The sequence below is a fragment of the Eptesicus fuscus genome, chromosome 5, assembly GCF_027574615.1.
Source record: "Eptesicus fuscus isolate TK198812 chromosome 5, DD_ASM_mEF_20220401, whole genome shotgun sequence".
Lineage (NCBI taxonomy): Eukaryota > Metazoa > Chordata > Mammalia > Chiroptera > Vespertilionidae > Eptesicus > Eptesicus fuscus.
The window spans coordinates 76,988,206-77,104,911 of NC_072477.1; the positions used below are offsets into that span (position 1 = coordinate 76,988,206).

The 116,706-nt window shown below is 48.7% G+C and overlaps 6 protein-coding genes, 2 non-coding genes and 3 pseudogenes across 12 annotated transcripts; 6 read left to right on the forward strand and 5 right to left on the reverse strand.

Annotated features, from left to right (window-relative positions):
- Window positions 1-1,689: 1,689 nt before the first annotated feature.
- On the forward strand, window positions 1,690-11,952 carry MRPL52 (mitochondrial ribosomal protein L52). 2 transcript variants are annotated; one of them, XM_054716435.1, is made up of 6 exons: window positions 1,690-1,760; window positions 7,707-7,856; window positions 7,949-8,009; window positions 8,091-8,158; window positions 11,332-11,396; window positions 11,777-11,952. In XM_054716435.1, the coding sequence occupies exons 2-6, from the start codon at window positions 7,829-7,831 to the stop codon at window positions 11,927-11,929; spliced, it is 375 nt and encodes a 124-aa protein (XP_054572410.1). In that variant the 5' UTR covers window positions 1,690-1,760; window positions 7,707-7,828; the 3' UTR covers window positions 11,930-11,952. The 2 variants fall into 2 exon arrangements, with proteins under 2 accessions (XP_054572410.1, XP_054572411.1); XM_054716436.1 differs by having other exon boundaries at window positions 7,952-8,009.
- A 2,732-nt stretch (window positions 11,953-14,684) lies between these two features.
- Window positions 14,685-26,091, forward strand: MMP14 (matrix metallopeptidase 14). 2 transcript variants are annotated; one of them, XM_054716438.1, is made up of 10 exons: window positions 14,685-15,038; window positions 19,797-19,945; window positions 20,422-20,544; window positions 20,907-21,211; window positions 21,925-22,090; window positions 22,328-22,508; window positions 22,686-22,824; window positions 22,944-23,094; window positions 23,551-23,666; window positions 24,031-26,091. In XM_054716438.1, the coding sequence occupies exons 1-10, from the start codon at window positions 14,934-14,936 to the stop codon at window positions 24,360-24,362; spliced, it is 1,767 nt and encodes a 588-aa protein (XP_054572413.1). In that variant the 5' UTR covers window positions 14,685-14,933; the 3' UTR covers window positions 24,363-26,091. The 2 variants fall into 2 exon arrangements, with proteins under 2 accessions (XP_054572413.1, XP_054572412.1); XM_054716437.1 differs by having other exon boundaries at window positions 22,355-22,508.
- A 17,236-nt stretch (window positions 26,092-43,327) lies between these two features.
- Window positions 43,328-45,037, reverse strand: LOC129149061 (elongation factor 1-alpha 1-like; annotated as a pseudogene).
- A 615-nt stretch (window positions 45,038-45,652) lies between these two features.
- On the forward strand, window positions 45,653-45,800 carry LOC129149205 (small nucleolar RNA SNORA8). The gene has a single exon (XR_008556199.1). It is a non-coding gene; the product is annotated as a small nucleolar RNA SNORA8 (small nucleolar RNA).
- A 355-nt stretch (window positions 45,801-46,155) lies between these two features.
- On the reverse strand, window positions 46,156-47,284 carry LOC129149169 (small nuclear ribonucleoprotein-associated protein B-like; annotated as a pseudogene).
- Window positions 47,285-50,331: 3,047 nt separating this feature from the next.
- LOC103305111 (protein SET-like) lies at window positions 50,332-51,360 on the reverse strand (annotated as a pseudogene).
- Window positions 51,361-54,808: 3,448 nt separating this feature from the next.
- On the forward strand, window positions 54,809-61,516 carry LRP10 (LDL receptor related protein 10). The gene is made up of 7 exons (XM_008158536.3): window positions 54,809-55,501; window positions 55,896-55,940; window positions 56,442-56,577; window positions 58,494-58,684; window positions 58,801-59,818; window positions 60,129-60,258; window positions 60,383-61,516. The coding sequence occupies exons 1-7, from the start codon at window positions 55,468-55,470 to the stop codon at window positions 60,986-60,988; spliced, it is 2,160 nt and encodes a 719-aa protein (XP_008156758.3). The 5' UTR covers window positions 54,809-55,467; the 3' UTR covers window positions 60,989-61,516.
- Window positions 61,517-65,120: 3,604 nt separating this feature from the next.
- REM2 (RRAD and GEM like GTPase 2) lies at window positions 65,121-70,077 on the forward strand. Its single transcript, XM_008158535.3, has 5 exons — window positions 65,121-65,927; window positions 67,135-67,476; window positions 67,716-67,789; window positions 68,475-68,682; window positions 69,006-70,077. The coding sequence occupies exons 1-5, from the start codon at window positions 65,825-65,827 to the stop codon at window positions 69,299-69,301; spliced, it is 1,023 nt and encodes a 340-aa protein (XP_008156757.1). The 5' UTR covers window positions 65,121-65,824; the 3' UTR covers window positions 69,302-70,077.
- Window positions 70,078-80,779: 10,702 nt separating this feature from the next.
- On the reverse strand, window positions 80,780-88,878 carry RBM23 (RNA binding motif protein 23). Of its 3 annotated transcripts, XM_054716440.1 has the most exons (14): window positions 88,772-88,873; window positions 88,546-88,621; window positions 87,880-87,983; window positions 86,897-86,944; window positions 86,591-86,764; window positions 85,622-85,675; window positions 85,348-85,465; window positions 85,101-85,253; window positions 84,878-85,015; window positions 84,420-84,485; window positions 82,344-82,539; window positions 82,143-82,256; window positions 81,960-82,044; window positions 80,780-81,876 (listed from the first exon to the last, which is right to left on the reverse strand). In XM_054716440.1, exons 2-14 carry the CDS (start codon window positions 88,609-88,611, stop codon window positions 81,600-81,602), a joined length of 1,593 nt encoding a protein of 530 aa, XP_054572415.1. In that variant the 5' UTR covers window positions 88,612-88,621; window positions 88,772-88,873; the 3' UTR covers window positions 80,780-81,599. The 3 variants fall into 3 exon arrangements, with proteins under 3 accessions (XP_054572415.1, XP_054572417.1, XP_054572416.1); XM_054716441.1 differs by having other exon boundaries at window positions 81,859-82,044; window positions 88,772-88,878; XM_054716442.1 differs by lacking the exons at window positions 86,897-86,944; window positions 87,880-87,983; window positions 88,546-88,621; window positions 88,772-88,873 and having other exon boundaries at window positions 86,661-86,736.
- Window positions 88,879-93,912: 5,034 nt separating this feature from the next.
- Window positions 93,913-101,943, reverse strand: PRMT5 (protein arginine methyltransferase 5). Its single transcript, XM_008158526.3, has 17 exons — window positions 101,711-101,943; window positions 100,919-101,037; window positions 100,525-100,610; window positions 100,222-100,356; window positions 99,730-99,842; window positions 99,545-99,594; window positions 98,693-98,856; window positions 98,081-98,242; window positions 97,835-97,912; window positions 97,679-97,737; window positions 97,473-97,595; window positions 97,211-97,386; window positions 96,076-96,185; window positions 95,750-95,843; window positions 95,467-95,583; window positions 95,196-95,260; window positions 93,913-94,457 (listed from the first exon to the last, which is right to left on the reverse strand). Exons 1-17 carry the CDS (start codon window positions 101,818-101,820, stop codon window positions 94,305-94,307), a joined length of 1,914 nt encoding a protein of 637 aa, XP_008156748.1. The 5' UTR covers window positions 101,821-101,943; the 3' UTR covers window positions 93,913-94,304.
- A 213-nt stretch (window positions 101,944-102,156) lies between these two features.
- TRNAR-ACG (transfer RNA arginine (anticodon ACG)) lies at window positions 102,157-102,229 on the forward strand. Its single transcript has one exon. It is a non-coding gene; the product is annotated as a tRNA-Arg (tRNA).
- Window positions 102,230-116,706: the final 14,477 nt, after the last annotated feature.

Genomic DNA, 116,706 nt, shown 5'->3' on the forward strand with positions numbered 1-116,706 from the left:
TCGCCATATTAAACTATTTAAAATGTAGATACAGCCCTGGCCAGTGTGGCTCAGTTGGTTGAGTATCATCCCATGCACCCAAGTTTGCCAGTTCAATTCCTGGTCAGGGCACATGCCCAGATTTCAGGCTCAATTCCTGGGCGGGGGGGGGGGGGGGGGGGTCATGTAGTAGGCAGCCCATCGATGTTGCATCCTCACATTGATGTCTCTCTCCCTCTCCCTCTCCCTTCCTCTAAAAATCAATTTAAAGTATTTTTTTTAATGTAGATACAGCATAAATCTCTCTCAGGGAGTGGCACTTCACAGGGTATGGTGCATTCTTAGAATTCCAGCTGTGACTGCTGCCTTTAGGCAACTGAAAGCTGGTCACAGGACTACATCGTGCAGCTTATACCTGTACCTGCATGTTGCAAAATTATTCTGGAGACAGGCTGTCCAGGTAAGCAGTTGTTAAGGATCTCTAGGTGGATGGGAGCCAACTTACAGTTCACCAAGAGACAGACAGAAATCAGAGTTCACTGGCACCAGATGTCTGAATTACTCCCAGAATCATTTAGTGCCCTTTTAGACCCAGGCTGCTGCCCGGCTGGCCTACCCCTTTATCCTACTCTGGGGTCAGGTCCAACTTGTAAATGAGGGAAGTCCTGGAAAGTCTGCAGCTGCCCCTCGGCTCTGCGCGCCCCCCCCCCCCCGCCCTCTCTCACTCCACTCCAGCCACGCTGGCCCTGCTGCTACCACACAAGCATGCTCCTGACAAGAGCTTTTATATATATATATATATATATATATATATATATATATATATATATAAAATTGATTTTTTACAGAGAGGAAGAGAGAGGGATAGAGAGTTAGAAACATCAACGAGAGAGAAACATCAATCAGCTGCCTCCTGCACAACTCCCACTGGGGATGTGCCCGCAACCAAGGTACATGCCCTTGACCGGAATCGAACCCGGGACCCTTGAGTCTGCAGGCCGCAGGCCAACGCTCTATCCACTGAGCCAAACCGGTTTCGGCAAGAGCTTTTACAATTGCTGTTTCCTCTGCCTGGAACCTTCTTCCCAGAGATATAGTTCATTCCTTCACTCCATTCAGGTCTGTGTTTAAACACCACCTAGCAGAGTCCTTCCTGGGGAGTCTCTGAAGAAGCTACACGCTTGACTTTTCTTCAAGGGCACTCACTACCACTCCCGAGTTGGGAGTTCAATGGAGTTCATTGGTTGTCGACTCCCTCACTAGAATGCACGCACCACCAGAGCTTTATGCCCAGTACAGGGCGCATGTAGACCAAGACATGTTTGCTGGAAGAATAAATGAAGGAATGAACAATGTTGTCCTCCCTCACACACACACACACACAACACTGATTTCCTAGCGGCCTGGCTCTGGGAATGCCCTTGAACTTGCCCTCTGGCCCACCTGAAGAAGCTGCTGCCGCTCTGGCTCCTAAGCAAGGAGTATTTGGAAGTGTTGGTTCTTCTTTAGAGTAACGGGTTGAAAGAAGGGGAAGGTATAATGTTCAGGTTTACTGGGGGGCCTAGAATGATCTGAAACGGACTTTTTGTTTCATTAGTAGGAAAACCAAAAGGCCCTCTCCTGCGCTCTCGCACATCCGGAAAGCTCGGTGCTCGGTCGCACACCCAGGCTCGGGCGACCCCTCTGGACGCCGGGAGAGCAAAGTGCGGCGGCCGCGCAGCGGTGAGAGGGCGGAGGAGACGGCAGAGCGGGGAGCGCGCGGGTCCACGCAAATGCAGCAGGTGGGTTCGAGCAGAGTGGAGCCCCCCTTAGGCACGAGCTCTTCGCAGACCCCGCTCCCGGCTCCCCGCCCTCAGCTCTCTCTGCCCTCCGGGGCGGCCCTCGCCCCGTCCCCACCCGCCTCCGCCCCCGCCCGGCCGCTGGCCGCTGCTCACCTTTGCCCCTCTCCCCCGCTTTCCCCCCCACCCACCCCCCCAGCCACACTTCCCGGCCCGGCCCCCGGCCCCGCCGCCTCTGTAGTTCCGCGGCCGCGGCCCTGGGATCGCGCCTTCCCAAACCCCGAACCTGCCCCGCCCGCCCTCAGTCCCCGTCGGGAGGCCGGTCTTCCCGGAGGCACAGGTCTAGCTGCGGGGGCCGAACCCGGTTCCGCCTTGGGGCGCCTGGACCCCACTCCACCCGGCGTCCCTTCCGTTCCCTCCCGGGCTCCATGAAGCGCTACAAGAGGGGGTTGTGGTGGGTATCCGCGCAGGGCGCAAAGGGCGAGAACCGGGGGGCCCCGTAACCCGCCCCCTGCCTTCTCCCGGCCCCTCGGAAAGGAAAGTGACCGCGGGCACCCCGCGGCGCGTCCTCCGCCCCAGGGACGCTCAGCTCCCTCTTCCCTCCCTGCCGATCCTGCTCGGGCCGGCGGCCCGACGGGGGTCTGGGCGAGAGCCCCCAACCCTGGCAGCCCCGCCTCCGGCCCCGAGACGAGCGGCTGCAACTGTGAGGGGCTCCGGACCGCAAAGCCCGCGCGGAGGGAAGAGCGAACCGCGCGCGACCGGAGCCCGGGGAGGGGTCTCCCGGAAGGGCGTCTCCGGCCGCGGCTCTCCACTCCCCGCCCCCTGGGGGAGCGGTTGCGTCAGCTTGGAGATCCCAAATTAAGGAACGTGGACTCCGCCGGGCCGGATAGGTGTCGGGCAGGAGAGCCGCCGCCAGGAGGCAGCACTTAACAAAAAATGTTCGGGCTGAGGGTGCCCGGGAGGCCGGAGTCACCAAAGCACCTTTCCATCTGAAGACTCTTAGAAGCAGCGTGGACCCCACAATAGAGGGATTTGCTGGGCGAGTGCTAAAAAGGCATTTGGAAATGCTTCCACGTGTTTTAAGGCTAAAGGATGACTTATAAGTAATAGTTACCTTTTTTTGTATACCTTTTGGACAGTCTCGCTTCGCAGTTTTAAAGCCAACATTGCTCCTCTGCAGAGATTCACAGAGCCACCCTCCTTCAAGACCAGTCTGGGGAAAAGGCACACTGCTGAAGGGACTTCAAAGCTATCAGGCAAGAAAAAGTAGTGTAGCCCTAACCGGTTTGGCTCAGTGAATGGAGCGCCGGCCTGCGGACTGAAGGGTCCCGGGTTCGATTCCAGTCAAGGGCATGTACCTTGGTTGCGGACACATCCCCACAGGAGGTGTGCAGGAGGCAGCTGATCGATGTTTCTCTCTCATCGATGTTTCTAACTCTCTATCCCTCCCCCTCTCCCTTCCTCTCTGTAAAAAATCAATAAGATATATTTTTTTAAAAAAAAGAAAGAAAGAGAAGAAAGGAAAGAAGGAAGGAAGGAAGGAAGGAAGGAAGGAAGGAAGGAAGGAAGGAAGGAAAAAAGAGTGTAGCCCTAGTTGGTTTAGCTCAGTGGATAGAGCATCAGCTTGCGGACTGGAGGGTCCCGGGTTCCATTCCTGTCAAAGGCACATGCTGGGGTTATGGGCTTGGTCCCCAGTAGGGGACCTGTAGGAGGCAGCCAATCAATGATTCTCATCATTGATGTTTCTATCTCTCCCTTCCTTCCTCTCTGAAATCAATGAAAAGATATTTTTTTAAAAAGTGGTGTAGTCCGAGGTCATACTAATTTAGCAGGGACTTGACAGCCATGGGAAAAGAAAAGGAATATGTTACAATAAATTATGTAATAAAATAACCCTTTGCACTCGCTTGCTTTTTCTCGATTCCTTTATTCTAATGCTAACCGTGTGGAGTCACACTCGACATCCGAGTGCAAAAGGATAATATGCACAGCAATGTATTATGTGGGTTGGTGGTTTCTAGCCATCAATTCCCACACTTTTTTGTTTGTTTGTTAATCCTCATCCGAGGATATTTTTTCCATTGCTTTTTAGAGAGAGTGGAAGGGAGGGAAGGAGAGACAGACAGACACACACACACACACACACACACACACACACACATCCGTTGCCCCAGCCAGGGCAGGGATCAAGCCTGCAACCCAGGTACATGCCTTTGACCGGAAGTCAAACCCATGACCCTTCAGTGCTTGGGGCAACTCTTTAACCACTGAGAACACTGGTGAGGGCAATTTCCACACTTCTTGCTGAGTGTGACAGTGATTTGGTCTTGAGCTGTCCTAAGAAGGAAGATACGGAAGAAATGTGAAATAAGACATTTCCCCAACCTTAAAATTTGGTCACAAGCATGCAAAAAGGGGAAGAGTATGCAAAATGAGGTGGAATTGGCAACCCCCCGCCCCCATCAGCTTTACTTATGCTCTTTCTCCAACATCATCATTATTCATCACAATGGTTAAAAAAGCACCTAATTTGCTGGCCAATGTTAACTATCAGTACTAGTTCTCTCTCTCTCTCTCTCTCTCTCTCTCTCTCAAAATCCTCACTCATATTTCCTGCTATTTACAACCCATGGATTGTCACCCTGCCACATCAAAACAACCACGTCAAAGGCTGAACTTGTCTTCCTTCCCAAGACCTTTTCCCTTCTATATTTCCCAGTTTTCCTAGTCAAACTTCCTATCCTGCCCCCAGAGTTCTCCAGCTCTAGCTCCTTTATTCCCACAGCTATTCGGGTATTACATGTGTTCACTTCTGCATGTGGAATTCACAGTGTCCACCCACCCTATTTGTGCACTTTAATGCATATACCCTATTTTTTATTTTACAAATCAGTGGTGTCCCCTACTGTGTGAGCTACTAGAATAAAGGAATGTTGCTGGTTCGGTTCTACAAACATTATAAAGATACTAGAGGCCCAGTGCATGAAATTCGTGCATGGAGGTTGTGTCCCTCAGCCCAGCCTGCACCCTCTCCAATCTGGGACCCCTTGAGGGATGTCCGACTGCCCGTTTAGGCCCGATCTAGGTAGGATCGGGCCTAAATGGGCAGTTGGACATCCCTCTCTCAATACAGGACTGCTGGCTCCTAACTGCTCACCTGCCTGCCTTCCTGCCAGCCTGATCCCCCCTAACCTCTTCTGCCTGCCAGCCTGATCACCCCCTAACCACTCCCCTGCCAGCCTGATTGCCGCTAACTGCCCTCCCCTGCAGGCCTGGTCACCTCTAACTGCCCTCCCCTGCAGGCCTGGGTCCCCCCCAACTGCCCTTCCCTGCAGGCCTAGTTGCCCCCAACTTCCCTCCTCTGCCGGCCTGGTCACCCCTAACTACCCTCCCCTGCAGGCTTGATCGCCCCCAACTGCCCTCCCTTGCAGGCCTGGTCCCTCCCAACTGCTCTCCCCTGCTGGCCTGATCACCCACAACTGCCCTCCCTTGCAGACCTGGTCCCTCCCAACTGCCCTCCCCTGCTGGCCATCTTGTGGCAGCCATCTTGTGTCCATATGGGGGCAGGATCTTTGACCATATAGGGGCAGCCATCTTGTGTGTTAGAGTGATGGTCAATTTGCATATTACTCTTTTATTAGATAGGATAGAGGCCTGGTGCACAGGTGGAGGCCAGATGGTTTGCTCTGAAGGGTGTCCCGGATCAGGGTGGGGGTTCCCTTGGGGCATGGGGCAGCCTGGGTGAGGGGCCTGTGGTGGTTTGCAGGCTGGCCATGCCCCCCAGCAACCCAAGTGGAGGCCCTGGTATCTGGGATTTATTTATCTTCTATAATTGAAACTTTGTAGCCTTAAGCGGAGGCCAAGGCAGGCCAGGGCAGGCAGAAAGCTTGGCTTCCTCCATTGCCAGGGAAACCCAAGCCTCCTGATCTCTCCATGGCAACTTCTCCTGATCTCTCCATCTTGGTTGAGTTAATTTGCATACTCACTCCTGATTGGCTGGTGGGTGTGGCTGGTGGGTGTATCAGAGGTATGGTCAATTTGCATATTACCCTTTTATTAGATAGGATAGCATTGGTGGTAGTGCCAGCCTGTCACCTTTCTTGCCAATCGTGAATATTGACACTGAGGTTATTTTTCCAATGCTTGGCTTCTACTACTTGATTCCCCAACTATAAACTATGTAATGGGATTCCAGTGCTGTCTGCCTCAGTTGTCTATCTCAGAACCTGCCAAAGGCACGGGGAGCCCAGCTTGGGAAAGGTGTCACTCAGTGGTTATTGCAACTGTAAAACAATAAATCCACAGCCATATTTTGGTTCAATTTCCTGATCTCTGAAAACTACAAACAATCTGTATAAATGATCACTTCCTGGGCTGTCTTACCTACTTTACAGGTTTATTATGAAAGTTGTAGAAATCATTTATATACAAGTGTTTTTTGATAAGTGAAAATTGAGTGTATGCATGTAAGATAACAATGGTACTCTAGTGCCTTATTTCCCTTGCTTAATTTTTTGGGTCCATCTGGTGTTTTATAGCCAAGTTTCTTTTGTCCCCGTCCCTTCTGGTTCAGCCCTAGCCTATACTATTCTTATTGTTATCAAAATAGCTTCTTTTACTTCTTAAACTAGGATCCACCCTTCCCCTCTTTCAAAGCACAGTTCAGAGGCAACTCCTGTGGAAAAAGTTTCCAGTCTTGCAGAAGGAAATGATAATTTTTTAACAAAGAATTAACCAATGAATGCAGAAGTGGAACAAGAAATCAATGTTTTTTTCTCTCACCCCCCCCCCCTTCTCTCTAAAAAGATCAATTAAAAATTTTTAAATGTTTGCACAAATGTGATATATTAAACTTTTAAAAAATATATTTTCATTGATTTCAGAGAGGAAGGGAGAGGGAGAGAGAGATAGAAACATCAATGATGAGAGAGAATCATTGATCAGCTGCCTCCTGCATGCCCCCTACTGGGATCGAGCCCGCAACCTGGATGGAGCCCTTGACCAAAACCGAACCCGGGACCGTTCAGTCCACAGGCTGACGCTCTATCCACTGAGCCAAACCAGCTAGGGCTAAAGTTTTTTAAGTGAAGAAATTGAGGATGACTTAGCCAAGGCAAGTAAGTGATTAAAAAAGTGGAAAGAGTTACAGATCTGGATTTGCCACTTACTAGCACCTACCTCACAAGGTTGTTGCAATGTGTGCTGCTTGCTTTTATAAAAATTGAATCAGATCCTAGCTCGTTACTTCTTCCTCAAGAAAGCCTTGACAACCTACTCTACATCAAGTTTCCATTGATTTCACCAACATCACACACTTCCCTTCCCGGCACTTCTCAGAATTAATATTACAGTGATGTGTGATTGATTATTGTCTTCTCTCCATAGACTGGGAGCTCTAGCAGAATAATGATGTCTGTCTTGTCCTCCATAGAATCTCCTGCACTTAATACGGTGCTTGTCACAGACCTCTTCAACTTCGTTGCATAGCCCTGGCCTGTGTGGTTCCTCGGTTGGGCATAAGTGGGGTGCACCAAAAGGTCACCGGTTCAATCCTGTCAGGGCACATATGGTTGGGATGCATACAGGAGGCAGCCAATCATGTCTCTCTCTCCCTTCCTCTCTCTAAAAAATCAATAAAAGCATACTTTAAAAATTGTCTCTGTTGGATAAATGAGTGAAAACGGAAGCCCGCACTTTCTGATTCACTCTAGGTTTGACTCATAGGCTGGGAAAAATACGTTCCAGTGCTGAGGGACAGTATAAGGTAACGTGTATGTTACTCCACGGAGATAAGCTATAAATGTCAAAGAACCGCCGCAGGGAAGACGTAGAAACAGTTCAGAGGACACAACTTCCCCTGAGGAAGTATCCACCACTGAGGATGCACGCGATGATCGACCGGTCTGGCGCAAACTCCCAGCCGCAATCTCGCCCTTCTCTTCCGTACAGTGACCCAAGATGGCGGGGCCCGTGATTGAAAACCAGGTTCAAGATGGCGGCTTCCTACTTCCTCCCAAAGAGTAGCGCGTGGCCACTGAGGCCACGCCCACTTCCGGTCCCGCGCCCGCAGCATGGCCGCTTTAGGTATTCTGCTCTTCAGTAAGTGGGCTCGGGAGCCCGCGGGGGGAGCGGGGGTCTGGGACCCCTGGGCTGGCAGCACGGCCTCTCTCTCGCCTCTGCCGTTTTCCCTGCAGGTGCCCGGAGGCTGCACGGCAGCGCGGCGGCTCGGGCGGGTAGCCAGTGGAGACTCCAGTGAGTGTGGGTTTGGGGGAAGGGAGGAGGGGGGTCCCGAAGCTGTGCTGAGTCCTAACCGAACTGTTCTTCTCCACCCAGGCAGGGCATGGCTGCCAACCCCTCGGGCTACGGGCCCCTGACGGAGCTTCCAGACTGGTCTTACGCGGGTGAGCGCCCATCTGACCTGATGGTTTCACCCGGAGAGAACGCCCTGCAGAGAGCGGGGTGGGGATGGGGGTGGGGTAGAGGGTGTCGAGGTGGCGGTGTGTCTGAGTGAACTATGTATTGAACGTCATCGGGGGAAGAAGCCCTGTTGTTTACTTTGTGAATCAAACTAGGCCAATGGGAAATAAAGCTAGACGGGGTCTTTCGGGCTTGTGCAGGTAAGCAGAAACTGTTCTGACTTGGAGCGCCCCCGCCCCGCCATGCCAGGGGAGAGAGTGAAAGACTTTACTGTTTCTGAAAGGGTGGTGTGGTTCCTAGAAAGTTCTCTGTGCTGAGTGCATTATTGAGAATTTGGTACCAAATGCAGGGAGAGCTCCTGGAACGGCTGCCAACACGAGCGTCGCAGAGAGAGGAGTAGAAAAGTGAATAGTGAGGATGGTGTCCGCCCTTCAGAAAGGTCTCTTCCCTTTATTATTATTTTATATATATATATGATTTCAGAGATAGAAACATCAGTGATGAGAGAGAATAATTGATTGGCTGCCTCCTGCACACCCCCCACTGAGGACCGAGCCCAACCCGGGCATGTTCCCTGAAGACCAGGAATCCAACCTACCTGGAATCCAGCGTGACCTTCTGGTTCATAGGTCAATGCTCAACTACTGAACCACACAGGCCGGGCTCTTCCCTTCACTTAATAAACAAAACGCAAAGTAAAATAAAAATAAAATAATTATTAGCCCTAGGAGGGAGAACCTTCGAAAAGTTGAAACCACTCCTCGTGCCCGTATAGGACTCCAGTTTACAGATAGGAAAATTGAGGCCTAGAAATGTGAATTGCCTGTGATCACCCACTAGGTAAGAGCAAAGCCAGGACTAGAACAGGGCAGAGGCCAGGCCCCCTTCAACAGCACAGAGACCTGAGTATTAATACCCTATTGGATTTTACAGGAGTATGATTTTGCTTAAGGGGAGAGTTGCTGCCTGAGGAGGATGGTGAAGATTTTTTCTACTTGTCATTTACTAGGATCTTTTTTTTTTTTTTAATATATTTTATTGATTTTTTACAGAGAGGAAGGGAGAGGGATAGAGAGTTAGAAACATCGATCAGTTGCCTCCTGCACACTCCCTACTGGGGATGTGCCCGCAACCAAGGTACATGCCCTTGACCTTGAATCGAACCTGGGACCCTTGAGTCCGCAGGCTGACGCTCTATCCACTGAGCCAAACCGGCCAGGGCTACTAGGATCTTCTTGAAGTAGTATGGAATATTGGAAAGACTCTGGAATTGATTCTTTTTTGGTTGTTGTTAATCCTTACCTGAGCATATTTTTCCATTGATTTTTAGAGATAGTGGAAGGGAAAGGGAGAGACAGAGAGAGAGAAACATCTATGTAAGAGAGGTACATCGATTGGTTGCCTCCTGGACGTACCTGACCAGGGCTGGGGATTGAGCCTGCAACCAAGGTACGTTCCCTTGACCGGAATTGGAATCAGAATCAAACCCAGGACCCTTCAGTCTGCAGGGGCCGATGCTGTATCCACTGAGCCAAACTGGCTAGGGCTGGAATTGATTCTTAATCCAGGCTTCTCTACTTGCTAACTTTGTGGGTCTTGGTCAAGTTACTTAATTGTATCTCTCAGTTTCCACATCTGTAAAACATACCTATCTCATATGGTTCTTGTAAGGATAAAATGAAATGACCAATGTAAACACCTCGCATACACAACATTGGTTCCCTTTATTGATAAATAAATAATATCTCTTACCTGTCTTACCTTCAAACATTTGGGAGAGAGTTCACTCTGTTTCTTTGTTGAAAATGCCCTTATCAACTCCATTATAAGCCATTTGAGATAGTTTATAGCAAGTCTGCAGATATTTATGAAATTTTCATTATGTGCATATGTGCCTACACTACACTATATAGTGAAAGCTTAGCAATACAGTCCCTGATCCCAAGGAACTTAAAGTCTAGCTAGGAAAACAAAGCGTGGACATTTTAAAACTTAAATGATAACACTTCAGTGCTCTGCTCCTTTCCAAAACAATTTGAGATGGCTAAATAAAGTTAAAAACAATAGTACAATAAATGTCACAAGGCAAATAGATGAGTATTAAATGAATGATATACACTTCTTTTTTTTTCCTCTTTTTTATTGTGATGAGAAACATATACAATTTTCCTTTATAGAGTGGTCCCCCTGATATTTCAAGTACACCCCCCCCCCCCGGCCTGTACATAGCTATTACAATATTATTTTTTTCTCCCATTGACCTCTCCCCTGCCACTCCTACCCCCCAGCACATGCCCTCACCCGCCCTCCCTCCCCCAGTGTCTGTGTCCATTGGTAATACTTATATACATGCATACGAGTCCTTTGATTGATCTACCCCCACCTTCCCTCTGAGGTTTGACAGTCAGTTCAATGCTTCTCTGTCTCTGGATCTATTTTGGTTCATTAGTTTATGTTGTTCACTATATTCCACATTTGAGTGAGATCATGTGATATTTATCTTTCTCTGACTTGCTTATTTCGCTTAGCATAATGCTCTCCAGGTCCATCCATGCTCTTGCAAATGCTAAGAGTTCTTTCTTTTCTACAGCAGCATAGTATTCCATTGTGTAGATGTGCTACTGTTTTTTAATCTGTTTCTTTGTTGATGGGCACTTAGGCTGTTTCCAAATCTTAGCTATGGTAAATTGTGATATGCACTTCTTTCAGAAGAGAGTTTTAAGAGAAGGGTTTCTGGGACAGGTAGGGCTTGAGGTGGGCCTAAGGATGAGAATTTGGCTGGAAGGAAAGGCAAGAGGTGTTTGTTATGGAGTAGGTGGAATTTAACAAAGATTCAAGGTGTGTAGAACCGTGATCAGTTTGCTTGAGTGGGGGCTTTATGAAGAGAAAACAGGTGATTCAGCATTGCAAAGAACCTTGAATTCCAGGCTATTGAGGGGTGAGTGAGATACAATAGGAAAATGCCCAGGAGCTTATTCTTGGTGGTTCTGGCATACTTCACCCTTGAAGATGAGGAACATGTTTTAGGGAAATTTTACAGTGGGTGTGAAATGGAAGAGAAGCTAGAAACTGGTTTTTCCCTCATTTCTGCCTGCTTTCGCAAGGTGCTACAGGCCACATCTACAGGCCCTGCCTTTTCTCTCACTTCTATCTCCAGATGGCCGCCCTGCTCCTCCGATGAAAGGCCAGCTTCGAAGACAAGCCCAAAGAGAAAAATTTGCAGTGAGTTGCTAGAGCCCCATCCAGGGCAACCTGCATGTAATCTGAGGGACAGAGTTTAAATTGTAATTTGTCTTGAGCTGTGTTGACACCTAAGCTAACAGGTACCCCTCACACTGTTTTAACAGTCAAGGTTTTCACAGTACTGTGAGAAGGAAGGAATAGAGGGGGCACTCCCAGGACAGGAACCAGTAGTAGACATTCTGCCACACATTTCACTGTCTTCCCCCTGCTTCCCATCCCAGGACCTGGCCCCACCCCTTCCCCAGTCAGCAGTGTCATTTTCCAGCTGAAACCTCTGACTTTGATCTGTGAATGAAAGGATATATGGTGCAGAGCTCAAGCCCCAGATGTGATTCACACTGTTTTCCTGTCTGTTTCAGAGACGCGTTGTACTGCTGTCACAGGAAATGGATGCTGGATTACAGGCATGGCAGCTTAGGCAGCAGGAGAAGTTGCAGAAAGAAGAACAGAGGAAGAAAAATGCTCTTAAACGCAAAGGGGCTGCTCTGCAGAGCCCACTGCCACGTCAATAAAAAGCCACTCCTGTCTCTTCCCAGCCTGTTTTGTTGTCGTTGGACCCCAGGGAGAGCAGGTTGTAAGAGCACTGCCTGGAAGGGCTGGCTGCAGGCCCTCACCCCTGGCTCCCTTCCAGGTCAGGGGTGCATTGCTCTGGGATATTTACCCCCTCCTTTGCAGGTCTTAGGACTGGCCCAACTTTGAGCAGTTACTGCTCTGCAAACATGAAAAGGGGGCCGCAGTTTACTTGGTCTTAGCCACCATTCAATCCTTGAGAAACCTATACACAGCTCAGTCTGCATACAGTTACACATTTAATAAATATTCTTATGAAAAAGACTTTCCAGCTGAGGTCCATTTCTTGGCAAGCAACTGGTGTCAGTTTTCCTAAACCAGATACATGGCCCAAGAGGATACCAACACTGGGAAGGCTGACGTGGGAAGAACCAGACTTGGGTGTTGCATGTTTTAAAGATTTGGATCTTGAGGTTTCCCTGGTTCTGATTGAATCCTAGAAATTGATTGGAGAGAGGACTGTCCTGGCCCAAATTTATGTAGGGAGCCCTGGAGATAACCCCAAAAACAGTCATTGTGGATTAGGTATATCCCATATACCTCCTACAAACCTGTTAGCTGCCCCCCAAGGCCCAGGGAAACCTTTTTTTTTTTTTTTTTTTTTTTTTTTAATATATATATATTTTAGCCCTGGCCGGTTTGGCTCAGTGGATAGAGCGTCGGCCTGCGGACCGAAAGGTCCCAGGTTCGATTCCGGTCAAGGGCATGTACCTTGGTTGTGGGCACATCCCCAGTAGGGGGCGTGCAGGAGGCAGCTGATCGATGTTTCTCTCTCATCGATGTTTCTAACTCTCTATCCCTCTCCCTTCCTCTCTGTGAAAAATCAATAAAATATATTTTAAAAAAAAATATATATATATATATATATATATTATTGATTTTTTACAGAGAGGAAGAGAGGGATAGAGATTTAGAAACATCGATGAGAGAGAAACATCCATCAGCTGCCTCTTGCACACCTCCCTACTGGGGATGTGCCCGCAACCAAGGTACATGCCCTTGACCGGAATCGAACCTGAGACCCTTGAGTCCGCAGGCCGACGCTCTATCCACTGAGCCAAACCGGTTTTGGTGCAGGGAAACCTTTCATTTAATTTTTAGAGAGAGAAACGTCAATGGGCTGCCTCCTGTAGGATCAAGCCTGAAAACCAGGCATGTGCTCTGACGGGAATCAAACCCGGGACCACTTCTTGGTGCATGGGACAACTCAACCAACTGAGCCACACTGGCTGGGCAAAACTTTCATCTTATTGATCGTGGATTCTGTGTAGAAAAGACCTTTGCTCTCATTACAATACAGAACATGACTTTTCCCATTTTCATGTCACAAACTTGAGTTAGTTCCCGGATTTTTGGAGTTTCTTACCTGACCTACTTTCTGTCCAGCCTCCCAGTTATTCCTTCCCTTGCTTTCTTTCCCTCCCTTCTTCCCCCCAATACCTCCTTCCCTTCCCCTCTCTCTGACCAATGTAATTCTTGGGTCTTAGATTTCGCTGATGGTTGAGTTTTCTGTCTCCCACACTTTCCTGCTTCTTGTTCTGCCTTTCCAGATCTAGTTCTCAACCTCTTATCTGTCTCCCTTTCTCAGCTGTAGCCTGCCCTCCCCCTTCCCTGCATACCTCCACCTTTTGTTCTCAGAGACTAGTCTGTCCTTGAAGGAGATTTTACCCTTGAAGGAACTGCCTCCTTTCCCAGGGTACGGAATTAAACCCTGAAGTTCCAACTTCCAATCTCTCTTCTAACAATTGCACCAAACTTGACTTGCCTTTTCCCAGATTCCATGGCCTTGCACCCCTTTCCTCCCCAACCAGTTCTAATTTAAGGATCAGCCAGATTGCAAATGGCATGATAAAGAGAGCACATTGGTTTTTCTACAAGTATGGGACCCCCTGCCCCGCCCCCATTCAGTGTGGTTGTGGGGTTTGTTGATGGGTAGTTGGGTTTTGATATTTTTTTTTTGTTTGTTGGTTGGTTGGTTGTTTTTTTATTGATTTCAGAGAGGAAGGTAGAGAGAGAAACATCGATTGGCTGCCTCCTGCACGCCCCACCTCTGAGGATTGAGCTCGCAACCCTGGCACGTGCCCTTGGCCAGAATCAAACCAGGACCCTTCAGTCCACAGGCCGATGCTCTATCCACTGAGGCAAACTGGCTAGGGCTGATATTGTTTTTGTTTGTTTGTTTGCAACAGGGACAGAGGTGGTTGTCAAGAATAAGAGACAAAGATTCAATTTGGTTTAATCACAGGTCCCAACAGACAATCCCCTAACCCAGGTCTCAGGACATGGAAGACCCCCCCACCACATCCCAGACTCGGAACTTGTTTGCCCAGCCACTGAGCCTCCCAGTACTTCCACCCTGAGGTGAGGCAAACGCTGAACACCAGAGGAATCCAGCCATCCAAAACATGCCTAGGGGGAGAAAGTCTCCCACATCCCGTGCCCTGAGGACCCCCGCCCCCACCCACCGCCACACACACACAGTTCCTTGCTCTCGGCTGTGGCCTCAACCCCTGGAGATGGCAGCCTTTACCACAGAAAGTCAACTTAGGTTTGGTTTTTCCTTTTTTTGGTTTTTTTTTTTACCGGGCTCTTGGCTGTAATTGGATTCAGGCTGAAAGAACCACGTCCGCACCGGGAAAGGAGGGCATTGGGGCGTGGGCGGGAGGAGAGGCTGTGGGATAAAGGGAGGGACCAGAGCCGAGAGCAAGAGAGGGCTCGCCATCTAGTCCGCCGACTAAGCAGAAGAAAGATCAGAAAACGGAGGAGAGGCGACGAGCCTGCAGGCGCTCCCGGGAACCACTGCCTCTCCTCCGAGCGGACAGCCCTCGAAGAACCCGAACCCGGGGCCTCCCGAAGACAAAGGCGTCCGAGGGAGTGGCGGCGCGACCCCCAGGCTTGGGCCCCGCCGCGGAGCCGCACGCCGGTCTGCCCGGACGGCCACGGACCATGTCTCCCGCCGCGCGGCCCGCCCGCAGCCCGCTGCTCCCTCTGCTCGCGCTCGCCGCCGCGCTCGCCTCCCTCAGTTCGGCCCAAAGCAGCTTCAGCCCCGAAGTAAGTGAGCTCCTCCGGCCCTGCCCGGGGCCGCGCGGCCGCGGAGGCGAGCCCGGGGCTCCCCAGGGGACAGCCCCCTTCGGAGAGGAGGGCTCTCGAGGTCTCGTTGGCTCCGGCCTGCAGGACCCCCTCCTTTTCCGTCCCCTCCTCATCCCCAAACTTCCCAGGCGATCCAACTTTTGCCTCCTCCCCCCACCCCGCCGCCGCCGTCTTCCCCACTCCTTTCCTCGGAAGAAGTTTGCAGCCAGCCCCTCTCCCCACCTCCCCGGCCCCCGCTCTGCGCCCTGCGCCCTGCGCGCCGCCCTGGAGCCAGTGGGGAGCCTGAGAACTGTTTGGACTCCTCAGACCCCGCGCTGCCTCGGTCTCTGGTCCTGTGCGAGGGCTCGCCGTTTCCTCCACTTCCCTGCTGGCCGGCGCCGGGGAGGCCCGGAGGGCTCGGGCGGACAGCCGCCCCGGCCCCCCACGCTGCGGCCGCTGCCCGCTGCCCGCTCCCCGCTGGCTCCCCTCCACCCGCGCATCAGCGCCCAGGTGGGGCCGCGGGTGGACGGCGGGGCGGCCCCGGCGCCCGAGCGGATCTCTGGGTCCCGGCCCCCGAGCCCTGGCGTCGAGGGTCCCGGCGCTGGCGCCCTGGCCGGCCTTCTGTCCGCACAAAGCTCTCCTTGTGCGCGGGGGCTCGCCGGGGCCGCCGCCTCCTCCCCTGCCCCCCGCCCCTCCGCGCCTTTAGGCCTTTTTTTTGTTGTTGTTCATTGTTTTTCTGTGTTAATTGCCTGGAGACTGGGGACGTTGCACAGGGGGAGTGGAGAGAGGGCCTGGCCCCGGGCGCCCACACAGGTCTTGACTGACTCCGGTGCCCCCACCCCCCACCACCCATTCGCCGACGTTGGCCCACCCGGCCTGGAGGAAGTCGCGTGGGAGTTGTCTGAGGAGGTTTTTCCTCTCTGTCCCTTTTATTTTGGGGTGAAGGTGGGAGACGGATTTGATCAGCTTCTTATTTTGGGACATCCCAACCCACTCAGCCCTGCTTGGGTGCCTGGGTGCGGTCTGCAGGGGCTGGGAAGTGCCCCGAGAAGGGGGAGGGGATCTGGACTTGGCTTCCTCCAACCCCGACGGCGCCCTGGTTCCATCCCCAGAGGAAACATCTCCCCCAGAAAGAACACACTCTGTCCTGAAGGGATCTGAGGCTGAAAGGAAAAGGTGGCCCTAGGAATGGGGGTGACCAGGAAGTGTGAAAATCTGCCCTGTGGCCAATCCTGGCACTAGCCAGGAGGAGGAGGCATCCTCTTTCCAGGCATGAAGTGTGCATCTGAGGCCTGAAAGGAGAGCTCTCAACAATAGGAGCCTGGGCATCTGGGGGCAGCCCACTGCCATCATCGCCTGCCCTGCCTTCTCCCTTCCCCTGCCCCATTGGGCCCCCTACCGGAGGGGCAGCAGCCCTGTCTCTGCTTTAAGTGGGTCATGGGCAGTCCCAGTGTCAGAACCACCATTTGCTTCTGGGCTGTGGAGGAGTGGGAGGCCGAGGGAGGGAGGAGCAGGCCCAGAGGCTCCCATCCAGAGCCTGCTGGAGAGCCAGCGATTGCCGCCCCCCACCTCCCCCCCCCCCATACACCCTAAACCCCTAGGCTGAAGGTGGGATGGGTTCCCTTGACTTTCCCTTAGGGCAGCAGTTTTCAGCTGGCCTGCAGCATGCTGAGGCTCACTGTTGTGCCGCAAGAATTTTAAAACTCGTGCAATACCTGACTGTTTAGTCAGGGCCATTGACCTCTTTTCCCTTTGATTGTCAAATAAAAACAATGACAACAGCCAACACAACAATAGCCGTCCAGTGTGAATGTACCAAATTTTACCTATTGGTCAGATCCGCAAAAAATATAATGTATTTTGTGGTGTGCCACAGAATTTTAATAATCCTTTTATGTGTATCATGAGATGGGAAAGGTTGAAAATCGCTGCCCTAGGGGAATACCTTCCACCAGTCAGTTTTCAAGACAAAGCCAACCAACAGAGTTCTTCGACCCAACATAGTTGCTCCCTCTCCAGGCCAAGCTGGGGTGGCCCGGGCCTCGGGCAGCCGGGTTCCTCCCCCCAGGCCTCCGTAGTCCTGCACCAGCTTCAGAACAGCCCTCTCCTCCCTGTCTGGCACTCAGCCCTTCCCCCACCCAGCCGCAGACACAGGAGTCCTCTCTTCTGTGGTTCCAATCCCAGTCTCTGTGGTTCTTGCTTTGCTCAGAGCTGGCCCCTGTGAGGGAAGAAAGCCTGGGCATGGAGGAGTGGGGCAGGGGCACCTCCTTGCCAGGCCTTTCAGTTCCCTTGACGCCAGGGATGGCCCTTTTTTGACTAAGTCTCTACTTTTAACTATTGGGTGTGGGGTGGAGGTTGTGGGCGTCGATGTTTTCATCTGCCTACCTTCCTGAAAGACTCATCAGGGAGAGGGATTTATCCCAGAGCTCTTGGCTGTGGATTCTCCCCACCTGTCTGGCACCCACCCTTCCGTCAGCCTGTCCTAGAATTCCCCTCAGGTTGGCTTCCTGGGGGTTGAGGAGGCCTGACCTCAGTCCTCCTGACTTCCAGTTCCGCTTAGATCACAAAACTGAACTCCTCCCCAGGTCATAAGCCTGGGGTGTCTAGCCTGCAGGTGAGACTAGGGGCACAGAGAGTTTCCTGCAGACTCAGGCTTATGCCACAGCAGGCTTCCTGCAGGCACTAGCTGAGGCATTAGCCAGCACAGGTCAAGGCAAGCATTCATCTGTTGGAGAGCGGCCCGCGCCTGCAGCACCCTTCTCTGCTCCCCTCTGGTGTACCAGGGGTTAAACTCCACTCCTCCTTCTACCCTTGAGGTGGGGCCCTCAGAGCAGGTGGTGCTAGGGTGACTCTGGCCAGGCCTGTTGGCTGGGGAAAGGCTGGGTTGTTTACATGTCAGGCCCTACCTCCATCATCCTTGGGGGATCACTTCCCAAAACCATGTTGCAATTCTCTTTTTTTTTTTTTTTTTTAATTATTTTTTTTTTATTGGTTTCAGAGAGGCAGGGAGAGGGAGAGAGATAAGAAACATCAATGATGCCTCCTGCACGCCTCCTACTGGGGATCGAGCCTGCAACCTGGGCGTGTGCCCTGACCTGGAATTGAACCATGACCTCCTGGTTCATAGGTCAGTGCTCAACCACTGAGCCACACCAGCCGGGCCCATTATTGCAATTCTTGCCCCTGCAGGCTCGGGTCCCCAATCAGCTGCTCCCGAACCACCTCTAGCCCCTATGCAAGAGTGCTGTTTCATCAGCGGGGCGTGTGCCTAGAGATGAAGGGCCACATGGAGATTTACCCTCATAACCTAGGGTGGAGGGCACAGCACCTAACACCAGTAGCCTCAAGCTCCCAACCCAGGCAACGTGCATCCCCTCTGGACCGCTTAGGAAAGCAACACTGGATCAGGGACCAGCTGTCGGGGTAGCATCTCCCTGTAGGAAAATCCAAGTATTTTCATATCCCATATGTAATTTGGCTCGTTTTACTTTGCAGGCTTTAGGAAAATATTCCATTGCTCTTACAATAAAGGCTGATTTTTTTTTTTTTCCAGTGAGGTTTTACAGGTTTTGTTTTGTTAATCTTCACCCAAGGATATTTTTCCATTATTATTATTATTTTTTTTTTAGAGAGAGTGGAAGGGAGTGGGAGAGACAGAGAGAAACATCCATGTGAGAGAGACACATTGATTGGTTGCCTCCCAAATGTGGGGACCAGGGATTAGGGCCTGGGATCAAGCCTGCAACTGAGGTACCGAGGTATGTCCCCTTGACCAGAATCGGAATCGAACCCAGGACACTTCAGTCCGAGGTGACGCTCTAGCCACTGGGTAGAACCAGCGAGGGCTGTCCTTTCAATCAAACACCAAAATCTAACTTTCCTTTAAGGCACAGGGGTGAGGGTTGTAAAGGCCTGTGAATTCATTTGGTCTGGCCCCGCCAGGGCATTAGGGGTGAGTTAATTAAATGTTTGGCCAGATATAGCAGGCTAATTTTTAAGTTGGTAATTTTGTATGGCCCGAGAATGTTATAAATATTCAAATGGCCCTTGGCAGCAAAAATGTTCCCCACCCCTGCTTTTATATGTCAGCGTTTATATTATGAACCATTTACCACATACCTGAAATAAAATACAGTCACCAAGAATCCACCTCACTCCCATCTCCCACTCCCTCTACGTGATCCTTAAATGGACAGTGCAGGTCCCAAGCCCTAGGTCAGATGCCGTTTGGATGGAAACAGGGGCAGGGTCCTGGCTCTGGCTGCATCGCACTTCTCACCACTTGCAGAGGCCCCAGCTTCCCCTATCAGCAACCAGCCTCAGCCCTAGCTCTTTTTCTGCCCTCCTTTCTTTAAAAAATCTCAGCTATCAGAGGCCTGGAGGCTTGGCATCCCCCTCCCATGAGGGCCTCCTGCCAGGCTCAAGAGTGGAGCCCCTCAGCCTCTCCCCTCTCTACCCTGAGAAGACATCTGAGGACTCAGTTAAACTCAGTTCCCATGAAGACAGCTGTAGCCAAAGTCCAGAGCTGAGGCCTACAGCTCCAAGAGGACAAGGCATACTGGGGCCGGGGCCAGAATTCAGGTCCAGCCCTGGAGTTCCTCCAGACCCACTGCCAGAGCCAGGCTGAAGGCTCATTGCCCTTTCCTCAGCAAGTGAGAGTGCATGCCAGGTAACGTGAGGAGGCGGAGGCTTCCCTCGGGCCAGGTGGGGATGCTCTAAGCCACATCCCTTTCCCTACAGGCCTGGCTGCAGCAATATGGCTACCTGCCCCCTGGGGACCTGCGGACCCACACACAGCGCTTACCTCAGTCACTCTCAGCTGCCATCGCTGCCATGCAGAGGTTCTACGGTCTGCGAGTGACAGGCAAAGTTGATACAGACACCATGAAGTAAGTGCTAGACCCTGGCAGGGATTCTGCCCAGCACACACTGACAAAACACTGAGCACCATAGAAGTTGCTACCTGAATGCCTGACTCGTGCCCCTTTACCTCATCGCCACATGCTGATCCTGAGCCTTTTTATTTTTATTTTTTATTTTTTTAAAATATATATTTTATTGATTTTTTACAGAGAGAAAGGGAGAGAGATAGAGAGAGAGACATCAATCAGCTGCCTCCTGCACACCCCCTACTGGGCATGTGCCTGCAACCAAGGTACATGCCCTTGACCGGAATCGAACCTGGGACCTTTCAGTCTGCAGGCTGACGCTCTATCCACTGAGCCAAACCGGTTTCGGCCTGAGCCTTTTTATTTACCCTAACCTTCCTCACACTGACCCTGGGGCCAGATACTCCCCCTGTCCTCCAAAGACCTTTCTCTTTCATACACTATACTGACCCGTCTTCACACTTCAACTACCCCAGGGCCATGAAGCGCCCCCGCTGTGGTGTTCCAGACAAGTTTGGGGCTGAGATCAAGGCCAACGTTCGAAGGAAGCGCTATGCCATCCAGGGCCCCAAGTGGCCGCATAACGAGATTACTTTCTGGTGAGTCTATCCGGCAAGTGGCCTTACTCACACCAGGTTACCCTTCCCTATCAGTTGTGCTTACAGAGACTCAGAGGCATCTTGCCATACTCACCTCTTCCTGGGATGCATCCTTGGGAGTGGGGAGGGAAATGCTGTAACCCTGAGAGAGGTACAGCCTGTAAGGGAGAAGGGGTACACCCCAGGGCCACAAAGCCAAAGCCTGAGGGTCCCTGAGCTCTCAGTACTTCAGGCAAAGGCATCTTGAGGTGGCAAAGGTGGCTGAGCAGTTCAGTCAGACTTGGGAGAGTACAGGGAAGGAGAATGTTGTCCCTTGTAATCCTAACATACTCTAATCCTCTCCCCACGTGGCTGGACCTCAGCATCCAGAATTACACCCCCAAAGTAGGCGAGTATCGCACATATGAGGCCATCCGCAAGGCATTCCGCGTGTGGGAGAGTCACACACCGCTGCGTTTCCGAGAGATACCCTATTCCTACATTGAGAATGGCCATGAGCATGCCGACATCATGATCATGTTTGCTGAGGGCTTCCATGGCGACAGCACACCCTTTGATGGCGAGGGTGGCTTCCTGGCACACGCCTACTTCCCAGGCCCCAACATCGGAGGCGACACCCACTTTGACTCTGCTGAGCCCTGGACTGTGGAAAATCAGGATCTGAATGGTGAGCCCTGGGACTCAATGATCATTTGTACAGGGTTCTCCTACCTCCTCCCAAAACCTCATATCCCCAAATCTCAGGGCCACAAGGGACCGCAAAGATCTCCAGGTCTGACTTCCAACAAAAGCAGGAATCCAGTTTTTTGTGTTTTTTTAAATGTATTTTATTGATTTTTTACAGAGAGGAAGGGAGAGGGATAGAGAGTTAGAAACATCGATGAGAGAGAAACATCGATCAGCTGTCTCCTGCACACCCCCTACTGGGGATGTGCCCACAACCAAGGTATATGCCCTTGACCGGAATCGAACCTGGGACCCTTCAGTCCGCAGGCCGACGCTCTATCCACTGAGCCAAACTGGTTAAGGCAGAAATCCAGTTTTAACCTATTTATATGTGGTTCCTTCTCTCACCCAATAATTGACTTCTCAGTCAAAGACTTCAAAGTCTCCCCATCACCCACTTATCCAGACAAATGTCACCCTGGGAGAAAAAGGCCCAGAGAGAGCCCTCAGCTTCCCTTAACACAAGTCTCCTGGGCTTGGGCTCTAGTCCCCAGAGCACGCTCACCTCCTCCCGGAAGAGCATGGTGGTTTGGTGGCTTTTTTGAGTGGAAAACAGCAGGCAGGCTGGGGGTGAAACTAAAGCCTCTGATGGGAAAGCTGGGAGCCTGAGGGAAGGGACCCAGGCTGCCGTCATAATCTCTCTCCTCCCTCCAGGGAATGACATCTTTCTGGTGGCCGTGCATGAGCTGGGCCATGCCCTGGGCCTCGAGCATTCCAGTGACCCCTCGGCCATCATGGCACCCTTTTACCAGTGGATGGACACAGAGAACTTTGTGCTGCCTGATGACGACCGCCGGGGCATCCAGCAACTTTATGGCAAGTAATCTATGCCCGCACCTGCTCCCTTCTCTCTGCTCCTTGTCTGTGTGTTCTTGGCCTTCGTATTTCTTCCCACCTCCCCACAGCCCCCTCCTGACTCTGCCTCTGTCTGCTCCCACTTTTCAGTCCACCTCTTCTGTTCTTTCTTAGCGGATTGCCTCAGCCTCTCTACCCTTTCCGAGGGTGTCGTCTGCCCATATGCCTGTCCTTTCCTCTCCCTCTGCCACCAAGTCTGAAGTGCTCCCTTGTTCTCTGCCCCAGGGAGTAAGTCAGCCCCCACCAAGATGCCCCCTCAACCCAGGACCACCTCCAGGCCCTCTTTCCCTGATAAGCCCAAAAACCCCACCTATGGGCCCAACATCTGTGACGGGAACTTTGACACTGTGGCTGTGCTTCGCGGGGAGATGTTTGTCTTCAAGGTGAGAGGAAGAAGTGGGCTGGTTTGGAGGACAAAAGGGCTCCGTGACCGGGAGGCAGGGTGGAAACAGCAGCATGAGGACTAAAAACTAAATCGGAGGCAGTGCGGGAGCTTTGGGAACTGAATCAGAGGACTGAGTGACAAGACATAATGAACTCTTACGTCGACTGCCTCCCAGGAGCGCTGGTTCTGGCGGGTGAGAAATAACCAAGTGATGGATGGGTACCCAATGCCCATCGGCCAGTTCTGGCGGGGCCTGCCGGCATCCATCAACACTGCCTACGAGAGGAAGGATGGCAAATTTGTCTTCTTCAAAGGTAACCAGGCCTTAGTCTTTGGGTGTGGGGAGTCTCCCTGGATGAGCAGATTCCACTTGACTCCTCCATAGACCCTAGAACCCAAGTGGAACCCCCATCCTGCCCTTCTGTCTCCCCAGGAGATAGGCACTGGGTGTTTGACGAAGCTTCCCTGGAGCCTGGCTACCCCAAGCACATTAAGGAGCTGGGCCGAGGACTGCCTACTGACAGGATTGACGCCGCCATCTTTTGGGTACCCAATGGAAAGACCTACTTCTTCCGGGGAAACAAGTAAGACCTTAACCCCTTGACCTCAGGCCTGGCTCCTCAGCTACCAGATTCCCTCAATTCTGGAGAAAGACCCACTTTATGCCTGGGTGGTTTCCCGGGAGAAGGAGTTGGCTGAGCCTCTGTTGTTGCCTAGCAATGAGCAGCCTCCATTGGGTGCTGAGTGAGTGGGATGTGACCGGGTCACCATTTCAGACCTGGTCATTTGACGCCTCCTGCCCCGGCCCCATGCCTCCGCTCCAGCAGCCTAGCACTGTCATTAAGGGCTGCTGGTGGCTCCTCGCAGCCTGGGCCCTCCCTCCCACCCCCACCTTCCGCTGCTTTCAGCTGCAGGCCCTCATTACTCAAAACCCCCGTCCACAGCCACCCTCACCTTACTGGTGAATTCAGTCCCGGGTCCTGCCACCCTCTGAGGAAGTGCCCAGTGTCCAACCACTTCCTTCCTCTCCTCTCCACCAGGTACTACCGTTTCAACGAGGAGCTCAGGGCAGTGGAGAACGACTACCCCCAAAACATCAAGATCTGGGAAGGAATTCCCGAGTCTCCCAGAGGGTCGTTCATGGGCAGTGATGAAGGTGAGAAGGGCATGGGAAGTGTCTGTGAGGGGAGGGTCGCAGCAGCGAGTTAAGAGAGAGGAAGGAGAAAGGTGGAGAGTATGGTGGGGAACTAATGACAATGATAACGACGGTGGAGCCTTTGCCATGGGCCAGTCACCGGGCTCGTGCTTTCCACGTGTCAGACCCCGTAGCCCCCACCACTCCTCCAGCCTGGTACTAGAATCACCCCGTTCACAGCTGAGGAAACTGCTGTTAGGAGAGGTCGGGAGGTTAACTCGGCCAGCCCACACACTGACAGGTTTCCTTTCCGCTCTTCTCTCCGGGTCTCCTGGGTGCCGCCCCACCTGTGTCGTCTTTGCCACCTTCTCGCCGCCCCCTGCAGTCTTCACGTACTTCTACAAGGGCAACAGGTACTGGAAATTCAACAACCAGAAGCTGAAAGTAGAGCCGGGCTACCCCAAGTCAGCCCTGCGGGACTGGATGGGCTGCCCTTCGGAGGGCCGGCCAGATGCGGGGACTGAGGAGGACACGGAGGTGATCATCATCGAGGTGGACGAGGAAGGCAGCGGGGCGGTGAGCGCGGCCGCCGTGGTGCTGCCTGTGCTGCTGCTGCTGCTGGTGCTGGCGGTGGGCCTCGCAGTCTTCTTCTTCAGGCGCCACGGGACCCCCAAGCGGCTGCTCTATTGCCAGCGGTCCCTGCTGGACAAGGTCTGACCCCCATCGCTGCCCGCCCACTCCTACCACGTGGACTTTGCCTCTGAAGGCCAGTGGCAGCAGATGGTGGTGGGTGGGCTGCTCCCACCCGATCCAAGCTCTCTCCCCACCCTGCCTCCCTTCTCTGTTCCGTGACTGGCCCCTCCCACCTCAACCCTGGCATTGCTTCTCCCCTCGATGGGTCCCCTGGGGGCTGAACAGGGGCCACCCCTTCCAGCCCCTGCCCCTCAAGGGCCCCTGTAGCTTGGCGTATGTCCAGCCCCATCTGAATGTCTTGGCTCTGCACTTGAAGGCAGGACCCTCAGACCTCACTGGTAAAGGTCAAACGGGGTCATCTGCTCCTTTCCATTCCCTGACATACCTTTAACCTCTGAACTCTGACCTCAGGAGGCTCTGGGCACTCCAGCCCCGGCAGGCCCCCAGGTGTACCCAATTGGCAGCCTCCCACCGCTCTTTCTGGCTAAGGGGAATCTAACCTTTTGTGGGGGGAGACCCTGCGAGAGGGTGAGGAGGTGGGGGCTGCATAAGACCACCCTAAGACCTAGGGAGGAAAGTTCAGAGAGGATCAGTCTTCTACACAAAGCTCTGCCTCTCCCCCTCATACTGCTCCCCAAGACCTTCATGGAAGGAGCCTGAGCCATTAAGGAGTTAACTGAGGCTGCAGAAACCCCTGACAGCCCTTCTCTCCCAAATGTTAGCCTTGGATGGGGATGTCAAGGTTGGAAGAGCTGAGGCCAGGGAGTGCAGTTACTGGGGTGAGCCTCTGTAGGAAGAGACTCAGTCCGGAGCCATGGGGGTGAGCCTCAAGGCCACAGAGAAAGAACCTTGCTTAAATGCAGGCAGCTGGGGCAGGTGCCAGGGGCCGAGCAGTCAGAGGGGATAGGATGGGACCAAAAGGAGGTTCAGCAGGAGTGGACAGCTGGAGGTTGAGCGCTGGAGGTTGAGCAGGCCAGGCCATTAGGGATGCACAGGGTGGACTGGTACCTGGGGGAAGGCACATTTTCCTGGAGCTAGAGGAAGAGCCCCAGAAAGGCACACCTGCTCCGCTTCGTGCCTTCCCTCTGACCAGAGAGCATAGAGGGAAAGGGGAAGGAGCCCAGGAGAAGGAGCAAAGATGGCACGTCTGGGGACTGGCAGCTGGCCCTTAATGAGAGTAGCTACCTAGTTAGAGAGCAGAGAGCTCCCAGCAGCAGGCAGCACCGAGTCAGCAAGCCTCAGAGAGGGCACGTGCCTGAGCATTTCTTGTTTCTTGGTCAGGTTACCTCCTCACTTCCTGGTGCCCCCACCCCTCAGCCCATCCTTTCTGTGTCCTGCCCTCCCCTCATCCCCCCCCCCCCCCAAGCCCATCCATTTGAAGTCTCCTTCAGCCACCTCAGGTGGTCATGGTACTGGGGACTTGGGAAAGTGAGAGACCCTTCCGGGAGTGAAAAGAGAGGGATGTCAGGGGTCGGGGGGTTGGGGGGAAATGGGATGAACGGTGCTGGCAGTTCGGCTAAATTTGTCTTGTTTGGGGTTTTTGTTTTGTTTAATGTATATTTTTATTATAATTATTATATATGAATTTCCTTCAAATCGTTCCTTTTTGTTAACAAGGGGCAGGGGGAGGGATGAGGGTGGGAGGGCAGAGGCATTGACCCCAGGAACCTGCAGGGCGGGGCTGGGTCAGTGCCCTTTAAGGATATTTTTTACCTTGTTCAACCTTTCCACAAAAAATAAATGGTGTTTCACATTCCTTGTGTGGCTTCAGTTCTCTCATAGGGTGAACAGGATGTCAGGGGTGGGGAGGTTGGGGGAAAATGGGATGAATGGTGCTGGCAGTTCGGCTAAATTTGTCTTGTTTGGGGTTATTGTTTTATTTAATGTATATTTTTATTATAATTATTATATATTAATTCCCTTCAAATCGTTCCTTTGATGTGGCTATGAGAATAAGAGAAAAGGGGAGTCCTAACCAGTTTGGTTCAGTTAGAGCGTTGGCCCATAGACTGAAGGGTCCCAGGTTCGATACCAGTCTAGGGCACATACCTCAGTTGCAGGCTCGATCCCCGGCCCAGTCCGGGTTCATGCTGGAAGCAACCAAATGATGTATCTCTGTCACATCAATGTTTCTGTCTCTTCCCCCCCCCCCCCTCCCCCATCCCTTTCACACTCTCTAAAAATCAATGGACTCTTCCTGAGTGAGTTTTGGAAGATTGCATTTTTCTAGGAATATGTCCATTTCATTAAGGTTGTCCAATTAGTTGGAATAGAGTTCTTTATAGTATTTTTTATGATCCCTTGTATTTATGATCCCTTGTGGGGTCAGTTGTTACTTCACCTCTTTCATTTCTGATTTTGTTTATTTGGGTCCTCTATGTTTCTTGGTGAGTCTGGCTGGAGGTTCATAAATCTTGTTTATGAAATGGACATGTTCCTAAAAAAATACAATCTTCTAAAACTGAATCAGGAAGAATCAGAAAACCTGAATAAGCCAATAACTACTTATGAAATTGAAGCAGTAATAAAAATTTTTTTAAAACTTCTAGCAAACAAAAGCCCTGGTCCGGACAGCTTCACAGGGAGTTTACCAAACATTCAAAGACAAACTAACACCTATACTCAGACTATTCCAAAAAAAATTCAAGAGGAAGGAACACTTCCATGCTCTTTCTAAGAGGCCAGCATTATCCTAATTCCAAAACCAGATAAAGAGACTACAAAGAAAGAATTACAGGCAATATCCCGGATGAACATTTATGCTAAAATCCTCAACAAAATATTAGCAAATCGGATACAGCAATACATTAAAAAGATCATATGCCATGACCAAGTGGGATTTATTCCAGGGATTCAAGGATGGTACAGTATCTGCAAATCAATAAATGTGATACAGCACATTAACAAATTGCGAAACAAAAATCACATGATCATACCAATTGATTCAGAAAAAGCATCTGACAAAATCCAACACCTTTTTTGATAAAAACTCAGCAAAGTGGGAACAGAGGGATCATACCTCAACATGATAAAAATTGTATATGACAAACCTACAGCAACATCATACTCAATGGGCAGAAACAAACCATTTCACCTAAGAACAGGATGCCCTCTTTCACCACTCCTGTTTGACAGTACTGGAAGTGCTAGCCATAGCAATCAGACAAGAAGAAATAAAAGGCAAACAAATTGGAAAAAAGGAAGTGAAACTGTCATTATTCACAGACGACATGTTATCATACATAGAAAACCCTAAAGACTTCAAAAAACTACTAGGATTAATAAGTGAATTTGGCAACGTAGCAGGATACAAAATCAACACCCAGAAATCTATGGCATTTTTATACACCAATAATGAATTCACAGAAAGAGAAACTAAACAATTCCATTTACCATTGCAACAAAAAAAATTAAGATACCTTGGAATAAACTTAACTAAGGAGGTAAAAGACCTAGACTCGGAAAACTACAGGACATTGAAAAAACAGATAGAGTAAGATATAAACAAGTGGAAGAATATACCAAGTTCATGGATTGGTAGAATCAACATCATTAACATGACCATACTACCCAAAATAATATATAGATTCAATGCAATCCCTATTAAAATACCAAGAGCATATTTCACAGACCTAGAACAAACTCTCCAAAAATTTATATGGAACCAAAAAAAAAAAAGAAAAAAGACCCCAAATAGCCACAACAATCTTGAGAAAGAAGAACAAAGTTGGAGGAATCACAATACCAGATATCAAGTTACACTACAAAGCCACTGTACTCAAAACAGCTTGGTTTTGGTATAAGAATAGGCATATAGACCAATGGAATAGAACAGAGAACACAGAATTCGACCCAAGCCATTATGCTCAATTAATATTTGACAAAGGAGGCAAGAGCATACAATGGTGTCAAGACAGTCTCTTCAATAAACAGTGTTGGGAAAATTGGACAGATACATGCAAAAAAAAAAAAAAATGAAACTTCACTGCCAATTTACATTATACACAAGAATAAACTCAAAGTGAATAAAAGACTTAGATGTAAGATGTGAAACCATAAAAATCTTAGAAGAATCCATAGGCAGCAAAATCTCAGACATCTTTCATAGCAATATGGTTTTTTTCCATCTTTGTTTTTTGTTTTTAAATAATTCTTTATTGTTAAATTCTTTATTGTTATATGTCCCCTTTCTTTCCTCATTGACCCCCTCCAGTCTACCCCCGCCCCCCACCCCAGGCCTTCACCACCCTATTGTCTATGTCCATGGGTTATGCCTATATGCATACAACGTCTTTGGTTGATTACTTCCCACCCACCCACCCTCCCCCACCTTCCCGCTGAGATTCTTCACTCTGTTCCATGCTTCCATATCTCTGAATCCACTCCGTTCATCAGTTTATTTCGTTAATTAGATTTCACAAATGAGTGAAATCATGTGATACTTGTCTTTCTCTGACTTATTTCACTTAGCTTGATATTCTCTAGGTCCCTCCATGCTGTCTCAAAGGGTAAGAGATTCTTCTTTTTTTACTGCTGCGTAGTATTCCATGGTATTAATGTATCCCAGCCTTTTTACCCACTCATCTCCTGATGGGTGCTTGGGCTGTTTCCAGATCTTAGCTTTTGTAAATTGTGCTGCTATGAACTAAGTGTACATCCATTCTTTCTGTTTCGGGTTTCATAGGATATATTCCTAGAAATGGGATCACTGGGTCAAATGGCAGTTCCATATTTAGGTTTTCTTTAATATTTTTATTATGTATTTTTTTTATTGATTAAGGTATTACAAATGTGTCTTTGTCCCCCCATCATATTTAATTTTTTGAGGAAACTCCATACTGTTTTCCATAATGGTTGCACCAGTCTGCATTCCCACCAGCAGTGCACCAGGGTTCCCTTTTTTCCACATCCTTGCCAGCACTTGTCACTTGTTGATTTGTTGATAGTAGCCATCCTGACAGGTGTGAGGTGATACCTCATTGTCATTTTAATTTGCATCTCTCTGATGATCAGTGACTTTGAGCATTTTTTCATATGTCTCTTGGCCATCAGTATGTCCACTTTGAAGTAGTGTCTATTTAGGTCCTTTGCCCATTTTTAAATTGGATTGTTTGTCTTCCTTTTGTTAAGTTGCATGAGTTTCTTATATATTTTGGATACTAACTCTTTATCAGATAAATACTAGGTGTACTGGTTAATAATGCGGATTTTTTTCAATAGATGGAGTTACACATATGTTGATATATATGTGATTTGATATGTATGCTATTTTGTTGTATTGACAACAAGCTTAAAAACTTCATATGTCAATTTTCTGAAGGTGTTAACATCATAGATATTTTTATGCTTAAAAATGTCAAATTTCATGCCCCCAAAAAAGAGCATTTGCGGGAAGTTTTAATTCATTACACTATTTTGAAGAAAAGTGCTGCTGAAAGTTATCGTATACTTCAGGAAGCTTATGGTGAACATGCTCCATCTCAAGATACTTGTGAAGGCTGGTTTAAATGCTTTAAGAGTGATGATTTCTATGTGAAAGACAAAGAATGTCCAGGTCAACCGAAAAAGTTTGAAGACCAATTACAAACATTATTGGATGAAGATGCGTGTCAAACTCAAAAACAACTTGCAGAAAGATTAAATGTTGCTCAGCAAACAATTTCTGATCATTTACAAGCAATGGGAAAGATTTTAAAGGAAGGGAGATGGGTGCCACATCAACTGCACGAAAGACAAATGGAAAACCGAAAAGTCATCAGTAAAATGTTGCTTCAACAGCACGAAAGAAAGTCTTTTTTGCATTGAATTGTGACTGGCGATGAAAAATGGATTTATTTTGAGAATCCCAAATGCACAAAATCATGGGTTGATCCAGGTCAGCCATCTACATCGACTACAAGGCAAGGCCAAATCGCTTTGGGAAGAAGACAATGCTCTGCGTTTGGTGGGATCAGGAAGGTGTGGTGTATTATGAGCTTCTAAAACCAGGTAAAACCATTAATACTGATCACTACCGACAACAAATAATCAATTTGAACCACGCTTTGATCATGAAACAACCAGAATGTTCCAGAAGACACAGCAAAGTAATTTTGCTTCATGATAACACACCATCACACACTTCAAAAGCAGTTAAAGACATTTTAAAAGATCTTGCCTGGGAAGTATTAACCCACCCACCATATTCACCAGACCTTGCTCCTTCAGATTATCACTTGTTCCGATCGATGGCACACTCACTTTCTGAGCAGCACTTCAAAACGTACTAAGAAGTGGAAAATTGGGTCTCTGAATGTTTTGCCTCAAAACAAGGAAAGTTCTATTGGGACGATATCCACAAATTAACCTAAAGATGGGGGAAATGTATAGCTAGCGATGGACATTACTTTGAATAAAGCACATTTGATGTTTCTCTTGAAATTATCGTGTTTTCTTTGGTTACAAAATCTACATTATTAACAGATATACCTAGTATGTTCTCCCATACAGTGGGCTCCCTTTTCATTTTGTTGATGGTTTCTTTTACTATGCAGAAGCTTTTTATTTTTATGTAGCCCCATTTGTTTATTTTCTCCTTAGTTTCCTTTGCTCTAGAAGATGTATCCATAAACATATTGCTATGAGAGATGTCTGAGATTTTGCTGCCTATGGTTTTTTCTAGGATTCTTATCATTTCATGACTTACATTTAAATCTTTTGTCCATTTTGAGTTTATTCTTGTGTATGGTGTGAGTTGGTGGTCTAGTTTCATTTTTTTTGCATGTATCTGTTCAATTTCCCCAACATCATTTATTGAAGAGACTGTCTTGACACATGGTATGCTCTTGCCTCCTTTGTCAAATATTAATTGAACATAATGGCATGGGTCGATTTCTGGGGTCTATTCTGTTCCATTAATCTATATGCCTGTTCTTATGCTAGTACCAGCCTGTTTTGATTATGATGGCTTTGTAGTATAACTTGATATATGGTATTGTGATTCCTCCAAATTTGTTCTTCTTTCTCAAGATTGCTGTGGCTATTCAGGGTCTTTTTTGGTTCCATATACATTTTGGAGTATTTGTTCTAGGTCTGTGAAATATGCTCTTGGTATTTAACAGGGATTGCATTGAATCTGTACATTACCTTGGGTAGTATGGACATTTTAATGATGTTGATTCTACCAATCCATGAACACAGTATATTCTTCCATTTGTTTATATCTTCTTCTATCTCTTTTTATAACATCCTGCAGTTTTTTGAGTACAAGTCTTTTACCTCATTGGCTAAGTTTATTCCTAAGTATCTTAATGTTTTTGTTGCAATGGTAAATGAGTTTTTTTAGTTTCTCTTTCTGATACTTCATTATTGGTGTATAAAAAAGCCATCTATTCTAAAAACATACTCTACGTGGAAGTTTTTAATAAAAAGAGTATTTGATCCTAAAAAAAAAAAAAAAAGCCATCTATTTTTAGATGTTGATTTTGTATCCTGCTACATTGCTGAGTTGATTTATTAAACCTACTATCTTTTTGGTGGTCTTTAGGGTTTTCCATGTACAATATCATGTCATCTGCAAATAATGAGAGTTTTACTTCCTCCTTTCCAATTTGGATGCTTTTTATTTCTTCTTCTTGTCTGCTGTGGCTAGGAATTCCAGTACTATGTTGAATAAGAGTGGCAAAAGCAGACATCCCTGTCTTGTTCCTCTTCTTAGGGGAAATGGTTTCAGTTTTTGCCCATTGAGTATGATGTTAGCTGTAAGTTTGTCACATATGGTCTTTATCATGTCAAAGGTTGATCCTTCTAGTCCCACTTTGCTGAGATTTTTTATCAAAAAAGGGTGTTGGATTTTGTTGAATGCTTTTTCTGCATCTAATGATATGATCATGTGTTTTTGTCTTTCAAATTCCTTATGTGATGTATCATGTTTATTGATTTGCAGATATTGTACCAGCCTTGCATCCCTGGAATAAATCCCACTTGGTCATGGTGTATGATCTTTTTAATGTATTGCTGGATCCAATTTGCTACTATTTTGTTGAGGATTTTATTCATCAGGGATATTGGCCTGTAATTCTCTCTCTCTCTCTCTCTCTCTCTTCTCTCTCTCTCTCTCTCTCTCTCTTTTGTAGTCTCTTTATCTGGTTTTGGAATTAGAATAATGCTGATCTCATAAAAAGAGCTTAGACATGTTCCTTTCTCTTGGATTTTTTGGAATAGTTTGAGGAGTATAGGTGTTAGTTTCGTCTTTGAATGTTTGGTAAAACTCCCCTGTGAAGCTGTCCGGACCAGGGCTTTTGTTTTGTTTGCTGGGAGGTTTTGATTACTGCTTCAATTTCATAAGTAGTTATTGGCTTATTCAGGTTTTCTGATTCTTCCTGATTGAGTTTTTGGAGATTGTATTTTTCTAGGAATTTGTCCATTTCATTCACATTATACAGCTTGTTGGCATATACTTTTTCATAGTATTTTCTTTTTTAAAAAATATGTTTTATTGATTTTTTACAGAGAGGAAGGGAGAGGGATAGAGAGTTAGAAACATCGATGAGAGAGAAACATTGGTCAACTGCCTCCTGCACACCTCCTACTGGGGATGTGCCTGCAACCAAGGTACATGCCTTTGACCAGAATCAAACCTGGGACCTTTCAGTCCACCGGCTGACGTTCTATCCAATGAGCCAAACCAGTCAGGGCCATAGTATTTTCTTACAATCCTTTGTATTTCTGTGGCATCAGTAGTTACTTCTATGCTTTCATTTCTGATTTTATTTATTTGGGCCCTCTCTCTTTGTTTCTTGATGACTCTGGCTAATAGTTCATCAATCTTGTTTATTCTTTAAAAGAACAAGCTCTTGGTTTCATTGATTTGTGTGTGTGTGTTTGTTTTTTTTTACTCTCTATGTCATTTATTTCTGCTCTAATCTTTATTATTTCCTTCCTTATACTTACTCTGGGCTTTTCTTGTTGTTCTCTTTCTAATTCTTTAAGTTATAGCATTAAATAGTTCATTATTAATTTTTCTTGTTTTCTGAGGTAGGCCTGTACTGCTATGAACTTTCCTCTCAGGACTGCTTTTGCTGTGTCCCAGAGATTTGGGGTTATTGTATGTTCATTTTCATTTGTATCTATCCAGGAAGTTTTTTATTTCTTTCTTGATTTCATTGGTAACCCATTCATTGTTTGATAACATGTCATAGCAATATGTTTACTGATACATCTCCTAGGACAATGGAAATAAAGGAGAAAATAAACAAATAGGGCTATGAAAATAAAAAACTCCTGCACTGCAAAAGAAACCATCAACAAAACAACAAGAGAGCCCACTGCATGGGAGAACATATTTGCCAATGATACATTTGGGATTAATCTCCAAATGTATAGGGAACTCATACAACTTAACAAAAGGAAGATAAACAATCCAATTAAAAAATGGGCAAAGGACTTAATAGACACTTCTCCAAAGTGGACATACAGAAGGCCAAGAGGCATATGAAAAAATGCTAAAAGTCACTAATCATCCAAGAGATGCAAATCAAAATGATAATGAGGTACCACCTCACACCTGTCCAAATGGCTATCATCAACAAATCAACAAACAACAAGGGCCGACAAGGATGTGTAAACCGCTGGTGGCAATGCAGACTGCTGGTGGGAATGCAGACTGGTGCAGCCATTATGGAAAATAGTATGGAGTTCCCTCAAAAATTAAAAATGGAACTCCTGCCCTAGCTGGTTTGGCTCAGTGGGTAGAGAGTCGGCCTGCAGACCAAAGGGCCCTGAATTCGATTCCAGTCAAGGGCACATACCTTGGTTGCAGTTTTCTCCCTTGCCCGGGCTCTGGTCAGGTTTTCAGGGTTTGTGCAAGAGGCAACCAATGGATGTGTTTCTCTCACATCAATGTTTCTCTCTCTTCCACTGACCCTAAAAATCAGTGGAAAAATATCCTCGGGTGAGGATTAACAAGAAAAAAAAAAAAAAGAAAAAAATCCTCAAAACAAAAACTGGAACTCCCATTTGACCCAGTGATCCCACTTCTAGGAATATATCCCAAGAAATCAGAAACAGCAATCAGAAAGAATATATGCAAGCCTATGTTCATAGCAGCACAATTTACAATAGCTAAGATTTGGAAACAGCCTAAGTGCCCATCAGCAGGTGAGTGGATTAAAAACTGTGGCACATCTACACAATGGAATACTTCGCTGCTGTAAAAAAGAAAGAACTCAAACCATTTGCAAGAGCATAGATGGACCTGGAGAGCATTATGCTAAGTGAAATAAGCCAGTCAGAGAAAGATAAGTATCACATGATCTCACTCATATCTATATATATAAAAGCCTAAGTGACTGACCATCTGACTGTCTGTCTGACTGACTGACCTGCTGGTACATATGATGTGCACTGGCAATTTAAAAATAAACGTTGACTCTCACATGCATGATACATATAAAACTCTTGCTGGCGCCAATCGCAGGTGAGTGTTTTGATCTGTCATTGTCGTATTTGGTTGACACTTCTATTACAGAGAAAGGGTGAATAGCGATATTAAAATATTTCTTCTAATTAATTTCCTTTCAATGTGCACGAATCGGTGCACTGGGCCACTAGTGTGGAATATAATAAACAACATAAACTGATGAACAAAAATAGATCCAGAGACATAGAAGCATCAAACAAACTATCAAACCTCAGAGGGAAGGCAGGGGAGGGTGGGCAGGTGGGAAGAGATCAACCAATGAACTTGTATGCATATATACATAACCAATGGACACAGACAATAAGGGGGTGAAGGCCTGGGTGGGCTGGAGGGTGGGAGGGGTGGGCAGGGCCAGGCTGTGAAAGGTCAATGGGGGAAAAAGGGAACATATGTAATACTTTCAACAAAGATTTTTTAAAATAAAATAAATAAAAACAGTAAACAAAAAATAAATAAAAATCAATGGGGAAAAAAAATCCTCGGGTAAGGATTAACAAAATAAAAAGGGGAAGCATGCTCATGAGCAATGCTTTATAAGAGATGGGGTTGTGCTATTTTTTCATAAAGGAATATGTTTATTCTTGGTGGACAAAGGGATTCAGAGGCCGGAGTTGGGGAGGAGGGCGTACATACTCCATGGGGCAGGGGAGAGTCCACAGAGCCCAGCTGCTCTCTGCCAACCTGGCCTAAGGGACTACAAAGAGACCCAGGGCTACAAAGGCAAGAGGAAGTGGTCAAGCTGAGGCCACTCGGAAAATCTTTCTACACTGCATTACCCGGTCCTGTGATCTGGCCACAGAAACCGTTTCCTCACTCCTCTGCCTGCTGCGGGGAGATTCCCAGGATCATCTTCAGCCCCAGCTCTGTGGCAGGCCTTCGTCCCCAGCCCTCAGGATCTACGTTCCTTCCCGGCCTGGGGCTCAGCTCCTGGGGCAGAGATAACAGAGGGGGACAGAGGTTGCCCCATGGCCAACTAGGAGCAGCCTGACAAAACAGGCATCGCACCCCAATTGTTCAAGAGAGGCAGGATGGTCAGGTTGGAAGGGCAGAACAGAATAGCAAGGCTTTGTTTCCTCTTTCCTTAGGAACTGCAGCCCAGACAGGGTTCCCAGGCTGCCGACCCACCCTTCCTCTGAAACCAGCCTGCAGGGAGGATTGGCTCAGTTGCTGAGTCAGCTCAGCTGGAGGGAGCAAGTCCTCCCCGGCCCTTTCCCTTCCTGCCTCAGCCCAGCCCACTGGGCTTGAGCCCAGGCCCCCTCCACAGCCTGCCTCCAAGAGTCCTGGCCCCACCTAGGCCAGTCCTTCTACCCAGCTGCTATTCAGGGCTGCCTGGTGTGATTGCTTTGGCAGAAGGGGTACCCCACCTTCCAGCCAGGAACCCTGACCCTGTGCCCGGCCTCCTGTGCCTCTCTTGCCAACAGCTGTTTGGCACAGCCTGTGTGTCTCAGTGGAGTTGGACACCACCTCCCTGCCACCCTCACCAGAGGGGATAGGGACCCATGAGAAGCCGGCAGGAGGAAGTCAGGGGTGTCTGGTGTGGTGGGGCCCATGCATGTGGCAAGGAGCTCACAGATGAGCTCATGGTCCCTTTGTGTTTTTGTGGCCCACATCTGGAGGCAATTACAGATGTTATCCAGTGGGAGTTCTGCAAAACACAGCTGGAACCAGTGGAGGAGCCTGAGGAGGAAAGACTGCCAGAGGGAAGAGAAGGGGGAGCCTAGGGCTCCCGAGGCTAAGTGCGGTTTCCCCATCACGAGGAAATTGTTTGGCCCCGATTCTGGAATCACAAGATGCTCTCTGAAGCCAAGGGGGAGAGATGGGACTGGAGAACCAGAGACAAAGGGGGAAGGGGGGGAAGCGGCTTCGCAAGCAGGGAACATTGCCGGGTGGAGGCTGCTGGTCCCGTGCTGCCCTGGGCCTGAGGAATCCAACCCAGTGAGGCTGCCTGGCTACACTAGGAAATGACCTGGAGCTCTCCAGGCCCAGCTGAGTAAACCCCTGGTCAGGCTGGGGTGAGAGGAGAGCAGAGGGCCCTGCGGCTCCTGAGAGGCCTGCAAATGCACTTTCACTGGCCCTACCCCCTTTGTCCACTGGGCCAGACCCAATGTCCATGGTTCCAAGTTCCTTTATTCGAAAGCAGCACATGTGAGTTAGAGCAGCCAGAGGGGAGCCAAGGGGACTCTGCAAGGAGGTTTGGGCGGAACCCAGAGAAACCAGCTCTGAGGAGACTGAACTGGGGCAAGCACTGAGGGGAGGCGGTGCTCTGCCCACCACCACCCCCCCACACACGTTTGGAGTGGGGAGCCATGGACTCCCCTGTCATCACCTCTCTTCTCCAGGGCTCTGGCCACCAGCTGGGCCCATGCCTCCAAGGCTGCCAGCCAGGCAGTGGGTCAGCAGGATGGGAAGGGAAGATCTAAGTGGAGCTGGGTGCTGTAGAGGAGAGAGGACTGAGCAGAGTGACCCCCAGCGCGCGTGCGCGTGCGCACACACACACACACACACACACACACACACACACACACACGCACACCAGTCTGGTCAGCTCTACTGGCCTTTCACAGTCTCTCCCCAAGGGCCCACAATCTGATGGACTTCCCAGCCCTCTCCCCTCTGTATCCCCATTTCCCTTTCCAGCGCAGGGGAGGTGGTAAACCAGCTGAGACCTTCACAACACCCAATGGCACAAGCACTAACACTGCCTCCATTTTACAGCTGCCATAACTGAGGCCCAGATAAGACTTGCTTGAGGTCACAGCTCATTCGTCCAAAATTAAAACTCAGGCCTGTCTGGTGTTTTCCCTGCACAGGCAGATTGTGACCATGTCTCTTGAGTGTCCCTTCCTGGATGGACCCCATTTAGCTGGGTATCTACATGGTAGGGGATCATGTGCTTGCCCACTGTGCCCTGAGGCGCATCACATCAGCATGGGGATTGGGGTTCAGGGGGAGAAGGGCTCTTCCTCAGGAATCCACTTTGCCAGCCGTCACCTCCCTTCTTGGGGGCAGGAACAGGCATTAGTGGGGAAAGAAAGGAGGCAGCAGGACTCAGAAGCCAAGGCACTAAGTAGGACAATGGCAGCAGGTAGGGGAGGGATGGGGGTGCTAAATGGCCATGGCAAGGACTTAGGAGGGAGAGGGAGGCCTTCCGGGGCAGTTCCCGTTCCCCAAAACCCCAAGAAAGCCCCCGTCAAGGATGCTCCATTGTCCTGAAGTCCCTGTTCCCCCTTCTTACCCGCCCCCCCCCCCCCAGATCTGAATTCACCTCTTTAGAAGACCAGTTCCTGCATACCCAGCCTGGGGGGTTCTGCATTCCTCCCTCAGTCTTGGGAGAGGAGACAGGGGAGACCCAGAGACAAGGGGGAGACCTAGAGGCAGCTTGCAAGGAGGCTGGCTGGGCAGAGGAGGCCTGAAAGGGAGGCAGGCCTGACTGGCCAGAAGCCACCTTCCAGATGAGCTCACACACATACTTTCCACCCTGGCTCAGGGCCGATGGCTGAGCGCCTTCCAGGCCAGCCTTCCCCAGTCAGGCCCAACCCCCTCTGGCCTCCCCTGTCCCTCACCAGTCCTGGCCCCAGAGGTTCCACAAAAGGTGGGGCACCCCGGACCAGAGATGTCACCACATTGTAGGAGAGAAGCTTCTGCTGCTTCCATGCTGAGGCCAGCTCCCCACCCCACCTCCCCATACACACCCATCCCTTATTCCTCCAAGGGGCCCTCTGGGGCTTAGAGAGGAAACCTTCCTGTCCCTGAATACCCACACCTGGGTAAGGGGGGGCAGTAGAGGGGGCAGAGGAGGTGGCAGCACTATAGTGAACTGGCAGAAGGAGTTCCTTTTAAGTACCTGAAGTAGCTCATTGACTCAGGGATCAGGCCGGGTCTGGAAGCTGCCTCACCATGGGTCACATCCTGCTCACTCACTTGATTTCCCGATAGGGGCCCTTCCCTGGTCTGGGCAAGATGGGGTCATGGGGCCTGGGTGAGACAAGGCCAGGCTGACCACAAAGCACAGATGGGGAGGGAGGGTGATGGGACACCAGTGCCTCCGAAGGCCTAAGGCAGTGGTCGGCAAACTCATTAGTCAACAGAGCCAAATATCAACAGTACAACGATTGACATTTCTTTTGAGAGCCAAATTTTTTAAACTTAAACTTCTTTTTTTTAAAAAAAAATAAGCCTCCTGCACGCCCCCTATTGGGGATCAAGCCTGCAACCCAGGCATGTGCCCTTGACCAGATTCGAACCTGGGACCTTTCAGTCCGCAGGCTGACGCTCTATCCACTGACCCAAACCGGCCAGGGCTTAAACTTCTTCTACCGCCACTTCTTCAAAATAGACTCGCCCAGGCCGTGGTATTTTGTGAAAGAGCCACACTCCAGGGGCCAAAGAGCCGCGTGTGGCTCGCGAGCCGCAGTTTGCCGACCACGGGCCTAAGGGATTAAGGGATTCTCCTTCCCACTCTCTCTCTCTCTCTCACTCTCACACACACACACACACACACACACACACACACACACACGCAACAGGCTCCAACTCATTTTGATCCCGCCTGTGGTCAAAGACATCACCCTTTGTACAGCTTCCAGAGACATGTAGGCCCAGGCCAGAGAGCAGGATCAATTTCCAAAAATGCTCTCCTTAGCCACTCAGTGCCTGGCTCTGTGCTAGGCGTGTGGCTGCCCTGACCATGTGTCCTGGATCCAATAATATCTTCTGAGGTTCTGTGAGTTAGTATATTCAGACATGACAATTTGTCTCACTTTGGATTCCAAAAATACGGCCACTGCAAGTGATGACACTCCCGGCCATTGCCCTCCAAGGCCCTAATGGTTCATTCTGTCAAGGAATGACTACAATTTATAATAATACTGACCTCATCACAGCACCTGGACAAACATGTACTGTCCTTCCTTCCTTTTCTTTTTTAAATAAATATATTTTTATTGATTTTTTAGAGAGAGGAAGGGAGAGGAATAGAGAGATAGAAACATCGATGAGGGAGAGGTCATCGATTGGCTGCCTCCTGCATGGCCCCCACACTGAGAATCGAGCCTGCAACCCAGGCATGTGCCCTGGCTGGCTCTTGGTTCCCGGGTCGACACTCAACCGCTGAGCCACACCAGCCGGGCTGTCCTTACTTTTCTCTTTCTCTTTCTTTTTTAAAATATATTTTTATTGACTTCAGAGAGGAAGGGAGAGGGAGAGAGAGATAGAAACATCAATCTGCTGCCTCCTGCACACCCTCCCCTGGGGATCGTGCTCGCAACCCCAGGCATATGCCCTTGACCTGAATCGAACCTGGGACCCTTCAGTTCACAGGCTGACGCTCTATCCAGTGAGCCACACCGGCCAGGGCTGTCCTGACTTTTCTTACAGAAGAGTAGGATGGTACTAGGCAGACAGAAGCTCCTTAATTTAATAAAAACTTGCTGACTTGAATTGCCCATAAGACCTGTGACATACAGACGTAAACAGTGGCACCTGTGAATATGTAAGTACTGTATACATATGCACATGATATTATGCATAATAACTAGTGAATACATACGTTAAAAAAACAATTGAGCTGTATAGCTAAACTTATTTCATGTCTGTAAACCCTATTTCTGCAACGTTGCTATATTTCCCCTCAGTCTTTAAAAGGTTAAAAAACTAAAGGAAAACGCCCTGGCCAGTGTGGCTCAGATGGGTGGGCATCGTCCAAGGTTGCTGGTTCACATGCCTGGGTTGTGGGCCCTGGTGGTGGGTGTGCAGGAGCCAACCCATGTTGCACTCTCACATCGATGTTTCTCTCTCTCTAAAAATCAATTTTAAAAAATATATTTTTTTAAAAAATAAAATATTTTTTAAAGAAAAATATATTGAGGTAAAAAGATTCGTAGCCTGCAACCCAGGCATGTGCAACCCACTACTTTGACCCAATAAGGCTCCTCCTTGTGTGCTGACCCTCCCCACCAGCCTTCCCTTAAGCGGGAGTGGTCAGTACTCTGCTGTGTTAGCCTAGCTCTTCTGAAAACATCAATTCTTCCCCGTGCACTCCAAGTTCAGCCTGTGCCTGGACCCGCAGAGCCCAGCAGCAGGGTCTCTGCTACACCCCTGGAAGCTCCATTCCAGTGGTCCCCAGCCTCTCCTCCACGCTGTTGGCCTGCACGTACTAGTAAGTTCTGGGTGGAGGAAAGCTGGAGAAGGCGCCCAGAAACCCACCCCTCTCTGGCAGGGGGCGCAACCTCTCTGCAGCTGAGAACCGCTGGGCAAGTTTTGCAAGGTGGTAGCTCCCCCTTGTGATGGGTAATGGTACTGCAAGCCAAGCCTGAAGAAAGAGACGCAGAGGCAAAGCCAACCTCCCCAGAGATGCCACCAGCCTATCCCTTCCCCTTTTCCACTTTGCATATATCCCCCAGATACCTGTACTTAAAGGGGTGGGGCTATGGTGCGACAGGATGACAAGCCTTAGTCTTTCAGCTGCAGAGAAGGAAAAGTCAGAGTTTCTGTCTCCAGTCACTGGGGCGTGGGGTCGCTCGAATAACTAACTCCCAGAAGGAAGAGGGAGTTGGCCGGGTGTGGGACAGAGGGTCTAAGGGAGGAAGTGAGGGAGACACTTTGGAACTCTTCAGAGCTCTCTGAGTTGTCACACTGCCCCCTATGGATACCTCAGACACTGACCACTCAGGGTGCCTGTCGCTTAGCCTCCTGGGTGGGGGTCCAGGTGGATCTGTACTCCTGGACCTCAGAATGCTGTGACAGAACCCCCTCTAGCCAAGGCAAGCAGGCTTCTGCAACGCCCTTTCTGAGGGAGGGGCATTGTTGTGACACTTCCCCGAGGCCTTTGGAGATCATGCCCAGGCCTCTTGGGGAAGGGTGGGGGGTGGCTCTAACCTGCACACATCCTCCTAAACTCATCCTCACCCTGGGGCCAGGAGAAGCCTTTAATCCCATCTTCACACTTAAAGGGTTCTTAAATGTTGTAGTTTAAAAAATGCCTGTAGGTGTTCTGTGAATAGCACTCTATTATTGCTCTGTGCTAAAAGTTTCATTTGTTACAGGTAAACATTTAAAATATACCAAATATTTTCAAAACCATCTTAGTATTAATTTTGTAATATACCAGGGGCTCTAACAATGGACATGACTGAGGTAGCTCTCAAACCTCCAAGCGGTGTCCCCAACCTCACATCTCCTTTTCTTCCAAAGCACAAGGCAACCATATGGTAGAGTCTTCCACTGCCCCAGTCCCCTCAAACATAGAGGTTTCCCCATCTTGAAAAGCTCTCTCCTGGACACTGCTGCAGTCTTTTTTTTTTTTTTTTTTAAATATATTTTATTGATTTTTCACAGAGAGGAAGGGAGAGGGATAGAGAGCCAGAAACATCGATGAGAGAGAGACATCGACCAGCTGCCTCCTGCACATCCCCCACCAGGAGATGTGCCCGCAACCAATGTACATGCCCTTGACCGGAATCAAACCTGGGACCTTCCAGTCCGCAGACCGACGCTCTATCCACTGAGCCAAACCGGTTTCGGCACTGCTGCAGTCTTGAATGTTTTCCCCAATTTCCCCCTTTTCTCTCAAGCCAAAGATATGCAAACGCTGTCTGCATTCCTTTTCCAGTCAGCTCTTTTTAACCCAACCTCAACATCTGTATCCCAACCCAGGATATTCAGAAATTTACTGAAACTGCTCCTTAAAAGGCCTTCCTGACCCTTTTTCTTCCCACCCCAGGCCTTTTACTTTTTTTTTTTTTTCCAGCATCAATTTATTTTTCCTAGAATTTGGATACAGTAACTGCAGCAAGACAATGCTCAATACTATTCAAACCTCACTTTAGGTTCTTAAACTACTTCAGCATTTGTAAATGTGAATTCACATTCCAGTAAAACTGGGAAACTAAAATTCGACATACCAACAAATTTACTCAATATTGATGTAACTACAAAATTTTATATGTTAACACGTGGCCTTTACAGAATTTGGCCTTTAGACACTGGCTTACAACACAAAGTTACTCTTTGCTTACCTGTCCTAACCTATTTAGTGTTACACCAACAGACCCCCTTTCCCATAGCTCCGTGGTCGGCAAACTGCGGCTCACGAGCCACATGCGGCTCTTTGGCCCCTTGAGTGTGGCTCTTCCACAAAAATACCACGGCCTGGGCGAGTCTATTTTGAAGAAGTGGCGTTAGAAGAAGTTTAAGTTTAAAAAATGTGGCTCTCAAAAGAAATATCAATCGTTGTACTGTTGATATTTGGCTCTGTTGACTAATGAGTTTGCCGACCACTGCCATAGCTTTTACCATGAAGAGACAGGTGATTCCTCCCTTTAAGTGGGGGGGGAAAAAAAAAAAGTTCCCACCCAGAAAAAAAACGTTGACAGAACTATCCAATTGTAAAGTATCAGCAGACATAACACTGGAAATAGGTCATGGGCAGCTCTGAAGTCTTTTACTTACGTAGTACAACAGAAAGTTACAGAGGTGACCAAAGGAACACACAGGTTTCTCATTAAAGTTTGTTATTTTAATGGGTCTCAAAATGCTGTGACAGATTTTTGGTCCTGTTGTTTCCATTAAAAAGTACTGATTTTAAAAACTAATAACTTAAAAACTGCCACACACACAAAAGAACCAAATCGACCACAGAACATTCTCCGTTCCTTCTGAAGGTTTTACGATGTATTGTAATCATTAACAAATCTTTTACTATTAAACTTAAATGGCCATTGAGACAAACAGTTCTGAGACGTTCTTCCACCACTGAGTAAGACGGGGGTGGCAGGTGTTGGGAATAATATTCATTCAGCCTTCTGAGCTTTCTGGCCAGACCTGGTGACTTTGCCAGCTGCAGCTGCCTCCTTGTCCACGGCTTTGATGACATCCACAGCAACTGTCTGCCTCATGTCACGCACAGCGAAACGGCCCAGAGGAGGGTAGTCAGAGAAGCTCTCAGCACACATGGGCTTGCCAGGAATCATACCAACGAGGGCAGCATCACCAGATTTCAAAAACTTGGGGCCATCTTCCAGCTTTTCCCCAAATGACGATCGATCTTCTCCTTCAGCTCAGCAAATCTGCAAGCAATGTGAGCGGGGTGACCATCCAGCACAGGTGCACACCCAGCACTGATGGGGCCTGGGAGGTTCAGGATAATCACCTGAGCTGTGAAGCCAGCTGCTTCCACTGGTGGGTCGTTTTTGCTGTCACCAGCCACATTGCCACGGCGAACATCTTTGACAGACACGTTCTTTTCTTTTTTTTAATATATTTTATTGATTTTTTACGGAGAGGAAGAGAGAGGGAGAGAGAGTTAGAAACATCGATGAGAGAGAAACATCGATCAGCTGCCTCTTGCACACCCCCTACTGGGGATGTGCCCGCAACCAAGGTACATGCCCTTGACCGGAATCGAACCTGGGACCCTTGAGTCCGCAGGCCAACGCTCTATCCACCGAGCCAAACCGGTTTCGGCGACAGACACGTTCTTGATGTGGAAGCCCACATTGTCCCCAGGAGGAGCTTCACTCCCAGCTTCATGGTGCATTTCAACAGACTTCACTTCAGTTGTAACGCTGACTGGAGCCAAGGTGAGCACCAGCCGGGCTGGAGAACACCGGTCTCCACTCGGCCCACAGGGACAGTACCGATACCACCAATTCTGTAGACATCCTGGAGGGGCAGACGCAGGCGCTTGTCAGTTGGACGAGTTGGTGGCAGGATGCAATCCAGAGCTTCAAGCAGTGTGGTTCCACTGGCATTGCCATCTTTACGGGTGACCTTCCATCCCCTGAACCAAGGCAGTTAGCACGTGGCTCCAGCATGTTGTCACCATTCCAACCAGAAATGGGCACAAATGCTACTGTGTCAGGGTTGTAGCCAATTTTCTTAATGTAGGTGCTGACTTCTTTTAACAATTTCCTCGTATCTTTTCAGGCTCGATCCCCAGTGCGGGGCATGCAGGAGACAGCTGATCAATGATTCTCACTCATCATTGATGTTTCTATCTCTCTCTCCCTCTCCCTTCCTCTCTGAAATCAATAAAAATATATTTTTAAAGAAAAGAACTATGGGCTGTAAAAACCAGTGTGGATTGGGGCTCAGTGACACAAACGATGCTGGAGACCCAGCTGTTCCGCTTAAAAAGCCAGCACCACCAACTGAACTTACAAGGTCCTGCTTCCTCTGAGCCCTAGCACCAGGGTGAGGCTCTGGAACACAGACAAATAGGAGGAACTAGTTTGTCTGGCATTGGGGCAGGAACTCAGGGGCAGCTTTCTCCCAGACAGAAGTGCTCAAAGGGATGGGCTGAAGGGTATTTTTTAAGAAGAGGAAGAAGAAAAAAAAGATAAAAAATATGAACAAGCCCTATCCAGTTTGGCTCAATGGATAGAGCGTTGGCCTGCGGACTGATGGGTCCTGGGTTTGATTCCAGTCAAGGGCACATGCCCAGGTTGCAGGCTCAATCCCCAGTGGGGGATGTGCAGGAGGTAGCCGATCAATGATTCTCGCTCATCATTGATGCTTCAGTTTCTTTCTCCCTCTTCCTTCCTCTCTCTGAAATCAATAAAAATATTTTTTTAAATATGTGAACAAAATGGCAACAAATACATACCTATCAACAATTGAATCTAAAAATCAAAATAAAAGAATAAGAAATCTAATGAACAGAATAAACTGGTGAATAACATAGAATCAGAGGCATGGAAATGGAACAGACTGATGATTCTCAGCTGGAAGTGGGAAGAGATTAAACAAAGATTTTACATGCATATATGCAGTACCTATGGTCACAGACAATAGGGTGGCAAAGGCCTGGGGCGGGGCGGGAACTGGGTGGAGGGGAGCAATGGGGGTAAAAAAGAGGGACATCTGTAATAATCTCAACAATAAAAATTAAGAAAAAGAATTTGGAGGGACAGTGTTCAAAGGACAGTGCTATATAAATTCAGTATCTGGCATCATTGGTTTTCGCAGCTTTCATGCATGTTAAACCTGTTTGTTTTTTAACTGATTTTGAGTACAGGGACACATCAATTTGTTGTTCCACTTATTTATGCATTTATTGTTGATTCTTTTTTTTTAATATATCCTATTAAGAGTTTATTAAGAAATTTTGTTTTGCCCTAGCTGGCTTGGCTCAGTGGATAGAGTGTCGGCCTGCAGACTGAAGGGTCTCGGGTTCAATTCCGGTCAAGGGCACATGACTGGGTTGTGGGCTCGATCCCCAGTAAGGGGCGTGCAGGAGGCAGTCAATCAATGATTCTCTCGCATCATTGATGTTTCTATCTCTCTCCCCCTCTCCCTTCCTCTTTGAAATCAATAAAAATATTTTAAAAAAGAGAAAAATTTTGTTTCACAGGCCACACAGAAATAAAAGGATTGTGTACAGGCTTTCAGGAAACGGGCAGGGAGCTGAGGAGGGCCAAGATGAGTCTAGGGCTTTGGTGGGTGCAATCCTGGTGGAGGGGGCCCGCATTCCTGGAGGGGGCATGCCCATTGGAGTTCCTCGTCCAGGGGGGATCCCCACTGGGGGACCCATGGGAGGCCTCATACCAGGAGGTGGGCCCATCACGCCTGGAGGGGGTGCCCCTCAGCCCATAGGTGGGGGAGGACCTCCACAGCCCGGTGGGTACTGGGATGGGGCCCCTGCAATACTAGCTGTGGCAGCAGCTGCAGCAGCTACAGCAGTGCCTCTTGCTTGTGGGGTCATCACCTGTTGGGATGGTCCACCAACCCCACAAACTGGCCCAGCAAGTCCTGCAGGGGCCTGGGGCCTGGGAACACCACTGGGGTGCCTCTGCCAGCAGCCCTGCCGATCCCGGGCGCCCAGCAGCTCCAGCAAGTGGCACTCAGGGCAATGCCAGTATCTTCGGGAGGAGGTCCCTCTACTGTCATTGAGACCAGGCTCTCCCCTCGAAGTAGCACCAGCCCGAGGACTCACTTCTCTTCTCTTTCAGCTTTTCTTTTTTTTTTTCTTTAAATATATTTTATTGATTTTTTACAGAGAGGAAGGGAGAGGGATAGAGAGCTAGAAACATTGATGAGAGAGAAACTTCGACCAGCTGCCTCCTACACACCCCCTACCGGGGATGTGCCCGCAACCAAGGTACATGCCCTTGACCGGAATCGAACCTGGGAACTTTCAGTCCGCAGGCCAACGCTCTATCCACTGAGCCAAACCGGTTTCGGCTCAGCTTGTTTTGAGTTCTTTGGCTTGATCTTCCTGAATTCATCACAATCACATAGGATCAAATTCATATGCTTGAATGGACTCAGACAACAGGGGGTGAGGGTGAGGGCATGTTTGCAGGGGGGAAATGGGGGGGTAAGAACACATATATAATACCTTAATCAATAAAGAAAAAAAAATTCAATGCTTGTCGAAAGCCTTGAAGGTGCCAATGAATATACAACCGTCTTGCAGGATGCCCCTCATTCTGTAGTCAATGCGCTGCAGCATCTTGCTGCTCTTGCCCACAGTCATGGTGGCAGTTCTGATGGCTCCGATTCCCTCCGGGTTCGCCTGCGCCAAGGCCTGGCCCTCCTGTAGCCCACTTCCCGCCGCTACTACCAGCATTGGTTGATTCCTGTATGTGCCCTGACTAGGGATCCAATCCACAACCTTGGCATATCAGGATGCTGCTCCAACCAACTGAGCTACCTGGCCAGGCCCTAAACCTGGTATTTTTATTGAGATAGTTGTTGTTTTTTAAAGAGCCAGCCGGTGTGGCTCAGTAGTTGAGCATCGACCCATGAACCAAAAGGTCACCGGTTTGATTCCTGGCTGGGGCACATGCCTGGGGTTTCAAGCTTGATCCCCAGTAAGGGGCATGCAGGAGGCAGTGAATGGATGTCCCTATTTCACTCTCCCTCTCCCTTCCTCTTCTCTAAAAGAATCAATAAAACATATTGTTTTAAAAAATAATTTGGGGGGACACAAACATTCAGACCATAGAACCTTGGCTCCTGCACATACCTCTAGTTTCCTCAACTATAAAACAAGGACAAAAATAACACTTACTTCCCAGAGGTGTGGTGAGGATTAAATGAGAATATATGTGAAGTACTTTGAATAGTGCTGAGCATATGATGAGTACTCTATAAAAGTTATATGTTGTCATTTGGAAAACCAAGCACTTGCCCATTTTCCACTGCTTCCATATTTTTCATAATTCTTCAAAGAGTTCCAAGAACATCTCCATAGGCCCATTCCTAAATGTACTTAATGGTCTAGGATGTGATTTATGTGAGCTTGGACACTTAAAATCGCTAAGCAAATTAAAGTTTAAACTTGTTATAAGTACCTTGGTCCTCATTAATTTCTTCCTCATCTTATTTTTTTGGCTTGAATTCACTCTTTTTCTCCCCCTGACCCCCCAGTTTTTTATTTTAAGAAAAACGATTTTAAATATAATAATGTTACATACAATAAACCTTAATATTTCAAGAAAAACTATCTTAAATATAGTAATGTTACATGCAATAAACATTAATATTTAAAGAATAAAAGGATTTTAAGTATAACAATATTCCCAAAACTGTACTAACATAGTATGATATCACAAAAGTTGTAGGAAATATTAAAATTCTGCAAATAACAGAATTACTTCTATTATATTCTAGAATATTTTTTCCCTCTGGCTCTATTTTTGTTCCTCAGTTTATGTTGTTGATTATATTCCACAAATGAATGAGATCATATGATATTTATCTTTCTCCAACTGGCTTATTTCATTTAGCATAATGCTTTTAAAGTCTATTTTGTCAGATATGAGTATTGCTACTCCACCTTTTTTTCTTTTCCATTTGCATGGAATTTTTTTTTTCCAATCCCTTCACTTTCATCTTGTGTGTGTGTTTTGTTTTGAGGTGGGTCTCTTGTAGACAAGCATATAGTTGGGTCATGTTTTTGTATTCATTCAGCTACCCTACACCTTTTGATTGGAGCATTTAATCCATTTACATTTAGGGTTATTATTGAGAGGTACTTATCTATAGCCATTTTAATTCTGTATGGCTAGGTTTCTCTTTCTGTTTCTTCTTCTCAGCAATCCCTTTAACATTTCTTGTAGTGCTGGCTTGGTGATGATGAACTCCTTTAGCCTTTTTTTTTGTCTGGGAAGCTCTTTATTTTACCATCTATTTTGAATAATAGCCTTGCTGGATATAGTAATCTTGGTCTCAGATCCTTGCTTTCCATTACCTTGAGTACTTCCTGCCATTCCCTTCTGGCCTGTAGAGTTTCTGATGAGAAATCAGGTGTCAGATTTATGGGAACTCCTTTGTAGGTAACAGTTTTCTTTTCTCTTGCTGCCTTTGAGATTCTCTCTTTGTCTTTAATTTTTGGCATTTTAATTACGATGTGTCTGGGCTTGGATCTCCTAGGGTTCTTCTTGTTTGGGGTCCTCTGTGCCTCCTGAACTTGTGTGACTTTTTCCTTTACCAGGTTAGGGAAGTTTTCTACCATTATTTCTTCAAACACCTTCTCTATTCCTTTCTTCCTTTCTGCCTCTTCTGGCACACCTATTATTCTAATATTGTTACATTTCACATTGTCCCACAGCTCCCTTAAGCTGTCCTCCTGCTTTTTAATTGTGTGTGTGTGTGTGTGTGTGTGTGTGTGTGTGTGTGTGTGTGTGTTTTGGTTCTCTAATTGAGTAATATTTTCAACTCTGTCTTCTAATTCACTGATTGGATCCTCAGCTTTCCCTAATCTGCCGTGTATTCCTTCCAATGTGTTCTTTATTTATGTTATGCCATTCTTTATCTCAGACTGTTCTTTTTTTCATAGTTACTATACCTTTTTTCCTACTGTTGAGCATTTTTTTTGTACACATTTAGTTTTATTGTAACAAAGCAACTTGTACACTTTTAACGTTTAAAACTGAGCATCATCTTTTCTTTCCAGTGAAACAAAAAGAAAATTTAAAAATAAACAGGAACAAAATTACAATAGAGAAATGTCAATTCCGAATAAGATCCTACAGGTTCTGCTGATTCTCCCATCGAGTGGCAGGGCTCAAGTCATCATTAGGAGAGAATTTTATTTTAAAAGTGTCATCTCAGACTGCAAGGATGTCCGTTAAACATCACAATTAAACATGCCAAAGGAGAAGCCATGTTGTCAGAATGCCCACTTAACCCACCCAGACATCTCAAACGCACCCTTTGCTCACCTTCTATAACCCCCCCTTTTTTTAAGTTTTTTTTTTCTTTTTTTAAACAAGAGAAAGTAGACAGATACATGTTGGTAAATGCTAACTGTCCATATTAACATAGAGACACAGTGTAATCTCTGAGCCCAATATACAGAGAAAGGAGGAAAAAAGCTAGAATTCTATGCACTACCACACAGGGGCCTAGCAACCTCCAGCTCCCAGCAGAGCTAAGGGAGCAGAAGGTTTTTCTTTTTTCCCACAGAGCACGGTGGTGGTGATTCCATTAAGTTTTTCTTGAGACAGGAAGGGATAAAAATGAATTTGGAACAGAAAGGGGCAAATCCTTTTCCCACTGTATTCTGCTCAAGGTACATCCCCCCCCCCCCCCCAAATAAGGTGAGAACCATGGTGTAAAGGAGAAAAAGAGACCTCAAAAACAGGGCGACTGAGCACAAGAGGGGGGAAAAAAAGAAAAAGGAAAAAAAAGACTGCAACTTGCTCCCAGGGACTGGAAAAAATTAAAAAAGGTTGGAATCCATCAGTGTTCATTAGTCATCTTCTCCTTCATCTTCCTCTCCTTCTTCCCCCTCATCATCATCTTCATCTTCTTCACCTTCATCCTCATCCCCTTCTTCATCAATATCTTCCAACCCTTCCTCTTCTTCTTCATCATCATCTTCTTCTCCTTCCCTTCTTCATCGTCCACGTCAGGAACCAAGTAGTACTGTAAAGGATTTGGCCAAATGTCATCTTTGATGACTTCTCCTAACTCATCTGCACCTGCATCAGAATGGTCAGTAAACCAGGCAAAGAAGCTCTCTGGTTCCTCATGCTGTCTCTTCCTGCTGGCTTTATTCTGTGTTTGACTTGAATGTTTCGTCAAATCCTTTCCAGATTTCCATTTGATTTCAGTGGACTTTGAAGATGGATCACCACTCTCATTCAGATGAAACTCTTTGGAGAGAACTTTATTTTCGAAGTAAGGATTTTCATCAAAATAAAAATCTATTCTGTAACCTGATTTAATATCTTCAAATTCTGTCACTTCAACTCTTGTCAAATAATGCAGCACCTCTTCATCCTCTTCCCCAAGCAGTGCAGACACTTGTGGATGGTTGACAAATGTTGTTACCCAAAAATTTGGGATTTTGGCGATCAATTCTGACCTCTTCTGAAAAAAATGCTTGGCGGAGTTTGTTATATTTCTGTTCTACTTTCAAAATCTCCTCACTGGCTTGTTCATTAAGTCTGTCTATTTCATTTTGTACTTCATCAATATGTTCAATCGCTTCTTGCTGTTCTTTTTCTCCCTTCGGCACGTCCAGAGGGGTCGGCTTCTTCTCCGGCTTGGGGGCTGGAGCCACTTTCAGTTTCTTGATTTGCGGTGGGAGGAGGACTGGCGTTTGGGGGCCATGCTGCGAGGCAGGTCCGAGGAGCTGATCGCTGGGAGGTGGCCGGGCTCGAAGGCGCGCTGAGCACCTGTTGAGCATTTTTAACATCATTACTCTGAACTCTGTTTCAGATAAATTTCTTATCTCTGCTTCCTTTATCGCTTCTTCTGGAGAATTTGCTAGTTCTTTCATTTGGGAGTTGTTTCTTTGTTTCCTCATTTTGGTTGTCTGTTTGGGTTTGTGACTATGTATTAGGTAGATCCTCTACACCTCTCAATCTCTAGTGCAGGACAGTGTTAAAGGCTGTTTCTAATTGGATCAGGCAAAGACTCAATGCCTCCAGAGATCGATTTTGTTTACAGACTAATAGGATGTCAACTTGAATTGCCCCCAGGCAATCATCCTCAGGTGTGGAGTTTTTTCAACAGGGTGGGGCAGTTGATTTTGCCTAGAGGCTAATTGTTACTTTTAATTTCTTAAGTGGCCTCAGGGCAAGGTGTTTTCCAATAGGGTGTGTCGACTGTCTTCCCCCCAGGCAAGGCAGATGTCTATGTGGGAAAGATGTCCTCTGCTGTGTGAGGGAATGACTCAGCCAAGGAAACTTGGGATATCTGCCTTCTGAGCGCTTTCCCCCAAGTCCCCAGTCCTGGGTTCTGCTCACAGCTTCAGTCCACTTCACCCTCCCTCTGCCAGAGCACAAGGTGGGTGGCTCCACAGGGAATTTTTGTGCATTGGCCCTTTAAGCGGGTGCCTGAACTTTCAGCTGCCACTCCCTGGCAGAGAGCACCCCACTTCTTTTCACAGCTAGATGTTATGTGCTCTCTGCTGGGGAGCCCAGCTTCAGGATTAGGTCCCAGAGTTCTCAGTGGCACACCCCCCCAACTGAGATATCTCTCCGGGACTTCAGTTGCCATCTGTGGGTGTCTGACCAGCCCTTTCGCGCCTCTGCCCCTCCTACCAGTCTCTATGCGGTCTCCACCTTCAGTCCTTGGGTATCAGGGTTCTCTCCTGTGAGTTTTCCATTGGTTATTCAGGAAGCCTTTCCATATTTCAGTTGTAATTCCAGCTTGTTCCTGGGAGCATGTCCGTGCAGCATCCTCCTATTCTGCCGCCATTTTTAAAAAATTCATCTTAAAAATGTCTAGCACAGTGTCTTGCACTTGTAAGTTAGTCTAGTAAATATTTATAGAATGAAAGTTTGTTTTACCCTGGTGCCATTTCTTGATGATGATGGTGGTGGTAATGATGATGATTGCTCCTAACAGCATAGATCTTGATTTTATTTTCTGAAAATTTGTTTATTCAGCACCTCAGACCATGGGCTCCCTTCCTTCTTCCCCTGCCCACAACAACTCTTCCAGTCTCACCACCATCTGTCCTGCTTCCTTTCCACATTTTTTAACCACCCACATACTGGCTCCCATGGGTACTCCCCATGGCTCTCTGGTTTTTTACTTATTTTTTTAATCCTCACCCCAGGATATTTTTTTAATGTTTTCTTTGTTTGTTTGTTTGTTTTTAGAGAGGAAGGGCGAGGGATAGAGAGATAGAAACATTGATAGAGAGGAACATCATCGATAGATCGGCTGCCTCCTTCATGCCCCCCCTCCCCACCCACCCGGGGATCCAGCCTGAAACCCAGATATGTGCCCTGACCGGGAATCTAACCAGCGACCTTTTGGTTCCTGGGTTGACACTCAACCTCTGAGCCACACCAGCTGGGCCACCCCAGGGCATTTTTCCACGGACTTATAGAAAGAATGGAAGGGAGAGAGGAGGGGAAGAGAGACAAAGATCGATGTGAGAGAGACACATCGATTGGTTGCCTCCCTTTACAAGCCCTGACCCGGACGGGGATGGGGCCTGCAACCGAGGTAAGTGCCTTTGCCTGGGAATAGAACCCGTGACCTGTAGGTCTGTGGGCCGACAGTCTAACCACTGAGGAAAACGAGCTAGTGCTGGCTTTTTAATTTAAGTATATGACCTCTCTTTCTACTGGACTGAAAGTTCCTTGAAGCTAAAGTGAAGTCTTAAAGAGTTCCAGGCATATGCCAAGTACCCAGCATAGAGAACACAGCCAGGCAATCTAATAAAAGCTCCATAATCGCTTTTAGGACTCAAATAATTTTAATTTCCCCACCTCTTTGCCCTTCTTCCCTTTGCTCAACACCCTCCTCCCACATTCAGGATTCTATCTCACCCCTCATTAGTCCCAAGGGCTGCAGTAGAGCCCAGGAGAGATAGGGCACGGGTCCAAGTGGAAGTAAGGGCCTTTTTACGACCAACTCTAGGCTTCAGGCCTTGCTGAGGTCCCAGTTTTGAACACATCAACATAAAACTGTTGTATCATTTGTAAAGGGGTGAGAGTAGTAAGGATCCAAGTGTATGTTCCATACAGTGGTCGGCAAACTCATTAGTCAACAGAGCCAAATATCAACAGTAACAACGATTAAAACTTCTTTTGAGAGCCAAATTTTTTAAACTTAAACTTCTTCTAACGCCACTTCTTCAAAATAGACTCGCCCAGGTCGTGGTATTTTGTGGAAGAGCCACACTCAAGGGGCCAAAGAGCCGCAGTTTGCCGACCACAGTTCTTCTATCCAAAACCAGATGACCTAGGTTCAAACCTTTGTTTCAGTATCTACTAGATCCATGACCTTGGGCAAAATACTTAACCTTTCTGTACCCGAGTTTCCTTATATGTAAAATGGGAGTAACAATAGAATCTTACCTCACAAGATTGTTGAAACAAAAGAGCAAACATTTGAAAAAGTGCTTAGATTTGTACCTGAAATGTGAAAAGAAAAAAAAAAGCTCAAAAGGTGTTTGCTAGTGGTATTGTTTACTACCAACAGTGTCACAGAAAATCGGTAACCTCAAGCCCACGTAAATTAGAAATATCTCCTGTGACTAATTGTAATAATACCAGTAATAATATTATTACCAGGTATGGCACACTTCCTGTGTGCTCACCTTGCATTATCTCCCTAAAGGACTGACAAGAACCTCACGAGGGAGATGCACTATTATTATCCCCATTTTCAACTGAGAGGTTAAGTAATTTTCTCAAGATCACGACGCCAGCAAGTGGCAAAGGCACGTTTACTCCTTCACTCGCCGTCTGCCGAGTCCGGACTGTGCGGGAGCAGGGAGAAGCCCGCGGGTACGAAGGTAAACAGGAAGTCCCAGCTCCCAGCGCAGAGGCGGGCGGGGGCCGGAGTGACGAGCACACAGAGTCCCTCCGCCGGGCGGTAATGTCTGTGATAGAGGCTCACTCCCCACCGCGGGGCCCGGGCACCCGGACCGGAAAGGCCGGGGCGCTTAGGGTCCAAAGGGAAGCCAGACGCGGCAGTGACGGGATTAGCAGTTGCCTTTGGACAGACGTGTCCGGTGACAGACGTGTCCCACCGAAAGGGGAACACAGAGCCGGGTAGGGACCCAAGCCGAGCGCTCAGTCCCGAAGCCGGTCCGACCGGCCGGGGCAGGGCCGAGAGGGGTTAAGGCGCGCCGGTGGGCGGGGCGCGCGCCGGGGCAGAGGTGGGGCCCGGCCCGGCCCGCCCCTGCCCCCGCCCGGCTGCTCCAACCCCGGTCGGGGGGGGCGGGCTGGGGTGCCGCCCGGGCGAGGGCCGGGAGTTGGGCCGCGGCGCGTCCCCGTCCCCGCTCTCCCGCCGCGCTCCGCTCCGCAGACCGGACGCGCTGGGGAAGGTGAGCCGCCCGGGCCGGCCGTGCGGGCGGCAAAGTTTGGCTCGAAGAGGAAGTGGCCTCCGGCTCCGGCAGGTGGCGGCCGGGCCTGGGCCCCGGCGCTCGCGGCCTGCGGACGGGCTCCAGGCGAGGGTGCGCCCGGACGGGGCCTCGAGCTGACCGCCGGGCTTCGGGCGAGAGAGAAGCGAGAGCGCCAGAGCGAGCGGCGGCCCGGAAGACAAGTCCGAAGTTGGCGAGCGGCACCGCCCCTGCCCTCGGGCCGCGCCCCGCCCCCAGCCCTGGCACCCCGAGCTCCGGCCGAGGGGCCCGAGCCATGGAGCCCCCTCGGGGAGGCGGCCCTGCGGGGCTTGGACGCGCGGAGCGGCGCCTCCTCCCCGCTGGGTAGACGACGGAAGCTGCCGAACTTCTGCCCCACCGGGCCGCTCAGGATGCCGCCGGTCACCCTCCTCTTCCTCCTCCTGGGTGAGAAGCAAACGAAACTCCTCTCCCGCCCCCACCCACGCCCCCGGGCTGTCACCCCCAGGCGCTCAGCGCCCTTCCTCCTCCGCGGCCCCTCGCCCTCCCCGGCCAGCCCGAGCCCCCCGCCTCCGGCTGCCCCCAGCGCTGCCTGCCCAGCCCCCGGGAAGCCTGCAGTCGCCGCCCTCAGCCCTCAGCCCCCCTCTGGCTCCCCCGGATCCCCGCACCCACCCCTCAGACCTTGCTGCCCGAGGTCGCGTACTGCAGTCACCCCCTGCTCCTGCGCCCCTTCCCATAAACTACCCGGAAGTCCCAGATGGCGCCTTTCCTCCTGGAGTTGGACAGGTGGAGCAAACTTCCCAATGACTCCCTCTCCTGCCCTTTCTCGCTCTTCCTCTAGGAGGCGCGCTGGCCCATCCAGACCGGATCATTTTCCCAAATCCTGGTGAGTTGATGATGCCTCTGGGGACTAGGGGCTTGGTAAAAGGAGGGAAGCACCACGAAAAGGAGTCTCTCTTCCCTGAATTCTTACGGTACCTACATAGTTTTTGAGTGGAGATTATCCACCCTTCATTTTACGGGTGGGGAAACTGAGACCCAGTGTGAACCCTCACCTGGTACTTACGTACTATTTTGTTTTTCCCCCAGTCGCCATGCTTGATCTCCTAGTCTCCCTGAGGCTAGAGACAGTATTTTCGGTTCCTCCTGGTCCAAGGGCTGACACAAAGCAGACCTCAGATTGTATATACTGTTGATACTTTAGGTGAAGCTATGATGCTTGTGGGAGGGAGGGGACCTACTGAAGACTTATGACTATATCAAGTATGGGTGGGAGGGGAAGTTCATATGCTCCTTCTTGAAGAGCCCAGGCCCTTGGGGGCCTCAAGTCTGGGGAGGGATGGGATGGTAACAGACTCTCAGCCAGTGTCTCTGCCTCTCTCACCAGCCTGTGAAGACCCTCCAGCAGTGCTCTTGGAAGTACAGGGCACCTTACAGAGGCCTTTGAGCCGGGACGGCCACAGCTCCCCTGCCAACTGCACCTGGCTCATCCCTGGCAGCAAGGATCAGACTGTACTGGTCAGGTGAGCAGCAGGGCAAGACTATTCCTCTCCCCGGCTCCTCCCAGCTTCATCATGGGAAAGCCTTCAGGGAAAGCCTTCTTTGTGGAATTCCCATCCCTGTCAACAGGGGGAAGAGTAGAATTTGATTTGGCCTCATCCAGTGGTTCCCAACCTTTTTTTGGCCATGCCCCACCTAAGCATCTCTAAAATCCTGATGCCCCCCATGACATATAATTCTTATTACCCAAAAAGTGAACTCCTATTCACGTGGAGGAAGCCTAAAAGGCCATTAACAAGCTTCCAAAGAGCATGGCATCCATGAAAGAGAAAAATAAAAGAACAAAAGGATAGTTGAAGTACTAAGGAAGCAATCAGAAGAAATTGTTTAAACGATAATCCTATATAATAAAAGCCCAGCAACTGAACAGTGGACCCACCAGCACTACTGGTCGACCAGTCGCTATGATGCACACTGACCACCAGGGGGCAGACACTCAATGCAGGAGCTGCCCCCTGGTAGTCAGTGTGCTCCCACAGTGGGAGCAGCTGCTCAGAGGGCGGGTCCACAGCCACTCAGCTGACCAGGATGAGCAGCTGTTCCCGCAGCAGGCCGATCACCGCAGGCCACACCCCCCACCAGTGCACAAATCCTGTGCACCGGGCCTCTAGTAATAATATAAATTGATATGAAAAAATAGCAAATAAAGTTTCAAAACATCATAGAGAATTGAAATAAATAAATATGTCACAATATATATTTATATACTGTATTTGAGGCCCCTAGAACCGTAAGAAATGCAAAAAATTCAGTTAATAACTCATTCTCGAATTGCCCTCCTTAAAAATCAAATTGTGCCCCACGTTGGGAACCACTGGCCTCATCTGTCCTAAAAGCCTGCCTTGTTCTGAACCAGACACAGTGAATTGGATCTGGGTGGGGATGGACATTTAGCTTAGGTCTTGGTCATCTCTGAAGGTCAACAGTCATTCTAGAAACATCCCTGGGTTCCTATATGGCTGTTCTGAGGAAGTCCTTAATCTTTGCACATCTTTGCCTAGGACTCAGCTATTCCCTTATCAGCTAGAACCTTCCTCGGCCTCCCCAGAGCTCTTGAATAATCCAGGTCTCCCAGGCTCCTCCAACCTTGGGCCATGGGGTTGGGCCCATGTTAATTAAGTACCTGGCTGTTTGCTTCACACAGTTCACTTTTCATGAATTTACCCAGAAAGGGGTAGGTGAAGGGAGAGGGAAATCTATAGAGAGGCTTTTGGAGCAGAGGGATCAAAGTGCCATGGTGATCCCAAGTCTCACTCCCAGGCATTTGGAGGGGATGGCAAGTTCTGGTTAATTTAACTGTATGGTAACTGCCAGTTACTGCTAACACTGTACTTGAGTGACAGTGCTGCAACAGCTGGAAAGCAATACTCCTGTTCATGTTGCAGTCCCAGAAGGTAAGTCTGTTTTTCCATGGGAATCTGGGATGTATCACATAGTCTCAGGGTGCCACTGGCCTCTGGTAGGACTAGTGCCATTGACTACTAGGGAATTTAGCTGACTGAATTTTCACTTAGCTATTTGAGTTGTGGATAAGTAGATGCTTATGCTTTGGGGGTAGGAAAGTCCTGGGGGAGGAAGAAGCCAGCGGTAGTAGTTAAGACTATCTCACAGCCCTGGACAGTGTGGCTCAGTTAGTTGGACCATTGTCCCGTACACCAAAAAGTTTGTGGGTTCTGTTCCAGGTCAGGGCACATACCTAGGTTTCGGGTTTGATCCCCAGTTATGGCTCATACAGTAGGCAAAGCAATTGATGTTTCTCTCTCACATTGATATTTTTGTCTTTTTCTCTCTCCATCTCTCTCTCTAAAATCAATTAAGTATCCTTGGGTGAGGATTAACAAAAAAAGAATATCTCACATCCTGCTCTCCACCCTTGTAGGTTCCAAAAACTGCACTTGGCCTGTGGCTCAGAGCGCTTAATCCTGCGCTCCCCTCTCCAGCCCCAGATCTCCCTGTGCGAGGCACCTGCCAGCCCTCTGCAGCTACCTGGGGGCAATGTCACCATCACCTACAGCTATGCCGGGGCCAGAGCACCCATGGGCCAGGGCTTTCTGCTCTCCTACAGCCAAGGTAGGCTGGGCAGGGTGTCCCTGGGGCTGTTAACACCGGCAGTGGGAGCCCCAGGGAGGAGGGGAGGACCCCACCAGTTCCACTGTTTCATAGCCTTCTCCATGGTGCCTCTGCAGATTGGCTGATATGCCTGCAGGAAGAGTTCCAGTGCCTGAACCACCGCTGTGTGCCCTCAGCCCAGCACTGTGACGGGGTCGATACCTGTGGAGATGGCTCGGATGAGGCAGGTTGCAGTTCAGATCCCTTCCCTGACCTGATCCCTGCCTCTGACCCCACCCCACCCTGCAATCACACCTTGGAAGACTTCTATGGGGTCTTCTCCTCCCCTGGATACTCACACCTGGCGTCAGTCTCCCACCCCCAGTCCTGCCTCTGGTTGCTGGACCCCCACGATGGCCGGCGCCTAGCAGTGCGCTTCACAGCCCTGGATCTGGGCTATGAAGATGCAGTGCATGTGTATGACGGCTCCGGGCCCCCTGAGACCTCCCGGCGGCTGCGCAGGCTCACCCGCTTAAACAATGGCAAGGCTGTCACCGTGGAGACGCTGTCTGGCCAGGCCATTGTGGCCTACCACACAGTTCCTTGGAGCAGTGGTCGGGGCTTCAATGCAACCTACCACGTGCAGGGCTATTGCTTACCTTGGGACCAACCTTGCGGCTTGGGCTCTGGCCTGGGGGCCAGTGAGGGCCTAGGTGAGCGCTGCTACAGTGAGGCCCAGCGCTGTGACGGCTCATGGGACTGTGCCGATGGCACAGATGAGGAGAACTGCCCCAGCTGCCCACCTGGACACTATCCCTGTGGCGCGTTTGGCACCCCTAGTGCCACAGCCTGCTACCTGCCTGCTGACCGCTGTAACTACCAGACCTTCTGTGCCGACGGAGCAGATGAGAGACGTTGCCGGCACTGCCAGCCTGGCAACTTCCGATGTCGGGACGAGAAGTGCGTGTATGAGACGTGGGTGTGCGACGGGCAGCCAGACTGTGCTGACGGCAGTGATGAGTGGGACTGCTCCTATGCCCTGCCCCGCAAGGTCATTACAGCTGCAGTCATTGGCAGCCTTGTGTGCGGCTTGCTGCTGGTCATTGCTCTGGGCTGCACCTGCAAGCTCTATGCCATTCGCACCCAGGAGTACAGGTCAGCTGGCTTTACCGGAGTGGGGATGGAGGGTGAGGCAGGGCCCGTGCTGCCACAGGAGACCAGGAGGGTGCCATGTTGGGGATAGGTTCAGTGACCAGCTTATGGATTGGCTCGGGGTTATCCAGCTTGGGGAAAGAGGTTCTTCTTTGAGGAAGGAGCAGGTCTATCTTCTGAAAGCCATCTCAAGGAAGGAGGGGACCTCAGATGACTTTTGGGAAAACCGTGGTAGAGCTTCAGTTGTCCTGTCCTGGGTGTGGCGGGAAGAGACCTGTCCAGGCTGGGACTGAGCAGCCCTCATTCCTTCCAGCATTTTTGCCCCCCTCTCCCGAATGGAGGCTGAGATTGTGCAGCAGCAGGCACCCCCCTCTTATGGGCAGCTCATTGCCCAGGGCGCCATCCCACCCGTGGAGGACTTCCCTACAGAGAATCCTAATGACGTAAGTCACTACCCCCAACCCCAGCTCATCCTGCCCCCATCTCCACGGTGGCCCTGCCACTGTCCCTTCCTCTCAGGCTTCTGGCCCTCATCCCTCCGACTGCTGTCTCCTCCTCTCCTTGCAGAACTCGGTGCTGGGCAACCTGCGTTCTCTGCTACAGATCTTGCGCCAGGATATGACTCCAGGGGGTGCCTCAGGCGCCCGCCGCCGCCAGCGGGGCCGAACCGTCCGCCGCCTGGTGCGCCGTCTCCGCCGCTGGGGCCTGCTTCCTCGAACCAACCCCCCAGCCCGAACCCCGGAGACCAGACCCCAAGTCACACCTCCCGACGCGCCCCTTGAAGCCGTAGACGGCAGCACAGGTCCAGCCCGTGAGATTGGGGCAGTAGGTGGGCAGGATGGGGAACAGGCACCCCCACTGCCTGTCAAGGCTCCCCTCCCATCTGCCAGCATATCTCCAGCCCTCCCTCCTGTCCTGGAGGCCCCAGGGCCACTGCCTTCAGTGCCCCTAGAACCATCACTGCTGTCCGGAGTGGTGCAGGCCCTGCGAGGCCGCCTCCTGCCCAGCCTTCGGCCGCCAGGACCAGTCCGGCCCCCAGGACCAACCCAAACCCCACCTGAACCCCACACAATAGTCCTGTCCCCAGAGGATGAAGACGATGTACTGCTGGTGCCACTGGCTGAGCCGGGAGTCTGGGTGGTTGAAGCAGAGGACGAGCCACTGCTTGCCTGAGGTGACCTGGGCTCTCCTGGGGGCTCTAGTCACAGTGAGAACAACCGTTTAGAAAACAGCTCAGCTTCACTCCCACTGCTTCCCTCCCACCCTAGGTCTGAGGGGACTTGGTGAGCCTCCCTTTGGGCCTGTGTAGCTGCTGTCAAGTTAGGTGTTCCTCAGGCAGAGAGAGGGCTCATACAGAGCTCCCTCTGCACCTGGCCAGAGATCACAGTCTCTCCCACCACCCTCTCCTCACACCACCACCATTTGGGTGGCTCTTTTTAAAAAGTAAGGTTCTAAGAGGTCATAGGCCTGAACACTCCACCCTTACCAATCCCCCACCAAAAGTGGCCTTAAACACCAGCATGCCATTTGGCTGGAGACCTCTAGCCCCCAAGGGAAGGATTTAGGCAGGGCCTGTGGTTTTGCCAACTGATCCTTCCTATAGGGTCTGGCTCAAAAAAAAAAAAAAGCACAACAAATGCTTTTGTCTGATATGTCATTGCCCAGAAGTGAAGGTTGAAAATAAAGGAATCAGAAATTTAAGATTTTGTACATGAGCTGTGAGCCTGAGCCCTGCCTCTCTACCCGTCTCAGCTTATGCTCCTTCCTGTGTAGGCCTTTGCTCTGCCCTCTTCCTATTGATCTAATCACACGCACTCTTGATTGTTTTTACCACTCGGTGGGTGAGAAAATTCTAGGGATCCTAAGAACCAACCCTTCCCACCTCCACTCACCACCTGGGGCCCAGCTCTACAGTGATGGACACCAGGGTGAGCACCAAGCCTCTTTATTCACTGCCAGGCCGGAAGTCTGGGGAGCCTGCTGGGCCCTGTAGCTGGAAAGGTTTCCATTTGTGGAGTACTCCCAGAGTACAGATCACAGGAGCAGATGGTCCCTGGTGGAATATGGGAGCTGTGACTCCTGCCCTCCACCCTCTACCCCCACCAGACAATTACAGTCTGTCCTAGGCAAGACAGATGAGCTTGTAGCAGGCTGCCTCAAAGCAGGCAAAGGTGAATTGAGAGAAAAATCAGAAACATTCTGAGTGTGAAGATGCTGGCATCTACTTGGCCAAATCTAAGAGGTCTTCCTGGAAGAAGGCCCAAACTAGACTAGAACACTGTCAGTAGTTGGAATAGAGTTGTGAATTACAGGCATGGTGAGTGTCCACAGGATAAGCAAACTAAGCATACTTGAAAGTGAAGGCTGTAAGCTGGACTCTGAACCTCAAAAGGTGCAGGAACGCAAGCAGTAGCCAGAGCCAAAGAGCTGGAGAGGGTGATCGAGGAGGGAATGATCTGTGGCAATGTTGGAACCCAGCCTCTGGTAAGCAAGGTATAGAGCTGTCCCAGAGTTGATATGAAAATCGGGACAAAGGATATAGAAGAAACTATGGAGGTGAGTATTATGCCCCAGGAGCAGAGCTGAGGCGTCCCTGACAGAACGCCCTCCCCAGGGGAACCCCCAATCTCCTTGCCCTTCCTGCCTGGCCTGGCCTATCCCCACCCCTCTGGTAGAGCAGGGCCCTGTTGATTATATCCTGTCAACATCCTTACATGCAGTGCTAATTGCATAATGTTTCCTCCTTCCCAGTGAGCAAGAGCCTAAGGAATGGCAAAAGGGTATATGGTGTAGTCCTGGGACCCTGGCATCTTGGCTCAGGAAAGACCCAAGTTCCTTTCACTGCAGATCCTCTCCAGGGATTGGAGACGGGGCTCCAGAGATCTCCATTCTTGCTTACTGTTCTTCCTTTGGGCCTTCCTTCCCCAGTGCAACAATCCCTGGGTCCCACCAGTGTCAGACCCAGTGAAACAGAATATTGATTTCCCCTCCCATTCTTCATCACCTGGTCTCTACCTTCTTCCTGCTCCTCCTGTCTTCCCTACAGCCATCTCAGAACCTTCAACCTGGTATCTTCATCCCTTGTCCTACTCCAGACCTTTTTTTGTAATGAAAGTAGACAGAGATTCAAGGTAAAAAAAAAAAAAAACATAAAACACTCCCCATGATGGAACTCCTCAGAATGCTGGAGGGAGGACTTGAAGGTAGAGTTCACTAGGAAGGCCTGTGTGTATAGATTCACAAGCCTAAAAGAAGCTTCTCTGGGTGCTGGGTGTGTGTGCTCTGGAAGATGCAAGCAGTAACACTTAATCAGCCACAGTGAAGCTCCAGGTTGGTGGGGAGAAGGAATTGGCCTTGTATAGGCAGTAAGAGAAATCTAGTAAAACAGAGGGTCCCACCCAGGAGAGGGTGGGACATTGGGGAACATTCACCCAAGTTTATTTTAACCATGGCCCAAGGAAAAAGAGGAGGCAACTTCAGATAGATAGACACCGCTATCTATGGTGCCCAGTATCAGGGCTGAAAGAGGAGGAGGGTGGTGTTCTCAGCTTAAGAGGGGGATTGACTGGAAATGTGAGAACAATAGAATTCAGTCCTTAAGGAGCAGAATCGGGCTGGACCAAGTTCCAGTCCCTACTGGGAAGGAAGGGGGTCCCCCAGCCACACAGAAGAGGCAGTGGGAGCACCAATAATTGGGCACTCTGCTAAGTGTCAGATCCATTATCCTTGGTGGCCAACCCTCATGACAAAGCTATGCCATAGGCATCATAACCACACAAGCCAATTCACGGGTTCAGAAGCAGCATCCAAGGAATTAGGAGACCAGCCTAGTCTCTACGGAGAGGCAGATTTAAACCTGGGTTGGTTCACTTCCAAATCTCACCCTTTCCCACTATTTCATAGGATCTCCCATTCCTGAGGGAGCTTGGAGATGGATGAGCAAGTATACAGCCCCTTACCCGTAAGAAAAAGGGATGGTGGTTTAGGTGAAACCCACCCTGTTCCTATAGCCTAAAGCTGGTTTGAGGGCAGGCCGAAGTCATAGTCAAGAATCCTTGCTGGGTTCAGCAGCCCCTGACTCACTCTTCTGATATCAGAAAAATGAATCCAGCCACCTCATTGAGTTTTCCAGCTACATCAAGCTCACACCTTTATAATTTAAAACTTTTCTAAGAACTCATTTTAGAAGGAAATCATTCTAAAACATTACATTCATATTTAGCTCATCGGTGTTCTCCAGACAGTGCTCAGCGATGGAAGTTAGGGATGGGAGCAGGCCCTGGGAGCCAGAACCTAATATAAATTTTTCTGGGATGCTGAGGATCACTCATAGAAACCAATGGCTCCTCTTAAGCTATGTTTTCAGAAGTGGTAACAGCGTCAGGGGGCTGTTTGCCTTTATGCCAAATGACATTAGAGCACTTCTTAAATGCGATGACCGCTTTAAAAGGTCTTTGTGGTGTTGCTTCCCTCACTACCAGGCTGTCAGGGGCCACTTGCTGCTGCTCTAAATGAGCTTCTGATCTGTGTGCACATGGACACACACGGACACACAAATACTGTGAATAACAGATAAATAGTCCATGTTTGAAGACTGGGGAGTCTATCCTATGAGTAAAGTGCATGAGTATTGTACCTGTTCAGGAGTCCTTTCTGCTCCCACTAGACCCCACAATGTTGCCCTGTAGTTGGTCTCCAGATAAATGCATGTTAGTCCGATTACCATTTGCCTTTTCAATTGGAAAAGTCCACCAAAGACTGCAATATGGATTGTTCCCAATAATAGGAGACAGTTGGAATATTTAAGACAAGGAAGGCAGCATAGGTCAGAGATGAAGAACAATCTTTGGCATTGGAAAGATGTAGGTGGGAGTCCTGGTGTCCCTACTTTTTTTCCAGCTGCATGATTGATTTGGAGACCGGCCACCCGCCTACCACTCTGAGCCTTACAGCCATGAAGATGAAGGATACTGTGGGAAGACCTGACAAAAATGGGGTCAGCAGGGGCCAGGAAATCAGAATGTTTGGGTGCTTGCAGGTGTCAGGAAGGAAGACCAAGAGTAATTGGGCAGGAAACGAACAGTAAATGAGACACCCATCCTGGTTTTACAAAAGGAGGTAGACATTGTGTCTGCCTTGTGTAGCCCAGAAGCCCCGGTGGCTGACCCAGAGAGGGAGTCAAGGGGAGGGGCTAGTATTCTATACCCCACCTTGGAGTTGGGAACCTCCAGAGGGTTAGTCTCTCCCCTTTTTCCTGTCTGATTACACTAGGCTGGTGGGCCTGTCGGAGGGAGAAACAGGAAGCCTCCGCAATGGTTTGCAGCACCTGAACCTGGTGGTGACTTAAGGAAGCAGCCCAAACAAAGCAACCATCTCTCCTTCCTCAAAGCCCCCATCTACCTAGGGACCAGGCTGGGAAATGGGTACTTTTCTGGGCCTTCGCCCAGAAGGGGTGGTGTGGGGAAGGAGAGGATGGCAGGGAAGCTTGGTGGCAAGGTGGGAGCCTCCTGTCTCTGCATGTCTTTTGGTTTCGGCCTCTGGACCTCCATTTAGCCACGGAGCACCGACTCTGGGCTAGATCTTGGGCGCGGGGGCTGGGAACACAGATAAATGATGCACAATCCTGGCTCCTGGAGAAAGACCTCTCGGTCCTTGTGTCCCTGCCTCCTGCCTTCCTCAGCTCCCTTACCCACCAAACCCTCGCCCCACTTCTCTGAGACCCTGTCTCTTCTGCTCTCTGACTTTGTTCTGTTCTGCCTTACCCTGATTCTGCAGTGTGTGTGCTCCCGGAGGGAAGCGACACAAAGCGGGGAGGGCGGAAAGGAGGGAATCCCGCTGACATCACTGTTCATTAGCATGTGTGACCTCATCAGGGGCGGGACAACTTCCCCAGGTGTCTAGGGGGGAGGACACGTGGGGGGAGGTGGTATTTAAAGGGAAAAGCTGACAGTGCTGCTGAATGAGCTAGCGGTACTGCTGGTCGCCGGGCTGCACAGCACACGCACACCGATGCTTTCGGACCTGGACGCCGACATGGACACGGACACAGAAACCACAGCACTCTGCCCCTCCGGCAGCCACCAGAATTCCTCCCCGGGGACGCCCACTCCAGGTGAGGCAGAGCGGGGCAGATTTTGGCTGGAACCATGGGCGTGGGAGCCGAAGCTCTGGTGGGGAGGTCCGATCTAGGGATTAAAGGAGCTTGAACCCAAACAGCAAGAAGGGAAGAGCAAGTTGGAACGGGGAGAAGCCTCCCACTCACACTAGGAATGGGGTTGGACTGGGGGGTGGGGGAAAGAGCTGCTTAAACGCCCCCTCCCCCTCACTCTCAGGGCTACGCTGGGGGAATTTGTACTTGGCCCCCTAGGTCCGACTCATTCCCTAGAGGCAGGAGGAAAGGAACGGGGAAAGGGAAGGGGGGGGGGCAAGCCTGGGGAATCACGGGCAAGGGGCTGCCCTGGGGACCTGTTGTAAGGGTTTCTTCTAGCTCCTGGAGGCCCTGGCTGCTAGCCAAGTATTGATCCTGGGCTATTTCCAGCCTCTCTCCATCCCCCTTTGTTGTGTCTGTCCATCTTCCTCCTGTTACCCTGACCCATGCATTGTCACTCTCTTATGCTCCTGTGCTCTCTCCCTCTCCCTCTCCCTCTCCTACTCTTCCTCTTCCTCACCATGAACACAATATTTTCTCCAACTCACTGAAACAGCCAGGGGTGCGGGATTCTCACACACCGGCCGTGCACTGGGGGACACTCACCTACAGGGCCGCAGGGAGAGGCAGCGCTCTCATGCACACACCCACAGAGACACAAAGCACACATCTCAAAGAGCAAAGGACCTGCCCTGGGATCAGGCTCCCCGCAAAGTTTTCGACTACCACCGCCCACCCCCACAGAACATGGGCAGCAGCTCCGGTTTCTCCTCCCCGAGCCAGCAAGCCAGGGGGTTGCCGTGCGGGAAGCAGCAGGGGCAGGGCCTCTTGGCCGAAGGAAGAGCAGCCCCCGGGCCAGAGGGTGTGCCTATGTGTCAGTGTGAAGTGTGAGTGGGTGTGCAAGGCTGCACACAGGTGCCTCCCCTGCAGGGGCAGTTTTGAATAGGTTATGGCTGGAGCCACTTTGGACAAGCCGTCAGGTCAGCTCCTTGGTGCCCCGCCAGTTCAGGCTTCTGGGGGAGTTTCAGTGTAAGGGGTCAGACCAAGGATTCTCAGCTCCTTCTGGGTCATGGTCATCAACTGGGCCTCTAAAGCTGGAACAACCAGGATTGAGCCCTCTGCAGATGGCTAGGCATACCCTGCTCATAGCTTCTTTCTCTTTGCCCCCCAGAAGCAAATGCCACGCTGCTGAAGAAGTCAGAGAAACTGTTGGCAGGGTTGGACCGGAGCGGGCTGCCCTCTGCCCCAGGAGTCCCCAGACGAAGAGGCAGTATGCCTGTCCCCTACAAGCACCAGCTGCGGCGGGCCCAGGCTGTAGATGAACTTGACTGGCCACCTCAAGCCTCATCCTCTGGCTCGTCTGACTCCTTGGGCTCAGGGGAGGCAGCCACCACCCAAAAGGATGGCATCTTCAAGGTCATGCTTGTGGGGGAGAGCGGCGTGGGCAAGAGCTCCTTAGCAGGCACTTTTGGCGGTCTCCAGGGAGACAGTGCTCATGAGCCGGAGAACCCAGGTATTTGGGGGAGCCCTGCAAGGGTTGAGGGTGCCTCCAGAGCTAGTCAGGGGTGGAAGAGCTCAAGGCTTGAGCAGCTCCTGGGAGCCAGAACCTAAGAGAAGTTTCTCCAATGCTTTTTGTGGCATCCTCCCTGGAGGACGCTCCCTGGGTCTGGGATCTGAGGCATCCCTGGTTACCGGGTTCACAAGTGTTGAGAGCTTCCTAATGGGCACCATTCCCTGCTTATTTCCCCACAGAGGACACCTATGAGAGACGCATCATGGTGGATAAGGAGGAAGTAACGTTAGTGGTTTATGACATCTGGGAACAGGTGAGAACTAACACGTGGCTGCAAGCAGGTGATGAACCCTGGGAGAACTGGGGAAGGGCAAAGCCTGGGTGAAGGCTGGTGTACTATCATCTTAGAGAGCAAAGGCCCACAATCGTGTGCACATCATGGCAACAAGACCCACTTCTTTCCAGGGTCTTCCGATCCAGAGGAAAGTTAGGATTTGAATTTGGCAAACCCTGCAGCTGCAAGCCAGGCTACACATTCTGAAATTGACTCTATCCATGCTTTTTTCAGCCTGGAAGAGTCTGACCCGGCAGGAGCTCAGGGCTCTGGAATGTCAGGGAAAGAAAAAGAAAAAGTGAGGACTTGTGAGCATTTGAATATAAATGGTTACTATATAGAAACAAGAGACCAGATTACATAACACTTGAATAGCAGTCATTTCTTAAACTTTCTTGAGCTTATGTATCAGAAAATAGGACGGGTTACCCTAGCCTAGGATCCTATGTCTCCAATTCTCCAGTGAGGGGCTCACATTACTAACTTGTACCTCCCCCACCAACACACCCTGGATATGGAGATTCTGCCATTAACTAGCTCTGCTGTTCTAAACAGGTGGTTTCTCCCTCACATCCCGATTCCTCGTCCCTGAGATTGTAGGTGCTGGACAGATTTTCCCCTGCTTCCCAGCCCTGACATTCTATGACTTTCTGCCCATCTGCAGGGGGATGGTGCGGGGTGGCTGCAGGACCACTGCCTTCAGACCGGGGATGCCTTTCTCATCGTCTTCTCAGTCACTGACCGACGAAGCTTCTCCAAAGTTCCAGAGACTCTACTTCGACTCCGTGCTGGAAGGCCCCACCACGACCTGCCCGTCATCCTCGTTGGAAACAAGAGCGACCTGGCCCGCTCCCGGGAGGTCTCATTGGAGGGTGGGTGTCCTGAACCTCATCCATACTTGCCATCCTAAGGTATCTTCTCCCTTCCAAGTCACCTCTTTTCCGTAAGGCTTTTCTACTGTCAGGTGCACAAACTTAACCACCTTTAGCCCCAGGCTAAGCACAGCCCCTCAATGCCCGTGCCTAGGGCCCTGAGGAGCCCTTCTCGTCACTCCCCCTCGCATCTTCTCCAGCTGCCCCCCTTTTCCCTCCCCACGACGCCTACTCTGCCCTCTTTGCCTCAAACCCTTTCCACTGCACGCCCTGCCCAGGCCCAGTGCAGCCCCGCAGGCGCCTGACCCCGTCCCTCCCCGCAGAGGGCCGCCACCTGGCAGGAACCCTGAGCTGCAAGCACATCGAGACGTCGGCCGCGCTGCACCACAACACTCGGGAGCTCTTCGAGGGCGCCGTCCGCCAGATCCGGCTGAGGCGGGGCCGGGGCCACGCGGGGGGCCCGCGGCCAGAGCGGGGCAGCCCCGAGGGCCCCGCGCCACCCGCGCGTCGCGAGAGCCTCACCAAGAAGGCCAAGCGCTTCCTTGCCAACCTGGTGCCCCGCAACGCCAAGTTCTTCAAGCAGCGCTCTAGGTCGTGTCACGACCTCTCCGTGCTCTGAGCCGCGGTCGCCATGGTCACCGCGGTCGCCATGGTCACCACGGTCGCCATGGTCACCACTCTCGGCTCGCCCCCTCGCCCCGCCACGCCCTGTCCGACTTCCTTTGTGGAGACAGCCAAGGCTGGAGGGGGAGGGTGTAGACTCTAGGAAACCAAAAACTCCCCGGACGCCCCGGTGTGACCACGGTTAGAGAGGGGAGGGGGGCGGCCCCCGAAATCCCCGCCTCCGCCCCTGGGCGCGGGAGGCAGCACTCCGACCCGAGGGCGGGCGCGCCGACGGGCAGGAAGGAAAGTCGTTCTGCAAGGTACAGTATTTTGTTCGTTACTTCGCGCTTTACCACCTCTTCGGTAGAGACCCTGAAACCGAGAACTGGAAAAGTGCTTTGTAGACTCTTTTACAGGGTTTTCCACCTTTGTACTCTGCACGAATATGCCTCACCTTTAAGAGATTCTTAAAGGTAAAGACACAGAGACCCTTCTTGGAGACTTTTCCTATAACGTTCTGGCTCTTATCTGCTGCACTTGTCCACTTTGCCTTTAAGAAGTTTTTAAAGGCAAGGGCCTGGTAGTGCTATTTTTTGAGAATTGATTTTGTGATTTATCATTACACCACGGCACTTCCCCTTTAAGGCTCTTAAAGGTAAGGTGTGGACAGACTTTTGCCTTCAGATGCCAGCGTGAGGAGCTGAGCGGGTGGTAACTCCCCTTTGGCCAGGGCCCAGGAGGTACCAGCAAGGGTCCACCCTTCCCTTTAGAATAAAGAATTTTTCTACTGCACCTGTTCACTTTGACTTTGTTTTCAACGCCCCCACAGAAGGGATGGATGTGGGAAACTCTTGTCTGTTACAGACAAGAAAACTCAGGCCCAAAGGAGCAAGGAACCTAAATCTCTAGGGAGGCTTCAGAACTGACTGCCCTGATGTAGTCCGTGACAGGTGACCACAGCCCCTTGCAGATAGCTGGGTCTAACTCGTGCCGTTGCCTTGCTGTTGAAGAAACAGGCCTGGAGAGGAGCTAGAAGTAATTTAGTAACTTAGTGACACCGTAGTACCAAGTACCCATCTCTTTACCCTACCTTATACGGCAAGCAGCAGGCTAGAGGCTACATTTAGCTCCCAGAGCTACATTCAGCTATGACCTGGACTGGTTCAAGGTGAGGCCCACATCCACCAGAGAGGCCCACCAGCTGGGTCATGACGGGGTCAGCCTGCACCTCCCCTGACAGGGATCCACCACCCCAGCTGTCACCTGCAAAGCCGGGTGAGAACTGAAGCTGTCAGTGCCTTCCCTGCTAACGCCCACGCCTGCTGCTGCCTGAGCCACGAGTTTGAACAAAGGGAAGAGGCAGCAGCTCCCCTCACGCTTACACATGCTGTACTAGTTACCTGAGCACCCAGGGGCCAGGCCTCCACCTCACCCCACTCAGGTTCCCGGAACTTGATGGAAAGAGGAATGAGATGTCTGTCTTCTTAGTCCTTACAGCTGCAGAGGAACCAAGTGAGACTAGCCCAGCATGCGATAATGTGACAGTGACACTCTCCTTAGGACTTTATCCACTTTATTTGTTAATTCTTTAATGACTATATAAGGTGTTACTACCTGTTTTTACTGTGGAAGAAACAAGTTTAAGTAACCTGAGAGGTCAATAAGCAGAGCTGGGATTCCACTCTTGTCTGCTTGATACTTAATGATTTTATCAACCTTTGCATCTGAGGTTCCCTTTCCACTAAGGATTAGGGGGGCCGGGAGGGGGAGGAAGAGGAACAGTAGAAGAAATGTAGGCAACACAATGAGCAGGGCCGTGGGCACTGGCTGTGGTGAAAGGGCCAGAGAAATTACATGGCTGTAGTAGAGTAAGCCAGCTCTAATCTCTGGGGACCATGAACAAAGACAGTTCAAATATTAAAATGCAGGAAAACACACTGGGCCCATTTAGAGACCAGATGGTTCTGCAGTTTAGTTGAAACTTCAGAGACATGAAGAGGAGGGTAAGAGAGGAACATGGAAAAGAAGGTTTGAAGCCCTATTACAAAGGAATTTAAATGCTGGCAAAGGAGTTGGTGCTGTAGGCAATAAGATGGATGGTCTTTGGGAAGAGGAGGCTGGGAGAGGTGTATATGGATTAGAGCAGCAGAGGCAAGGCCTGAGGACCTGAATGTAGGGACCAATCACAAGTATTACATCTGAAGGGCAATGAAGGACCAGCCTGAGAGAGACAGCAGTGGGAAAGTAGAGACAGCATGGGTTTGAGAGTCAGAATAGATGGGACTTGGCAACTGAGTAGCTGGGTATAAAGAGGGAGGAGTTGCAGGTTGTGGGAGGATGCTAAGGCATTAAGAGTTAGGGGTTAGCCCAGCCGGTATGGCCCAGTTGGTTGAGTGTCATCCCATGTACCAGGAGGTCACCAGCTGAATTCCTGGTCAGGGCACATGCCTGGATTGTGGACTCGATCCCCAGTAGGGGGCATGCAGTCGATTGATGTTTCTCTTTCATCAATGTTTCTATCTTTCCCTCTCCCTTCCCCTCTCTGAAATCAATAAAAACATATTAAAATAAAAAAGAGGCTCAGGCCGAAACCGGTTTGGCTCAGTGGATAAGAGCGTCGGCCTGCAGACTCAAGGGTCCCAGGTTTGATTCCGGTCGGGGGCATGTGCCTTGGTTGCGGGCACATCCCCAGTGGGGGATGTGCAAGAGGCAGCTGATCGATGTTTCTAGCTCTCTATCCCTCTCTCTTCCTCTCTGTAAAAAATCAATAAAATATATTAAAAAAAAAAAAAGAGGCTCAGTGGTTGAGCATCAACCCATGGACCAAGAGGTCATTGGTTCGATTCTCAGTAGGGCCACATGCCTGGGTTGCAGGCTCGATCCCTGGTTGGGGTGGGTACGGTCTCTCTCTCCTTTCTTCTCTCTAAAATAAAAAAATTTTTGAAGTACAATTTCCATTTATTTTTCCCCCAGAGAACTTTTCTTCACTCTTTAAAGACTTAGCTCCTCACATGGGCTTTGGTGGAGGTCGTGGGGCAGCACTCGCAGGTCTGAATCGGGGTGGGGGTGTTCAGTCCTTTCGGGCTTCTCGAGAACGATTCCTGACTACCTTGCTGTGAATGGCACAGCTCACACAGTAATGCAGCAGCTTACAAAAAGGTGGAAATACAGCCACCAGAGGCAGTGGAAGAACAACTGAGCAGGAGGCTACTGCCAAGGGAGGAGGGCTTTTCCAGAGGAAGAGTACCACCAATGGTCAAAGGTGGCAGGAGGGGAGGATGAGAAACAAGAAAGCCCAGTGCCTTGCCCAGCTGAGGTGGCTCAGTGGTTGAACACTGACCTATGAACCAGGAAGCCATGGCACATGCCTGGGTTGCGGGCTCAATCCCCAGTGTGGGGCATGCAGGAGACAGCCGATCAATGATTCTCTCTCGTCAATGATGTTTCTATCCCTCTATCCCTTTCTGAAATCAATAAAAATATATTAAAAAAAAAAAAGAGAGCCGAGACCGTTTTGGCTCAGTGGATGGAGTGTTGGCCTGCGGACTCAAGGGTCCCAGGTTCGATTCCGGTCAGGGGCATGTGCCTTGGTTGCGGGCACATACCCAGTGGGGAGTGTGCAGGAGGCAGCTGATCGATGTTTCTCTCTCATCGATGTTTCTGGCTCTCTGTCCCTCTCCCTTCCTCTCTGTAAAAATTCAATAAAATATATTTAAAAAAAAAAAAAAAAAAAAAAGAGAAAGCCCAGTGCCTTTCGTGTGGCAGAATTCTGAAGATGATGGCCGGACCTCCTCATGAGGGAACCACACACACCACAGGCTGCCCTCCCCCAACTCAGCCAGTCTATCAGCCGACCCATCTGTGTGTTCCCTCCAGACGCCTACAGGGAAGAGCTCAGAACAGAAGGAAGCTGAAGTCACGCTCCTGCCAGACTTGGGAGAGGTGGGGTCTTCTCTGAGAGCCAGGCCATCTTTCTCCCTCCCTTGATCAAGGCAAAGTACAGACTGGCTGCTGATCTGAACTGGTGTGAGGGATAGCTAAGGGCCCTGGGATCCGAGCTGGCTGTGCCAGGTAAGACCTCCTCTGCTCTTGCGCTCCCCTTAACCACTGTGATTTTGTCTTGGGGTCTGTGCTCTTCTTTTTTTTTTTTTTTTAAATATATTTTTATTGATTTTTCACAGAGAGGAAGGGAGAGGGATAGAGAGTTAGAAACATTGGTGAGAGAGAAACATGGATCAGATGCCTCCTGCACACCTCCCACTGGGGATGTGCCCGCAACCAAGGTACATGCCCCCGACCAGAATCGAACCTGGGACCCTTGAGTCCGCAGGCCGACGCTCTATCCACTGAGCCAAACCAGTCAGGGCTTGGGGTCTGTGCTCTTACCAGCCCAAAACCTGCCCACCTGTTATCCCCATTCCCCCAGCTCATAAGGCCTTCTCATTGTCCCACACACTGTGCCCTCCCCTAAGGCACAGTCTTAGAAGGTATTCCTCTGTTCTGGGCTCTGCTTAAAGTTGGGTCATTAGGCCCTGCTGTATCTAATAGTTTCTACAGAGACTGGAGCAGGGTCTCTTGTCTTCTGAAAGGCTGCCAGTCATGCAATGACTTCACAAGTCTTCTGGGTTAAACACTCACTCACTCCCAGAAAGTCCACTCATATGTACATCTTTTATTAATTTAACACTAGAGGCCTGGTGCACGAATTCGTGCACAGTGGGGCCCCATGGGGGGTGTGGGTGGGGCTGGGACACGATTGGCCCTCCGGGCAGGTGGTGGGACGCCCTTGCTGCCCCAGGATCCCATCCTGCTGACATTCACATCAGTTGTAAGGAGCCATCTGGCTGCCACTTTTATATTGTTTCTTCCTTGTGGAACGTCTAGGGAGGGGAAGCGGCACTGCCACAGTGCCGGAGGCCGACTTCCAGGAGGCCAGCAGCGCTGTCAGGATCATGCTGGTGGCACTGGTCTGTCGGTGCCTGGCCCATTCTCCCAAGATTGGACCTGAAGGACTACTGAGGGAGGGAGTGGCTGCCACCAGACTGGTGAGCTGCTGGGCCGGTTTGATCAGCTGAGCGGCACTCCTGCTGTGGGAACACATAGACCACCAGGGGGCAGCTCCTGCGTTGAGCATCTGCCCCCTGGTGGTCAGTGCGCATCATAACGACCGGTCGTTCAGTCGCTTAGGCTTTTTATATATATATATATATATCCAATTTATATATATATATATATATATCCAATCCACATCAGTCCAAGTAAATTTTTCCTGGATATTATCATCTTTCATATACAAATGCTTATTGTTCCTCTCAGATATTACACTATGACAATCACTGTGCTGGGCCCTCTGAGGAAAGCAAATACAGATAAGACTCTACCCCTGCCCTCGAGTTACTTACAATTGACGAGGAGAAATGAAACAAGGTGGTGATAGCACTACTATGGACAAACAGCAGCATACTATACCACATTCCATCTAACTGGGGGTAACATCCTGTGCTTTAAATTTTCTAAGAATGGAAGAAACAAAATTTAGAAGACATATTTTAGCAAGTGGGGCTTGAAGGATGTATGCTGAAGAGTGTAGGTAGATGGAGGAAAGAAGGAAAACAACCCCTTGTGAAGCTACATGAGCAAATGCACAGGAGAAATGGTGGGCAGCCTGCCCCATGATAGGTAAAGACCTTCCCTATACAGAAGGCAACAACATTTGGGTGGATGGTGCAGCCAAGTTGTTAAGGCCACAAAAAGACAAGTGTCCTGCTTCTTTTTTTAAAATATATTTTTATTGATTTCAGAGAGGAAGAGAGAGAGAGAAACATCAATGATGAGAGGGAATCATTGATCGGCTGCCTCCTGCACGTTGGACTGAGCCCGCAACCCAGGCATACGCCCTTGATGGGAATCAAACCTGGGACCCTTCAGTCCGCAAGCCGATGCTCTATCCACTGAGCCAAACCGGCTAGGGCTGTCCTGCTTCTTAATTCTTTATCTTGGTGGCTCTCTAATGCATGCTCAAGGTCCCTTTTCATCTATTTGAATCTTGATGCCATGCCTCCATAGCTTGGTAGCCTTGTAAACTCAAGATGTGAATACAGCCAGGCAGGCATGGCTCAGTGGTTGAGTGTCGACCTATGAGCCAGGAGGTCATAATTCAGTTCTCGGTCAGGACACATGCCTGGGTTGCAGGCTCGATACTCAGTGTGGAGCATGGAGGCAGCCGATCAGATTCTCTCTCATTAATGTTGCTATTTCTCCCTCTCCCTTCCTCTTTGAAATAAATAAGTAAATTCAAATTCAGTGGGGCCTTGCAGGCATTTTAGTAGCACTCAGGCCCACTACTTTTTGGATGGAGGTCTAGGGAGAAGAGTCACTATTTATTTAATTGTTATCCTTACCCTAGGATATTTTTTTCCAGGTAGAAGGGAGAGAAATTGATTTGAGAGAGAGACATCGATTGGTTACCTCCTGCATGCTCCCCAACTGGGGCTGGGGATCAAACCTGCTGCAACCAAGGTATGTGCCTTTGACTGGGAATCGAACCTGTGATCCTTTGGTGCACAGGCCAATGTGCTAACCATTGAACACCCCAGCCAGGGTGAAAAGTTGCTCTTAAACTCTGCCGTTCTGAACCTCACCTCTCCCAACTATACAACAAAGACAGCACCTACCCTTGTAGGATAGTTATGAGGACTAAATACAATGCCAATATCTTTGTAATTTGTTAAGCATTATACAAATGAGCAGTGGAAGTAATGTTTTTTGACACCTGTGTCCTGGTCCCTTATTCAGGCATTTGGCAATTTGCTAGCCTCTCAAAGCACACCACCACTCTGGAAATACAAATTTAAGTTGCGGTCTGCAAGGTCCAACATACCTCCCACAGGACTCACAGGTGACCCATTATTGGATTTGTTATTTTAGGGAGGTCTGGGGGGAATATTGGCATCTAAAGCCTAAGTGATGGTATTATACTAGTTTTTCATTTTTTGTTCAAATGACAACTGGTCTTTAGGCAGAGAACCTGTGATGATTTAAAATACTTATTCTGAAAGGAAATTGCCAGAGTAGGGCTAAGTTCTGGAGACCAACAGCAGGTGCTACAGGGATGCCTGGGAGGTTAGGAGGAATGCTAAGGGCTCAAACAGTGAGTTCCAGAAAAAGCAAAGGGCACTAGGTACCCGGAAGGCACCTGGGGGGGGGGGGGGGGGGGGCTCACCTTGATTTTTCAAAGCCATTTGCCCATGATCTGATTAGACAGAGTTTCAGGCATAAAAAAGTTTGGACAGTGGGATCTGTTTTCCTGAAAATTAGGCTGGCTGTATGTGACCCAGGACCTTGTGAGCCTGGGACTTTTAGCACAGGATTAAGGTTTATTTTCATCATGGTCCCAACCTCTCCTCTCCTCTCTGTAAATGTTGAGCATGCTCTGAAGTTGGGGAAGAGAGTGAGGTCAGGTAGAAAGTCAAGTGTGTAGGCATACAGGAGAATGGGGAAAAATATGGCAGCAGTAATGACAAGCTAACAAGTCCTAAGCCCTCTATAGGGATCATTTCATTTAATCCTCACAACCCTAAAATAGGTACTATTGTTATTAATATATTGCAGATGAGTTTTCAAAGCCATCTGGCCATAATCTGATTGTATAGAGTCGGAGTTAGAGAAGTAAAATAACATCCAAGCTCACTCAGCTGGTTTGAGACAGAAGAGATCAGGCAGGGTTGCTCCACAGTGTGACCAATTTGCTACAGGTTGGAGGTCCCCTGGGTTTGTTTGGCCCAGGAATTGAGAGGAGGCTAATTCTCAGCTCCACGTATTCTAGACATGTAGGCATCATGATGCTTGAAAGTTAATTGAAACTCCCATCCTGTATGGAACACTGGCACGAGTTTGACAAGTCTCTGATTTCCAACGTCATTGTTTCCGCCCTACATTGCAGCACCAACTGGCTCCTTTCCTGTCTCAGGCACCTCATCCATACCTACCCATTGCCCTCAAAAATAACTGCTTAATGACTCTCCAGGAACTCCAGCCAACTCCTTAAGGTCTCCTGAAACCAGATCATCTGGGAGAGCTAACAGAACTCATCCAACTTTTAAAGTGATCTTTGATCAGCTCTTTCCTTGTCTCCACCTTCCCACATGACCTAAGTTGGCTGGTCGGCTTCACCTCACACAAAGCTCTCTCCACCAAGAGCAGAGCAAATCAGTTCTGGACACAGAGTGCAAACGTTAGGAAGGAGGAGGATGTTTGAAGCTAGAAGATTCAGACACACAGCTTCTCAGACTTCAGAATTCCTTTCCTCCAGCCAGCTCATAACTATAGATTCCACCTGGTTGCCATGGAAACATCAGTCTGGTGTATGGCAAGCAGCATTTTAGACAGAAAGCATCACAGGCTACCATGGAAACACTAAAAAGAGTAAAGTTGCCTCCTCACTTGAAGGGGTGAGGAAGGAATAGATGAAGCTGCCAGGAAGGCAGGCTAAAACGGACAGCCTTTAGAAAGCCTGGCTCCCACGTGAGCAGGGAGGGACTCAATTCAACAGATATGTAGTATGTGCAGGCAAAGCACTCATGAAAAGGACACGTCTATGACTGGTCTCATTAGGCTATAACCATCTATAATAGAGGATACAAAGAACTGTAAATTAAGGCAGAATAAGACCCATAATAGGACAAAGAATACTGAAAAGGGAATTCAGTTCCAACTAGGAAAGTTTCAGTCTTAAAGGCCTAGATTTTGACAAGCAGGACAGGAAGAAAGAATAAAATAAGCAGACATGGAGTGGAAAATTTCAGGATATACTGAGAACTACAGGTATAGACAGAAAAGGGAGACTTCCCCATGACTCCAAGGCCTTGGCTTCCACAGTGGTGCTGAGGCAGGTTAAGATGAAGATCAAGGGATCTGAAGCTAGACTGCCTGGATTAGAATTCTAAACTTGCTAACTCTGTAACTGTGGGGCAAATTATTTAGCCTCTTTAGGTATCAGTTTCCTTATTTACAACGTTAAGGTAAAAGAATCTACCTCAGAGGATCACTGGAGGATGAAATGATTCAATACACATATTGGCTACATTGCCTAACCCAAAACAAATCCTGCATAAATGTTATCACCTCCTACCACCTCACTTTTCAGAGCCAAGATACACTCTTCTGTCCAAGTATTGCTTCCTGAATCCCAATGTCAAGAACACAGTAACTTAAAGAATAGGGAGGAAATGCCATTGCCTTAGAGAAGACAAAAGCATAGGCTGGATAAGCCAAAAGTCAGGTGAAAATCACATTATGAATTGCAAACTGATGGGGGAGATTCCAACTATGCTGGGAAAGAATCCCAGTCAGTGTCCACTCTCCCCTCATCCTTGCCACCATGCTCAGGCAGGAGAGGTTGAGCGAGGTTTCTTTTACCTTTAGCTGGGCCCAGAGAGACTGTTTACTGCCCCCTTTTCTCCACTCCAACCACTCCCAGTAGAGGGATGACTAGACACTGAGTCATACATAGTGACATGGCTGTCACCCACGAGTCACCTTACATAGGTTAAGACTAGAGAAGCAGTCCTTCACTTCCACCATTGTCTCTCTTCCAGCAAGAGGATGTAGGAGGCAAGACCAGGTCAGGAAGAACTGAGCAAAAGGAGCCAAAGTGCAGGAAGCCCAAAGTAGCTAGGAATAGGAATATAAAGAAACCCCAGCCAACTGGCTCAGTGAATAGTGTCAGCCCGCAGACTGAAGGGTCCCCAGATTCGATTCCGGTCAAGGGCACGTACCTTTGGTTGCAGGCTCGATCCTCAGTCCTGGTGCACGCAGGAGGCAACCAATGTTTCTCTCTCTTCCTCTCCTCCCCCTCCTCCTCCTCCTCCCTTCCCTTCTCCCTAAAAACCAATGGAGAAAAAGACAGGGGTGAGTAGGACAGAGATGAGATGAACTTGCAGGAAGTTGGAGAAGGCTTCTTGGAAGAGTCACTTCTGAGTCAGAAGGACGTCTGACTGATGGGGAGGAAGAGGACAGGCATTTCAGGCTGAGGGAGCAGCACAAGTAAAGACACAGAGGAGCCCAGGTGAAGATTTATTGATCTGATTCTGGAACAGTGGCATCGCAGAGGCCCTTGACAAAGACAATCAAAGGACATTAAAAACAGCAGCAACAAAACTTACTTGTGTTCAGCTTTCCTTCTGCTTCACGACTGGACAGCCTTCAATAAAACTCAGGCAATTTAAAAAAAATCAATGGAAAAATATCCTCAGGTGAGGATTAACAACAACAAAACCAACAGCAAAAAACCCAAGCAGAGATGGGGGTCCATCTGAGGAGGGCAGGGAGGTGAGGCCTGTGGGTTTTAGTTTTGGAGGAGTTGAAGACTGCCATGAAGAGGCCTGGTCCATAGCTTCAGGATGACTAACGAAAATGGTCCGCATTGTGCTTCTCAGGATGCATTAGCAGCAAATCAATAACTATAGGGGGACTGGGCCATAGCCAGCTGCTCCTACCTAAAAATAATGCATCCTCCTTCCCTTCCCCCAGGTTCAGAGAGCAAACTAGGGAAGGGGTGGGGGTGGCAGCCAAACAGAAGCAGCAAGACTGCAGCAGCCTAGAAGAACCAAGAGCTAGTCCTGGGTCCCAGTGGTCTTTTATACCCAAACAGGCTTCACGTACTTAACACTTGTGTTAAACGCAACCCAGAAGTAAACATCGCCAAAAAACCATCACTCTGCTTTAGAAGTCTGAGAGCTGACAAATTAAAACTTAACAGCAATTATCCATATTTTTAGCAAGATAATAAAGTCTTAACACTCTGTTGCCATAGAGACCAGTAAAGAATGAAGGAGCCCCACCAGCCCTGCCCCTGAACCTCAGACCTCCTCCTCTTGGCTGGTTTCTAGCTGGTAAGCCAGGCTGACTCAGCTGTCTGTCACAAGCCTTATAAAGGGGGCAGGGGAAGTGGTACCTCCCTTTTGGCAGGGCCATTCCTGGAATACTCAGCTCCCTGGAAGTCACTGGTCTCAGGCCTGTGTTGTCCCAGGCAGAGCTATATATTTGGAAAGCAAGAGTTGAGGTGACTGGGAGAATAGAAGGCTTAAGGCCTGAAGAGTCCTGATGTATGATGCCCAAATCCCTTTGGATATTGGGCTGGGATTCCTACTACAAAAAGGGCTAAAGGCAGTATGGAGGCTAATGGTAAGAATGTTGAGCTTGGAAGACTTCTCTGATAAATATTTAAGTCCTCCAGATCAGCGGTCACCAACTGGTAGTCCGTGGACCACTGGTGGTCCGTGAGGTCCAAAAGGTTGGCGACCAGTGCTCCAGGTCATACAACCCTAAAGAAAGGTGCAGAATGTCACACTGCCATCTGGTGGAAAGACAAGATCTGTCCTTAGGCACAGAGACAGCCTGGTGGTCTCTAGCGGGCAGGTAGGTTTGGAGATGGTTAAAATGAAGACAGACAGGAGACCAAGGGGCAGAAATTATAATGCAGATACAGAGAGTGTATCTGTATACAGGTGTGCACCTTTTGTCCTGTTTTATTTCTAACGGTTAGATACCATTAAAATAAAGAAAACACAATGGCATTGTTTTATATTCCTACAACCACTCTTGGTTTTGGCTCATTAGAAGTTAACATCAGACACAACTGACTGAGACCACACACATATGGGCAGCAGCCACAACAGCAAGGCTTGCCTTTTGTACAAAGTTTATATATATATTTATGTACACAGACACAAGGACATAAAATCCAGTGAGAAGGGCTCATATGTGCCCAAGTAGGGGACAGGAGCGGCGTCAGCGCTGGAATGGAGCCACAGTAGAGGCACATCGGAAGTAGTGGAGTAGCATCCTCCCCACCATCCTCCCTTCCTGGACCAAAGGAAGAACCTGGGAGGAAGGACAACTAACTATACAAAAGAAGATGGAAAATACTGGAAAGGTACCCCATCTTTCACTGAACTCCTGAATGCCCCTAAGGCATCCAAAATACCTGGCAGGTGTTTTGCTCCCAGCAAGCTGCAGAGCCCACAGTAGTTCTGGCCCCAAGCAGAGGTCTAAGGCAGGCTTTACAATGCACACACACATTCAAGCTATCTTCTAGGGCCCTTGCAGCACCAGGCCAGCACCTTCAAGGTTCAGCCCCTGAACGGCAAAGTCCTCTTGGACCAGAGGGCTTAAGGGTTTTTCCTTGACAAAATTGTAGGGTAAAGGTATAGGGGAAAAAAATAAATCAGTTCCTTCAGTTAATGCCCTAAGACCTTCTCAACAGAGGAGGAATCCAGGAATCACTAAGAGGTGGTTGGAAAGGGCAATGAAGATCATCCCAGGAGATGAAATACATGGAGAAACAGGTGTTCAATAATTCTCTTCTCTTCAACTACTGGTTGGTCAGCAGAGTCTATTCCCAGTGGGTCCATGGGCAGGAGCTCTTCTTGGTGTCTAAGGGTGACCCCAATTCCCCCAGAGTTAATGTCCATGGCTTCAGGATGGCTTGATCCACACAATGGATAGAAGGGGCCGTAGAATGGTAGATATGAAGAAGGGAGTGGCAGGACGCTGAGGCATAGGGAGGCAATGTACTGTGCCACCGATTTACTTGGGGCAAAGAGAAGAGGTAAATGGAAGTCAAACGAAAGAAAATAACCAGAGACTAAAATGAATGAGGTCCTGCGACTCACATGGTCTGGGGGGTAAAAAGGCTGGAAAGCTGAAAGCACTGGGAGGCAATTGCCTGAGAGGCAAGGTTCAGGGCTGGACTCAGAGCTAGAACAGAGAGAGAGAGGCAAAGTGAGTCAGTGAGCACAGAGCATTCCTTCTTCCCAGGCCCAACCCATCTATCCCTTTCCCAAGTCCACGTCTACCCGTCAGAGCTGCTGGGTTTAGGGCCCCCAAGTGAACCGCTCCATTCAGCTGCAAGGCAGCAGCTTGGGCAGCGGCAGCAGCAGCAGCTGTGGTTGGCAGCTGGATTCCAGAGCCTAAAAGGGAAAGAAAAGGTGGAGTTAAGTCCCAACCCTCAATCTACAATTCAACCCCAAGTTTTGCACTCTGTAGAGTAAGTCTACCTTCTGCCAATTTGGCCATGAGCTGCAAACGTCCACCTGCTGATCCCAGATCCAGCTCCTGGTCTCCATCAGGAAAAGTGATGTCTGTGCCACCATCCAGTCGCTCAGTCACATGGCCAACCCTCATAGGTCGACCAGCAAGCTCAAAGCCATTCAACTGTTCCAGGGCCCGTCGGGCACACTCAGAGTCAGAGAACTACAAGAAAGCCAGGCCATTATCAGTCACCTCTCGGCCAGAGATATGCCCTCAAAGCCCCACTAACACTCCTAGTCCTACTATCCCAGGAAACTCGCATGGTTGCTGCAGCACAAACTTTTCTCAGGGAATGTGACCTCAGATCTCCCTAAAATTGATCTCTGAAAGGGACTTTTCCAACTGATTTCAATCTCTGAACTCCACTAAAAATATAACCATGTAAAAAGTCTATTATCTGTAGGGAGCCTAGCCTGACAGGCTGTCTCACAAATGGGGATATAAAATGGAAGAAAGACAGACTGAGAGCTAAGACTCCAAGGCTTTGAGACCTTACAACTGTAAGTTTAAATTCTCAGTTAAAAGAAGGAATCTGGGCCTCCAGAGCCCAGCCTTAGGAAGTAATACATCCTGGTGTTGGAAGGAAAACTGCACCCAACATCCACCTCCACCAGAGGACTGCTGACTCAGCAACCCACTGACCACAGGATCTCAACTCTCTCATTCCTTTCAGCAGCAGCGGCGGCAGCAGCCTGGCATAAAGAGGATTCCCAGTCTTCTGCTTAAAGAGTCAAGGGTGTTGACCTAAATGCAGCAACAAAAGGGCAAAAAGGCCCCATAGAAGCCTTTCCAAATCTGAGTCACACAGGGAGCTAGAAAAGATACTTGCCACCAGGAACGCCACAGCTGGCTTTGTTTACTCTGGTATTACCTGCCCTAGGGCCTGGCACGTGGTTCTGACAGTTCTAGGCATGTGGTGTAGGTGGCCTGCCTTTACTGGATACTTTTTTTCTTTTTTCTTTTTAATATATTTTATTGATTTTTTTACAGAGAGGAAGGGAGAGGGACAGAAAGTCAGAAACATCGATGAGAGAGAAACATCGACCAGCTGCCTCCTGCACACCCCCCACTGGGGATGTGCACGCAACCAAGGTACATGCCCTTGACCGGAATCGAACCTGGGACCTTTCAGTCCGCAGTCCGATGCTCTATCCATTGAGCCAAACCGGTTCTGGCTACTGGATACTTTTGAGGTAAGCAATTGCCATGGTAGAACACAACCTACCTCCCCTCTGCCCTGCAGGTAACTGTGGGGTGTATGTTGCCTGGATTGAGCCCAGAAAATATCAGCTTCTATCAACTTTGTGGCTGGCAGCCAGTCCTCAGCCTGGAGTCACATGGGGCTAGAAGAACCAGTTATGGGAATTGGAAACAATTTTGTTGGAGTGTCAGGAAAAGATGAGACTTGCCCACTATTAGGTGGCCTCACTATTCTCCCTACAGTGGGATTTAAATATAAAGATACTTCTCAATGGAAAACCTACTTCAAACAGGGTAGCACAAGAGGGCAGTATATAACTTCTTATTCACACCCCATCATGAAAATATAACAGTTCTATAAAGCATGTCTATAACAGCTCATACCTAACCTCCCTCATACCCCCAACCTTTTAGTTGCAACCTGGAACCGTAACTATTACCCAAAGAGCAAGTTGCAGCCCCAGGGAAGGTGGCAGAACTCCTGGACACCCCCATACACTGACAGAGTGTAGGAACAAAGCCAAGATCTCAAACAATGCACTCATCTCAAGGGGCAGAAGGCTAGTAGTCCAAGGTTCAGCACCAAGGTTTATGGGTCACTTAGACCAGCGGTCGCCAACCTTTCAGACCTCACGGACCACCAGTGGTCTGCAGACTACCAGTTGGCGACCCCTGCTCCAAAGGTTTCCTTAAACCAGCGGTCACCAACCTCTCGGACCTCATGGACAACCGGTTGGTGACTGCTGATTTAGACAGTTCCTTAAGGAGGAGGATGAAGCTAGGCTGCAAAATCAGACACATACACACACCCAAATTAAAATAAATAAAGACTAGAGACTTACCGTAATGAAACCATAACCTTTAGAGCGGCCTGTATCTGAGTCCTTCATCAGGACAATATTATCAATCTGTAGAATAGGGAGAAATTATTAATAATCTTTTGGCTAAGCCACACCTTTGACCCTTCCTTCCCAGACTATTCTAAATATCTCCAAGTTTCTAGCCACTAATTACATTTTTCCAAATCTTTTTAAAAAGAGACAAAGGCCATTTTTCTCCCCATAAACACCCTTTCTGACTAATCTTACTTAATCTGGACCCCTCTGATTTCATGGTGCTGACTCATTTGTCTACTGAACAGTCTGAACACAGAGATGGAACCTGATTTTCCAAGCATGGACCCATATGCCCATTACTATGTATGCTGTGGGTTAATCATGGTCAGACAGAATGAAGAGGAACACTCACCCTCCCCACTTTTTCCAATTCCCTTCAGAGGTTTCCCTCGCTTTCTACTCACTTTGCCGAAGGGCTCAAAGATGCCCCGGAGCATGTCCTCGGTAATATTGCAGTGCAGGGAGCCCACATAGAGGCGCATTGGTACACCACTGCCTTTCTGCAGGTTGTTGGCCATGGCTGCCAGTCGGTTTTTCTCAGCCTGCGGAAGGAGGGAACGATGGGTCAAGCCCCACACCTGCTACCTTCAAAGCTGTTTTCTCACGTCAGTTTCTCAGCCTGCTCACCTGTGAGGCCTGTACAATGATAGGCACTCCCAGCAGCCGCTGCCCTGTCAACCCAATGGCCAGTGGCACAGACTGAATGTCACAGAATTCCACATAGGCAATGCCCTTAGAACGACGTGAGTTCCGATCTGAGATAATACGTACGTCACGAACCTATCCAGGGGAAAAAGGGAATCCTAAGTTAGGTATAGAGGGGGATGGATAAAAGACAGGCTACTCAGAAGAAAACTAAAAGGGGAAATGTTACCTTGCCAATAGCAGAGAAAAAGTCCTCCAGGTCTCGAGGCCGAATGCGAGCAGCTAACTGCATACAGAAAACTGTTCGGGCATCACGTTCCTCAGGACTCAGATTATCAATTGACTCCCTAAAAAGTAAAATTTATTAAGACTCCCCCCCTCCACCCAATACTTGGTCTTTGTTTCCCAGCTACTCTCAAGTACCACACATTCCTAAAGTTTGGCTCAAAGAGCTTTTTATTCAGACCACCCAATTCCTAAAGAAGTGCTCATCATTAACTCACCTGACCGGACTCTTCTCTCTGAAATGAGGACTCTTACTGTGTCCATTCCTATGCCTAAGGAATAGAGAACAAACAAAGTGAAAATTGTGTCATCCAACTTTATTCACATTGGACCAATGCTGAGTCTGCCATCATGAGAAAACCAGATCCCACTCACCACCTCCTCTCACACGTGAATTTCTTTTTTTACTTTATTTTTATTGATTTCAGAGAGGTAGGGAGAGGGAGAGAGAGAAACATCAATGACGAGAGAAAATCACCAATCAGCTGCCTTCTGCACACCCCCCACTGGGGATCGAGCCCACAACCCAGGCATGTGCTCTTGACCGGAATTGAACCCAGGACCCTTCAGTCCACAGGCTGACACTCTATCCACTGAGCCAAACCAGCTAGGGCGATTTTTTTTTTTTTTTAATCCTTGCCCATGGATTTTTAAAAATTGATTTTTTAAAAACCTGAGGACATGGTTTTATTGATTTTAAGGAGAGAGAGGGAGAGAGAGAAAAATCAATGTGAGAGAGAAACATCAATCAGTTGCCTCTCACACGCACCCTGACCAGAGATCGAATCCACAACCTGGGTATATAACCTGACCAGGAATTGAACCTGCGACCTTTCTGTGTATGGGACAATGCTCTAACCAACTGAGCCACACCAGCCGAAAGAGAAAAGGGGGTAGGGGGGGAAGGAGGGAGGGAGGGGGGAAGAGAGAGAGAGAAACATCAACTGGTTGGTTCTTGTACCCACCCTGACCAGGACTGAATCCACAACCTTTTGGTATACAGGACGAAATTCCAAACTACTGAGTCACCCAGCCAGGGCGACATGTGAATTCTTAGTACCACCCCTGCAATAACTGGATCTCCTCCCTATCACAGAGGGACATAAGCATCGTCAGGCAGGGACCACAGCAAAAGCGTTTTACCCAGATTACAATACAAAGGCGAGCTTATTAGCAGAAGATGATACCCAGCAGCAAGAGGTGGACTCCTGTAGTGCACACGATTCTCACGACGTGGGGCCCGACTTCTGGACTCACTGCTATGTTGATGATCCCAGCTATGGCTGCGGTGACGATGCTGCCGATCTCGGCTTCGGCTCCGACTACTTCTCCGTTTATGCCGATCCCGGTCTCGACTACGACTACAGAGGGAAACAACTATTTAGTTTGTTAAAGAACCAACCAACCTCTTCTGGCCTTTAATGTATAGCTTTCCCTGGTATCTTTCCCTTTGTAGTAATTCTCAAAACCCAACAGCCCCCAGAATAACTGACCTGCGCTTTCTATCCCTGCTTTTACTATGGCTCCGACTCTTCTTCTTCCTGTGAAAGACAGTGTAAATTCTTATTATTGCGAAGGTTTCATGATCTCTTCCACATAAAAGGAATGAGAGTATGGCCAGGGTGAATCAGAAAGCAATAAAGGACCAAAGTCCGGAGGATCTGACAGCAGCTCACAGCAACTGCACACCACCGACGTACACACAGCCCCGGATGCTGTCAGGCATCCGATGCAGCCAACGCTGGTGTTTCCAAAGTAGGAGTCTTCTTGCTATTTTACTCAAATGAAATATATCAATGCTGGGACTGATCCACAAATCCACACTGAAAAGCTTCAAGTAGATCATAAACTAAATCAACGTTATGCCCAAGATTCAGTGAAGCCATTACTAAAAGCTGTCTTAGCCCTGGCTGGTTTTGCTCAGTGGATAGAGCGTCAGCCTGCGGACTGAAGGGTCCCAGGTTCGATTCCGGCCAAGGGTACATGCCCGGTTTGTGGGCTCGATCCCCCCCAGTGGGGGACGTGCAGGAGGCAGTCAATCAATGATTCTCATCAGTGATGTTTTTATCTCTCTAGCTCTCTCCCTTCCTCTCTGAAATCAATAAAAATATATTAAAATAATAATAATTAAAAAAAATAAAAACTGCCAAAACCGGTTTGGCTCAGTGGATAGAGCGTCGGCCTGCGGACTGAAAGGTCCCAGGTTCGATTCCGGTCAAGGGCATGTACCTTGGTTGCGGGCACATCCCCAGTGGGGGGTGTGCAGGAGGCAGCTGATTGATGTTTCTCTATTATCGATGTTTCTAACTCTCTATCCCTCTCTCTTCCTCTCTGTAAAAAATCAATAAAATATATTAAAAAAATAAAAATAAAAACTGTCTTAGAAGCAACTACCTCCCTGTTCTTGCTGTTTCTCCAATGGACAAGATTGCTTCCCTTCCTAAGTTGCCAACCCAGCTCCTCACACCGCACTCACTTGCTTTCCTCCCCTCTGGTGCTGCTCCCACTGCCACCGCTGCCGGGGCTGCTGCCGGTGTCGCTAGGGCCGTCCTTTTTAACCTCCTTCCTTGGCTGCTCATCCTGAAGGTTCACCAGAAAAACGTCACAAGGTTCAACGTGGCAGACACACAGAATCCATTGGGCACAGAAAGAACAAAAGTGGACAAGGAAAAAAGCATATGAAATCAAAGCTCTAAATTACCTAGCCAACTTTTAAACACCTGGACCTCCTAACAAAATAAATAAGAGAAAGGGAGGAAAACTACCCAAAAGGAAGAGATCAGAGGAACAGATTTTGGTGTCAAAACTTTAGCTACTCAACATCTATTTCTCAGGAGAATGAGAAGTCAGTTAGGTCTGAAGTATATATAGGTCTGACTTTCTACTGTATCATTGAGAACTATGAGCAAAGTACCCATTCCCACCCCATGTGTTCTCCCCTCCATTTTAGGGGGCCCACTCTGAAAGCATGGCCCTTGAGTACTGGTCTCCAGAATAGCTTACTAAAAGACTATGCCTTTTATGGATAGCCATTGTATACAATAAACAAGCAGAGAAAGAGAATTCACAAAATGTTGAGACCAAAAATCCACAATTGCTTTTTCTTACTAACCCAATTCCAGGAGTGAGGTGGGAATATTACCTCCTCTTTTTTATAGGGAGCCTCCAGCATGGCCTCAATCACTATATCAAAGTCATCGGATGCCATCACAGCAGATCTGAGGAGAGGATATCAATACACAAGAACCTCATTTATATTTTTCCCCCCCTTCCAGCACACCACATTCCCTTCCCCCTCTAAGAAACAGACTTTAGGACATAGTTCTGTTTCATAAACTCCAAAGGAATCGTACCGGCTATTTGCTTACCCTAGGTTTATTTTTGTGCCTTACAGATCTGAACTGTTTCTGCTTGATGATTTAGAATAGGTGAAGGGTCTACAAGGAAACTGAGTAGAGACAAAATAATACAGACCCTGTCCTGTCCTGTGAAAAGTAAGTGTTGGTACTCAAAATTACTATTCACTTTACAATGAACAAACACTAGGCCTCCATTCTACTGCTCAAAATTCTGAATAAATAACTGGTTTAAACTTACATCATAGAAATAAGCACATATTTCCAATAAAAAGGTAAAGATGCAAGACTAAAAATGAGAAGTATTACAAAGTAACACCAGAACAATGCAGATTTGCCCTAAGCTATTTCCCACATTCCCCTCCCCAAACATCAATAATTAGGGAACTCAGCATTAAGCATTTTTCAGAAAATAACAACTAGTTTAGATAACTCAGAAAGATTATGATTAAGACAAGCTTAACCAATTCCACTTTGAAGCCTTTCTGTCTAGGCAGGCAGGGTGAGACTTCTCACCTCCCCCAAGCTTTCACATGTAGCAATCATCTTTCCTAAGTGTGTCCACCACAGGTCTCTTAAATAAGAAAAACAGAAGATACCAAACAAAATCAATAGGAAAATTTATTCAAAAATTACTAGTCTGAAGTTATAGTCATCTATACACAACATAGACGAATCTCAAAATAATTATGGTAAGTGAAAGAAATCAAACAAAAAAGAAGAGTATGTATTGTATGATTACATTTATGCAAAATTCTAGAAAATGCACACTAACCTGTAGTGACAGAAAGCGGGTCAGTGGGTGCCTAGGGATAAGAGTAGGTGGGGAGGGGCTAGGAGGAAAGGATTACAAAAGGGCACAGGAAATTTTTGGGGGTGATGTTTCATGGATGAAACATATCAAAACCCATCAAACTGTACGCTTTAATGTGTGTAATTTTATATCAACTATATCTCAATAAAGCTAAACCCCCTCCAACTAATCTTAAGAATTTCTATGCTGAGGTTAATCATAATCAAACTTTCCATATCTGTAAGAGCTTTGTCTTCTTTAAAGTAGCTAATGCATCATCCAACGATGCTGTCCTTATTGCTCTCAGAACCCACAGTCTATTTGATGGTTTAATAGAGTGATATGAGTAATATAAAAATTGTATTTAAATATAAAAATAAGTAATATGAAAATAAGAGTAATGATGATGTAATATAAATGACACTTATCATTTACAGTACTGAATATTGCTAGGCATGTTATAGAGACAGAATATAGGAAAGAGTAAAACAATAAAAATTGCTCTTAAACAAATTTAAGTCTTAAATTGGAAATAAAACCAAAATCAAATAGGTGTGTCTAAAATCCAGTGAACACAGTCTCTTACAATAACAACACCTTACATTATTTAACAAAGGTAATATATAACTACAGCCAGATACCAGTTCCAATGCAAAGATGAAAATCTGAGGTTTTGTGAACTGTCCAGTCACAAAATTCAAATGGAGAAGCTGACTTGTGAGTGAAGTCTTCTGACCCTGGTCTAATGTTCTATCCACTATATTGGTTAGCTCTCTCTCGTGGTTTATAACTTAAAAGAAAATTACAAAGTATATCAAGATGTCTATTTTTAAATGTACTTATCTGGGGTGCTTAGTGGGAATTAATGTTCCGATAGGTTTATCAACAGAATCAGTCCCATTAGCCATACCTTATTGTGTATGTTTCAAAATATCAAGAACCAGGCTAATTGTAACATATACCTTTTGATCTATTACGGAAAAATGGTTCTAAAAAGAAAAGTTTTAATCCTCAAACTGTTCCTTTCAGTCATTTTGGCTGCCAACTCTACACAAATTTTCTAAGTGTCATAAAGTTCCTCTTTATCATTTACAATCTGCTTTTTCCTCCCTAAATGAAATGCTTTTGATTTCAAGAATCGTTGAGTGCTAGTACAGGGTTGGGGTAACCTAACACACAAAATCTTTCACTTAAGTTGATTAAGTGAGCCCCCAATGATGGAGTAAAATTTTCACTCAGACTCAGAAACAAATGAATGAACTGATTTAGGCCCAGACATATACAACATGAGCACATTTTGAAACTTGTAATCTCACTGGGTTTAGTATAGCTTTCTGATATCCTAAAAGCATTAAAGTCTCCAATAGTATGCATTTTCAGGCTGTTTGTTTTCAAACTCTCTCCCTGTCCTAATTTATTGGTCAAAGTCCATTCAAAACCATCCATTAAAACACTCCAGAACTTTCTTCCATCCATGCTCCAAAACCTACATTAGGGGCCCACAATCACGGGCAATGCTTAGATCCTGTCACAGTACAGTCAAGACTCAAGCCAGTGCTTAGGTCCCACTACTGCAAGGGCAAAGGAGAGTGAAGGGGCACTGTCAGCCCACTTCAGGCCGAATTCACCAAAGGTTCGAGTCCCAGGGGTGCTGGCAGCGCCATCTCCTGGGTCCGGTCACTGGGCTGCCACAAACATCTCCAAACTGAAAGCAGCTTAATTAAGAACAGGAGCAACGAGAAAGCTAAAAACATTCCCCACGATGTGTACAAACGAAGGCTACGCTTTTTAAAAAACGATCCTATAAAGGACCATCTCTGAGAGGGTCAGTGTCCCAATGCTAAAACCTCATACGTGGCTCACTACACTCCTCTTTCGCCACGGCAAGTGTGGTCATAAAAGGAAAGAGGGAAAAGCCCACAGAGACCAATACACTGAAAAGAGTCTTCCTGAAACCGAAGACCGAGGAAGAAATCTCAATTCTCTCACCTCTCGGAATGGTGGCACCAGGGGCTGAAAACCGAACCTACGTTTTCTCTCAGGGTCCCGTGGGCCGACGCTCCCTCCCCAGTATGGATCCCAGTCTGACTGAGATCCCTGAGTCCCTGGGACCCTTGACACAGCGTCTTCCTCGGTAAGATATAGCCACAAGGGTGCCGATCCCTAAAATTCTGCCAGTGGACTATACTCAGGTAGCAAACACTTCCGAATCAAAGATTAAAAGTTTTTCTTTTAAAAGTTTGCCTGATTCTGCTCTCGTACTCTTGACGCCATTTTCTGCCTGTGACGTCAGAGGCAGGCGCCGTCACGCATAGGTGACGTCGCGAGGGAACCAGGTGTCAGGGTTCCTCACCAGCTCCGAGTCCCCGCGGGGAGAGGGGGACCCCGGTCTTCTCTGCTCCTTCGGGTTTGTTGGAGGGTGCGAAGCACGGCTGTCTTCAGAGCCTCAGCAGTAAAAGCAGCACTGCAGCCCAAGCCGCTCCTCTCCCCGCAAAATGGCGGTAGCGCCACTGTCTTCCTGACTTTCCCCAATCTGCGCAGGCGCTAAAACATTAGGCGCTGAAACTAACTTCACTGGTTTCGCGGCAACAGGCCGAAGTTCAGAATTTCATTGGTTAAAATTGTAAGCATGGGTGGAGCCAAACTCAAATGCTTCTTGGCAACCATGAAGTTTCCAATGATTGGCTAACTTCTCGAGACTTCCGGAAAGTGGAAGCGGCCCCCGGCGGCCGCCCGTCGCGCTCATTGGTTAAATGACTCGCGGAAGGCGGAGAGCCGGGCAGAGGACGAGCGGTAGGGATCCGCCTACCCCGCCCCAGCTCGGGCTGACTAGGCTACCCCAAGTGCCTGGGACCCTTGAGGTAGCCTAGGCGGAGCCAACGAGGACTTGGAATAGACGTTCTGGGCTCCCCCAACTGATTTGTCAGGGGGGTCACGTCGGTCTAGGGACAGCTTTGTGGAGAGCAACTGCGTTTGCTTCACGTCAGGAAAGATGCTGGACTCCATATCCCCATTCTGAACGGACTGGACTGTCTACACAACCCTCCCTAACGCCTCCTCCTGCCCTCAGTGCTTGGGACCCGGGAAAGAGGTCATGTCACCAATTTGTGTGGTCCTACACCTCACGTACATCAGTTCAAATCAGTACCCCACACACCGCACCCTGCAAGGGTCAAGTAAACTCGAGACACTTTCTCAGGTGACTCCTTCCATGCAGCAGTAGTCAGCCCTCCAACCAGAAAGGATGGAACTGATTTACATCCATCCCCAACCCCAAGACTTCCAAAAAGGTAGCTGGTTCTAACAGAGAGCCAGAGTCAGAGGACCTATGTTCCAGTCTGGACTTGAATACTAACTTTATATTATTGTACCAACTTCAAATACCTCCTCTATAATATGGAGAATTGGACTAGATGATCTCTTAGGACTCTTAACCCTATGATTTTATTCCAACACTAGTAGTCCTGTGCACGAATCCGTGGGCCAGTAGCTCTCTGCAGGGCCGGGCCGCTCCGTGCCGCTGCCTAGAGGCTCCCCACGACGCAAGCGTTCCGCACCCCGGCCTGGCCAGAGGCCCATCTGCGGCCGGGTGCAGAATGCTCACGCTGCCCACTCTCAGCCGCGCCCCCCCACCCTGACCCCCACACCCACTGGGTGACTCCAGTGGGGCTGAGGACTGGGCACCGCCATCTTGGTGACAGAGTGTTGGTTAATTTGCAGATTACCCTTTTATTAGATAGGAGGATAACAGGTTCCCTGGCAGGTGTTCTCAGTGATTAGAGCATCAGCTTGTGCATTGAAGGGTCTAGGGTCTGATTCCGGGTCAGGGGCACATACTTGGTTGCAGATATGATCCCCGGCCCTGTCAGGACACATGCTAGAGGCAAACAATCAACGTGTCTCTCACACATTGTTTCTCCACCCTCCCCCACTTCTATTCTCTCTAAAAAAAAAAAAAAAAAAAAAAAATCAATGAAATAATATCCTCTGGTGAGGATTAAAACAACAAAAATAGGTGGCTTCTTGCTGGAGATGCCTGGATAGCTTTGTTTCTCTCTCAAGCGGTAACAAAGGTGCTTGGCAGTTCAGTAGCTGAGGAAGGTAGAAGGAAAGCTGGCTTTATATATACAACCCATCTTTCTCTATGGTGGCAAATGATGCCTCCTCTCCAGACAAAAGCCTAATCACAGGTCCTAATAGACTAGACCTCTGTAGCTAATCAGAAAGACCTATACCCAGGAGTCCAAGCGTCACCACTAAGCTTCTCAAATGGACACTCTTGGGTCTTGGATAAGGGCACAGATCTCAATATGTCTAGGTTTAAGTAAGGTATGGGAAAGAAGAGGCAGGGAGAACAGGGTTGGAGCAGGAAAGGCCATAACTTCACTTTATTTGTATTTCCTCCCACACAAAACCATCAAAACAGAAAGAGAGATGATCAGGGAAAGGGCTGAAAATGTGTTCAATCTGCACATTCTCAGGGCTGTTCCAGGGAGTGCTTGAGGCTGAGTGCCTGTTAAGAGTAGCTTCAGATCTAGCACTAATTCCTCATGCCTTGGCCTGAAGTCTTCACAGATTGGTGGCTTGAGCCTTGTAATTAATTCTCCTTTGCCCACCTTGATTGTAAGGCAGGAAAACAGAGTGAAGTGCTCCTCTCTGATGGGCAAGGGGAATCCCAGCCCACAGATGTAGTGCACCTTCTGTGCTATCGGAGCAGAAGCTGAAGCCGCTTCCGGACATTTGCAGGCTTGGCTAGAGACCAATGGTGTATGAGCGGCCTGTGGGGTTGTGAATAGCAGAACAGACTGGTGCGGTCACAGCCCACTCATACCACACCTTCTTGGAATTGCTGCATCGCCAGAAACGCACACAGATGGTTTGGCCTTCACGTACTGTAATGGGCTGCTGTAAGAAGAAAGATGAAATTTTAGGGTGGAGCTAATGAATTTTATGTGGCAATGTATTGAGCTAGGTATGGAGATAAAATGATAAAACATGACATCCCAACCCTCATGAAATTTATTTGAAATCTATCAGAACAAATAATCAGAACTGAAAAGCCAGACATTAAGCAAATAATCTAAAATGTGATCAGTGTGTGAACATGCACAGGGGGAACGCTAACTTAGGCTAGGAGGTCAGAAAGTTATGACAATAAGAATGTTCAAGGAAGCCTAGAAAATAAGTTAGCTGGGTGAAGAAGCAAGCAAATAATTTTACAGGCAAAGGAGAAAGGTCTGAAAGCCTGAGGCAGGAAAGATGGTGTACCAGAGGAACCAAAAGCCATTCCACTGGACTGAAGCAATGTAATCAAGGGGACAGTAGCTAGAAAGACAGGCTAAAAACAAATCAACCAAGGCTTACAAGTAATGCTCAGGATTTTGACTGTTACCCTAAGGACAGTGGGAAGGGTTTTAAGCAGGAGAGAGATACAATCAGATTTGAGTTTTTAAAAGGTGATTCTTACTCAAGGTAAAAAATAGAAGAGCAGCTGGAGGAGACGTGGGGAAGCCAGGGAGAAGGCCACTACAGATATGCCAACATCTACAACTGGGATCCAAGCACATGAGAGCAGGACATGCTCTCTATACCCAACAGCTGAAGTTATTCCTTAACCTATGGAGTTTTAAAGGTGATTCCTACCTTAATGGGAAAGAAGATGGGAAACCATGAGAACATCCCAGGAGAGTGAGTCTCTGGACGGATACCTATGTGGACAAAATAATAAAAAAATTGAGGTTCTCCATAACCGTGCTTTTTGAATAGGTTGAGAAGTTTCTGGATTACTTTGAAACAAGTAATCAAAGATTCCCATTTCTGACTCCTGGGCTCCACGTAATTCTAAATGAAACATGTACATGGGCTGTCCAGGTAGTACATGCTCATACCCCACCATCCAGTGCCCCAAACTCACTGAGAGTGATGTCCTGATAAAGCACAGTCTCAAAGTAGCCTGCAAAGCCATGCAGTACTGTATTCACCTCCACGGGAAACTCCAAGGTACAGTAGCGGTTGTTGTCAATCATAGGATCTGTCGGAAAAGTTGTGTGGGTGACAAAGGGCCAGAAGTCCTAGACAACTTGGTAAAGAGCAAGACCAAGGGAAGCTTAGACAAGGCAGACTCAGACAGCAAGGGAAAAAACTAGGAGGGCGAGCTCTTACGCACCCAGTTAGAGGACAGACACACAGGAACCCACCTCTGTTGGGATGGCTGAAGGTAAAACAGGGCTGGGGCGCAGACAGCTGGTGGAAATTGTGCAGTCGTACCACATAAGGCATCTCAAACTGGGCCTGACCCGAGAGACAGAGGGCAAGAACTGGAGAAAATAGGTCACAGATACCTACTTCCTCAGGGAAAGAAGCTCAAGTCTGAGGAACATGGAAAAGAATGAAAACAAACTTTCAGTTCGACCACTTTCCCACATCCCCAACTCCTCCTCTACCTCACCATCTTCTGGTGCTAATACAGAAAAATAAAGAACTAAAGAGAGGAGTCCTCCAGAAGAGAGTGGGGGTTTTTTACCTCAGGGTCACGGTCCTTTTCCCGACAGGCTCGGACCTCATTGTACAGCTTGGAGGAGGAGATAGGAGCCAGAAAGGAGGTGTACTCCCCAGGGATGCTCACACCGTCATCTGCAGGGCAGGAGGGTTACATTAGTTCCGAAGAGATGGAAATGGTATATCTGTACGAACTGAAAGCTCAAACTCACACATCCAAACAGACCCAGGCAGCTCAATGTGTCACATCCCCAGGCCAACCTGCTCCCAACTCCTGTCACAGGGGATTCCACTTCCAGGTTAATTTACAGAATCACACAAGATTAAAACTGCCCTGGCCGGTTACTCAATGGTTAGAGCATCGGCCTGCAATGAATGGCCACAGGTTTGATTCCTGGTCAAGGGCATGTACCTGGGTTGCAGTTTAATCCCAGGCTCCAATATGGGCACGGCACATGCGGGAGGCAATCAATCGATGCCTCATATCAATATTATTCTCTCTCTCTCTCTCTCTTCCCCCCTGCTCCCTCCCTCCCACCCTCTCTTAAAAAAAAAAAATCAATGGAAAAAACATACTCAGGTGAGAATTAACAAACAAAAACAACAACAAAACCCTGGAAGGAACCTAAGATATCCTAAATGAGTGCTTAACTTTTGTGAGGTCACAAAACTCGAGATCTTGATGAAAACTAAGCCAAAGGTACATATCACAGCAACTCAGGGAATCCACATACCTCAGATTAAGTGTCTCTGCTCTAGTCTACTTCCCTCATTTTATTTTTAAATATGTTTTTATTGATTTTAGAGAGAAAAAAAGGGAGAGAGAGAGAAACATTGATCCCAACCAGGATCAATCCTGCAACCTGGGGATGTGCCCTGACTGGAATCAAACCGGCGACCTTCCAATGCACAGGACAACACTCAACCAACTGAGCCACACCAGACAGAGCTACTACCCTCATTTTATAAATGTGAACATTGAGGTTCAGAGAGATTTCTTCATTTCCTAAGGGCACTGACCCAAGTCCAACCCTCCTCCCCCTAAACTCTGTAACCTCCTCTTAGGTTACTGTCTCACCCAATCCAGCCATTCCCCCACCCCCCATCCCTCCCAGTTGATAATCCAATCCCCTTCCTCAGTACACCCCAGCTTGGAGCACCTTTTAGGAAGTGCTGGGCTCCATCTAGGCACTCAGGTGACAGTTCATTATCAGCAAAGGAGCCCAGAAGCTCACTGACAATGATGTCTGCTTTCTCTGGAGCCACCCATTCCCGCATGTCCGATGACACTACTGTCACCTGGCTTCCCCATTCTTCAAACTGCCAGTTTTCTAGTCTAAAACAGAGATGATACAAGTAAGGACACTGATAAGAAAAACTGACACCGGGGACAAACTTCCCAGCAAAAGGGTTGCTACTCACGTCACCACAGCATTAGGGTTCTTCTCCACGGCATACAGTTTTATCCGCCGGTCAGCCTGCTTGGCTGCCCGCAGGGAAGCGTTCACCAGGGGACCCCTGCCTGCTCCCAGCACCATCAGCACCCTAAGAAAGGGGTAGAGTTAAGCTGACTCAGCATATAGAGAAGTAGGCACACAAATCTCCGGGATCGTGGGGAGGCTACTCACTGAACATTGGTGTCCTTCTCTTCATCTGGCACTCGGTCTAACAGACATTTATAGATGGCCTGGTGGAAAAGGAGAGAAGACCTCATGTCTATAATCCCATCCTCACCTAGGTCATTCCGGACCTGTGCTTGACCCAATCTTGGACCCACACTGTACCTGCTGGTATTGAGAGTATTTGATGGGGTCCTTTTCAAATACTTCATATGTCTGAGATTCGAGATTGTCCATCAGGGGCTGATGAATGAGGGGAAATAGGCAAAATAAGTTAGCCAGTTTCTGAAAAGGATAATGCACCAATTACCAAAACCTTCCCATCATTGTTGCCTGAGCTTTGGCAGGATTTTAGAACACCTACTCTCAAGAGACATTCCCCACCCCACCCCAACCTTCCTCCAGACCTACCTGGAGCGGGGACTGCAGATAGTCTTCATAGCCCTTGGCAAAGAGTTCATAGGCATTGGGGGGAGGGCGGTTCTGGCTTAAGTATTCCAAATACTGGAGGTAGGAGCAGAACTCCTTCTCTGAATGGTGGTTGGTGCCTGTGATGATGAACTGCACCTCCAACTGTGAGAGAAGTCAGACCATCAGACACAGTCCTTACCCAAGATTCTGGGATATTATTATGGCTTATGGCCGGAGTCCTAGCATAAAATAAGTCCCAGAAGTTCTCCAAATACCAACAAAAGCAGCATAATGCTTCAAGGAACTTAGCTTATAAAGCCTTCCTATGCCATATAAGCATCAGCCTGGCTCAAAGAGCCCCATGAATCCTTGCTGTAACTTCTTAAGTGAAACCTTCTGCAAGGTTCTCTTGAGATCTGGTAACTTTTTTAATGTTTCTGGGGCTTCCACTGACATTTGCCTTTTTCCTCTCAAAACCCCCAACTCTGCTGAAATTGTTCTCCAGAAACCACAGAGGAAAGGAGTCAGCCCCACAGGAAAAAGAGCATCACACATATGGGAATAAGGCAAAAGGATTAGCTGGAGAACCATTAGAACCATTCTACCACCCACCTTAAGCAGCCGGAAGATCAGCCTCTGGTGCATCTTAGAAAGAACAGGAAATCCCTTCTTATTGGTCAGGAAAATGCTGGTGGGAAGAACAGCTGCTTTGATGGGCTCCCCAAGCCAACGATCAATGACATGATTAGATGGGAGGTCAGCTCCAATTTCAAGAGCTACACAGGGAAAAGAAAGACCTGTGAACTACTGCAAGACAAGAAGCCTTTTCTTGCTCTTTTGTGTAAGATCTATGTTAGCAAGGAAGCCTTGCCCCGGCCCGATGGGTGTGGCTCAGTGGTTGAGCGTCGACCTATGAACCAGGAGGTTATGGTTCGATTCCCAGTCAGAACACATGCCTAGGTTATGGGCTTGATCCCCTGTGTGGGGCATGCAGGAAGGAGGCAGCCGATTAATGATTATTTCTCATCATTAATGTTTCATCTCTCTCTCCCTTTGTCTCCAAAATCAATAAAAATACATTTAAAAAAAAGGGCAAGGCAGCCTTGGCTGGTTGCTCAGTGGTCAAGAGCGTCAGACTTTAGAATGAAGGGTCGTGGGTTCGATACACTTGGTTGCAGGTTCCCCAGCCCCAATTGGGCGCATGCGGGAGGCATCCAATCGATGTGTCGACGATGTTTCTCTCTCTCTTCCCCACCCGCTTCCTCACTCCCTTCTACACTCTCTAAAAATCAATGGAAAAAATATCCTTGGGTGAGAATTTAAATAAATAAGTAAAATAAAAGCAAGGCACACTGAGGCACAGAAAAATAGCAAAACTTCCCAGCAGCCAAGTCTACATGAAACTCCTGATTCTTATTCCAGGTCAGAAAAGGGATACCTATCCTAGGACCTTCATGAACTTACCCACCGCAATCCTCTTGCTATAGTCACATAAGGTCCGGAAATTGTGCCACCTGTCCAGAGTCAAACACAGAAAAATACCGTCAAATATGGCCCACCATAGCTCAAGGAGACCGTCCTATAGGTTCCATCCTGTACTTCCCTTCACCCTACCCTTTGCCCTGGTACAGCAGCAAAAGGAGACATACCACATCCATGTCTTCTCCTCTCCACTGTACTCCTCTATGTGAGCAGCTGGTGCATTCTCAATTATATCATCTCTCAGGTCCTCTGGTGCCACCAATGGTACTCGCATCCAGAACTGTACATGAACAAGTACCCTACTTAGAATTTGTTGGGTCCAGAAAGCTTCCCTCAATTAAAAGCCCTTAATCCAGACCTCAAGTTAATCCATTTATACGCTTCCCCCAAATTTGTGATTACATGTGCATGTACATGTAGCTTATGTATATTATGTCCTTATGTAAATATCAGCCTCGTCCTATATTTCAACCATAAGTTTCTGGGAATAATTTTATATTCTTTATCAATCTCTGCTCACCACTTTTAGACAGTGGCAAGTAGTACTGACATTTCAGTTCTGCCAAATGTACCCTTTAACGAATGGCTAGGAACAAGAAGGTACATAGCACACTCAGACTATCATAATATGCAGCAGGAAAGGAGGCCCTCAGCCATACCATGGAGGAGTGGTGGCCAGTGTGGATGTGGTTGGTCAAAATTCTGGCCAGGTTTGTGTTATCTTCCTGATTTAGTGGCAGCAAGAAAGCTGGAAGACCTAAATATGCTCCAAAATTCAGCTCCTGTAACATGGCCTGGAATGGAGATCAAGAGGAAAAGGTTAAGCGTTAGCCACCCAAATAGTTTTAATTGCATTATATCAGAGTTACTGAGTTATGGGGGGGGGGGGTAATTATTTTCCCCATCCAGCTTTGTTACAAACCTGATCTTTAGAAAAATCCAGAGAAGTCAAATAATCTTACCGCCTCGGAGTTCCTGCGGATCTTCTCCACTTTTGAGTCTGGACGAATCCATGGGGAAAGCTTTCCCACAATCAGGGTATTCCAGTCTACACTCCCCACCCAAGAAAGACAAAGATTGAATGAGGTTAGGCACTTTACTCATTCAATTTCTAGTTCTTAACAGGGAATAGAGAATAGAGATGAGAGACAAAGACTTTTTCTATCACAGATATGGGATAGCCTGATGCAAATTAGGAAACTAGGGCTTTTAGCAGGTAAGCAAGGAGAAAAAGAATTATCTATATCCTAGGGACTAATCAATATATCTGAGCCAAGAAAGAAGGAGGAGGGCTCTGCTAAAGCAGAAGTTGTTAACTGCCTCTAATAATTAAGGGTAATACGGGATGCTCCCTACCCCTTCCTGACAGCAGTAGGTCTGATCGTGTCTGGGGGCCGGGTCGATTCTTAGCAGGTTCCTGAGTGAATTCCCTCTTGAAACGCGGGTGGAAGACAGGCATGCAGAGGAAATCAAACCTACAACCGTGACAGACCCAGAGTCGTCATGTAAAGAGCAGCAGTGCCCAGAGGTCCAAGCAACTGGATTAGGCTATCGGATTCTGCACAACCCTTTCAGCTGCCACCATCAGTCAACGGACTGCACGGCTGAGTTCAGCCCACCTTGGGGCATTATCACTTCCGCTGCCTTGTGCCTCAATATCTCCACAAAACACAGCCATGGAAAAGATGAGTAAGGGAAAAAGATGAAAACCCACACCAAGTGGATTTTCTACTCCTCTGTCACTGGTTTTCCAGGACTGTCACATCCAGATCCATCCCAGTACTGCCCAGGCCTCCCCCTGAAAGGTTTCTCTCTCCTCTCCCCAGCCCCTTAACACTTCCTCCCACTTCCAGACAGTAATTCCGCTCTTCAGGGCCCTTGGAGGTCTGGACGCCCCCTTTTTAAGTTCGCCTGGCAACTCCCCCGACTTTTGGACTCAGTGACCACACACCCCAGTAAGTTGTTGTTTTTTTAACGCTCCAAGGCCCGAGGCTTCTCTCCCCAAGGTGTGTACTGGTACCCACCCAGCCCCAGCCCATCTTATTCACTCCGACCCCTTCACCCCTGCCTCTCGGGGATGACTAGTCTGCCTCTCTCCGCCCTCGAATCCGGACCCCGCATTCCGCCCGCGGAGGTCCGGGCCCTCACCCCTGCTTGGCCACAGCCCCCAGTGTGTCAGCTATTTCGGGGACGCAGTTCAGGTCCCTGCCGCTGGACACGCGGCTCCCACCGGCAGCTCCAACCGCCATCGCCGCCATCTTTTCCCTCGCCTAGTCCACGCCGGGATTCCTTAATTCTAGCAGCCAATCACAAAGCCGGGAGGGGAAAAAGCCCCCGGAAGGCGGGACGAGTCGCCCTAACAACCAGAGCATCTTCCCTGGCTCCCGTGGCCCTTCCGGCCAATCCGCGGGCTGTACAGTGACGTATTGCGTGGCTCCGAAACATTGACCAATCTCAGGGTCTAGTTCTTGACGAGCTTCAGTCTCCCATGATGCCTCAACCATTCGCAGAACTTCGTTGAGAAACTACACGTCCCATGAAACCCTGCAATCTAAGCTTGAAGTACTGTCGCTGAAAGCACCTCAATTGTCTTAGGGCCAGTGGCGCAATGGATAACGCGTCTGACTACGGATCAGAAGATTCCAGGTTCGACTCCTGGCTGGCTCGGAAAGACAAAGGGTTTATATTGCAACTAAGGAATAAAATTCCTTATTGCACTAAAGTCCCCTTTTCTCTTTTATACTAATATTCCCTCACTATCTTCTCCCTCATTTTCAGGACTTAAATTGGTTGAGTTCTGCGGCCATCTTATGTCAGCTTTTTCCGTTACCTAATTCAAAGTTGGTTCTTGTGTAATTACTTACATCTGAACCTGGGTTAATGGCTGGTGCTCTTAAAATAGGCTTTGTATGGGCCTTAGTGTGTTATGTGTAAATAAATTGTGGCAATTCAGCCACTAGATACTCCAAGTGGTTCTATATCTCAAACACAAAATGTAAATAAACACCTAAACACACATCCAAACACACACAGGAAGATGGAAAAAAGAAATTCATGATGAGCAATTACAGTAGAGAGGAGTCATGAAGAGCCTGGCAGAGGCCTGAGAGAATCTCTACATTTTCTTTTGTCAGTATCTGATAGAGGGATGGGAAAGAAGGAAAGGAAAGAAGAAAGGAAAGACATAGGGAGGAGAAAGGGAATACCTGAAGGCAGGGAGCCCAGAGGTGCTGAGGGCCTGGCAGCGGCGATGGAAAGGAGAACACAAAGCCCTAAGCAGGAGGCAATGACAGAACTTAGGGACCGACTGGCAGAGACACGAGAAAGAGAATTCTAGGGTGATGCGCAGGGTTGTGTGCTCTCTGATAGACCAGAAATGAAAGAAACCGTTCCGGGAGAATCAGGTTATGCCTTTGGAACTGCAGAATTGGACCTCTAGGGGGCGCTGTACAATAATTGGATGAACAGTGACCTGAACCAGACAAAATTTAGAAATCGCCACAAGAGAGGTAGTGAATAAAGCCAAAAGACTGAATGAAATCACCATCGCCCGTGGGGGTCAAAGTCCTGGGAAACAAGGGAAGGGTGTGGGTAGGATAAGCAATAAGGACCCCTGGGTGCAATGTAAATATTCCAAAAGGATAAAAGTCCAAAAGCCCAAGAACTAAGAAGATGCCTATGAAGCCAAAGGGGGTTGGAGATGCTTTTGTTCCATCTTAGTCTTCATTCAGTTCCTGCAGGTATTATTATTATTATTATTATTATTATTATTATACTTTATTCCTTAGAACAGCTTTAGATTTACAGAAAAGTTGAGCAGAAAGTACCCATATGCCACCCTACAGCTTTCTCTAGTTTTTTTTTTCTTTTTCTGTTTTGTTACAGGTTTTAGAGAGAAAGGGAGAGAAATATTAATTTGTTGTCCCACTTATTTATGCATTCACTAGTTGATGTTTGTATGTGCCCTGACTGGGGACCAAACTCACAACCTTGGCATATTGGGATAATGCTCTAACCAACTGAGCTACCCTGCCACTGAAGCTTTCTCTATTATTAACATCTTAACATCGCTATAGTACATTTGTTACAACTCATGGACCAATATTGAAACCTTATAAACTAAAGTATATAGTTTATTCAGGCTTCCTTAGTTTTTACCTAATGTCCTCTTTCTGTTCCATCCCATCCAGGATACATTACATATAGTGGATCTATCTCTTTAGGCTCCTCTGGGCTGTGACAGTTCCTCAGATAGTCCTTGTTTTTGATGACTTTGAGGAGTACTGGTCAGATATTCTGCTCTATTAGAATTTGTCTGATGGTTTTATTATGATTAGATTGGGATTATGGATTTAGGGGAGGAAGATCATAGAGATAAAGTGCCATTTTCATCACATCATATCCAGAGTACATACTATGGACATAATTTATGACTGTCGATACTGACCTTTATCACTTGACAGAATTACACTCCCCTCTTCCCTCTTCCATCTTCCACTCTTTGGAAGGAAGTCATTATGTGTATCCCACACTTAAGCAGTGGAGAGTTACACTCCCCCTCCTGTAGGGTGGAGTGTCTACAATATTTATTTGGATTCTTCCCTGCAGGTCTTATGAGTAGGTGGTTGTCCACAGGAAGTGGGTGAGTGCTCCGCTGACATTTTCAGAAGTATGAAAGAGTTGTTGAGGATGCTTGCTTGTTCTTTGCCCCAGCTGTGACCAACCAAACTGCATCACAGAAGACTTAGTAAATGTTGTTTCTTCTTTAGAAGCTAATTATCTGGGTTGTGGACCATCTGTGCTCCTGGCATCTTCCTCTTCATGTCAAGCTGGCTGCTCTGTTGGTTGTTAAGTAACGAGAGAGAGAGAGAGAGAGAGAGAGAGAGAGAGAGAGAGAGAGAGAGAGAGAGAGAGAGATGAGAGAGAGAGGAGAGAGAAAAACCTATAAAACAACAATGCCAGCTTTGCCATCAGTTAAAATAATTTTCTAAAGGATTTATGTAAAAAGAGCCTAGAATTTATGACTATCCTTAAAGTAAGTTTAGATGGGTTGAATTTCATTTGTCTGTTATATCTTTGCTTTTTCATTCAAAATGGCTTCAGCTATATGGCAAGCATAATGCTGAACAATTCCCAATAATTCCATACCACATTGCTCCTCACCTTTCCTACAGCACTTTCTTGTGTCTTAAAAAAACAACAACAACCCAGCATGTACTGTGGGTCTGCCTGTAATAGCTGTAGAGAAGCAGAAGGAAAGGACTGAAAAAGAAATAGAGAACCTTGTAAAGGACTCTTCCAAGGTATAAAGTCAAAGCTGGTGAAGTCTGCCTATGCCCTGCTTTGTCTGCTCTGCCCTGCATGCTGAACTCTTGTGCTCAGAAGCATGGGAATCACTGTTACACTCCTACACTGGATGTAGGCCTGGCTGGGATGAAGACAGAGAGATGATAGAACAAAAGGGCAAATACCCTGGGTGAGAAATAATGTTACTTTCTCCAACAGGAGCCAGTGACCAACAGACCAGAGCACTGGAAACTGTCCAGTAAGGGAAGGAGTACCCACTCCCAGACCATCTTCCAATGGGCCTGCCACATTCCTCACCTCCAGGCCCAGGTCTACCTGAGCTTTGTCACGTAAACACCTCCAGCCCACTGGACACCCTCCTTTCATCTTCTCTGGTGCTGCCCTCCTCCCTCAGCACTTACCTCCCTCCCCGGGACCACCTTCACTCACCTCTGTGCCTGCCCAGCCAGCTAAATTCTTCAACATCAAAATAATGGCCCATTTGACCCTCCTGCTTCAAATTGCTGCTTCACAATCAGGGCTGTCCTCCAGCCACAAAAGTGGCAGAGTTACTGAGGCAAAATAATCTGTGCTGATTTGCATTCTCTTCCTTGTCATCTTCTATTATATGGTATTTATCTGTCAAATAGAAAGTGGAAACTGTTCTAGAACATAAAAAGATGGAAAACTACACAATTTGTTTATGAAGCCAGAATATACCTAATATAAAAACCTGTCAGCCCTAGCTGGTTTGGCTCAGTGGATAGAGCATCAGCCTGTGGACTGAAGGGTCCCAAGTTCCATTCTGGTCAAGGGCACATGCCAGGGTTGCAGGTTTGATCCCCAGTAGGGGGCGTGCAGAAGGCAGCCAACATCATCATTGATGTTTCTATCTCTCCCTTCCTCTCTGAAATCAATAAAATAAATAAATAAATAAATAATTTTAAAAACCTGTCAGAAATAGCACCCCCCCACACACACAAATCTATAGATCAGTCTCACTTATGAATATAAATGCAAATCCTAAAATATTTAAGATTAACACATAAAATTCAACAGTATATTAAAATATAATTATATACAACAACCAATTAGGGTTTATTCCAGGAATTAATAGAAGGTTAGGCATTAGAAAATTTATTTATGCAATAGATCAAAAATAAACCAAACCAAAAAAGTTTGCCAATTTTTAAAAATATATTTTTTGTTGATTTCAGAGAGTAAAGGAGAGGGAGAGAGAGAGAGAAACATCAATGATGAGAGAGAATCACTGATTGCCTACCTCCTGCACACCCTCTATAGGGCATCAAGCCCACAATCCATGCATGTTCCCTTGACCAGAATCAAAACCGGGACCCTTTAGTCCACAGGCTGAAGCTCTGCCCACTGAGCCAAACTGGCTAGGACCAAGCTGATAATTTTTAATAGCCATCAAATAGAAGATGGTAAGTTAATTCCATTTTCTTTTTCTTTTTTTTTTTTTTTTTTAAATTTCTTTATTGATTAAGGTGTCACATATTTGTCCTCATCCCCCCATTCCCATCCCACCCCTCTCCCCACGCATGCCCCAATCCCCTGTTGAACTTAACCGTTGGATAGGCTTATATGCATGCATACAGGTCCTTTGGTTGAACTCTCCCCCTCCCCCCACCCTCCCCCTACCCTCCCCTATCCTCCCTCTGAGGCCCGATAGTCCGATCGATGCCTCCTTGCTTCTGGTTCTGTTCTTGTTCCTCAGTCTATGTTGTTCATCATTTCCCCTAGATGAGCGAGATCATATGTCACTAGATATATACTAATAAGCACTGAATGTGAGACGAGCAATAATAGTTATGCTGACAGGCAAATGAATCAGTCTGTAGCGAGCTTCCCCCTGGACCAACAGTTCTTTTGAGACTCAATTTCAATGTCCAGTAGTTCCTTATGTGTACATGTCAGCACTGACCCCCCAGCTCTGGATGGTGGACAAATGGCGGTAACGGAGGTCCGACTCCCTCTGGTTTGGTCTCGGCCGAACCCAGGGGCACGGCGTCACCCGGACTAAGGGGCACGTGGCCTCACCCATACCCAAGGGGCGCGTGGTCTCACCCGGGCCTGGGACCCAGCCTCACCCGGATGGATCCAGGGGCACACGGCCTCACCCGGACCCAGGCTCTGGCTTCACCCGGACCCAGGGACACTTGGCCTCTCCCAGACCCAGGGCCACTTGGGCTCACCCGGGCCTAGGTGCACGAGGCCTCATCTGGATCCAGGGACACATGGTCGCACCCGGACCCAGGGACGCTTGGCCTCTCCCAGACCCAGGGCCACTTGGGCTCACCCGGACCTAGGTGCCCGAGGCCTCATCTGGATCCAGGGACACATGATCGCACCCGGACCCAGGGACGCTTGGCCTCTCCCAGACCCAGGGCCACTTGGGCTCACCCGGACCTAGGTGCACGAGGCCTCATCTGGATCCAGGGACACATGGTCGCACCCGGACCCAGGGACGCTTGGCCTCTCCCAGACCCAGGGCCACTTGGGCTCACCCGGGCCTAGGTGCACGAGGCCTCACCCGGATCCAGGGACACATGGTCTCACCCGGACACAGGGACGCTTGGCCTCTCCCAGACCCAGGGCCACTTGGGCTCACCCGGACCTAGGTGCACAAGGCCTCATCTGGATCCAGGGACACATGGTCGCACCCGGACCCAGGGACGCTTGGCCTCTCCCAGACCCAGGGCCACTTGGGCTCACCCGGACCTAGGTGCACGAGGCCTCATCCGGATCCAGGGACACATGGTCGCACCCGGACCCAGGGACGCTTGGCCTCTCCCAGACCCAGGGCCACTTGGGCTCACCCGGGCCTAGGTGCACGAGGCCTCATCTGGATCCAGGGACACATGGTCTCACCCGGACCCAGGGACGCTTGGCCTCTCCCAGACCCAGGGCCACTTGGGCTCACCCGGGCCTAGGTGCACGAGGCCTCACCCGGATCCAGGGACACATGGTCTCACCCGGACACAGGGACGCTTGGCCTCTCCTAGACCCAGGGCCACTTGGGCTCACCCGGGCCTAGGTGCACGAGGCCTCACCCGGATCCAGGGACACATGGTCTCACCCAGACCCAGGGACACTTGGCCTCTCCCAGACCCAGGGCCACTTGGGCTCACCCGGGCCTAGGTGCACGAGGCGTCATCCGGATCCAGGGACGCATGGTCTCACCCGGACCCAGGGACGCTTGGCCTCTCCCAGACCCAGGGCCACTTGGGCTCACCCGGGCCTAGGTGCACGAGGCCTCACCCGGATCCAGGGACACATGGTCTCACCCGGACCCAGGGACGCTTGGCCTCTCCCAGACCCAGGGCCACTTGGGCTCACCCGGGCCTAGGTGTACGAGGCCTCACCCGGATCCAGGGACACATGGTCTCACCTGGACCCAGGGGTGCTTGGTCTTTTCCAGACCCAGGGGCACGTGGCCTCACCCGGGCCTAGGTGCTCGAGGCCTCACCCGGATCCAGGGACACATGGTCTCACCCGGACCCAGGGACACTTGGCCTCTCCCAGACCCAGGGCCACTTGGGCTCACCCGGGCCTAGGTGCACGAGGCCTCATCTGGATCCAGGGACACATGGTCTCACCCGGACCCAGGGACGATTGGCCTCTCCCAGACCCAGGGCCACTTGGGCTCACCCGGGCCTAGGTGGACGAGACCTCACCCGTATCCAGGGACACATGGTCTCACCCGGACACAGGGACGCTTGGCCTCTCCCAGACCCAGGGCCACTTGGGCTCACCCGGGCCTAGGTGCACGAGGCCTCACCCGGATCCAGGGACACGTGGTCTCACCCGGACCCAGGGACGCTTGGCCTCTCCCAGACCCAGGGCCACTTGGGCTCACCCGGGCCTAGGTTCACGAGGCCTCACCCGATCCAGGGACACATGGTCTCACCTGGACTCAGGGATGTTTGGCCTCTCCCAGACCCAGGGCCACTTGGGCTCACCCGGGCCTAGATGCGCGAGGCCTCAACTGGATCTATTGACCCCTGGCCTCACTCGGACCCAGGGGAGCGCGGCCTCCCCCAGACCCAGGGGCGCTTGGCACCTCCGCAAGAGTCCCGCCTCTCCCCGCAGGCATCTGGGTCTCCCACGGGTCCCCAGAAGCTGGATTTCAGTGTGATGGAGAGCTAATCTCCCCTAGGTTTGGAACAAAAGCCCCTTTCCCCCGCCACCAACCAGACCCACGCGCCTCCACACCTCATCCCCTCCGATTTCGCTGGTTTCCTCTTCCCTCTTAGCTATAAATCTACCATTCAGCCATCTCTCCTGTAGTTCTGGATGGCAGAGGCTCTGTCCTCCATTCGTGCCCCTGAAATTGCTGTGCGCGGTGGAGTTCGCAGTTCCTTTGTTTAACTTAGCCGCCTTCTTGATTCTCCTCTGTCAAAATGGCTTAAAGGGCTTGAATGTAAGATGAGAACTCCTAAGAATCCTCCAAATCGGTGTTGGCGGCCTCCGGGGCCTCGAGGATCTCACTGCGCAGTTCGGCCAGGTCGGTGGCGCGGATGCGCCCCTCCTGCAGAAAGATGGTCTCTTCCTTCACAGAGAGCTGCTGCGCCGAGTCCGCGGCCGCCGCCACAGCAGCTGCTGCGGCGCCCACGAGCCCATGGCCCCGGCTGCGGTGCTGACTGAGAGGAGCAGCCGCCCGGTCTGGGGAGACGCGAGCAGCAGTCGCCACCCTCACTAGTCCATGTTCCAGTTGTATTTCCGAAACTGCCATGTGAGGCAACACATCAGCCTTCACCTCCGCCGTCATCTTTTTCGAATTCCCCAATTTGTTCTTCTTAATCCCTTGAATTCAGTCAACTCTACTGAGGTCTAGTGGCGCCGGGAGGTGCACGGAGAGGGCGCCCGGGCCTCCGTCCGTTGTGCGGGGCGCGCGGCCCGCGGAACCAGGCGCGCGGGGGCCTCGCGGCGGGGATGGGCGCTGGGCGGCCGCCGGGCTCCGGAAGCCGCTGCCGCCGCGGCGTCCCCAGTGCCCCGGGCCGGGCGGCCTGCGGGGGCGGCGCAGTTGCGAAACTGAGTGAGTATCTACAGTTAAGTCTTGATTGTTGTTGGTGTCACTAGGAGGAATTGTCCTCCAGGCCAATTGTCCATGAGGACCCTCTTTGTCTATATAGGAAGAGTTGCTGTGCAGGAGACATGAGGCTCCTGTGTCTGTGTCCCTCTGTATTCCTTGCAAACACCTCTGAGAGAAACGCGCCCTGGAGTTTCGCCCGCTGCCTGGAACTGGGTTTCAATGTAGTTGGAACTGGGTCTCAGCGCAGTCTGGCGCCTTTGTCTCCTTCCCAGCAGGGCCATTCAGTGGCGCAGGCAACAGTCCCTCCTCTGCGCGCCCTCCCGTGTGCGCCTCTGGAGCCGCCGCTCCTCTGTGCCTCTGCCCCACAGGCCAAATTCATTCCCCCAGCATGTGCCTGGCTTCCCAGGGTTTCGCCCGGAACTGGGGTTCAGTGCAGTCAGAACTGGGGTTCAGCACGGTCCAGAGCCCTTGTCTCCTTCCCGCTAGGGCAGTTCAGTGGCGCAGGCAACAGTCCGTCCTTTGCGCCCCTCCCTGCGCGCGCCTCTGGAGCTCTGCCTTCCGCCGCTCCTCTGTGCCTGCGCCCCACAGCCCAGATTCATTCCCCCAGCCTGCGCCTGGCTTCCCAGGGTTTCGCCCGGAACGGGGTTCAGTGCAGTCGGAGCCGGCGCTCAGCGCAATCCGGAGCCTTTATCTCCTTCCTGCCAGTGAACGCCGGCCAGGCCGTCAGCCGCCCCTTCCTCTCCGGCTCTATCCTCCCCGCAGGCGCGCGTGCTCGTGTCTCCGTCCGTTTCTCCATACCTCAGGCTTTTGCGGCTCCCCCGACTGTCCCCGTGGCCTTCTCCTTCTCCCCAGCTGTGGGCATTTCAGTCCGCCAGCTTTCCTGTGGTTCTGGACGATGACCGTTCTGACCTCTAGTTGTATTTTTGAAATTGTTGTGCCCGGCTGCGGGTTAGGTGTTTAACCTATGGCGCCATCTTGGTTTCCTCTAATTCCATTTTCTATAAACATTCTTAATAGTCTTAATATTCTTCATATATAAATACATGTATGTTTATATATGAAGTCAACAATTTATGTAAAAATAAAATAAAATAAGACTGTCTAGTCTCATCACTGTATTTAATATTCTGAAAATTTCAATACAATAAGACTGAAAATTTAAAAAGAAGGGGTTATAACTTTTGAAAAGAGTGAGGCAAATTTATCATTGTTTCCAGATGATATGTTGTACACATAGAAAATTCATGAGAATCAATTCTAAAATAATGAGAATTAATAATAGAACTCAGAGATGTCACTTGATATAAGACAAATATAAAACACTAGTGGCCCAGTGCACGAGATTTGTGCACTCAGGTCAGGGAGGGAGGTCCCCCAGCCTGGCCTGTGCCCTGTCACAGTGCGGGAGCCTCGCGAGCCATCGCCCCAAAGAGGTAGGCCCCGCCCACCCATCCGGGGCCTCTGATTGGATTGCCCCAAAGAGATAGGCTGGAGCCGGGGGAGGCATACAGATGCCTGGGCCGGGCTGTGGCAGAGGCCTGCAGACCCCTGGTGCAGGCACGTGGAGAGGCCTCTCTGCCGCGGCCCCGCCCCCGTCCCTGACACTGCAAGTCCCCACCCACCCGCGCCTGCTGCACACACAGCCTGCTGATTGGTCGTTACTGTGACAACATCCCAACCAATTTGTATATTACCCTATTATTAGTATAGATATTTGTAGCCTTCTTATATACTAAAATATAATCGATTAGAAGACATAATTAATAAAAAAATATCCTGCCCTGGTGGGTTTGGCTCAGTGAATAGAGTGTCAGCCCACGGATGGAAGGGTTCTGGGTTCCATTCCAGTCGAGGGCATGTACTCCAGCTGGGAGGCAACCAATCGATGGGCAGACACATCAATGTTTCTCTCTCTCTCCCTCCCCACCTCTTTTTCACTCTCTCTAAAAATCAATGAAAAAATATCCTCAGGTGAGGATTAAAATTTTAAAAATCCCAATAACATAATAGTTAAGATCACAGCTGGTGGAGCCAGATGTCTTGTTCATTCATTTACTAACCATGTGAACTGAACCCCTCTGGACTGTTTCCTCATCCACAAAATAAGAATGTAAATCTCATAGAGCTGTTTGAGGATTAAATTAGTTAGTACAGTAAAGCATTTAGAACCTACCCTGCATATAGTAATATTAGTATTTACTCCATTCACAGTGGTTACAATAACAGCACCATAAAAATCTTTACTGTGCCCTAGCCAGTTTGGCTCAATGGATAGAGCATCGGCCTGCAGACTGAAAGGTCCCAGGTTCAGTTCCAGTCAAGGGCATATGCCAGGTTGTGGGCTCGATCCCCAGTAGAAGGTGTGTAGGAGGCAGACAATCAATAATTCTCTCTCATCATTGATGTTTATATCTCTCTCTCCCTCTCCTTTCATCTATGAAATCAATAAAAAAATACATATTAAAAAAAATGTTACCAACATTAAAAAAACAACCAACTTATCTGTAACCTTACTGAAAAAATGTGAAGAACCTATGAAAGAAAATTATAAAATTTTTCTAAGAAATATAATGAAGGAAATATAATGAAAGACTTTATAACATTCAATCACAATTATAATGGAACCTTTTATTATTTGATAAAATGATTCTACTGTTTATCTGTAATAAAAAGCAGACAAGAAAAGCAAAGAAAAAATTTAAAAAAAAATAAAGGAAGTAACTAAGCAGAAAGACCATGCAGAAATCACAGATTTTATACACATTAAAAATTTTTTTCCTCATATAATATAAACATGATTATAAAAAATTTGGAAAATACAGATTTTTTTCCACATACTGAGGTCATTCTGTATGTACAATTTGTAGTCTGCATCACTTAATGGCATATCACGAACATTTCTCCATGTTATTAAATTTTCTCTGACAACATTGATTTTACCGGCTGCTTAAGATTTAATTGCATGAATGATTTATTTAATTATATCCCTGTAGAATATTCGACTTGTTTAACATTTTTTGTAATCACAAAAAAAAATGCTACACTAAGCATTTCCCTTAATTAATCTTTGTCCTCGTTTGTGAAGATTGTCCAGGATAGTTTTCTAAAAGGGAAATTATAGGTGATATGTCTAAGGTTAAGATCAAAGTCTCTGGAGTCAGTTGACTCGCAGGTGTGTTGACCCCATCAAATTCCTGCATTGGGAGGATTCAAAATGGCAGCAGAGTAGGAGGATGCTGCATGGACATGCTCCCAGGAACAAGCTGGAATTACAACTGAAATGGAAAGGCTTCCTGAATAATCAACGGAAAACTCACAGGAGAGAACCCTGATACCCAAGGAGCAAAGGTGGAGACCGCATAGAGACTGGTAGGAGGGGCGGAGGCGCGAAAGGGCTGGCGGGGCACCCACAGATGGCAACTGAAGTCCCAGAGAGAGATCTCAGCTGGGGGGTGGGGGGGGTGCCACTGAGAACTCTGGGACCTAATCCTGAAGCTGGGCTCCCCAGCAGAGAGCACCAAACTGAGGAGGGTACCCACATAACATCTAGCTGTGAAAAACAGCAGAGTGCTCTCTGCCAGGGAGTGGCAGCTGAAAGTTCAGGCATCCGCTTAAAGGGCCAATGCACAAAAATTCCCTTCAGTCCACAGGCTGATGCTCTGTCCACTGAGCCAAACCAGCTAGGGCAGTGGTCGGCAAACCGCGGCTCTTTGGCCCCTTGAGTGTGGCTCTTCCACAAAATACCACATGCGGGCGCACAAGTACAGTGCGATTGAAACTCCGTGGCCCATGCACAGAAGTCGGTTTTCAGCTCTCAAAAGAAATTTCAATCGTTGTACTGTTGATATTTGGCTCTGCTGACTAATGAGTTTGCCGACCACTGAGCTAGGGCTAGTCATTTACTTTTAGTTACATGTTCTTTTTTCAGCCAGGCTTAGTCCACGTAAGTCTCTCTAAATTTCAGATATATTTTTCTGAGACCAGGACTTACTTAGCCACTTTGGCCACTCGACTATAAAGCATCCTTTAGGGTAAATTATATCTATAGATTGTTATCTCATCCATCATGAGTTGACTCCTATATTTTCATTGTCTCAAAGTAGAGGAAGTCCTGCTAGTTCCTTTAACAAAACCTAGCTCAGGTCCTACAAGGTGAAGTAATGTGAAGACTCTTCATGGGGTGAGGGATCCCACAGGGAGGCAGGGCCACAGAGATTCCCATCCTTTGGGGAGCATCAGGCTGGTCTCTAGAGGATGGTGGGTTTCCTGTTTGTGGTGGCCGAGGAAGAACGCAGGATTACTCCTCAGGAGATCACTGATACTCACCCTTCACTGAGAACCTTGATGGGACCGATTTTGTTCCTCTGGGAGCCCAAGTTTCCTTTCAGAGAGCGATCATATTCCACGTTCTGGAGGTGATTTACTTGGCCTCTCATTATGGAGGAAGAATCAACAAGACTTGATTCTTGATCAGATGTGGTAAAGACTAGTGAAGAGAGAGACGTGGCTGTGAAAAAATGAAGGAAATGTAAGTCTTTTCTGAAAAGTATGATGGGGAGAGAGAGGCCAGCCCTCAGTAATTACTGTCACACTGTTGCCCTCCAAGTCTTCACTTCATCTCTTCTACAACAGGCAGCAGCACGTGTAAAGGGCACCTCCTGCAAACCGTCCCCCTCAGGTCAGTGTGAAGGATGAAAGGACTCAGACACACTTCTGTGGTGCTGCTCCCTGCAGGTGGCACCGAACACACCTGTGCCCCTTGCCCTCACCATGGAGCTGTTGTGAAAGTTTTTGTTTTTCTACCAAACCACATTCATAAGCTCAGTAATTAATTCCTTGTTTTCTCATGACATAACCAGAATTAACATACTGATCCTTATTATTTGAAATACCAAAACCTAGTATGGTTCAAGATGAACCCCTAATTAAATGAGGAAATGATGAATGCCATAATACATATCAGGAAGAACTATTTTGAGGTTGTTTTGTTGCTGTTGTTTTTAAGAGAGAAACATCGATTTGTTGTTTTACTTATTTATGCATTCATTGGTTGTTTCTTGTATGTGCCCAGACCAGGAATCGAACCCACAGCCTTGGTGTAGTGGGACAACGTTCTAACCAACTGAGCTACCCAGCCAGGGCCACATTTTGAGATTTTTGATGTTCATTTTTCAGATGCTACTAACTACAAAGGGAAAATGTGTTTGCATATATTAGGGAGATCTGGCAGTTACCACTTTACTGAGCCATCAAACTTAGCATAATTAATAGTGAGACATTCTGACCTGTTGTGGCTCTAGGGTGATGTAATGTGACGTACATAATGTCATCTATTAAGTATTCTTTGCAAAAAAACATGTTTACCCTGAATCTAATACAACCTGTAGATTTATTTCCATTTTGCAGGAAATGTAGGCTTACAGCAGCACTGGTTAACAGAACTTTTGGCAGCGTATATCTGCATTGTCTAATACAGTAACCATCAGCCTGACAAAAGTTTAATTTTATTTCATTTTAACTAACTTCAATTTGAATTTAAATAGCCACATGTGGCTAGTGGCTACTATATTGGACAGGAGAGGAGCAAGTTAACCACCACAGGAAGCAATTACACAATGGGACATTCTACAAGGTAACACACCTTGAGTTTTCAGAAAGTCAATTTTACTATTTTTTTTAAGTGGTGTATTTACACAATGGAAGGAACCCTTAATTTATGTGACAGCATGGATGGACCTGGAGATTATTATGCTAAGCAAATAAGCCAGACAGAGAAAGACAAATACCATATGATCTCACTTATATGTAGAATCTAATAAACGAAATAAACTGACAAACAAAATAGAACCAGAGGCATGGATATATGGAACAGACTGATCAGAGGTCAGAGGGGCGGGGGATGGGAGAAACTGGATGAAAGAAGGTGAAGAGATTAGCCAAAGAACACATATGCATAGCCCATGGACACAGACAATAGTGTGGTGAGGGTCAGAGGGAGGATGGGTGGGAGCTGGGTGGAGGTGGGTAAAGGGGGCAGAAATGGAGGACATCTGTAATAGTACCAACATACATACATAAATAAATAAATAGCCCTAGCTGGTTTGCTCAGTGGTTAGAGAGTCAGCTGGTGGACTGAAGGGTCACTGGTTCGATTCCAGTCAAGAGCATGTAGTATCTCAGCTGCAGGCTCCATCCCTAGCCCCAACTGGTTGGGGCACGGGCAGGAGGTAACCAATCAATGTTTCTCTTTCTCTGTCTCTCCCCTCCCTTCCACTCTCTTTAAAAATCAATGGAAAAGAAAATATCCTCAGGTGAGAACAAAAAAATAATAAAAATAAACTAGCTTCCCTTCTCTATCATGTAAGTTTAAAACAAAATAAATAAATGAAATACATACATAAATAAAATGGGAGGAATGTTCTAATTTAAAAGAAATTAAAGAAACATAATATCCAAATAAAAAGTTAGAGGAAACTTAAATATGACCTCAATAATAGATATAATAATTTTAATTAGTTATTTAGGGGAGTGCCCTTATTTTTAGGAGTTGCCTGTGTAAGTAGTTAGGGAATGAAATGCTATATCTGCAACTAGGTATAAAGCGGTTGACAGAAATATCTCTATATCTTTAGCTATCTATCTAGAGGTGGAGGAGGGAAAGAGAAAAGCCAATGGTTGCAATTGTTGAATCTAGGTTAAGGGTGTACTGGTGCTTATGGCACTATTCTTTCCATTTTTCTGTGGATTTGAAAACTTTCCCCAAGAGTTGGGGGGCGGGGACTATAGAACTAATCAATATTGA

What these genes read in the sequence shown, in the direction of transcription:
- MRPL52 (XM_054716435.1), top strand. Translation starts at nt 7,829, where the DNA reads ATGGCCGCTTTAGGTATTCTGCTCTTCA. An exon ending in GGTAGCCAGTGGAGACTCCA is followed by an intron (nt 8,010 to 8,090) that starts GTGAGTGTGGGT and finishes TTCTCCACCCAG; the next exon opens with GCAGGGCATGGCTGCCAACC. An exon ending in TCCAGACTGGTCTTACGCGG is followed by an intron (nt 8,159 to 11,331) that starts GTGAGCGCCCAT and finishes TTCTATCTCCAG; the next exon opens with ATGGCCGCCCTGCTCCTCCG.
- MMP14 (XM_054716438.1), top strand. Translation starts at nt 14,934, where the DNA reads ATGTCTCCCGCCGCGCGGCCCGCCCGCAGCCCGCTGCTCCCTCTGCTC. An exon ending in GTTGATACAGACACCATGAA is followed by an intron (nt 19,946 to 20,421) that starts GTAAGTGCTAGA and finishes CAACTACCCCAG; the next exon opens with GGCCATGAAGCGCCCCCGCT. An exon ending in CAAATTTGTCTTCTTCAAAG is followed by an intron (nt 22,825 to 22,943) that starts GTAACCAGGCCT and finishes CTGTCTCCCCAG; the next exon opens with GAGATAGGCACTGGGTGTTT.
- LRP10 (XM_008158536.3), top strand. Translation starts at nt 55,468, where the DNA reads ATGCCGCCGGTCACCCTCCTCTTCCTCCTCCTGG. An exon ending in GATCATTTTCCCAAATCCTG is followed by an intron (nt 55,941 to 56,441) that starts GTGAGTTGATGA and finishes CTCTCTCACCAG; the next exon opens with CCTGTGAAGACCCTCCAGCA. An exon ending in CTACAGAGAATCCTAATGAC is followed by an intron (nt 60,259 to 60,382) that starts GTAAGTCACTAC and finishes CTCTCCTTGCAG; the next exon opens with AACTCGGTGCTGGGCAACCT.
- REM2 (XM_008158535.3), top strand. Translation starts at nt 65,825, where the DNA reads ATGCTTTCGGACCTGGACGCCGACATGGACACGGACACAGAAACCACA. An exon ending in CCCGGGGACGCCCACTCCAG is followed by an intron (nt 65,928 to 67,134) that starts GTGAGGCAGAGC and finishes TTTGCCCCCCAG; the next exon opens with AAGCAAATGCCACGCTGCTG. An exon ending in TTTATGACATCTGGGAACAG is followed by an intron (nt 67,790 to 68,474) that starts GTGAGAACTAAC and finishes GCCCATCTGCAG; the next exon opens with GGGGATGGTGCGGGGTGGCT.
- RBM23 (XM_054716440.1), bottom strand. Translation starts at nt 88,611, where the DNA reads ATGGCATCCGATGACTTTGATATAGTGATTGAGGCCATGCTGGAGGCT. An exon ending in AGAGAGAAGAGTCCGGTCAG is followed by an intron (nt 85,466 to 85,621) that starts GTGAGTTAATGA and finishes TTTACTTTTTAG; the next exon opens with GGAGTCAATTGATAATCTGA. An exon ending in TCATTGTACAGGCCTCACAG is followed by an intron (nt 85,016 to 85,100) that starts GTGAGCAGGCTG and finishes CTCCTTCCGCAG; the next exon opens with GCTGAGAAAAACCGACTGGC.
- PRMT5 (XM_008158526.3), bottom strand. Translation starts at nt 101,820, where the DNA reads ATGGCGGCGATGGCGGTTGGAGCTGCCGGTGGGAGCCGCGTGTCCAGC. An exon ending in ATCTGCAGTCCCCGCTCCAG is followed by an intron (nt 97,913 to 98,080) that starts GTAGGTCTGGAG and finishes CTCATTCATCAG; the next exon opens with CCCCTGATGGACAATCTCGA. An exon ending in GAGAAGGACACCAATGTTCA is followed by an intron (nt 97,596 to 97,678) that starts GTGAGTAGCCTC and finishes CCCCTTTCTTAG; the next exon opens with GGTGCTGATGGTGCTGGGAG.